Source organism: Asterias rubens, chromosome 17 (genome assembly GCF_902459465.1).
Source record: "Asterias rubens chromosome 17, eAstRub1.3, whole genome shotgun sequence".
Taxonomy (NCBI): domain Eukaryota; kingdom Metazoa; phylum Echinodermata; class Asteroidea; order Forcipulatida; family Asteriidae; genus Asterias; species Asterias rubens.
In genome coordinates this window covers 7,362,022-7,506,200 of record NC_047078.1, presented here as the reverse complement: position 1 = coordinate 7,506,200, position 144,179 = coordinate 7,362,022, and the positions used below count along the sequence as shown (strand labels likewise).

At 38.0% G+C, this 144,179-nt stretch overlaps 6 protein-coding genes and 1 pseudogene across 11 annotated transcripts in view; 5 read left to right on the top strand and 2 right to left on the bottom strand.

Moving 5' to 3' along the window:
• LOC117301478 (roundabout homolog 1-like) overlaps window positions 1-59,586 on the top strand; it is a 74,822-nt gene extending 15,236 nt beyond the window's left edge. The window contains exons 2-28 of one of the 5 annotated variants that reach the window (XM_033785500.1): window positions 2,826-2,965; window positions 20,410-20,599; window positions 27,475-27,665; window positions 28,414-28,504; window positions 29,124-29,262; window positions 29,845-29,972; window positions 30,586-30,710; window positions 34,175-34,337; window positions 34,534-34,696; window positions 35,265-35,392; window positions 36,358-36,558; window positions 37,398-37,547; window positions 38,699-38,820; window positions 39,971-40,187; window positions 40,989-41,110; window positions 41,891-42,104; window positions 42,931-43,224; window positions 44,277-44,459; window positions 45,766-45,805; window positions 47,068-47,213; window positions 50,779-50,872; window positions 52,074-52,420; window positions 54,150-54,809; window positions 56,749-56,844; window positions 57,410-57,592; window positions 58,238-58,312; window positions 59,185-59,586. In XM_033785500.1, coding sequence (XP_033641391.1) covers window positions 2,826-2,965; window positions 20,410-20,599; window positions 27,475-27,665; window positions 28,414-28,504; window positions 29,124-29,262; window positions 29,845-29,972; window positions 30,586-30,710; window positions 34,175-34,337; window positions 34,534-34,696; window positions 35,265-35,392; window positions 36,358-36,558; window positions 37,398-37,547; window positions 38,699-38,820; window positions 39,971-40,187; window positions 40,989-41,110; window positions 41,891-42,104; window positions 42,931-43,224; window positions 44,277-44,459; window positions 45,766-45,805; window positions 47,068-47,213; window positions 50,779-50,872; window positions 52,074-52,420; window positions 54,150-54,809; window positions 56,749-56,844; window positions 57,410-57,592; window positions 58,238-58,312; window positions 59,185-59,402 — 4,820 coding nt within the window. In that variant the 3' untranslated portion in view covers window positions 59,403-59,586. Of the gene's footprint in view, window positions 1-2,825; window positions 2,966-20,409; window positions 20,600-27,474; window positions 27,666-28,413; window positions 28,505-29,123; window positions 29,263-29,844; window positions 29,973-30,585; window positions 30,711-34,174; window positions 34,338-34,533; window positions 34,697-35,264; window positions 35,393-36,357; window positions 36,559-37,397; window positions 37,548-38,698; window positions 38,821-39,970; window positions 40,188-40,988; window positions 41,111-41,890; window positions 42,105-42,930; window positions 43,225-44,276; window positions 44,460-45,765; window positions 45,806-47,067; window positions 47,316-50,778; window positions 50,873-52,073; window positions 52,421-54,149; window positions 54,810-56,748; window positions 56,845-57,409; window positions 57,596-58,237; window positions 58,313-59,184 lie in introns of all 5 variants that reach the window. The other 4 variants (XM_033785499.1, XM_033785497.1, XM_033785501.1 and 1 more) reach the window with 4 other exon arrangements.
• A 7,821-nt stretch (window positions 59,587-67,407) lies between these two features.
• On the bottom strand, window positions 67,408-74,406 carry LOC117301476 (stabilizer of axonemal microtubules 1-like). The gene is made up of 7 exons (XM_033785496.1): window positions 74,143-74,406; window positions 72,779-73,028; window positions 71,691-71,919; window positions 71,212-71,337; window positions 70,036-70,261; window positions 68,918-69,056; window positions 67,408-67,979 (listed from the first exon to the last, which is right to left on the bottom strand). Exons 1-7 carry the CDS (start codon window positions 74,253-74,255, stop codon window positions 67,509-67,511), a joined length of 1,554 nt encoding a protein of 517 aa, XP_033641387.1. The 5' UTR covers window positions 74,256-74,406; the 3' UTR covers window positions 67,408-67,508.
• A 5,716-nt stretch (window positions 74,407-80,122) lies between these two features.
• LOC117301754 lies at window positions 80,123-84,994 on the bottom strand (annotated as a pseudogene).
• Window positions 83,502-97,552, top strand: LOC117301475 (monomeric sarcosine oxidase-like). Of its 2 annotated transcripts, XM_033785494.1 has the most exons (9): window positions 83,502-83,608; window positions 87,657-87,772; window positions 87,916-87,985; window positions 91,022-91,213; window positions 93,457-93,667; window positions 93,893-94,059; window positions 95,384-95,573; window positions 95,924-96,057; window positions 97,251-97,552. In XM_033785494.1, exons 2-9 carry the CDS (start codon window positions 87,682-87,684, stop codon window positions 97,426-97,428), a joined length of 1,233 nt encoding a protein of 410 aa, XP_033641385.1. In that variant the 5' UTR covers window positions 83,502-83,608; window positions 87,657-87,681; the 3' UTR covers window positions 97,429-97,552. The 2 variants fall into 2 exon arrangements, with proteins under 2 accessions (XP_033641385.1, XP_033641386.1); XM_033785495.1 differs by lacking the exon at window positions 87,916-87,985.
• A 2,938-nt stretch (window positions 97,553-100,490) lies between these two features.
• Window positions 100,491-117,046, top strand: LOC117301753. The gene is made up of 8 exons (XM_033785776.1): window positions 100,491-100,667; window positions 110,129-110,195; window positions 110,763-110,833; window positions 113,691-114,165; window positions 114,217-114,810; window positions 115,528-115,559; window positions 116,416-116,979; window positions 117,023-117,046. Exons 2-8 carry the CDS (start codon window positions 110,135-110,137, stop codon window positions 117,044-117,046), a joined length of 1,821 nt encoding a protein of 606 aa, XP_033641667.1. The 5' UTR covers window positions 100,491-100,667; window positions 110,129-110,134.
• An 8,688-nt stretch (window positions 117,047-125,734) lies between these two features.
• LOC117301752 (netrin receptor UNC5C-like) lies at window positions 125,735-128,671 on the top strand. The gene is made up of 5 exons (XM_033785775.1): window positions 125,735-125,750; window positions 126,084-126,706; window positions 127,599-127,742; window positions 127,833-127,930; window positions 128,614-128,671. The coding sequence occupies exons 1-5, from the start codon at window positions 125,735-125,737 to the stop codon at window positions 128,669-128,671; spliced, it is 939 nt and encodes a 312-aa protein (XP_033641666.1).
• A 32-nt stretch (window positions 128,672-128,703) lies between these two features.
• On the top strand, window positions 128,704-136,688 carry LOC117301570. The gene is made up of 6 exons (XM_033785597.1): window positions 128,704-128,790; window positions 129,665-129,742; window positions 130,550-130,618; window positions 133,238-133,544; window positions 134,325-134,380; window positions 136,222-136,688. The coding sequence occupies exons 1-6, from the start codon at window positions 128,710-128,712 to the stop codon at window positions 136,537-136,539; spliced, it is 909 nt and encodes a 302-aa protein (XP_033641488.1). The 5' UTR covers window positions 128,704-128,709; the 3' UTR covers window positions 136,540-136,688.
• Window positions 136,689-144,179: the final 7,491 nt, after the last annotated feature.

The window sequence follows — 144,179 nt, the reverse complement described above, 5'->3', positions numbered from 1 at the left end:
TTTCATAATGCAATTGGGTCGTTGGATCACAAATTTTTTGAATGTTTTAAAAAACTAACCATAAACCATAGATTTGATTTAACGTGCATGCGAAGGCCTACACGTTGGCCCTATAGTATGCCCAGCATGGAAACCCTTTTCAGTAGTGTAACTGTATACCTCCTTGGACAAGACTTTATGGTGGGCGAGAATTGAGTATGCACTACGTACTATAAAACTGTACTTGTGTTGAAAGCTTCATTTTCTTCAGACCACGGTATTTGTCGGTTCATACTTCCTGCGAATGCGATGTGAATTTGACGTCATATTCACAAGAGAGTTGAGCACAACTCAACCTCTTGCGAATTATTCGTTATGTGAATTTGTGAAGTCAACATTCGTATCTTACTCGCATTCGCAGGAAGTATAAACCGGGTTTAACTCAAAACCTCCGGCACACTCTTTCTCAAATCACTGTGCATGTTCACCTACATGTACATCAATCTAAACACCTACATGTACATCAATCTAGGCGCCGCTTCTTTGGAATAGTCTTCCTGTGCATGTTCGCCAAGCTAATTCTTTACAATGCTTTAAGTCCCTGTTGAAAACTCATTTGTTTAAAGCTGCTTGTTTGTAATTTGCTTATTTGTATCTTGTATCTTTCTCTCATTGTAATTTTATTGTTCTCTTTATGCGCTTAGAGGCTTTTTGCAGTAGGCGATTTACAAATGTCTTATTACTATTATTATTAGTATGAATTCAAAGTTGATAGATAATATGTAGCATTGCAGACATATTCCTGCACACTGTCGGCCATGTCAGATCTAAGCAGCCATGGGATCTTCAACCAGTTGGATATGTGTTGACAGGCACAGTTATTGCTTGCTTGTTGTAGAAAATAAAAGTCCTGCTTGACCCAGGAGCAATCCATTTGGATTCTAGGGTGGTGATTTGAAGATTTTTAATTTGTTATTTTTTTGTTGATGATGTGGTAAAATGAAATCAACTTTTTCAATATTAATTTTGGTTTTTACCCATACACCGACGTGTGTTAGCACTGTATACTCAGTACTTTCCGGAGTCCTGTGAAAAAAATATAACAGGCATGTTACTCGGGTGGGATTTAAACCAACGACCCTTGCAATTCTAGAGCAGTGTCTTAACAACTAGACTACCAGTAGCTAGAGGCAGTTCGAATCCTCTCTTTTGGCACGATATAAGAGTTAAATTTGCATCGGGGATAAAGAGTATTAGTTTTGGTTTTTACCCTTTTTCAAGTTGTAGGCATAAACTATCACCGCCCCCCCCCCCCCCCAAAAAAAAAAAATATGGAAAAAAGGTTGTGGACAGTACCTTTTACTTTTGTAGTTTTTATTAAATATGTATATGTTAAAGCCATTGGACACTTTCGGAACAGAAAAAAAATAAATAAAGGTTCACAGATTTACAAATAACTTACAGGGTTTACAGAAAGTAGTGGTGAAAGACTTCTCTTGATATATTATTCCATGAAATGCTTTACTTTTTGAGAAAACGCTAAAACAATATCAACTCTCGATATCGAGAATACAAATTTATTTTAAACACAATGTCATGACACGGCGAAACGCGCGGAAACAAGGGTGGGTTTTCCCGTTATTATGTCCCGACTCCGATGACCGATTAAGCCTAAATTTTCACAGGTTTGTTATTTTATATACAGTAATGATACACAAAGCGTAGGACTTGGACAATACTGTTTACCGCTTTTTACTGTTTTTCAAGTTCTATTTTTCCTACGAAATGAATGAGTTTGTTAACTCATGATACCTCTGTATTGTTGCATTGTTTGCAAGGTGTGTCAAAGCCATATATGTATACATGTATACAGCTCCGATAGATTTCCGCTAATATTAAAACCATGAAATGATTGCAGGGCACTGCAAAAGTTGATAAAATAAACTTCATGGGTTTATGCGTAGACTTGCTCGAGGCCTCCGATTGCCTGAAGTATAGAGCTTGAAGTTAACCGACAAGCACTCTTCTTGTCAAAGACATCTCAATATATTCTCTCCATTAAATTGATAGAACTTTGAAAGCATCAGGACATAATATGCACTTCACCATTCTCACACTTGCATTCAATTTACTCTCAAAGTACATACATGTGTTGTTGAAACTGAAAGAAGGTAAATCACACTTTGTCCATGTGCTTTGGGTTGTTTGTACTTCATGTTTTAACCTCCATGGTTTGACTATTGTCAAGTTTGCTTTATATAAATGTATTTCTAGATCTTTTACGGCCGACGTGCTATTCACACGACAGCAACTTAACTGTGGTCCCTTGCTTAACTTCAGCATGGTTGTAAAATATAGCAATGTTTTACAAGATTTTGTAAACTCGAAAAGTAGAAAAGAATCGCTGTCCTTTCAGACATGGTACATTTTGTAAAATTTTACAAACTAGCTAAATTTATGTCATGTCAAAGGGGCTTTTGGCAGCAAGACAAAAGTGAAGGGGGTATGGTTGGCTTGTGCGTAGAGCGCTCGCCTTTCACCAAGGTGACCCTGGTTCGATACCTGGCCAGGGCCATATGTGAGTAGAGTTGTGCGCTGGTTCAGTGGTGTGCCACGAAGGATTTCCCAGATCTTAATGGGTTGATGTGCTTGCTTGCTTCCTCGAACACGTTGTAGCCGCGTCCTTCGCAATTCAGCTCTTAGCTGCGAGTAAGGATGATTAGCCTCCCAGATTATTATATCTGTGTACATAAAGCAAGTATTTGTGTTTACAACAATAATGTTTCTTTTCAGAACAAAAACGATTATCGTTATATTTTATGGAATGTTTCTGATTGATTTTACAGTGATTGGAGGAACAGGGGGCAACAGAAAAGAAGATTTCAAACCACGGATAACTGAACATCCGCAGAGTGTCATTGTGCAGAGAGGGGAACCAACCACTCTTATGTGTAGAGCAGTTGGGCAACCTGAACCTATGATAACGGTAAGTGTCATTGTACAGAGAAGGGTACCAGACCACTCTTATGTGTAGAGCAGTTGGGCAACCTGAACCTATGATAACAGTAAGTGTCATTGTACAGAGAAGGGTACCAGACCACTCTTATGTGTAGAGCAGTTGGGTAGCCTGAACCTATTTTAATGGTAAGTGTTATTATACTGAGGAGGGTACCAGACCACTCTCATGTGTAGAGCAGTTGTGCAGCCTGAACCTATTATAATAGTAAGTGTTATTGTACAGGTAGAGAAGGGTACCAGACCACTCTCATGGCAAGTTGGTCCATGAAAAGCATTTTAAACCATCAAATGTTATAAAACAAACATGTTCCTTACCTTGTGAACTAACACGGCACGCCATCAAGTTTTTGACTCTGAAAATGGCAAACCGTGTTAGTTCGCAAAGTAAAAGGAAAACCACGCAATTTCGAGGCATATTTTCGTGGATTTATATATTCTACTTTTAAAACATCTTTCTAACCATATGCATTTTATAACAAAGGGTTTCAAACTCTTTTCATAGACCAACTCGCCCGATCCAAGGCAACGTGTCCCTTTAAATGAACATTACAGAATTGGTTTTGCTAACAAAACAGTTGCTGACAGTGTAAGCACTTTGTAATAAACCATATACATAAACTGACAAACCTGCAGAAGTTTGGCTATCTGGGTTTGAGAAAATAGTGAAAAATCTATTATACATTTTGCATGAGACATCAAATCGGTTTCAAACGCTTAGACCAACTTGCCCGATCCAAGGCAACTAGTTCCTTTAACATCAAGGCTATTAGTTGCTGTGCAGTGATGAATCTTAGTATCATCGGGCCTAGCCTAGAATGCTACAACAATTCTAAGTATAGATCAAGGTCTGATACCATCAGCTTTGGAATTCCTATCACAAGGACTGAGTACATACATAATGTTGACTGCTGATAATATATCGTTGGTTCATAGTTGGAAAAAAACGCATCAGCCCAAACAAATCTGATTTTCCTGTGAGGGTTGTTGGAAATCCTTAGAGAAACCTGCGACGGCGGTCTGAAAATTAACATATTTTGGAAATAATTGAATATATTGTCTTTATAAAAGGAATATCGTCTCTGTAACGATGTTTTGGTATTTTCAAAACCAACATCGATATTTACCATGTTGTTTTCAACATCCCATTGTGACGATAAAATTAACATATTTTAGAAATAATTGAATATATTGTCTTTATAAAAGGAATATCGTCTCTGTAACGATGTTTTGGTATTTTCAAAACCAACATCGATATTTACCATGTTGTTTTCAACATCCTATTGTGACGATATTATTGTGATGTCGTCCAGATAATTTTTTTGGTAAATGAGAGTAAAGGATTGAGGGTTTATTGCACAGCAGAAGGAAAACATAATGTAGGATTTGTCATGAAAGTTAAGGTTACATGTTTGGTAGTTCTTTGATATTATTTAAAATGAGGATATCAGGAGTTAGGAGGAATGTCAGTTCTGCAAACTACTGCAAGTATGTATCCATCCAGGTAATTTTCTTCCTCCATGATGTATCATACTCTTATGTGACAGGATTTTTCAAGAATTTTTTTTTTTACCGAAAGCTATTCAAAAGCCTTCCCCTTACTTTACCAAAATCAAAACTCTTTGTGTACAAACTGATGTTGATTTGTTTGTAATTCTCCATGCCATCGAATCTCATGAATGGGAGGTTCCAGGAATCAGAAAAGCGGGCCGAAGAAAAAAATAAAATTCTAAAAGTTATTTAATTTTCTGGCTTGTAAGTATGCATTTATCGTTACTTCGATGAGTCAATATTTTGGCTATGTATTGTTAAGAAATTCTCATGAAGTGTAGAAATATGCGAGTTATGAATTGCATTATTTTGATAAACAGATGAAACAAAGCATTTTGTTTTAAAGCCATTGGACCCTTTCGGTAAACAGTATTGTCCAAGGCCCACACTTCGTGTATCACAACTTCTATATCAAATAACAAACCTGTGAAAATTTGGGCTTAATCGGTCATCGGAGTCAGGAGAAAATAACGGGAAAACCCACCCTTGTATCCGCGCGTTTCGCCGTGTCATGACATGTGTTTAAAATTAATCTGTGATTCTCGTTAACGAGAATTGATATTGTTTTACTGTTTTCTCAAAAAGTAAAGCATTTCATGGAATAATATTTCAAGAGAAGTATTTCACCACTACCTTCTGTAAACCCTGTAAGTTATTTGTAAATCTGGGAACTTTTTTTCTTCTTTCTGTACCAAAAGGGTCCAATGGCTTTACATTAAACAGCTGGTTTTGGCTCATCTTTATAACACACCATGCACTGTACAGTAGCAGTCAAAATGTACAATATTGCTATTTGATGATCAAGTGAAATCAGTACAGTGTATTAGATGGCAGGTTGTTTGTTTGTTGAGCCTTTACATTGACTACATGTCTGCTCAGGGTCGTATCACTGTAAGTGATCTTGCCTTCATCTGTTCTCTGGCTGGCACTTGACAGTCACATAGCTCTTAGGGTAAGTCTTGTAAGATGTCTTACAAGAAGGCTGCCAGGTAGGAATACTCTAAGGCCAAGTAATTAAAAAAATAGTTGATCGTCTGGGGTTTTCCAAAAAGAGGAGGATGAGGGTCTTTTTTCTTTTTTTATTTCTTTCGAAGGTGGCCGCCAAGCATTATAATTCAAACTGGCCACCAATTCTCCAGTTTAAAGTCTTCACTTCATGTAGTTCTTAAAATATTAGTAAGTTTAATGAGAAATACACAGAAAATCTTTTCGAAAAATGAAATGTAAATTAATAAATTAAGAAAAACAAAGATTCGGCCTAGGAGGGAGGAGACGTTTAACTGGTAATTTTTTTGATATGGCCTAAGGAGGTCCTAATGAATCACACACTTATGGGATTGAAGAGCCAGACAAGAAGCTTTCTTCTCACACTCTTGTAATATCAAGGACTTCTCTGAGGGTCCGTCTGCAGGAAGCTCAAAATGAAACTTCAATATTGACAATCAATGTGCAGTGCCAACCAGAGACAGAAGCTTTAAGAAAAGAAAGAATGACGCATAGCAAGCAACTCTTTGACAATTTTTGGCACTTTAAGTGATTGATTGATATATTTTGAATACAGCATACCTCTGGTGTATTAAATCTATACTGTTGTTTGTGTCTTGAAAGAGCATCAAATTGTAAAAAATGTAGGTGTATCCATTTCAGGCCTGTATGCATTGTTTTTTGAAAGGGCAAGGGCACCAAGGCATTTTCTTCGTGGTAAAGGGTAGTTGCGATAACGTAACAAGTGAAGCATGGTGCTTTTATGGTTTCCCTATGACAGACAATGACTTGGGCAGGACAAGGACAAAAAACAATGACAGAGACCAGATAGATAGATGTAAGATGACTGTTATACAAAAATATCAAAATTATATTATTATAAAACAATTGTTAATAGTTAACGGCCTGACGTTTTGACCCTAGCAGAGTCTTTCTCGAAGGCTAAATGACAACACAACAAACATGAACAAGTAACCAAGTGAAACGTAAGCAGTGAAGTGGAAATACATGAACGGGGTAAGAAAGCATGCAGAAAAAGAAAACAAAATGTGAGAAGCAGAATAAGCAAGTTTCTTTTAGAAAACACATAATAACGTAGCTGGGGAAGTGTTGTTGGAGCGTACACGTATGTTGGTATTTTGAGTTAGTTAGAATATGATCCATTATGAAGCCTTCTCCATCCATTGCATGCTACTCACCTTTATAGAAAGACTGGTCAATTGTTCCCTAGTGCATTGCATTGTGCATACTGCACTCAAATCTCCCGTCCCTAGTGAGACTCCAGTGGATTTCACTTGACGGGCATTCTAACATAAGTCGCTCTGTTGTGAGAGAAACTCCAGCCTACCTCATTATGCCAATAACGTGACCTTTTCAGTTTTTATGCATGTCCCATAAGGTAAGAGCTTATCAATCTACCAGCTATTTTTAACTTTCATTTCAGCTCTGCAGCTTGGGAGGAAAACAAAAAAATAAATCTGGTTTAGAATACACCTGACATGCTTAACAAATTCCCAACCTTATTTGGTTTTACATTTTAGAAAGACTTTGAGGGAAAAAAGTTCTACCTACAATTATTCAGACCCTTCAAGTATCAACCATTTTAAAAGGAACGTGTTCCACAACTAATTTAAAAAAGAAGAAGATTATTTCAACCCATTGAACCCTTCTACCAAAAATGTTGACTCAAATTTAAGGAACAAGATGTTTGTGTTCGTTGACTTAAAGACAGTGGACACTATTGGTAATTGTCAAAGACCAGTCTTCTCACTTGGTGTATCTCAACATATGCATGAAATAACAAACCTGGGAAAATTTGAGCGCAATCGGTCGTCGAAGTGGCGAGATAATAATGAATGAAAAAACACCCTTGTCACACTAAGTTGTGTGCTTTCAGATGCTTGATTTCGAGACCTCAAATTCTAAACTTGAGGTCGCGAAATCAAATTCGTGGAAAATTACTTCTTTCTCGAAAACTATGTCACTTCAGAGGGAGCCGTTTCTCACAATGTTTTTTACCATCAACCTCTCCCCATTACTCGTTACCATGTAAGGTTTTATGCTAATAATCATTTGAGTAATTACCAATAGTGTCCACTGCCTTTAAGGACACTAAATTCAAAAACCACATAAAGTTGATGCATTTTTGAAATACTACTGCAGTTGATATATATTTGGGAGCTGAATAACAAACAAGTTCTGATATGACACGCCATGGCGACGTCTGCGTTACCTCTCTCGACCGACGCTACCTCTCTCGACCGACGACAGTCCAAACTGACCTGAGAGACTTCTCTCAGTGTCGCCAACTCTGCAAGCCCCTTATGCTATCTTTCATCCACTGCTGATTTCACAGGTTCCACATAATCCTTCCTCAAATTGCTTCTTCATGTGTAGTACTGGCTTGCTTTTCCGCTGAGAGTCAGCTTGGACTAGTTATCTTGCAAGCAGCTCATTCACCATGCCCTCACAACGCACTGCTTTTACCTTACTCTCCCAATATTCTCCAAATTACTCCGAAGGAAAAAGAGAAAAACAAGTTTCAAATATTAAAGAAACATGTATACGTATTATTTAAAATCAAAGCACTGGATTAGAAAAACCTGAATAATTCTCACACAATTAAAGCCATTGGACACTTTCTGAACGGAACAAAAATTAAAATTTCACAGATTTACTAATAACTTACAGGGTTTACAGAAGGTAATCCCTTGAAATATTATTCCATGAAATGCTTTACTGTTTGAGAAAACATTAAAACAATTATCTATACTCGATATCGAGAATAACAGATTTGTTTTAAACACATGTCATGACACGGCGAAACGTGCGGTAACAAGGGTGGGTTTTCCCGTTATTTTCTCCCGACTCCGAGACTGATTGAGCCTAAATTTTCACAGGTTTGTTATTTTATATATAAGTTGTGATACTCCAAGTGTGGGCCTTTGGACAATATTGTTTGCCGATGTTGTGCGATTGCTTTAACAACATGTACGTAGGCCTACTCCCATTATTCTCCAATTTACTCCCATGGATCAAATATTAAAGATTCATGCGTACAACTTTAATTCAAAGCACTGGAAAAGATCAACCTGAATAATTCTCAAAAAATTAACAACGTGTAGGCTTAAGACCTACTTGGTTAATTATACGCAACTAATCACTGTTGTGAACTTTGTTTTAAACAAAGTAAACAGATAATTTTGATTAGTCTGTAAGGTAATACTAGTGCATAGTTTTTGTACTGAATGTGTAGAATTTATGTACATAGAAACACATTTTGAATTATAAAAAATTAGGCCTACTTACAAGTTTTTGTTTGTATAAAAAAAACTTACTGATTTGTTGAGCGTGAATACTTTCAGATTAGAGTGACAGTTCTCATTGTCACGCTTGTCTTGATATTTTGGAAAATTTTGATTTTAAGACTTTCTTGTTTATGGATAATATATGTTTTTTTCCCTGAAAAAAAAAAAATAAAACCCTGAGAAAACCCCCCCATAAATCTTTGGTAAAACCATTTTAAAAGATCAAGTATTTTACTTGGCGTGAATTGGAGACAACACATAGGGGGTGGGGGCCTACATGTAGCAACGTGAATGGTTTGATCTGTCATAAATGATCATGCAAGTAGACAATCATTGGCGCAAATGTTAGATGCAGTTTAAGAGTTAAAAGCAAAGTAGTTTGCAAGGGTTACAGACCTTCTTTACCAATGGTAAATTTAAGACGATACTAAATCCAGCCAAGCATTCAACCCAAGCCATTTTAAGTGTCTACTGACCATAATATGCAGCCTGGAGACGGTGACTCAACCACTGAAATATTCAAACTGACACCGCACTGCATTTAACCTGATTAACTTTCTTTCTGCCGCTGGAAATACTTAGAGAGCTTTTTACTTAGCCAAAAGACTCATCCAAGACAAAGCTAGTATTTTTTTATATTTCCCAGAGGTGTATGAAATTAATCGAATCAGTTTGATAATGAAGACAGAGTAAGTGATTATTGAAGGGCAGTATTGAAGAAACAATAATCACAAGGATCCCATTAGAGACCTGCTGCCTAAACAGTTATTGAAGAAAACCCCTTTCTGATTTATATTCTATTCAATTCAATTTTGCATCGACCATAGAGTTATATAAGAACTGGCACACTGGCCTATATACGCGACCCGGCATGCGCGCAGGCGGCCATTTTCTAAGTTGACGAAACAGGCTTCGCACAGCGGGTGTTTGTGCGGCCTTTTTGTAAGTTGACAAAACAGCATCGAGTAGCGTTCATTAAACACAAACTCTAACGTGTACTTCATATTCAACGCGCGTACAGAATGGCGCGCGCGTGTCTCCTTGTGGTCCCGTCGCGTTTGTGCAAGAAGCTTCACCAGTGCGCCCTCTAGTTCGGCTGAAATATCAAGATTGACAAGCCAACTTCCCAGACACAGGCCTGTGTAGACCTTTATCACTATGTGGTCATCTTGATTTTACTCCATTCCAACTCATTGTAACCAAACTGAGGCTAGACGAAATAATAGTCTGGTGCCACGCGCAATGAATGTTGGCATTCATCACTGTTATTGGTAACAGGGAACATGACCAAGATGGTGACAGCGTGATTAAGGTCTATACTTTACGGAGGCGACGTAGGCGATTGCCTCTATGCCCTATGGTCATTGCCTTGGTGCCCTTGAAATGCTCTGTAGAAATTGACAGTTTCCTCATAGGGTGCCCTTTACCAACGAGAAAATGCCTTGGTGCCCTTGCCCTTGCCCTTTCAAAAACAAAGCATAGAGGCCTGCAGTCACATAAAATACCTACTACTTTGGTTGAGTAGATGTGCCACACAGAGTGACTATAAAAACATGTAATATATACAGGTATATGTATTCAGTACTCCGGAAGGATTAAGTGAAACGGTGTTTTGCTTTCCTGCATAGGAATTCATGCATACATAAGTCCATTTCTTTTTAGAATACCAGAAATACAGATAGAGAGTGTTGACATTGTATGTGTATTTTTGTAAAATGATGTATAGACCTTTCTTTTGCAACGTCACCGCCCAAGTTTTTGCCAACCCAGATTGGAAAACTATGGAAAGCCATAAGTGCAAATCAAGAAAATATCGCGTATTTTGGTAACAATGTTACCAAATTTGTTGATTTTGTTTAAAACAAAACAATTAATTATGAGAGGGTTTTTGTTAAATTGAAAGTTTGCAGAAAATGTTGAATTTTGTTAAAACATCTGTTTTTACAATTTAGTGTTTTACTAACATTCGGCCGACCATGCCAACCAAGGCGGTTTGTTTATCAACAAAAGAAAGGTCTATAGCAGATTCCCAATAAATACCAAGTATTATACAATGACAATACTAAGCCCCACTAACATCTGAAATGTCTCCATTAAAGGTACCAAGGTTAGATTTTGAAACCTGTCTGAATGTTATGTTGCTATCGTAACCCTTCATTCAATTCAAGTTGTGTTTTGAATGACCAAACTTGTTGTCAAAGGGGTACTTTTTGGAAGGACACAAAACACAATGTCCACAGATTTACATTAAACTCACACAGCTTGAAGATAATGCTGGTAGAAAGCCTCCCTTAAAATATTAAATATTACTTGCTGAGGTGCTGTAGTTTTTGAGAAATGAGTAAAACAATGTCACATAAATAATTGTTGTCTTAAGTTCTAGCATGTAAAAACGTATTAATAATAAATAATAATAATAAGACTTGTAATGCGCACATATCCACCCTGCTGGGTGTTCAAGGCGCAGTAAAACCAAAAACAAAACAAAAACAAAAACACAACACAAAGAAAAAAACAGACACAACAAAATTAGTCATTGAAAACCTGTGACATAAGATAAGTTTTGAGAAGAGACTTGAATTTTGCAGTACAAAGACAAGATCGAAGATTAAGTGGTAGAGAGTTCCAGATGCGTGGCGCGGCTGAAGAAAAAGACCTGTCACCCCATGAGTGTCGAGACTTGGGTTCAATGAGGAGAAGCATAGAACTTGATCGAAGATTTCTTGATGGAGTGTAAACTTGAAGCAGTTCAGAAATGTAGTGGGGAGCCTTGCCATTAAGAGCTTTGTGGACAATGAGCATCAGCTCATTGTGGTATTAACCAGTTGTGGTATATTATTATGGTATAAAATCTGTGGACATTTTGAAAAAGTACCCAAATCCTTTAAGTCCCTTTCACATGAGAGCCATTTAGCAAGGGTCCCTTGCTAAATTTGAGCGTGGTAAGGGTCCCTTGCTAAATTTGAGCGTGGTTATACAATTTTACCAAAATATACCTTGTGTGAAAGGACAACAATTTGTGTACTGTAGAAGGTCTCTTGTTAAATCTTGTAAAAATATTGCTACATTTTACAACCATGCTAAAACTTAGCAAGGGACCCCCTGCTAAATTGCTGTCTTGTGAAAAGCACTTTTGGATATGTGACTAAAAACTGAGACTCCACCTTTGAATTCTTGACTTGAGAGTAAAAATGAAATACTAAACTTGTAGTGAAATTGTGAAGTCTCTACTTGAACTTGATGACTACTATTCTTGAAGGAAGCTGCATACTATGGTTGCAGCTGTATACTCAGCCAGAGGGCTTGTCATGTCAAACCTATTCCCAAGACACATCCAATACCACTCATCAACCTATTCTTCTGCTTTCATTCTCTACTACCTGTAGAGAGGTCCTTCTAGGGTTCCGTGGATCAAATATCTCTCACCATGGACGTTGTGATCATTATCCCCAAAATGTAGAAAGTAGAACCAAAGTTAAAAAGAAAGCAAAGTAGTGACTGTGTAATGTGGAGGTCAGATATGTGTACAATGTAAATAGATCTAGTAAGGATCACATGCCAGGGTAGGACAGCTTTTAGGCGTGGTATAAATGAGCAAGTAACATTAGTATGTACAGATCACATTCCTGGGCAGGACAGGTTGTTTGCCCCGGTAAAAGAGCAAGGAACATTAGTACTTCAGGATAACATTCCTTGGCAGGACAGGTTGTTTGCCCCGGTAAAAGAGCAAGGAACATTAGTACTTCAGGATAACATTCCTGGGCAGGACAGGTTGTTTGCCCCGGTAAAAGAGCAAGGAACATTAGTACTTCAGGATAACATTCCTGGGCAGGACAGGTTGTTTGCCCTGGTAAAAGAGCAAGGAACATTAGTACTTCAGGATAACATTCCTGGGCAGGACAGGTTGTTTGCCCCGGTAAAAGAGCAAGGAACATTAGTACTTCAGGATAACATTCCTGGGCAGGACAGGTTGTTTGCCCCAGTAAAAGAGCAAGGAACATTAGTAATTAAGGATAACATTCCTGGGCAGGACAGGTTGTTTGCCCTGGTAAAAGAGCAAGGAACATTAGTACTTCAGGATAACATTCCTGGGCAGGACAGGTTGTTTGCCCCGGTAAAAGAGCAAGGAACATTAGTACTTCAGGATAACATTCCTTGGCAGGACAGGTTGTTTGCCCCGGTAAAAGAGCAAGGAACATTAGTACTTCAGGATAACATTCCTGGGCAGGACAGGTTGTTTGCCCCGGTAAAAGAGCAAGGAACATTAGTACTTCAGGATAACATTCCTGGGCAGGACAGGTTGTTTGCCCTGGTAAAAGAGCAAGGAACATTAGTACTTCAGGATAACATTCCTGGGCAGGACAGGTTGTTTGCCCCGGTAAAAGAGCAAGGAACATTAGTACTTCAGGATAACATTCCTGGGCAGGACAGGTTGTTTGCCCCAGTAAAAGAGCAAGGAACATTAGTAATTAAGGATAACATTCCTGGGCAGGACAGGTTGTTTGCCCTGGTAAAAGAGCAAGGAACATTAGTACTTCAGGATAACATTCCTGGGCAGGACAGGTTGTTTGCCCCGGTAAAAGAGCAAGGAACATTAGTACTTCAGGATAACATTCCTGGGCAGGACAGGTTGTTTGCCCCGGTAAAAGAGCAAGGAACATTAGTACTTCAGGATAACATTCCTGGGCAGGACAGGTTGTTTGCCCCGGTAAAAGAGCAAGGAACATTAGTACTTAAGGATCACATTCCTGGGCAGGACAGGTTGTTTGCCCCGGTAAAAGAGCAAGGAACATTAGTACTTAAAGGAATATGTTGCCTTGGATTGGTCGAGTTGGTCTGTGAAAAGAGTTTGAAATCGTTTGTTATGAAATGCATATGGTTATATAGATAATGCATAATGGTTATAAGTAATTTAAATGTAGATTATAATGATCCACACAGACAAGCCTGTAAATTGAATGGTTTTCCTTTTACGTCGAAACATGGTCGGCTATTTTGTTGAGTCAAAATGTTGACTGGGTAGGACAAGTTTTGGCCCTGGTAAAAGAGCATGGAAAATTTAGTACTTAACTTAATAATAATAATAATATAGAAAAACTTATAATGCACCATGTCTGTCACAGGTGACACTCCTGGCGCGGGAACCCTAAAGCCCGGTTCATACTTCCTGCGGAATGCGATACGAATGTTGACATCACAAATTCGCAGCAAAAAATTCGCAGCAGTTCTACTCTGCTCAACTCACTTGCGAATATCGCTGCGAAAGGAGGGTTGTGACGACAAATTCACTTCAAATTCACTTTGCATTCGCATTCGCAGGAAGTATGAACCGGGCTTTTCAAAGCTAGTATCTAGCAACAAATAAAACAAAACAAAAATCACAAGGAGAAACAACTGATTAGAAGAGATGGCTTTTGAGTTCATTCTTGAAACTGTTTGATGGGGAGTGAGTTCCATAGGGAAGGACCCGACCAAGAGAAAGAACAGTTTGTCATACTAAATGCAACGCCGTAGCCATCTTTCTAAAGATCGTTTCAGACACATTGAGTAATCCTCAACCATTGTGCACAATCAATACAAGACCAAAGTATGTAAATGAATGTGGACTAAAAACAAGAAGGGGTGCATAGTGATTCACAGGGTGTTCCTTTTTGCACCTGGTCATATTGAGTATGTGAAGGTATAATGTATGTCTGACTATTCATGGAGTTCTACCTCCATGGACTTTTCATGCACCTAGGCCTATCTGGGTCTTTGCTCTATGCTGTACCCGACTAGATGTACACGTCCACAACACAGTAAATTCAATGCATGTCAGAATACACCTCGTTTCGTGCAATTTCATTGGTCTAGAACCATCGTGCGTCAAGTCTAAACAATGGTTATACATTTTCCCGCCATATCTTTATTTCTTCGCTGCCATATTGTGTCAATTCAATACAAATTGAATGCATTAATTAGCTTTATTTAAGTGATTTAAAGTCACTGGACACTATTGGTAATTGTCAAAGACTAGTCTTCACAGTTGGTGTATCTCAACAATGCATAAAATAACAAAACCCTAAAAATAATTGAGCTCAATCGGTCGTCGAAGTTGCGAGATAATAATGGAAGAAAAAACACCCTTGTCACACGAAGTTGTGTGCTTTCAGATGCTTGATTTTGAGACCTACATCTGAGGTCACAAAATCAAATTTTAGGACAATTACTTCTTTCTCGAGAACTACACATGTATGTTACTTCAGAGGGAGCCGTTTCTCACCATGTTTTTTTTACTACCAACCTCTCCTAATTACTCGTAATCAAGAAGATAATAATAATTTTGAGTAGTTACCAACAGTGTCCACTGCCTTTAAATCATAGAGAAAGCTCATCGCTGTATTTTTGAATACAGCCCAGTTTTGTTTTCCTTGGATACATATCCATGATTTGAACGTCACACTGTATGAAAATTTGATGTGTTTGACAATTTATGTAGGCTGTTTGTGTTAGGGCGTTGTTTGTGTGTCGTGCTGACATAGCAGGTGGGAAGAAGATGCACTGAGTAGGACGGATTAGTATGATGTTCTTGTTGCCATGGGTGACGGAGATCTTGGCATTTTAGCAAGGTACTTTGGTACATGTATGTCTGATGATGGTCATACAGAAAAGTGCTATTCACACGAAAGCAGTATAACTGAGGTCCCTTGCTTAATTTTAGCATGGTTGTAAAATGTAGCATTGTTTGACAAGATTTTTGCAAGAGAACTTGGACAGGAGAAACAATTGTTGTCCTTTTGACACGAGGTACATTTTAAGATTTTACAACCATGCTACAATTTAGCAAGGGACCCTTGCTACATTGCTCTTGTGTGAAGAGACTGTCAGTTGCTCATCACACCAGGTCAATATATATCAGAAGTGTGTGAGTTGCATGGGTCAATGTATAAGTATGGTAAAAGTCATTCCTGATTTTGTTCTATGCAGCTGTTCGTTATGCTCATAAATTCTTGCCCCCCAACATAAATTCAAAATTTGTTTGTTGGCTTAAAATAAAACCTCTTACATGTATGCTACATGTGTAGCTTGAAATATAGTGTGGGCCGGACAAGTAGACTATGTATAGCAACTAGGACGACATGTACTATGTATGTCTTGGACTATGGCTGTAGCTACAACATGAGAGTAGGGGCATTAATTTTGAATTGTACCCATACACCGATGTGTGCTAGAACTGTATACTCAGTACTTACCTGAGTCCTGTGAAAAAAATCACAGGCATATTACTCGGATGGGATTTGAACCCACAACCCTCGCAATTCTAGAGCAGTGTCTTACCAACTAGACTACCGAGGTTGCCCGCTAGCTAGAGGCAGTTTGAATCCTATGTTTTGGCAGCGCGGGTACCGCAACAATATAATAGATGTTAAATTTTATCCGCGATGCAAATGTAACATCTCTTATATCAGTGGGGCATTGGTCTCTTTCATAAGAGCATCTCCTTATCATGTTGCCTCCATCTTGGTCATGTTCCTCAGATCAAATAACAATAAAGAATGCTGACAATCATTTTGCAAATAGGAACCAGACTATTTTGTTCTTCCAGCCTCGGTTTTGTAATAACATTCATATCAATGGGAGAAATTCAAGATGGCTTCACCATGATTAGCCTACGTCTTTTCCTTATAAGGAATATAATAGTGGCTAGATAGTCTATTCCTGATAAAGAATATAATGGTGGCTAGATAATTGATCAATATGTAAAAATATAGGTCTCTGGTTTGACAGTAGATCATCAAATAATCCTTGATTCATGTGTTCTGTAACTTTGATCGAATAGAAGATGACGTCATTGAAGTGAGTTACATGTACAGTTTTCCAGGAGACTAAAGTGTAATTGAATTCACTATAATTTACATACTGAATAGGGATGGTTGAAAAATAAATGACAAATCTGAATAGGATTAGTTGTGAAGTCTCCATATTGCATTTGCCATTGAATGGATAACAATCCAGCACTCAGTAACTGTCAGCTTAAGTGCTATTCACACGTCAGCAATTTAACGGGGGTCCCTTGCTTAATTTTAGCATGGTTGTAAAATGTAACAAAGTTTGACAAGATTTTGCAAGAGAATTTGGACAGGTGAAACAAATTGTTGTCCTTTCACACAAGGTACATTTTGTTAAATTGTACAGCCATGCTACAATTTAGCAAGGGACCCTTGCTTATGATGAAAGGGCTTTAGTGTGATTCACTAGGCTATTCAGTAACTGCAGCTCAATGTGATCACAAATTGAATTGTGAGTTTTGTTTATGGCAGAATTTGGACAAGAAGAAAGCCTGTTATTGTGATATTTATAAAGCCTGTACATTATGTTCATTACATGATAATTGGATTGTCTAGACGTGACTACTGTACATATAAATCAAGATGTCTGACTGTCTCTTGTTCGCTAAGATTCAGATTATAATGCAGTTTCTGCCTATTGTCCTGTGTTAGACATGTCTTAACCATGCGTAGATGCGATAAGCTTATCCAGTGTTCAAAACAGGCTTTGGTTACACCTGTTCATATCATCGGCTTTAAGGTCCTTGTATGTCAAGATAATAGGAAGTTTTCGATTTAAAAGACGGATGGTTCTGCGACGGTATGTAGTTATCAGCCGAGGTTGTCGTTTTCAGCATAACGTAGATTCATCCCAAGTACTGTTGTTGACATTTGGGGACGATCGTCTTCAAAGCCGACGCATGTGCAGATGATGCCAAATGTCATCACTATCGTCGCAGAACCATTCGTCGCAGAACCATCCGTCGCAGAACCATCCATCGGCGAAAACGAAAACTCAATATTGCTTGCTGATGTACAGCACATTATGTAGACCTGGGCAAGAAACTCCTCAAATGTTTTCACATTTTCAAGAAACTCCTCAAATGTTTTCTATTCCAACAAGTGTATCAGCATTAACTTCATCCAACTGTCTTGAGCGCCTTGGATCAACTTTGGTTGACTACGGTGCAATATAAATTCCCTCTGATTGATTGATTGATTGGCAACGAGTGGACAATGACCATGGAGTGATAATGCACATTCCTGAACATTTTGCTCAGGTGTGCTTCATTGCAGCCCTTCAAATTTGTCAGTATTTTGGATCTGTTGAGAATTTGTGCAGACCAGTGCTTGGAGGACTCGAGTCTGGCTGGTCTCAGACTTCAGACTTGAGACCGGTCTACTCTTGAGTCAATTTTTAGGTGACTTGGACCACAGTCTCTTGGGACATGGATTCTGGTATGACTTGGCTCAAGACCAGGAAAGGAATGGGGGAGGGGGGTTAGGAATAGGCAACTTTAGCTACCTTTGTTGTCATGCCTTTAACTATTTTTGCATGTTAATTGATCTATAACACTGGAAATCAAGTATATCTTGAAAATATGTTTTGACTCAAATTGAAATGCTACAAATAGAGCAAAACTTGTTATGAGTTTCACAGAATTGGATGGAGATGGTCGAAATTGCACGCAGAAAAGTTCCATATCAGCGTCTTGAGTATGTTGTTTATTAGATACATGCGCTTTATAGGACTTTGATATTACTATTATATCCGTGTCCGTAGCAGGAATGACTTTTACCACACCCTGTTTTGGGGTTTATTTTTTTTTCAGAAAAAAAAACAACTTTTGGTTATGAACTGCAGCCAAATGAACGGTTTTTCATTTGTGTGTCTTTGTAAACCTTGATAGGTATTGAGTCCAATTGTAGGAGGTGCCATCAATCATGATATTGTGGTTTTCTCATGTATGATGATCATTGTTAAGCTGGCTTTGTGTTTGGATAACTTACTGCATGCAACATGCATTCATTTTGTAATACACATCCTACCTTCATTCAAAACGCTGACCCTATACAATTAAGTTAACCTCATACGACCAAGATATTGTATTTTTTTATATGCTACTTTTTATACACTGTAGTGTGACACAACCAAAACATACATTAGACTTATATTTAATTCAAATGAACATTACCGAATTGGTTATGCTAACAAAACAGTTGCTAGCAGTGTAAGCACTTTATGTCATACATAAAGTGACAAACCTGTAAAAGTTTGAGAGCGGTTGGCCATCTGGGTCACAAGAAAATGGTGAAAATCCGAGTACTCATTTTGAATGAAATCGATGCGAAAAACAAATTAGTAAAACGCTCACTGAGCGATACACTCCAAACGCGAAATTAGATTATTTATTTCTCATCAAATACGACTTTTCAGACAAAAATATTTCAAGGGATGTTTTCTATCGTTATTATTAGTTCTTGTAAGTTTAATGTAAATCTGTGATCTTCACGAATTCTTTTCACAATAATATAATAATAATATCAAGGTCTTATATAGCGCACGTATCTACCAAACAAGGTACTCAAGGCTTGCAGGCCTGTTTACTTCATTTTGAAAGGGGCAAGGGCACCAAGGCTTGTTCTCCTTTTGGTAAAGGACATCACCCTATGAGAATATTGTATATTTCTACTAGAGCATTTGAAGGGCACCAAGGCAATGATCAGGGGGCACTGAGGCAATCGCCTTCGTTGCCTCCGTAAAGTATCAGGCATGCCCGCGCAATGACCATCATTTTCAGCACATTTGTGTTAAAAACTCATGAAACGGATTGTGCTAGATTTTCCAATTCCCTTAAGTGGTTTAAATTATGAACTAAGCATACATTGGCAATTTAGAGCGATTCCTACATAATTTTTAGTGTCATGCATTTGATCAATCTGTACCCATGAACGCACTCAGTCATTAATGTGTTGAGCTGTCATTAAACACATCCAAAACAGGCGTTGTCTCGTCAAATTGGTATTATCTCTTAAAGCCATTTTCAGATTTGTATTAACTGCTACAACACTTTGAATTCCGTGAAAAAAAGATGAGCTGAGTATTAATTTTGGTTTAATCCATACATTGATGTGTATTACAGTTGCACTGTATATTCAGTACGTTCCCAAGATCTTTGAAAACAAAATCACAGGCAGGCATATATTTGTAAAATATTCTTATCTGTAAAAATTGTTTGAATTCGGCCCCCGGCTACGATGACGTTTTTTTTCAATAAACCATTTCAATTCAATTACTTTGGTGGGATTCAAACCCACGACCTTAATTGCCTGGTGGCTAGAGGCAAATGGAATCCTATATTTTGGCAGAGCTCGGGAAAGTACAGTGCTAACACACATTTGGTGTATATGGGTAAAACCAAAATTTATATTCTTTAGCAAATTTTCATATATTAAACATAAGCTGAACCATGTTTTTTGGGATCCACACGACAGAAATTTAACTGGGGTCCCTTGCTTAATTTTAGCATGACATGATTGTAAAATGTAGCAATGTTTGATAAGATTTTGCAAAGGAACTTGGACAGTAGAAAAATTGCTGTCCTTTCACGGGAGGTACATTTTGCTACAATCTAGCAAGGGACCCTTGCTAAATTTCCCTTGTGTGAAAGGGGTTTTGACATGCCTATCTGTTGTTTATTATGACCAAGCAGTATTTGATGATGTTGTTGATAAGTATGACTTTGTTTGTTTATTCCTAACAGTGGCTGAAGGATGGTGAAAGGTTAGACTTGTTATTAGGAGATACTCATCGCTCTATTCTTACCGCTGGAGAACTGTTCTTCCTTAGAGTCATTCATAGTAAAGGCAATGCCGATGTCGGAACGTATCAATGTTTAGCCTCCAACTATCTGGGCGAAGCCTACAGCAATAACGCAACGTTAGAAGTCACGTGTAAGTATACATAAGTATTTGTCAAATACAATTGTGTTTCCATGTGAACAATAATATTTTAGACACCTGTGATTTTGTTTTCATTTTATTTTAAACTTTATTTGGCTTGGGATATTGACCCCTTGCACGTCCGTCACACGCGGCAACTGATGCCACACTCACCATGTCGGTGGTAAATAGGTTTACGTGTAAACGCTGCGTTGCCTAAAATGCGCACTTTACTGAATAACACACGTTGACATTGACCACCAAAATGGCGCATGCCAGATTATTCTGATAATGACGTCGGGTGAATTGGGTCAATAGGGGCATTGTTTAATGCATTTTATTAAAAACTACAGCACCTCAGCAAGTAACATTTGAAGGGAAGCTTTCTAATCATTATCTTCAAACCCTGTAAGTTTAATGTAAATCTGTGAAACATTGTGTTTTGTGTTCAGAACGTACCCTAATCCTTTAAGTGTAAAGGGGTTGCTTAATGACCTGCCATTTTTGGTCCCTGCATGTCTGCAGGATGAAGGCTCATCTGTCTGCTACTGCATACAAATTACTCACCAACATCACATTAAGTCATCTCTCTCTGCAAGGAATATTTAATGAATACATTTAAAGACACTGTACATTACTGGTAACTGTCAAAGACCAGTCTTCTCACTTGGTGTATCTCAACATATGCATAAAATAACAAACCTGTGAAGATTTGAGCTCAATTGGTCATTGAAGTTGGGAGATAATAATGAAAGGAAAAACACCCTTCTCACTTGAAGTTGGGTGCTTTCAGATGGTTGATTTCGAGACCTCAAATTCTAAACTGAGGTCTCGAAATCAAATTTGTGGAAAATTACTTCTTTCTTGAAAACTATGTCACTTCAGAGGGAGCCGTTTCTCACAATGTTTTATACTATCAACCTCTCCCCATTACTTGTTACCAAGTGAGGTCTTATGCTAATAATTATTTTGAGTAATTACCAATAGTGTCTACTGCCTTTAAAACAGTCTAGATTGTAGGATGGAGGGAAACATGCACCACAGGCAAGGAGTTCCAAAGAGATGCAGTACGTGGAATGAAGCTGTTGTAATGCAATGGTTCACTGTTGTTTCATTGCACCATGGAGGTACCTCCATGATTGCACTGTCCCAAAGTAGTTTGATTCAATGGATTAGTACTTTTTTCTACAACGTTATGGCTCAAACAATGGGTGCTCTAAGCTGGTTACAACAGTAATTTCTCACTCAAATATTAAAATGTCCTTTTTAGGCATCTGAAAGCACAAAAAAATGTGTAACAAGGGTGTTTTCTTTTCATTATTCTCTTGCAATTTCTATAACCAATTGAGTCAAAATTTTCACTGATTAGTTGTTTTATGCTGTTATAACTTATACATGTATGTTATATGTTGGGAGAAAAAAATTGAAGAAAAAACACCCTTGTTGCACAAGTTGTGTGCTTTCAGACTCGAGACCTCAGCTGAGGTCTCAAATTCAATTAAAATATTTTAGTGAGAAATTACTTCTTTCTCAAAAACTTTGTTACTTCATAGGGAGTTGTTTCTCACAATGTTTTATACTATCAATAGCTCTCCATTGCTCGTTACCAAGTGAGTTTTTATAATTACCAATAGTGTCCAGTGCCTTTAAAGCATGGATATTAGTCCCATACTGTAATGTTAAGAAGGCACGAGGTACATTGTTCTCTCGCAACTTCAACGACCAATTGTGTCCAAATTTTCACAAATTTGTTATGTTATGCAGATGTTGGGAAGCACCAAGTGAGAATACTGGTCTTTGACAATTACCAAAGGTGTCTGGTGTCGTTAACATTAGGGAATACTTGTTGACCTCAATGCTCTTATAATACATGTAGATAGGCTAGCAAATAACAAGTTCTCTTTGCTGGCTAGCTCATCAGTGTTTACAGTTAGACCCCAGTTATATAAATTGATCAGGGCCCAATTTCATGGCTCTGTTTACCGCCGAATTCTGCGCTTCCGATCACGATTCCCCGCTTACGTGCAAGCGCCAAATTTCTGCACTGGCCTTGTAAGCGTAGAATGCTTAATGAAGTGGAGTACGCACGCGCAGAAGCCAAAATTTGACGCTAGCCCGTGAAATGCACTTGCCGTAAGCACATAATTCTCTGCTTCTGTAAGTGCCGATTCTGTGCTTTTGGTAAGCAGAGCCATGGAATTGGGTCCTGTTGTTATAATGGGATAGCAGCAGCTTTAAGTGGGAAAAATAGGTCCATGCTGTAATGTGCAGAAGGCTCTAACTGGACATCCTGCTGATCATTAATATGGTCCATTACTAGCCTGCCTATCATCAATGGTAGAAGCTGTGCATGACAATCTCAATCAATTGGCAGTTTCGCCTTGAGACAACACTGACTCCCTTGTGTAATGTCCTTCCACATAACTCCAATTAATCAGTCTCTCTAGCTGTAGATTAAGCACACACTCTCCTACTTTCTTGTGTGGAGAGTGGAGAGACATTTCTCATGGGAACTATCTACCTAAGTTCAATACTCATAGTCCTGCATAGCAGTCAGCAAATATTGCCTGGCTTTGACATTATCTGCATATTGGGGTATATTTGTTTTTAAAATAAAAACAAAATAGGGGTCATAACTTATTATTTTGTTTTTTGTTCCATTATAATTATTTTGAAAAGAATCTGATATAATATTTTCTTGATTACCTAGTCCAATAGTCCTGCAGACGGGATAATATTGCCAGCTACACACATGTAGGCTTTAACATTCTGTTCAGTAACATTGTTTTTGAGAAAGAGGTTATTTTTTGCTCAAATAATAAAAGGCATCAACTGATCAATCAAAGCCTTTTATCTGAAATCACACGAAGTTGTGCAACAAGGGTGTTTTTTTTTATTCATCATCTCTTGCAACTTAGAATTAGATGACCAATTGAGCCCAAATTTACACAGATTTGTTATTTTATGCATTGTTGGGATACACCAAGTGAGAAGACAGGTCTTTGACAATTACCAAAGGTGTCCAGGGGTGGATTTCACAAAGAGTTAGGACTAGTCTTATCTCAAGTGAGGACCAGTTACTCGTCCTAACTTAGGACTATCCGTGCAATAGGAGACTTTCCAACGCTAGGTGGCAGCAGACATACCGGGTAAATTTCCATTGTTCACGTAGTTCTGAACATGCGCATAATTCTGAGAACAATGGATTTACCCGGTAAGTCTGCTGCCCTCTATCGTCCCAGAAAGTCGTCCCATTTGTTTATCTCCTAGGACTAGTCCTAAGTTAGGACTAGAACTAACTCTTTGTGAAGTCGACCCTAGTGTCTTTAAAGAGTAAGGATGCAAGTGCAACACTAGATCCAGCTCTAGATCATAAGTTTCTCTGTTGCCACGCCTACACGCCTCCTGTTTGCCACTATTCCAAGGTTTTTCTGACATCAGGAGAACCCCTCCAGACACAAAGTAAGACTCTGATGCCATGAACCGCTCAGGCAAGGATCAAGATGAAACATGTACATTAGCATCATCAATGCTCACAAGCGATACGATTTTAAAGCCATTGGACACTTTTTGAACAGAACAAAAAAATTAAAAAAAATTCACAGATTTACAAATAACTTACAGGGTGTATCACAACTTATATATAAAATAACAAACCTGTGAAAGTTTAGGCTCAATCGGTCACTGGAGTCGGGAGAAAATAACGGGAAAACCCACCCTTGTTATCGCACGTTTCGCCGTGTCATGACATGTGTTTAAAACAAACTCGTAATTCTCAATATAGAGAATTGATGTTGTTTTAATGTTTTCTCAAAAAGTAAAGCATTTCATGGAATCATATTTCAAGAGAAGTCTTTCACCATTACCTTCTGTAAACCCTGTAAGTTATTTGTAAATCTGTGAACTTAAATTTTTGTTTCTGTTCCGAAAGTGTCCAAAGGCTTTAATAAACTCAAATGTGGATACATTTGGAAAAGAAAAAAAGCAAAAAAAAAAAGCAAATTACTGATAAGTGTTTCAATGCAATGGCCAAATTGAAGTCTAGATTTGCATCAGGTACCAACAAGAAACTCTTAAAGGAAAAAGCTTGAGGATGAAGCTGATGGCACCCCTTTTTGTGAAGGTATCAGAATCTACATGTAGAATTGTAGGAAGCGCAATTTTACACAATTATGGCGAGGTATAATAGACCTTATGCACAAAATGTCATATCAGTAGGGCGCCCTCACTTAGAGGTTTAAAGTTGTGGCCATTCAAACTTAAAAACTTAACTTAACTTAAATGCATTTATAAAGCGCTTTAACACTGTTTCAAAGCGCTGTACAGTCAAGAAAACATTAAAATGCAGGATTAAAAAACATGAGCAAAAATATCAATATGGTTTTTTAAAAAATACACAACAGTTAAAAAAGTAGCCAAAATTTAGTAAAAACAGTGCATTACAAACAATCATATTACACAGAAAAATAATAATAATAAGCATCAGGCGGATCCAGAGTAAATCAACCCCATTGATTGTTACATTATCATTTTACCTCTAAATATGGGGTCAATGCATTTATAAGGGCAATTCCAAGCAAACATGGACATGACACCAAAAAATCAAGTTTTTGTCACAACTTTCTTTCCACTTGGAAGTTATAGCTAACATATGAAACCAATTTATTTTTAGTTGTTGACAAGGAATGAACCCAATTTTGCCATATAAGAACTCAGCTTGGGCTCCATGTAGGCGTGGCTAAATTAAATGGAAAACTGTAATGCGACTGACCGTAATGCGACTGACCATGGTTTTGCCATGTATATCTGAAAGTTCAAGTTGCTGACCATTTATAAGTATCCTGTTGGATACTCATGTTTAAGAGTTGTGTGTTGTATATAGTAACACTATTATGAATTATGAAAAGCCCACAACATTTCTAATATCATCAATTCAAAGCCTTGGGTGTCAAGTACAAATCAGTCTATAAACTTAGTGGAAAGAATATCTCACATCATAGAACTACTAGCACCAAGATCAAGAAACGTCACAGAAAAGTGTAATGCGACTTACCATGGAATTGCCCATAAGGTCTATGGGCTGGATGGTTTAAGAATGGCTTCTTTACAAGTAGATCATCATTTTAAGGAATAGCAGATTAGAATGTGTTCATACGGAAAGAATTAGACATGCTTAGAGACAGGTGTCAAATCACTACCAAACAAATCTATCAAACTCGCCCACTAAATCTAACTTTGATTACTTTCCTAACGAAAGACATGACAAGTGTATGGTATAGCTTGGCTATGTGAGGCCATGAATGCAATGTGGTTTGATCAAACAGCTCCCCTTGATTCAATCAGGGATCAAGCATTTCATCAATAAGCCAGCAATCTGTGTCACATGCTAACCCATCTCTCTCAGACTTAATCAATTCTAGTCTCCGCTAAGTCTTATTTTAATCATTTTAATTCAATGGCGTGTCGTTTCCACCGGTGGATATACCTTGGTACCAACTGTAGTTCCAATAGTCTTGATATACATGTATAAATGTCAGATGAGTTGAGACATTAATGAGTTATTGATTACAGCATGATCCACCATCAACAAACACATTCAACTTCCCCGTTCATGGTTTTTTCCCTTTCCCCATAACTGGAAAAAAAAAATCATCCCAAGCTCTGGCTGGAAAGATGTCCTTAGTTTGCTGTTCATTATTATCATTAAGGTCGTTCAGGGGGTAGTTACTTTATAGCACATTATAAACAAGAAAGTTTTGCTGGTTACTAAATATATTTATGTTACTTTCTTATAAATACAACTCTACATATAAATGTGCCCAGTGCCTATATTTTCCACTTCATAAAAAAACCCATTGAGTATTTGAAAAATACCCAAAAGAAAAATAGTTAGTATACCATTTTAGCATTGTAGCACAAGAATTACTTATTGTTTCCTATACCCACACATGTGAACATGTTGTATACAGCTCTAAATGTGTAGGCCTACACTACATGTGCATATATTTTCCACTTCATAAAATGCATCGTGTATTTGAAAAAATACCAAAATGAAAAAAGAAAAGAAAAAAAAATCAGTTAAGAACATTTTTTACCTCGAGGCAAATGTTCTGGAATATTCTCAAGGATTTCTTGCATTGCCAACAAATCAATGTCAATTTAATTCCGGTTATGTTAGACTGTTAGGCTGAGGATGTGCAGCAAGGGAATCATTTTGAAGAATGTTTGTTGATGTGTTTATTGGGGTGTTGGGGTGTTTGTTTGTTTGTTTGTGTGTTTGTTTTTATTTCCATTGGTGAAACACCCTTGTCGCACAAGTTGTGTGTTTTTAGATACCTTGAATTCGTGACCTCAACTGAGGTCTGTTATTATTTTCAAATATATAGTGGGAAATTACTTCTTTCTCAAAGACAATGTTACTTCAGAAGAAGCCGTTTCTCACTTTGGTTTAAACTATGAACAGCTCTCCATTGCTCATTACCAAGTTAATTTTTATGCCAACAATTATTTTGAGGAACTATTTAAATGCCCAGCCGTCGATTTCACCAAACTCTTCCTAACTTAGGATTAATCTTAGAACTCAGCACGGGTTCAGTTCCAGATCCAAATACAGAGGACGAATTGAACCCGTCCTAAGTTAGGACGGGTTACCCGTCCTAACTCGAGTTAGGGTTAATCCCAGCGATTCGTGAAATCGGCCGCAGTGCCTTTAATGTCAAGTTCTTGTAAGAATTGTGTACTTTTTAATGTGGACGATGGTGCTACCGATGGTGCATTCATGAATAGACACATAACTTAGAGTGTTCCTACATGTAGCTCCTCGGGCAAGTAACTTACAAATAAGTAAAAGAATCCTCGTAACGTAACGCTGTGTTTGTCACATGCAGATATTCGGGAAGAGTTTCGACTTGAGCCCTCACCAGCCCAGGCAATAGCCGGAGAGCCAGTGGTGTTAGAGTGTCAGCCCCCTCGAGGCTACCCAGAGCCTGTAGTCAGCTGGAGTAAAGACGGTCAAGATGTGAATACAGATGGAGATAGAGTCAAGGTGCTACAAGATGGCAACCTCATGATATCACAGGTACAAATTATCACCAAGTCAAATTTGTTATACTCAAATAAGCTGTCTGCGTGTTAGTTTTGAATAATGTCTGGTACAATGACGTGCTTGATCATAAGTCACATGACTAGGTGGAAGCTTTTGCGTTGTTACATAAAAACAGTGAACATCCATACACAATAGGAGACTTTCCAACGCTAGGTGGCAGCAGACATACCGGGTAAGTTTCCATTGTTTACGTAGTTCTGAACATGCGCATAATTCTGAGAACAATGGATTTACCCGGTAAGTCTGCTGCCCTCTATCGTCCCAGAAAGTCTCCCATTGATGTGTGCATGGCAAAATGGTACCAGGGTCTGCCCAGGGCTTGCCCCAAACCATTTGACATAGCAGCTGGCTCTACGGTCTGAGGAATTCAAGCGTAAGCGGTACATTGTGTCTAAGCAAGTCATTGTACCAGACATGATTCAAATCTAACTCGCAAATGACTCATGGTATCAGGGATAAAGTACTATAGTCTGCATTCTCCTAAGGTGCACAAAGAAAGAAATAGGCCTACACATTCTCACAACATTGTCCTAAGCTAAAACATTCATAAGAGCTTACTTGGTGTATATATATATATATCCACCATTACAATTCAAACAGATAAGTAATGCCTTTTGTTTCAACATAGAGTAAGGACAGAGATTTCAACAATACGCTATTTGCATTAATTTAAATAAATTCTTGGAGTGCACTAATGTATATGATATTGATGTGTGTTTAGTCCCGTGCCAGTGATGCCGGTGACTATGTTTGTACAGCCAGCAATCAGATGGGATCCAGGAGTACTGATCCAGTCTATCTGGCAGTCAAAGGTAGGTCATAGTCTTAGAGAACATCAGAACTAGAGGGCGCTTTGGTGATGCTGCCTTTGGTGAAGGAGACACGCGCGCCATTTTTTAAGAATGTTGTTCGCGCGTTGAATAAGTTTTTTAATGGTTAATTTCTAAAATGTTCCCCTTTTTTTATTGCTTTTTTTATGCCTTATTTATATACCTAATGGGATTGCTCCTATGGAAAGTGATTTGGTTCGCTTTTGGGCAATCCCTAGGCTTCTTTTTGCTTTTTGTTTTTGATATACTCCTATTGTATAAATTATAACTTTCTATTGTATATTGTTAATTTCTTTAACTGCTTGTCATTTTTCGCTTGATTTTTTGTTGCTGATTTTAAACTTATTGTTATATCTTGTTGTTTTTGCTGATTATCTATATTCTAAATGTTTCTCTGTATTAGCGCCATGGAGCATTGTTTTCGATGGATATGGCGCTATATAAATTTTTACTATTATTATTATATTTCTTGTTATTGTTGCCGTATGTTTTTGATGTTTCTAAATTCTGAACGAATATAAAAGATAACAAATCAACTAAATAAATATTATGGATAAATTGGATGACTCAATAATAAATTGTTTTTTTATTTTCTTTGTAGCTCCACCGACATTCCTAAGTCAATTGCAGGATGCAGTGATAGCACCAGGAAATACCGTTATCATTCGATGTGAGATTATCGGTGATCCTACACCAATAGTAACATGGACCAAACAAGGCAGTGAGCTACCTCATGACAGGTCAGTCTAGAGTCACTTATATAATAACCATTATAAGGGCTGTGTCTGATAGGATTGCATTGGCTGTGGATGTGACAGTCTTACATCCATTTCAGACTGGCGCTTCAGAGTCGCGCTGAATTAAGTTCTGAATTCAGTACATGCAAAGTTTGACGTCTGAAACAGTTAGGAGCGACTGGATGCACTTGAAACGACCCTGGAGCGCCTTGATTTCAGACGTCGAATTTGTCATGAGCCGAGCCAATGTAAAAGTTATGTTAACTTCACCTGTCTGCAACAAAAAGCTATTTGGGTCGACCTAGAGTCGCTCCTAATCTATTTGGTTCGCAGCGACGAATGTTGACGTCACATTTACTCAACGCATAATTCGCAGCAGTTGAGTTGTGCTCAACTCTCTTGCAAATATTGCTGCGAAAACAGATTTGTGACGTCAAATTCAAGTCAAACTCGCGTCGCATTCGCAGGAAGTACGAACCGGGCTTAAGCCGGAGCCCAAGCCGAGGTGTGAGAAAGGCCTCTGATGTTTTCTTACTGAGACTCTATTGAGTGATTTATAATGCCTGTTTTGTTTCTTTGATTCAGATCCAACATACAAGATGACAATTCACTGAGAATTCGTCAAGTGAGTGAGTTGGATGGAGGTGACTATGTGTGTTCAGCTGTCAATAGTTACGGCATGGTTGAGGAGGAAATGACATTAACAGTCAGTGGTAAGTGCATCAACCAGGGCTGTTTTCCCTCCGTTTTAAAACAGAAATAGTTTTTTTTTATCCCCCCATTTTTTTTTAATATATTTTTTTTCAAGATCAAATTCTCAAAGAACTGGAGATATAACTATATACATGTATTAATGCCCCAGATTGCAGAGTAAGGCTCTTCCACCTAAAGATAAATGTTAATAATTGGGCTTCGTGCTTGCAAGTTGTTGAGTTTGCATGCTTTCGGGCAGAACCGTTTAAGCTAAAAAATAAATAAGACAAGTAATGATGAGGTAAGTGTATTGTCATTAAATATCAAAGATATAAAAAAAAAAGCAGAGTAAAAATTAGTCATGGAAAACCTCATTTTTGTCACGGATTTTCTATTTTATGATTTCTGTCAAGTTTTGACAAGATATGCTGTCAAGTTGTTGCTGTTTTATTTTATTTTAAAGATAATAAATTCTGAAGTTAAAAATACTTCATAAAATTGTACTGGAGTAAAAACAGTAACAGCGATATTATTTCAGAAAGGTTTGACAACGTCATATCTTTATGAAATGTTTCATTGTTGCCTATTAGCACATAAAGTATGAAGTATGAATTTGCACTTCTGTCTTCACAGTGATTCCCACATTCACCCAAACTCCAGTGGACAGAACTGTTGAGTTAAACCAGATGGCGACTTTTCAATGTCAGGCTACTGGAAGTCCCCCTCCAACAATCTACTGGAAGAAGAAAGGCAGTCAGGTAAAAAGAACTACATGTAGAGTAAACAATGCAACAGTAATATTATAGAACTGTTGCTTAATTCTATTACCGCAGTCCTGACGATGACTAGAGCAAGCTATTGAAACGTTGAGACCAACTCAAGAACTGACTCCGCGGTAGCACAGTTAATTACGATCCTATAAGCTAAAGTAGTAGTCCCAGCCTATTTCTATACCATCCTCCCAGGTAATAGTTAATAAGCAGGACAGTTCTGTTCAGAACTGAGAAGTCTCCCGAACACCCGAACAATCTATTCCGCGGTAGTAGAATTAAGCAAGACAGTTCTCTAAGAACAAACTCTACCTGGCAAGTAGATACACACATGGTGTTACGGCAAACCAAATATATATTGATACCTCACCATGCAATGCCTCAAATCCTATATATTATAACTGTGATCTACATGTAGACTCAATTTCGTAGCGTCGCTCCACAAAATCGACCGCTAAGCAGTGCTATGAAATTGGGACCATGTGACAGCTTGGTCAATGATCATATTGATGCACTATCAAGAAAAGAGCAAACTAAGTTTAGAAATAGTTTTAAACTTGTAAATGTGTGCAAGTAACTGTTCCTACTAAAACATTGCTAAATACTACCAAATTGATAATTTGCGCACACTCAGTACGCTGAGATACTAGAAAAATACCCTTACTCAAAGTCCATAATATTCAAAATGTAAGGTTGATAATGCCTTGATGCTCGACTTGCAAAGAGTACGAAATGCATTGCTGGCTGGTTGTATTTCTTTGTGATTTTTTTTTTTTTTAAACAAGACGTGGAATTTTGCATGTTATCCTTTCTTTGCCTTAGTACATTTTCTTGTGTGGCGGTTTAATCCTCATTTTGATTAGGAACTAGGTTACCGCAGTTTTTGATGTTGATTTGAGTGAATTGGGTGTGCTTTTAAGCTGCCCTAGGGAGTTAGTGAACTTTTCATGGTGGAGTTAAGGGTACAGGGCAGGCCAATGACTTTACACTCTGCAGTTAGAAGTGGTAGATGATGTTGTGTATAGTGCCAGGGATTGTTTGATTACCCCTACTGGAAGAGGTCATACAACCACAGAGCTTAAAGGGGCACGTTGCCTTGGATCGTTGCCTTGGATCGGGCGAGTTGGTCCATGAAGAAAGTTTAAAACCGTTTGTTATAAAATGCATATGGCTAGAAAGATGTTTTAAAAGTAGAATATAATGATACACACAAACATGCCTTGAAACTGCGTGGTTTTCCTTATACGTCGTGAATTATCACGGCACGCCATTTTGTGGAGTCAAGTTTTTGAGTCCATAAAATGGGCGACCGTGTTAGTTCGCAAAGTAAAAGGAAAACCACGCAATTTCCAGGCTTTTTTTGTGGATCATTATTTTCTACTTGTAACATATCTTTCTATAACCATATCGATTTCATAACAAACAGTTTCAAATGCTTTTCATGGACCAACTCAACCGAGCCAAGGCAACATGTCCCTTTAAAGGAATTGGACACCTTTGGTATTTGTTAAGGACCAGTCTTCTCAATTGGTGTATCTCAACATAAACATGTGTGCATGCATAAAATAACAAACCTGTGAAAATTTGAACTTAAATGCAGATGCTTGAATTCGAGACTTCAGCTGATGTCTCGAATTCAATTCCAATTTTTGAGTGAGAAATTACTTCTTCCTCTAAAAACTACGTTACTTCAAGAGGGAGCCGTTTCTCACAATGATTTATACTATCAACAGCTCTCCATTGCTCATTACCGAGTAACTTTTTTTATGCCAACATTTATTTTGAGTAATTACCGATAGTGTACGGTGCCTTTAAATCCCCAACTTGCAATGATGACAGATGCTAGTAGTAGCCCATGGGTTATTCAGATCTCTCCTTGAGTCCATACCTCTCTACTTAATTTCAAGATTCTAGTCCTAAGACTTAAGTGTGTTCCAATATGTGGATGGAAAGGCTTAAAGGGACACGTTGCCTTGGGTCAAGCGAGTTGGTTTATGAAAAGCATTTGTAAATGATGGTTTTGAAATGCATATAGCTAGGAAGATGTTTCAAAGTAAAGTACAATGATCCACACAAATATGTCTTGCACGGTTTCTCCTTTTACTTTGTGAACTAAAACAGTCGGCCATTTTGTGGAGTCGAACAAAATTACGTGGCATAATAATTCTTGATGTAAAAGGATAACCATCCAAATGCAAGGCATGTTCGTGTGGATCGTTATATTCTACTTTTAAAACATCTTTCAAACCATTTGCATTTTATAACAAATGGTTTAAAACGCTTTTCATAGACCACCTCGCCCGATCCAAGGCAACCTATTCCCTAAGGTGCATCTAGTGTGTAGGTGCATGAATAATGTGCCATTGAGTTTAATAGGATTGTTTGATTCTGCTTGGAGGGATGCACTGTGCAAACATATTGTTGGTACACACTACTTGTGTTCGTCTGTCCTTGTTGTCCCTTGTCTTTGTCTTTGTAGGTCTTATATTTAGTGTTATGGCCTGGTCCCACTGCAGCGATAACAAGAACGATAACGATAACGGCGCCAAGAGAACGCACTCTATTGGTTGAATGAGCCTGTGCGTATTCTGCTAAGGGCAATTCAACCAATAGAATGCGTTCTCTTTGCATTGTGAGCGTTATCGTTTTGGTTATCGCTGCAGTGTGACTCGGCCTTAAGTCGGGCAATATATTTGGGGGTACAAAAGCCCTTCTGACTTAATTTTGTTGCCTATTATTTATAACTGTCACTGTTAATATCATAAAACACAATATATAATGTATTTTATAATGTGAGGGTATTACCAAAAAATTTAGAAAAAACCAAAAAAAAAAAAAAACATGTAGAGCAAAATGGATGGTGAGCAGTTCCTGGGCCCAATTTCATAAAGCATGTAAGCAGCCGTTTTGTGCTTACAGAGCGTCCCTTAGCAGAATTTCTATTTCAGAAAGCTGTTTACCAGAAGCAAGCGTAAATGCTGGCTAACCCGCGGTAAGCGCACGAGTGACGTAGCAATGCAAATCCATGGTGAATGTGCATGCGTGTCTAGAAATGTTCTTTGTGCATTGTATAATTGTGGGTTTTTTTTATCTGCCTGTTGTTACTTTTGATGTTTGTGGTGCAATGCAATTTTGTCTTTTTGGAGATCATTAAAGTTTTCTTATGTCTTGTGTTCTTATGTCTTATGTAGATTCATTACAAACTAAAGTAGATAGTTCAACTTGAAAAATACTGTATTTCCAGACTGAAAGATAGCATGAAGTGCGACTAAACACAGCTGAAATTATGTTATCTTTCAATTTACAAAAACATTTTCTAGTTTAGTAGAATTACTTTAGTAACACAATTTATTGTTAGCTGAGCGAACTGTTATTGTACTTGATAATGTTGCAAGCACTTTGGTATTATTATTATAATTATTATTATAATGGAGTAATTTGCTTGTGTATAGGATGAGCTGGTGTTTACTGGATTGCAAAGTGGACGTCTCTCCGTGACACAAGATGGAGAGCTACAAATAAAAGACGTTACTCAAGATGATGAGGGTTATTACATCTGCTCTGCCGATAGTGGATCAGGCTCAAACAAAGCAGAGGCTTTCTTAAGGGTCATAGGTCAGTCAAATATTTATTTCATTAATTCAGCAGTTAATGGAGTTTTGTCATGAGGATTTGGACGGCACTGAGCATACTATACAGTGCTTTAAGTGCAAATTAAACAATATTCCATTTGATAAAATCTCTTACCTTTTTCTTTATTGGTCGGGAAAAAAATGCTGTAACCGAGTTGAATGTGTTTTGTACTTGACAGCTTCAGTGAGTCAGCCTCCACCCATCATTCGCTACGGACCCAGCAATCAAACATTGATAGTTGGTACTGTAGCTTTATTAACATGCGAAACAGCCGGCAACCCTGCTCCGAGCGTACGATGGACTAAAGATGGCGCACCACTACAAGCTGACAGTAATTCAAGGTAAGGCTGTGTGTCCGAAACGACCTCTTCGCCTGCAGCTAGGGCTAGATTGTGCGCGAAGACTGGCAGACGCGCTGATCTAGCCGTAGCTGTAGCCGGAGTAGCCATTTCGGACACGGCCTGACTAACCCTGTGCAGTGGTTTCAGTTAATAGTTTGCAATACAAACCAGGAGTGTCACTGAGTGACGGACATGAGCGTACCTTAAGTTGATGCGCACTCGAACTTGCTCCAAGTTAAAAGAATTTGTACGACTAATAATATTACTAATAGTGGCTTCTTATATATCACGCATGTCTGTCACTCAGTGACACTCCTGGCGCTGTAACATACAGTATTTACTGCAAGATGTGGGATTACGTTGGAATTATGAGACCTAATCCTTTAATAGCACCATGTAATGTTTTATAAGGTGCTGTGGGGCAATTTGCTGCTGATTAAGCAATGTCTTAAAATAAAAGGTGATGATTTATCTAGACTGCTACTTTAGAATAAAACCGTTGGTTTACACAGATTTATTTGACTTACATATTGATTGATTTGATCCTGTATTGACTCTTTTCATGTAGATTCACTGTACTCGATACTGGGCGTCTTCAGATTTCAGGATTAAGTATAAATGACTCTGGATTGTATAGCTGTGTAGCCAGCAACGATAGCGGTCAAACTAGCTGGACGGCTAGTCTACGAGTCATAGGTAAGAACACTAGAGTTAATCTTATCTCAAGGTAGGACGAGTATCTAGTGAAAAAATATCACATGCTTATTACTCAAATGGGAGTCGAACCTACGACCCTTGCAATTCCAGAGCAGTGTCTTACCAGCTAGACTACCGCGATTGCTGGGTCACTGTAGCTAGAGGCAGTTCGAATCCAATGTTTTGGCAGCGGGTACCGCAACGATATAATGGATGTTAAATTTGCATCGGGGATAAAAATAACAAATATTAATTTTTGTTGTTGTTCATCAGACATTTTATCCATTCTGATTGGTCAAGAGGAGATCGTACAGTAGGTCCGTGCTTGTTCTAAACTTCAGGTCTAGACCTGGTCACCACTCAGTTTTACAAATATTTTTTAATAACAAGCAATGTGTAGCATTGCATTTTGCACTCTGCTGTTTGTTTGTGCATGTTACCAGGGCCCAATTTCAAAGAGCTACGTAAGCAGAAAATACTGCTAGAAAATCCCTGCTTAGCAATAATCAGCAGGATACCAGTAACAAAAATTGTAAATGTGACATGGTATTTTAGCTGGTACATTAACTTTATTCTGGTTAGCATATTTGTTTTGTTTTGCTTCTGTGCTTAAGCAGCTTGAAATTGGGCCGAATCATTGTATTTAAAAACATTATTATTAATTTAACATCTATTATATCATTGCAGTACCCGCTGCCAAAACATAGGATTTGAACTGCCTCTAGCTACCGGGCAATCTCGGTAGTCTAGTTGGTATGACACTGCTCTAGAATTGCAAGGGTCGTGGGTTCATATCCCACTCAAGTAATATGCCTGTAAACTTCACAGGACTCGGGGGAAAGTACTGAGTATACAGTGCTAGGAACACACATCGGTGTACGGGTACAAACCCAAATTAATATTCTTTATCCCCGATGCAAATTGACCATCTATTATAACATTATTGTTTTTTTTTCTTCCTGTAGAGCGACATCAAGCGTCTGATATTCCTGTATTACAGGCTCCTAACACCCATGAGTTGCCTGCCGCACCTAGTCAGCCAGTGGGTAGTAACATCACTAGGACATCATTAAGCTTGAGATGGCAAGCTCCTGGTCGAACTAGTCCTCCATTATCTCCTGTGACTCACTATAGATTGGAATACTTCAGTCATGAGGTAGCACCAGGTCAGTCATATTACAGGCATGTGAGACTTCTGCGTTTACGTGGAAGTCTGTTGTTTTCTCCTTACGGGCTCTGTTTTTTTTCCCCCCGACTCCGTAGTGAGTCAACAAAAAATGTTTTATGTCCAATATCATCAAGCAGCAAGTACGTGGCACCGGGAAGCACTTTAATTGCGATTTGATTTTGGCATGTGAGTCGGGGGGGCTAGACCCAGTAAAATGTTTTGCATTGGTCTTTCACTAAAGCTGTTGTTAATTTTTTGTTAGGCTTGATGTTCCAATTCTAACCCATGTAATTGTCCCATTCCACCAAGATAGGGAATAGCGTTGTAGCTGTCTAAGGGAATGCCACAAAAGTATCTTGAAAATGAGGGCAAACAACACATTGTTACCATGTAAGGATTGTGACCGATGTTTCTGTTAATGAATTGTCTACGCTGCAGTACAAAGCCTGTTATTCCAGTAGAACGTGGACATGATCAATATATCGATGGATTTATCGATGCCTTGGATCAGCGAGTTGGTCTTTGAAAAGCATTCAAAACAGGTTGTTATGAAGTGCATGGTTAGATAGTTTGACTCCATAAAATGGCCGACTGTGTTAGTTTGTGGCGTATAAGGAAAAATTGTGCAATTTTTCGAGGCATGTTTGTGTGGCTCATTATATTCTACCTCTGAATTATCTATCTAATCATATGCTTTTCATAACAAATGGTTACAAACGCTTTTCATAGACCAACTTGTCCGATTCAAGGAAACGTGTTCCTTTGATGTGGTGGCTGACATTCTGTAGTAAGTATTCATTGCTAGTTGAAGTTCAATTGTCACATTTATTGATACAGAATGGCAGATTGAACCTGGCCAGTGTGTTAGGGAGTCATGCCTGGTACAACAACTGCGTCCCGGAACTGTCTATTTATTTTTGGTGAGAGCAGTCAACGACCGTGGGATTGGTCCACCAAGTCCCATCTCTCAACCAATCACCACCAGAGGTAAGAATACATGTATTACACTTAAAGGCACTGCAATACAAGGTTTCTAAGCGCTTAATACAAGCGCTTAATACAAGGTTTCTAAGCACTTTATACAAGGTTTCTAAGCGCTTAATACAAGGTTTCTAAGCGCTTAACACAAGGTTTCTAAGCGCTTAATACAAGGTTTCTAAGCGCTTAATACAAGGTTTCTAAGCACTTTATACAAGGTTTCTAAGCGCTTTATACAAGGTTTCTAAGCGCTTAATACAAGGTTTCTAAGCGCTTAATACAAGGTTTCTAAGCGCTTAATACAAGGTTTCTAAGCGCTTAATACAAGGTTTCTAAGCGCTTAATAAAAGGTTTCTAAGCGCTTAATAAAAGGTTTCTAAGCGCTTAATAAAAGGTTTCTAAGCGCTTAATAAAAGGTTTCTAAGCGCTTAATACAAGGTTTCTAAGCGCTTAGTACAAGGTTTCTAAGCGCTTAGTACAAGGTTTCTAAGCGCTTAATACAAGGTTTCTAAGCGCTTAATACAAGGTTTCTAAGCGCTTAATACAAGGTTTCTAAGCGCTTAATACAAGGTTTCTAAGCGCTTAATACAAGGTTTCTAAGCGCTTAATACAAGGTTTCTAAGCACTTAATACAAGGTTTCTAAGCGCTTAATACAAGGTTTCTAAGCGCTTTATACAAGGTTTCTAAGCGCTTAATACAAGGTTTCTAAGCGCTTAATACAAGGTTTCTAAGCGCTTAATACAAGGTTTCTAAGCGCTTAATACAAGGTTTCTAAGCACTTAATACAAGGTTTCTAAGCGCTTAATAAAAGGTTTCTAAGCGCTTAATAAAAGGTTTCTAAGCGCTTAATAAAAGGTTTCTAAGCGCTTAATAAAAGGTTTCTAAGCGCTTAATACAAGGTTTCTAAGCGCTTAATACAAGGTTTCTAAGCGCTTAGTACAAGGTTTCTAAGCGCTTAATACAAGGTTTATAAGCGCTTAATACAAGGTTTCTATAGCTGTACATGTATACTCCCCATGGAGCTGAGATTGTCTTAGGAATGATTTTTGGCCCAGTGACCAGGGGTAATAATGCGAAGCGCATTGGGATGCCCTTCGGGTGTGAAAAGCGCTATATAAAAACTGACTATTATTATTATTATTATTATTCTTATTTACAGATGACATGTCTGCTATACCATCTGAACAAACCACGGTGATTGAAGAGAAGTTAGCTGAAGCAAGAGTTGAAATTACTAACGCTATGGTACTCAGCCCTACAGCCGTCAAGGTGTTATGGGAGGTACGTGAAAAACATCTCTTATATATACGCTCAGTAAAACAAATACAGTAAAGCCCGGTCCATACTTCCTGCGGATGTAATTGCGACACGAACTTTGACATCACAAATTTGCAACGAATAATTTGCGTTAGTTGACTTAAGCCCAACTCATGCGAAACCTTCGCTACGAAAACAGCCTTGTGACGTCAACATTCATACTGCATTCACATTCGCAGGAAGTATGAACCTGGCTCAATTGATTGTATGTTGCTAGCAATGGTATTAGATTGTCAGTCCCTGTTACACTACCAAGGTCATTAACTTGGTATAAATGGGTCGCTACATTAAAAATTAAAAATTATTTTTCTGCAAATGTCTTCTTGAGAAAATTTCTTTCTTGGGCAGGTTGGGTGGGTGGTTTACAGTTGCAGGTGGAGGCTTGTAGATCTTAAGGTTCTTTTCGAACCCACGGCTTGGGCTTTTGATTCGGCTTCAGGCGCTGTTCACTCGTGTAAATCCCTGAGCACGTATGCGCCTCGGAATGGGGTCTTTTACACTACGTAGATGGCGCATTATAAATAAGGGAATCAATGTGTGGTGAAGAGGTTTTCAACTAGTGGTTTAATCCCAACAAGGCCTGGTTCTTGATAATTTTACCGAGACAAAGTCGAGGTAAATTATCAAGAACCAGGCCTCGGCGGGTTTAAACCACTAGTTGAAAACCGATTCGACATACTTTGATTCCCATTCATAAATACCTTTTCGGTCAAATACATCAACACTTATGTTCAAAGAGTAAAATAAATGCAAAAATTATAATTTTTCAATGATTTCTTTCAACACAACACCCCTCCAGCTATGAAATGGTAAGGCCCAGTGAAGGCCCTCGGGTAAACAACTCCTTATAAGGGAATGCTGTGCGCGTCGCGCGTATCGCGTGATGTGGCACAACTGTCCTGGCCGTTGCTGACGACAAATAGGAATGAAGAAACTGTCTTATAAGCACAGGTGCAAACTCGCGAGTCACGCCCATGTTTCAACACTTTTTACTGGTCATAAACAAAGGTTTATACACACCCAAGTGACGCGCTCTCCACCAATAGGAATAGCGAAACTGTGCGAGGTATTTATGTATAGTACTTTAATGTTTAATTACTTTGATTGATTTTAGACGAGGCAACATCGCGAGTTCATTGAAGGATATCACCTGAAGTATCGCGCTTATTCTGGTAGCATTGGCTTCACTACGCAGACAGTGCTAGGATCTACTAATAAGATCATTACAGGCTTGGAAGCCGACACTGACTATGTCATCACTGTACAACCATTCAGTTCAAGATTCAATGGACCACAGTCTGAACCAGTGCGGGTTACTACCCTCAATCAAGGTATGTGTACCCCACTCAAGGTATATCAGGTTATGAACCAGTGTGGGTTACTACCCTCAATCATTGTATGTTTACCCCATTCAAGGTATATCAGGTTATGAACCAGTGTGGGTTACTACCCTCAATCAAGGTATGTGTACCCCACTCAAGGTATAATAGGTTATGAACCAGTGTGGGTTACTACCCTCAATCATGGTATGTGTACCCCATTCAAGGTACATCAAGTTACGAACCAGTGAGGGTTACTACCCTCAATCAAGGTATGTGTACCCCACTCAAGGTATAATAGGTTATGAACCAGTGTGGGTTACTACCCTCAATCAAGGTATTTGTACCCCATTCAAGGTACATCAAGTTATGAACCAGTGAGGGTTACTACCCTCAATCATTGATAGTGTACCCCATTCAAGGTATACCAGGTTATGACCCAGCCTGTTACTACCCTCAATCAAGGTATGTGTACATGATTTTTTTTTCCTGCAGGAGTACACGATCACATTATGTGGAAATCATACGACCGTTTTCTTAACTAGACAATACAGGCATGGAATAGCTGTTGAAATAGCGTTTTTAGCCTCGTCGAGCGTTTGTTTTCGGGTTTTATATTACTTGGGACTAGTCCTGCTTGAGACGGGTTTCGTGAAATCGATCCTAGGACGGGTCTTATGCATGATCGGTTTCAAGGCTAGGTCTCGTCTGAAATTCTAGGATCAATCCTAAGTTAGAAAGATGTTTTGTGAAATTGACCCTTAGTGCTCATGCATCTTTTCTTGATGATAATTCATGTCTTTATATTCCAAGGTGTTACATTGCAAGAGTCGCCCATTGACAACCAAGTACTACAAGCTAAACTGAATACATGTGGGACATCAATAGTCAGCATTGATCCTGTTGGCTCAAACTCGCTCAAGATCACATGGAGGGTATGTAACTCAACCATCCAATGTCTTATGCAGGGAAAGACTGTATGTTACAAGACTTTTTGTAACACAAAACACAATGTCCACAGGTTTACATTAAACTTACACAATTTGAAGATAATGACGGTAGAAAGCTTTCCTTAAAATATTACTTGCTGAGGTTCTGTAGTTTTTGAGAAATGAGTAAAACAATGTCACAAATATAATTTTCAGCTCTCATTGAGAAAAGAGGTAAATTATTTTATGCATGTAAAACTTATTTTCGTATATTCGGCTCAGGCCTTTACCCCTTGGCAACGACCCTGCCGGTTTTAAAACATCCGTTTAAAGGTTCACGTTTGGTAATAACTCAAAACAAATATTAACTTAAAAACTGACTTGGTATCTAGCATTGGAGAGCTGATGATAGTATAAAATATTGTGGGAAACGACTCCCTCTGAAGTAACATAGTTTATGAGAAAGAGGTGATTTCTCACTGAAATAATAAAAGACTTCTAGCTAGAAGTCTTTTATTCCTATCTGAAGGCACACAAATTCGTCCAACAAGGGTGTTTTTTTCTTTCATCATTTTCTCCCAACTCCGATGACCAATTGAGTTCAAATTTTCACATGCTTGTTATTGTATGCATACATGTATGTTGAGATACATTAAGTGAGAACACTGGTCTTTGACAATTACCAACAGTGTACCTTCCCTTTAAGAACCTGTCACCAGTAATTTTTCCCTTATTATTACACCTGTGTGTTTATTGCAATGCTATTATCTGGTTTGTGATTTACAGGTTGCTAAGAATGAGTACTACATTGATGGATACCACATCAGATATAGAGCAATGGAAGAGAGTAATGCTATAATACTGACGGTAACCGGATCCAACACTGCGGTTATAACTAGCCTAGCACCGTGGACACAGTATACAGTGACTGTACAACCATTCAATGGGTTATACCTAGGCCCTCATAGTACTGAAGGACGTGCTATGACAGGATCAGATGGTAAGCTTCCATTCCGCTCATACTCAATGGAAAGTGTGCAAATAATCACAGTGTGCTTTTACAGGCAGTGGACACTATTGGTAATTGTCAAAGACTAGCCTTCACAGTTGGTGTATCTCAACATATGCATAAAATAACAAACCTGTGAAAATTTGAGCTCAGTCAGTCATCAAAGTTGCGAGATAATAATGAAAGAAAAATAACCCTTGTCACACGAAGTTGTGTGCGTTTAGATGGTTGATTTCGAGACCTCAAGTTCTAAATCTGAGGTCTCTAAATCAAATTTGTGGAAAATAACTTCTTTCTCGAAAACTATGGCACTTCAGAGGGAGCCGTTTCTCACAATGTTTTATACTATCATTCTCTCCCCATTACTCATTACCAAGTAAGGTGTTATGCCAATAATTATTTTGAGTAATTACCAATAGTGTCCACTGCCTTTAAAACGGACTTTGGTACTTTTTGTAAATATTACTTGCTGATGAGGTGCTCTAGTTTTTGAGAAATGAGTTAAATAATGTTGCGAAAATACATTTTACATGCTAATTTATTTGTGTGACTTCGAACCCACAACCTTTACAATTCTATAGCAGCATCTCACCAACTAGACCATCAAGATTTCCTGGTAGCTAAAGGCAGTTTGAATCCTATATTTTTGCGGTACCGCAATGATTTAACAGACTTTTGTTGTGATGTTTGATTGGTTGATTGATTTATTTATAAATTTATTTACAAAACACAAGAAGGGCAAACATGGACAAAGGACAAACAAAACGAAAGAACAACTGAAGAACGACTGTTTGATTTATTTATGTTTAATGCACAGTGCCAAGAGCCCCACCACGCAATGTGCAAGTGAGATATAATGGTACATCTGCTGTAAGAGTCAGCTGGCAAGCTCCTCCTGCTAGCACGGTTACTGGCGTGATTTCTGGCTACTACGTATACTGCCTCGGTAACACAACATCCCAACACAGGAACAAGACAACGAAGAAAGATGAGTTAGCAGTGCGAGTGACTGGGTTAGTGGTTGGTAGAGTGTACAGAGTGGAAGTAGCATCATTTACAACGGCAGGCAGAGGACCTCTTAGCTCACCAAAGAGTGTCTACATCATGGCAGGTAATAATAATAACAATAAAAATAATTTGTTAAAAGCTGAATTGCGAAGGACGCGGCTACAACGTGTCCGAGAAGCAGGCATGCAAGGGCGCCCTTAGCTGCCAGCCACATCAACCCGTTATGACCACGGAGCACAGCCAAGATCGAAAGTGTTTGATTTTTCCCGAGGGAGGAAAACCTGCAGTCTGGAAAACCCTTGTGGCACAGCAGAGAACCAGGGCACAACTTAACTCACATAAGGCCCTGGCCGGGAATCGAACCGGGGTCACCTTGGTTAGAGGTGAGCGCTTTACGCACACGCCAACCATGCCACCCTTAATATAAAACCCTCCCGTTTGCAACACTTTCGCGGCTCCACGGTTTCCCCGGTTTCATAAAATATATAAATCCGCCGTTATGAAAAAACTCGGGTACAAAGAACATGCTGCACTGAAGAAGAAAAAAACATGTTGGAAATAAATAATAATAACACCACTAATGTAGCGCCTTTTCTAAATTTGCAAAGCGCTCAGAGAAAAACCAAACAACAACAATAGAAATGCAATCAAGGAGGAAAACCACGACTAGGCAAAGCCTGCAGCATTTAGTCAAGAAAGTCTTGCGAAAAGCCAGTCTCTCTTTGGCGAGATTTACTAAGGGAATCAATGTGTGGTCAACACACTTTGATTCCCATTCATAAATACCTTTTCGGTCAAAAAACATCAACACTTTTTGGTCAAAAAGTAAAATAAATGCAAAAATTATAATTGTTCAATGGTTTCTTTCAACACAACACCCCTCCAGCTATGAAATTGTAAGGCCCTCGGGTAAACAACTCCTTACAAGGGAATGCTGTGCGCGTCAACTGTTCCAGCTGTTGCTCTCGACCGATAGGAATGAATAAATTGTCTTATAAGCACAGGTGCAAGCTTGCGTGTCACGCCCATGTTTCAACACTTTTTACTGGTCATAAACAATGGTTTATACACACCCACGTGACGTGCTCTCCACCAATAGGAATAGCGAAACTGTCTGAGTAACTTATGAATGATTTTTTATTGTGGTACTTACAGGTGGAGGTGGTATGACTGATGATGATATTGATGGAGCAGTCATACCAGACGCTGGAAGTATTGTTACACAGCCATGGTTCATAGCATCTCTAGCCGTCTTCTTCTTACTTATCTTGCTGTGTATTATTGTCTTTGTGTGGAGGAGACATGTCCAGTACAAACTAGCTGGTTCTATTAACAAAGGTAAGTGGCCCATTTCATTGCTAGAATCAAATGGCTTGCTTGCACCCGTTTCAGGCAGGCGTTCCTACATGAAAAGTTTGACGTCTGAAACAGTTAGCAAAGACGCGCTAGAAATAAAAAAGATCAACTGTTGCAGTCGTTCGGAACAGCTCTGTAGCACCTTTGTTGCAGACGTCGATCTTGTCATGAGCCGAGCCAATGTATTGTTATGTTAAGTTCGCCTGTCTGAAACCAAAATGTATTTGGGTCGACCCAGAGTCGCTTCGAATCAATTTGGTTCGGTGCGACTCTGGAGTGCCTGTCTGAAACAGGTGTTACTTGCTTGATGTCCTCGAATCACAACGGTTCTCCATGCCTTTCTGTCCCCCTATTGCCGACTTGAAATCGGCTGATTCCAGACCCGTGTCCATTTTAAGAATGTCAGTGTAGGTTAGTGCGGGTCTTCCAAGGTTTCCTCCTCCCATGCTTGGGGGTCCACAGAGCATGATTGGATGCTGGTTAATAGAGGTTAAATTTGCATCAGGGATAAAGTAAAAAGTAAATTTGTTTTGGTTTTACCCTTACACCGATATGTATTAAGCACTGTTTGTACTTTGTTGAGTTCTGTGAACAAAATCACAGGCATGTTACTCGGGTGGGATTCAAACCCACGACCCTTGTTGTTCTAGAGCAGTGTCTTACCAACTAGACCACCGAGATTGCCTGGTAGCTAGAGAGGCAGTTCGAATCCTATGACTGTTATCAATGCAAGTGGCTTGGCTGTTTTCACAGTCTACTATTTGGTGGATATGATATACATCACCTCATGTTTATTCTGTAAATACTCTGCAAAGCCAGTGAAACAAAAAGATACATATTAAAAAAGATTACCAAATGATTTGACAAGAATTAAAACCATAAAACTTGGACACATACATGTACCTGTGCCTATGTTAGTGAAATTTTGTACGCTTGTCTGAGATCCGGGTGCTATAGCTTCTACTTTTAGCAATAGTGCGGAGTGCTATTGTCGAAATACTCATCGACCAGGGGCCAATTTCATAGAGCTGCTTAAGCAAAAAATTCAGCACGAAAATAGCTCGCTTATTTTACACATGTTACTGGCAAAAATGTCATGCCATATACATTGCTTGTGACTGGTATTTAGCTGTTGTTTACTTAGCAAAACAATTGAGTGGAGTCTTGGCCGGTAATCTGATTTCACTGAGCTAGGATTTTTTTGCTTAAGCAAAGTTGTGTGCTTAAGCAGCTCTATGAATCTAACTATAGTGTTTATGTTAATGTACAGATTTGTATTGATTTACAGGTCCAATCAGCAGAGATAATGCTGCGGCAGCTCATAACATGTAAGTACTGTACGCATCCAACAGGAGATGTAGACACTGGGGTCGATTTCACAAAGAGTTAGGACTAGTCCTAACTTAGGACTAGTCCTAGGAGATATACAAAACGTATGGATAGTCCTAAGTTAGGACGAGTAACTGGTCCTAACTCGAGATAAGACTAGTCCTAACTCCTTGTGAAATCCACCCCAGGACACCTTTTGTTATTGTCAAAGACCAGTATTCTCATTTGGTGTGTCCCAACATGTGCAGAAAATAACACACCTGTGAAAATTTGTGCTCAATGGGTCGTCCAAATTTCAAGAGAATGATGAAAAAATACACCCTTGTTGTACAATTTTGTGTGCATTCATCAAGTTTTTAAAACATTGGGACTCAGTATGTTTCGATACAATAGAAACAAATCCAAAACCTAAATTATTACAAATAAATCAATTTAAAGTAATTTTAATGACATCTGTTGGTGTGTTTCAACTCACAAACTCCTGTAAGAGAATTATTTTACAAACTTTTGCCTAAGCAGAATTTAAAGACACTGGACACATGCATAAAATAACAAACCTGTGAAAATTCGAACTCAATTGGTCGTCAAAGTTACGAGAGAATAATGGAAGAAAAAAACACTCTTGTCGCACAAGTTGTGTGCTTTTAGATGCGTGAATTTGAGACCTCGGCTGATGTCTCAAATTCAATTCAAATATTTTATTGAGAAATTGCTTCTTTCGCAAAAAACTACATTACTTCAGAGGGAATCGCTTCTCACAATGTTTCATACTATCAACAGCTCTCCGTTGCTCATTACCAACGAAGTTTTTATGCTAATAATTATTTTGAGCAATTACCAATAGTGTCCACTGCCTTTAAAGGCACTGTACACTTTTGGTAATTTTCAAAGACCAGTGTTCTCACTTGGTGTATCCCACCATAAACATAAAATAACAAGCCTGTGAAAATTTGGGCTCAATTGGTCATCAAAGTTGCGACAAAATGATGAAAGAAAAAACACCTTTGTTGGGCGAATTTGTGTGCTTTCAGATAGGAATCAAAGACTTCTAGCTAGAAGTCTTTTATTTTTTAGTGAGAAATTACCTCTTTCGCAAAAACTACATTACTTCAGAGGGAGTCGTTTCCCACTATGTTTTATACTATCAACAGCTCTCCAATGCTTGTTACCCAGTCAGTTTTTAAGTTAATATTTGTTTTGAGTAACTACCAAACGTGTGCCTTCCCTTTAAATGAAGGTTCTGTTTGTTTCTTTCCTGTAGGGGTATTGCCAGCTCTACACAGTTTATACCAAGTAACCACAGCAGTGTCCAGAGTAGCTTACAAAGAGGTCAAGGATGGATGAACCCATCACAGCGCCCTCTACCGTCGACGGCTGGGCTCATGACAGATCCTTCGGATCACCATGGTAACAGAGGTTGTATACCTATTGGATCAGCATCATCATCACTCAGCAGAGCTCAGTACTTGCAACCTAACAATGCGGCTTATTGGCTGCTTGAAGCTTATGGTGCGCTAACTTCATTCTTTCCATTCCTTGCTCTAAAGGTTTTGGGTATGTTTTGTAGGACACAATGTCCATAGATTTATGTTAAACTTACAGGGCTTGAAGATAATGATAGGGGAAAGCTTCCCTTGAAATATTACTTGCTGTGGTGCTGGAGCTTTTGAGAAATGAGTAAAACAATATCACAATAGTACGTTTCACATGCTGAAATAGTTTCCGGCTCATCACTGAGACAAAAATTATTTGTTGTGACTTGTTTTACTCCTTTCTTAAAAGCTACAGTACCTCAGCAAGTCTTATTTAAAGGGAAGCCTTCTAAGATCATTATCTTCAAACCGTGTAAGTTTAATGTAAATTTGTGGAAATTGTGTTTTGTACCCTACAAAAAGTACCCAGACCCTTTATAACTTAGCTCTAATGAGCTACAGCATTGGTTATCACAAAACATTCTTGTCTCTTTTCTGTCCTGGCTAATATCTTCCGTACAATGTAGCCAACCACATTGGACACATATTGTATAGTTCCTGGTTTTCTTATCAAAGTCACACTGATTTTGGGGGGTTGAACAAAGAATTGACTAGAGTGGGATTCGAACCAACGACGTCCGGATTAACGTGCCGGCGCTCTACCAACTGAGCTGTCAATAGCCCTATATTGGCGGTCTCAAAGTCACATTGTTTACACCTTTATGGTGGTGGCATTATACTACCCCAAGTTTGTGTTTTAAATCAGTTTTAAAATGCAGCCTACATGAAATTTAAAACTTGAATCAAACGAATGGTTAATATTGTACTTCTGTGAAGAAAACAAATTGATTAATCCCCCCCTCCCAAAACATGCCTTGCAAGTTTATTTTTTAAAGCTAATCTAAATGGAACTAATTTGGGAAATTACAGATCTGAAACCAATGTTTGAATAGAAAGGTTTATAAGAAGCTAATGCTGTAGTCTCTAAGCTACAAATACATTAATTTATTATCCCACCTTGTATTGAATGATCTTGATAATGCTGTGAATTCATTAGTAAAGACACTGGACACCTTTGGTAATTGTCAAAGACCAGTCTTCTCTCTCTTGGTGTATCTCAACTTATGCACAAAATAAGAAACCTGTGAAAATTTGAACTCAATTGGTCGTCGAAGTTGCGAGATAATAATGGAAGAAAAAAACACCCTTGTCACACGAAGTTGTGTGCTTTCAGATGCTGGATTTTGTGACATCAATATGTAATTATGAGGTCTCAAAATCAAATTCAATTATTTAAGTGGAAAGTTACTTCTTTCTTGAAAACTACGTTACTTCAGAGGGAGCCATTTCTCACAATGTGTTGTACTATCAACATCTCTTGATTGATCGCTACCAAGTAAGTTTTTATGCTAACAATTATTTTGAGCAATTACCAAAAGTGTCCAGTGCCTTTATCGGTCTAAAAGCTGTAATAAACATCATGGTAGACATTGATGAGTCTCAGTAGTAATATGAAGAGGGGGGGTGTATTACTATTAACACTAATGTTCACACAAGGGCTCCATTTCATGGCTCTGGTTACCAAAAGCAAAGAATCAGCGCTTGTGGAAGCCGAGAATTCTGTGTTTATGTCGAGCATTTTTTCACGGGTGAGGAGGGAATTTTGGCTTGTGCGCACTCCACATTACTAGGCATTCTACGCTTATGCTAGCGTATAAATTCGGCGCTTGCCATGCAAGCACAGAAGGTAAGCAGAACCATAAAATTGGGCCCTGATCTCACTGCTAGTAGCTGATTCAATAAATGATCACCAACCACTAATCATCATTATAGACTCGTACTTACCCAGGTCAAAATTCCAGTTGAACCTAGTTAACTGGGGTCAACTGGTTCAACTGGATATTGACCAAACTCATCCATTTTCCATATTAACCAACTGGTTTGGACTAGGGTTAACTGTGTTCAACTAGGTTGAAATTATAAACCAGTTGGTGTCTGTCCATTTTCCATATTAAACCTACTGGTTTTAACTGTGTTTAACTAGTTTATCAACTGGTTTTCAACTAGTTCCAGTCAAACCCAGCTTAACTAGGTTCAACTGGAATTTTGACCTGGGTACTGCTCCCATCTTTGTTATATCCTACATGCACTCATGCAATGGAAAGGTTTGCTTTATACCAAAAAAGAGTACCATCCCATCCTCAAACCCTGGGTTGGTTACCTTAGCCTAAGTGAGACCAAACTAAGATGGCTGCATAATCATTAACGTCAATTCACTTCCTACATTTGATTGTATTGATGCGTCTGCTGTGCACTATTATGTAAGAATGTTTAAGAGATACAGTTTGGATTGCAGAGCTATGCCAGCATGCATCCTATGGGGTCAAGTATCAAGAGCCACTCGGGCTGAAAGTGTTAAGAAGTTTCTGGATCAATCCTTCCTAAAAACACCACAGTATTTTAGCAAGACAAGAAACTTTGTTTGAGACTATTTTGTGCAAACTCAACCCAGCATTTCATTGGAAATGATAGGTACATCAAAATTAATAACAAACAGAGTCAATTTGTTTGATTTTTCACAATCTTAATGTATTAATATGACAGAGTATAATTTGTTTATCGCAAATACTTTAAAATGCTGTGCCCCCCCCCCTCCTGCCTTTCCTTTAACCCACAAACATAACGCAGACACTCTAACGTTTTGGGCAAAAGGTCCACCGGAATTTAATTGTGTTTAGCTTCTGTGATGCATCCAATCTGAACATTGCTCTTTGTCATCTACACACCTGTGTAATTGCTACCATTCTGTTATTGAGATCTGAATAAGGCACAAAGTGTTTTTCTTAAAAAAATGTGCAACATTGGAGCAAAATTATTCTCTAGGCATTGGAATTCATAAGAAGCCACATGTACATGTAACTCAATCAAGTTATGTGTGTTGTCTTTAGGGTGTTATGTACGAAAGGTTAAAAGCATCGAATTCAAGTTTTGGTGGTTAAGTCATCGGAGTGTGGGTTCGAATCCCGGTGGTGACAAGTGTATCCTTGAGCAGGATGCTTTACTACAGTATTGTTCTCTCCACCCAAGGGTGTAAATCGGAACCTGCAAGGGTAGAGGTTGATGTTGTGTTTCGAAAAATCCTGCTGAGCGCACAGAAGCTTGGGCTGTTTACTCCCCAGGGAGCTGAGAATGATTAATGGAATGTTATTGAAGATGACAAAATAAACAGAACCCAATGTGAATTGCGTTATATAAAGCCCTGACCATACTTCCTGTGAATGTGAATGCGAAGCGAATTTTGACGTCACAGGGCTATTTGCAGCAGGTGTTTCACAGGAGTTGCGCACAAGTCAACTGATGCGAATTATCCATTGTGAATCTGTGGCGTCAACATTCGTATCGCATTCGCATTCATAGGTAGTATGAACCGGGCTTAGAGAACTAGTATACTATTGTTATTTTTTTCTTATTGAATGATAATTGTTTTTATTTACTTTTAGATCCTGAGTCTGGCACAGTCCGGCAGTATGAGACACAACAAATGGCTCCTGATGGCCGAATGCACCAGTATCCACCTGACCACTCATGCTATGGGTAAGTACTCAGTATGGTCTGCATCATTATACTACCAGCAGCCGATTTCAAGAAACGCAAGGATTAATCCTATCTCGATTTAAGGCCGAGTCGCACTGCAGCGATAACGAAAACGATAACGATCACGACGCAAAGAGAACGCAGCCCACTTCAGGGGACTCCGTTACCTGTGTAACCTACAATTTGGCATATTTCTCTAAGCCTTAGGCTTCCACGCTTGAATTTAATACCACAAGAGGGCTCCCTTCAAACCCCCGCCCCTGCCCATGGCCAACTCGTCCTCTTTTTTCTAGCGTTCAGCGAAAGCAGACATGTTTCTGTTACGGACGTAAGTATCGTCCCTTCGCGGACTCTAAAATAACCTTGATTTGGGGGATTCTATTGGTTGAATTGCTCCACGCAGAATACGCACATGCTCATTCGACCAATAGAATGCGTTTTCTTTGCAGTGTGACTCGGCCTTTAGGACAAGTACATGTAACTCATCCTAACTTATGATGGGTCCCATGCGTCCTATGTCTATGGATACGGAAATTAACTCGTCCTAAGTTCTAAGATTATTCCTAAGTTAGGAAGAGTTTGGTGAAACCGACGGCTGTCTGTAGAACTTCATCTGCATTGCAACTCATAAGTAATCATAAATCGTGGCCGAGTGGTTAAGAGCATCAAATTCAAACTCTGGTGTTTCTGATTAGCAGAGTGTGGGTCGAGTCCCAGTCGTGACACTTTTTTCCTTATATAAGAAAGACACTTAACCATTGCTTCGTCTTTTGGATGGGACGTAAAGCCGTTGGCCTGTGTGTTGTGTTATGCAATCTTTTATTAATGAATTTTTTGTTTAACCCTTTTACTGATGTGTGTTAGCACTGTATTTGTTTTACTGATTGCGAGAAGCGAGTATAAATAAGGTGAACCATATCTGAAGTATAATTGACTGACTTTGATACTTAGTACTTGGCCGAGTTAGTACTGATATTGTTTTTGTGATTTCTAGAAGTGGTTGTGGTGCAGTCTATGCCGTAGTTGACAATGACTGACTTTGATACTTACTACTTGGCCGAGTTAGTACTGATATTGTTTTTGTGATTTCAAGAAGTGGTTGTGGTCCAGTCTATGCCGTAGGTGACAATGACTGACTTTGATACTTACTACTTGGCCGTTTTAATACTGATGGTGTGTTTGTTTTTGTGATTTCTTGAAGTGGTGGTCCAGTCTACGCTGTAGTTGACAACGCTGACGATGACGAAGAAGATGATGAACACACCAGCATGCATGGACCTCATTCATCCAGAACCTTACCGATGCCAAGATGTCCCGAGCACGAGAAGCTGACAGCATCTAATTCTCTGCCTCAGCATGTGACTGAACCCTATGCTTCGACCACTCTCATCATGCCTCCTAACGTCAAGGAGTACGATGTACGGCAACCATGTAGTCATAGCGGCTCGTCAGAACAGTCTGCGTGTAGTAATCAGAGTAGACCTGACAGTAGAGGGCGCCGTGCTGCAGAGGGTGTTTATAGCAGCAGCGGAGGATCCTCACAACAAGGTTAGTCAGGGATGGGATTTATCCAGGGTTTTTCTTATTATTATTATTATTATTATTATTATTATTATTATTATTATTATTATTATTATTATTATTATTATTATTATTATTATTATTATTATTATTATTATTATTATTATTATTATTATTATTATTATTATTATTATTATTATTATTATTATTATTATTATTATTATTATTATTATTATTATTATTATTATTATTATTATTATTATTATTATTATTATTATTATTATTATTATTATTATTATTATTATTATTATTATTATTATTATTATTATTATTATTATTATTATTATTATTATTATTATTATTATTATTATTATTATTATTATTATTATTATTATTATTATTATTATTATTATTATTATTATTATTATTATTATTATTATTATTATTATTATTATTATTATTATTATTATTATTTTTTTTTTTTTAACAACAACACCCCCTCCCCCCCTTTTTTTTTTAAATTAAGATAAAATTCATAAAAACATGAAGATAGACCCCATAGAATGCCCCAGATTGCAGAGTGGAGCGTTTAAAGGGTCTGGGTACTTTTTGTAGAACACAAAACACAATGTCCACAGATTTACACTAAACTCACACAGTTTGAAACAAAAATGATGGTAGAAAGCTTCCCTTAAAATATTACTTGCTGAGGTGCTGTAGTTTTTGAGAAAAAGAGTAAAACAAGTCGAGAAAATAATTTTCGCTCAAAGATGAAATCTGTTGACAGTGTGTTTTGTGTTACAAAAAGTAGCCAAACCCTTTAAACAGGCTATGAACCTACATGTCTATACCACATACATCCCTGGTTATTGCATATAAATACCAAATGGACATAGTTTCAAAACAAGATGGTTGATTGTCCGTTAGAAACATCAATTGAGCATTTCGTATTAATGCATTTTAGGTCTCTTTTTAGCACTTATTTTCTAGTTGTTGGTTTTTCTTCTGGGGTAATAAGTTTTGGTGTATGTCTCTCTTTTTAGTGGTCACAGCTGGTCTGTTTTTACATTTTCTTACCTTTGCATTTTGAAATACTGTATATTTTTTATTGTATATTGTGTTTTTTTGTTATTGCATATTGTATTTTTCTATTGCATGTTGAATATTTCTATTGTATATTGTGTATTTCTATTATTTGCTTGTGATTTTTCACTTGTAATTTTTTGCTGATTTTAATACCTTGTTGTTAATTCTGACAATGTCTTTGTGTTTATCTATTTAGTGATTTTGTTTTTAAATGCTTCCCTGTAGCGGCCCTGGAGCAATGTTTTTCGATGGATTTGGCTCCATATAAATTTGTATGTGTATTAGTTTTATTAGCTAAATAATATGGGGTGGAACAATGAAAATTTACTTCAGCAGGACTTGAACCACTGACCTTCCGGTCAATATGATTTTTTAATTTTATTTTTTTTATGCACGTCGCTAGACTCACAAGGCCTGAAGGCCACTTCAAGGTGTTGGCTACAATTAATTTTTTATTCCAGAGGTCGTTGCCACCTACATGTACTCCTAGGGCTGAAACAGGTTACCCCTTTTACAGTCCATGCAGATGTAGGCTTGGGTATCATCAATCTGGAGCCTGGCCGGTAGAGCAGAAAGCACTACCTCCCCAATTTTTGGTGTAAATACAAAATTATTTTACTGCAATACAAGATAATTTGGTATTAATACAAGATGATTTGCTTATTTACAGGTGCACGAGGAAACAGAAAGAAGAACCGTCATAGAGGAGGCTCCAAACAACAACAACCTGCACGCAACTGGACTGAGTTACTGCCCCCACCTCCTGAACAACCTCCAACTGACATTGACTCACCTACTGGCACTACACCCTGCCTAGCACCCTGCTCACACGCTCCTACTACTAATGCACATATGAATCAAGCACCACCCTGCTCATATGCGGCTAACCCACACATGAATCAAGGCAAGATACCTCAAGAAAATGATCGCAATAGAAAGAAAGCTCCGACACCACCTATTAGACAGTTCCACCCTATATCTCCCAGTAACATCACCACTGCAGATACACAACACACCATGCCTGGGGTCATGCTACCAGCAATATCACATAGACCACAACCAACAAACTCGATGCCTAATAAACTAGGCAACAATAGGAGTGGTTCCCCTGCAGATCGTATGCAGCAATCCCGTCACGATGTACCTGATAGACCCACAGAGGCTACTCAGTCACATCCAGGGGGATCCTGTTTAGCAACAAAGCGGTTATTTGAGGATCCAAGACATGAGCAGCTTGGTAAAGAGTTGTTGGAGTTTAATGATGACATGTCACAGAGTGAGATACTGTCTGATAATGACGAGTCTGGTCCACCAGTCACATGTAATACAGGTAATGTTACACTTGGTTTATCCTAACAATAGTCCATGCCTGGGGCCGATTTCACAAAGAACTAAGATTGGCTGCAAACCAGTCGTAGTTCCTAAGTGTGATGTCACGATACAAATCACCATGGTAATCCTGACACTTTGTCTTGCGATGAAATTCATTGCTTTGTAAAACTGGCCCCTGGAATTAAACCCAGGCCACGAAGTCCATGGCCTCAATTGGCCCCCTGGTCTTGTCCTTGGTGCCCCTGGTCTTGTCCTTGGTGCCCCTGGTCTTGTCCTTGGTGCCCCTGGTCTTGTCCTAGGTGCCCCTGGTCTTGTCCTTGGTGCCCCTGGTCTTGGCCTTGGTGCCCCTGGTCTTGGCCTTGGTGCCCCTGGTCTTGGCCTTGGTGCCCCTGGTCTTGGCCATGGTGCCCCTGGTCTTGTCCTTGGTGCCCCTGGTCTTGTCCTTGGTGCCCCTGGTCTTGTCCTTGGTGCCCCTGGTCTTGTCCTTGGTGCCCCTGGTCTTGTCCTTGGTGCCCCTGGTCTTGTCCTTGGTGCCCCTGGTCTTGTCCTTGGTGCCCCTGGTCTTGTCCTTGGTGCCCCTGGTCTTGTCCTTGGTGCCCCTGGTCTTGTCCTTGGTGCCCCTGGTCTTGTCCTTGGTGCCCCTGGTCTTGTCCTTGGTGCCCCTGGTCTTGTCCTTGGTGCCCCTGGTCTTGTCCTTGGTGCCCCTGGTCTTGTCCTTGGTGCCCCTGGTCTTGGCCTTGGTGCCCCTGGTCTTGTCCTTGGTGCCCCTGGTCTTGTCCTTGGTGCCCCTGGTCTTGTCCTTGGTGCCCCTGGTCTTGTCCTTAGTGCCCCTGGTCTTGTCCTTAGTGCACTCCAAAAGAAGCGATTGACTTAGAGATTATCAAATTTGAATTCAGTCTATCCTAGCAATACTAAGCCTGGAATTACACCCAGGCCACGAAAGGCCATCGCCTCAGTTGCCCCTGGTCTTGGCCTTGGTGCCCATCAAGACAGGCAGGCAATGCATGCTCACTTGATGCAACTTAGTTATTCTTACATCATGTAGTGTTGCAGCTCTTTTTTGTTAAGGGTCCACTCGCAGGCCTGTTTATGTTCTTGTTATAACAACTGCATTAAATGTTTTAACTGACAGGCCTGCATAAGATACTCACAGTAGGATTTCATTAATGTGGATGTTGAGAATCAATGATTCGCTTTAAAATCTTGATTTAAATTTCATCTGTGTTAGAGACGTCCCAGCACATTGCATCCAATGGAAAAGGCGCTCTATAAATGCCAGCTTGTCGTAACTTATTAAAAAAAACAAATTATCTCTGATTTGATATTCCTTTACCAGGGTTCTGCCCAGGATTTCTTTAGTGGTCGAAAAATGTTTCCTTGGAAACCATTGAAAGATGCATCAGTAATTACATGGTAGATCATATTAATAGACCCCAAATCAAAGAAGTGCTCAAAAATGGCTGCGGATACCAATTTTACATAACGTTGAAAACCTTTGAAATTGCAAGTGTAATTTTTAACCAGTGGTGTTTGTGGTATCCCGAATGCCGGGCGGGTTTAAGGGCAGAACCCTGTATTACCAGTGTTGTTGACTCGAGGCGGTGACTTGGCCTGGAGTCCGAGCGAATCACCAATTTTGTTGACTTGCGACTTGACTTGACTTGGACAAAAATGACTTGTGACTTGACTTGACTTGAGGAAAAATGACTTGGTGTTTGGGGGTTGAACAAAGGATTGACGAGTGTGGGATTCGAACCAACGACCTCCGGATTAACGTGCCGGCTCTCTACCAACTGAGCTTTCTAGCACTATGTTGGCGGTGTCCCAATTTTGTCAAAATCTTCCCTTGTGGTTTATATTGGTATCTAAATAATGATGTGATGGATTCTGATGGTAGAGTTGACTAATGGCTTTGATATGTTTGTACTCCTACATAGGTTTGCTTGCTAATCACACAGCTCATGATTATGGGCATCAACCATTGCCTGATAGAGGTGAAGAGACTGACATGGAATCTGGTAGTAATTGTACAGGTAAGCATGAAGGCCGGGAGCAAGTTCAAGTGGGCACATTTAGTCGACCCATGGTTGACTACTGACCAGCAACGTACATGCGCAGTGACGCACTCACTCACACGACTCGTTTAGAAGTCTAGTCAACCTTCCGCCTTTTCGCTGTAGTGTCACTGGTTCCCGTCTGCGCTTTACATATGTTAGAATGGAACAGGGTATTGGGACCAGTGAAGAAACCATGGGCTTGAGACTGGTTCCAAATGGTCGACCACAGTAGTCAACCAATGGTCGACCAGCCTGGGTTCGAGTGTAAATGGTCAACCTTTAGTTAACCATTGTGCACACTCGAACTTGCTCCGGGTTTTAGTCGGTCGCGCAACCGTTTATATGCCTCAGCGATGACTATTGAATATAAACTGTGTTTTTAAGAACACGCGTCAAGATTTCCATTAAACCAGCCTTCACATGAAAGCTCATTCATTTAGTCCTTTGGTGCGTCAAATTGGACTTTTGAAACTCTAAGCAATAAGGTCTATAAGACAACCACATTGATTGTAGTACATTATTTGATATGATTGACTTGTAGATGCTATGCTTGGATCCTGGTCATCAATGAATGGTAGTTCTAGCAGTGGTCGTCATAGCAGTGTTAGTGAAAGTTCTGATGGTTCATTCTTTACTGATGCTGATTTTGCTAGTGCAGTAGCAGCAGCAGCCCAGAGTTCTGGAATGAATGTTGTGGGCTCCACGGTCACAGATCCACGAGCAGGTAAAAAAACAGTCACACTCCAAAACCAGATTATTAATATTAAAGGCAGTGGACACTATTTGTAGTTACTCAAAACCTTTCTTGGTAACGAGTAATGGGGAGAGGTTGATAGTATAAAACATTGTGAGAAACGGCTCCCTCTGAAGTAGTGTAGTTTACGAGAAAGAACTAAATTTCCACAAATTTGATTTAAAAACCTCAGATTTAGAATTGAGGTCTCGATATCAAGCATCTGAAAGCACACAACTTCGTCTGACAAGGGTGTTTTTTTCTTTCATTATTATCTTGCAACTTCGACGATCGATTGAGCTCAAATTTTCTCAGGTTTGTTATTTTATGCATAGGTTGAGATACACTAATTGTTAAAGATTAAAGATTAAAATATTTTATTGTCATGATAAAAAACATTAAATTTGTCTTCCCTGTGTAAAGGAGACTACATTACATACAAGAAAGGCATAGCAACAATAGACAACAAAAATAAAATTACAATTTACAATTTACAGATAAGGCTAGGTTAAGGCTAGACTTTGACAATTACCAATAGTGTCCAGTGTCTTTAAATCTAGTTCATTATTGCCTTTTTGAAACTTAGCGACATTCACCTTTGCATTTACTTTGCATTTTTTTTTTGGTGTGGTGTAGGTAAAAAACATGGACGATCTGGGGGGCAAGGGTGTCATCAAGGAGACCACAATGATCATATAAGCACTTCTGCAGGTAATATTGGATTCAACAGAGACATCCAAGTTCAAGCTGGCCAGCCTTCGATTTCACAAAGAGTTAGGACTCGTCTTATCTCGAATAACTCACTCGTCCTAACTTAGGATTAATCTTAAGGTCTGCATGCTACAGTGCAAAGTTGGGACTCGTCCTAAGATTAGTCTTAAGTTAGGAAGAGTTTTGTGAAATCGACGTCAGGATTAACAAAAGAGTACTAAAAACGCTGTGACCCGAAAGTCTGTCAATCCAAATTTGAGATGGGAACATATAAAGAATAAAACTATAAAGAAAATATAAGTAATGAGTAGGGTAGATGGCCTAAGCCTTCGATCCAAACCGGACCTTCTTCAGAGGCTAAACAAATACAAACAAGTACATATCCATTAATAAAATATATATATATGAATGTCAAAGAAAATATAAATGAATTTAAAGGCAGTGGACACTATTGGTAATTTGTCAAAGACTAGCCTTCACAGTTGATGTATCTCAACATATGCATAAAATAACAAACCTGTAAAAGTTCAAGCTCAATCGGTCATCGAAGTTTCGAGATAATTATGAAAGAAAAAAAACACCAGTTGCTTTATTTCGAGACCTCAAATTCTAAGTCTGACGTCTCGAAATCAAATTCGAGGAAAATTACTTCTTTCTTGAAAACTACATTACTTCAGAGGGAGCTGTTTCTCACAATGTTTTATACTATTAGCCTCTCCCCACCACTCGTAATTAAGTAAGGTTTTATGATAATAATTATTTTGAGTAATTACCAAGAGTGTACACTAAATAATAAAAAAAAATAAAAAAATAAAAAAAATGTGAAGTAAAGATGTATAAACGGTTGATATTTTCTTCTAAACTTTGACTAGGTAAGAAGCCAGCGTCAACATCTCAAGCAGCACCTGATAACCACGGTAGAATGACTACATTTAAACCAATACCCGCACCACCTAGAGATGCTGCAACTACCCATCAATCGAATCACGCGAGGAAAGATCATCCCTTAATCCTTAAAGATACTAACCATAGCGGACTAACAGTAACTGCCAATCCCTTAGCTTTTGCCATGGAGAATGCTGAAATGTAATTTGAAATACATGTAGCTATTATTACCGTTTTACCCTTTTTTTTTGTATTCCAACACTGTACTTTGTATACTGTACTAAATGATGTCCAAGACATTTTGATTCTTTACTGTATTCATTTTTTTTTTTACCCATATACACCGATGCGTATACTCGGTACTTTCCCCCGAGTCCTGTGAAAAAACATCACTTGAGCATATTACTCGGTTGAGATTCAGACCCACGACCTTTGCAATTCTAGAGTAGACCACGGAGATCATGTTTTAGCAGCGGGTACTGCAAACGATTTATTATGTTAAAGTTACATCAGGGATGAAGAATATTAATTTTGGTTTTTAACCCATATACACCGATGTGTGTTAGCACTGTATACTCAGTACTTCCCCTCCGAGTCCTGTGAAAAAAATATCATAGGCATATTACTTGGGTGGGATTCGAAACCACAACCTCTGCAATTCTAGAGCTGTTTCTCACCAACTAGATTACCGAGATGCCCAGCATCGGTGTACGGGTAAAAACCAAAATTAATATTAGATTCTTTACTGGTTATGAGTGTGTGAAACCACTGTTATCTTTGGTTCATACTTACTGGTTATGAGTGTGTGAAACCACTGTTATCTTTGGTTCATACTTGACCAGGGCCAAATTTCATAGAGCTGCTACGCACCAAAACTTGCTCTGCATCAAATCGTTTGCCTTTATAAAAACGGGATTACCAACCAAATTTCCATGTGATTTTCAGGGTAAGCAAACAACAGCTGATTACCTGTAACAAGCGATATGCAACAAATGGAAATTTATGGTTGGTAATCTTGTTTTTATCGAGGAAGAAATTCCATGCTTATTTTTGTGCTAAGCAGCTCGATGAAATTGGGCCCTGTTCTTTATTAAGCATCTATTGGGCATGGTTGACTTAAGTGCATAAACCGCTCGCCTCTCACAAAAAATGCAAGGTGACCCCGGTTCGATTCATGGCCAGGACCATATGTGAGTTGAGTTGTGCCTTGGTTCTCTGCTGTGCCACGAGGGTTTTCCAGACCGTCAGGTTTTCCTCCCTCGGGAAAAATCAAACTCTTTCGATCTCTGGCTGTGCTCCTTGGTCATAATGGGTTGATGTGGCTGGCAGCTAAGAGTGCCCTTGCATGCGTGCTTCTCGAACACGTTGTAGCCGCGTCCTTCGCAATTCAGCTCTGAACTGCGAGTAAGAATGATTAGCCTCCCAAATGATTTTGTTAATAAGCACTGAGCACAATGCTGGACTGCTTGCCATAGTTAAATAACCTAGTCCAAACTGATGTGTCTTACAAGCCCCTTTCACATGAGAGCAATTTAGCAAGGGTCCCTTGCTAAAATTGTAGCATGGTTATAAAAAATGTTTACTGTTAAAACATCTCTCTAACCATAGTGCATTTCATAACAAATGTTATCAAATGCTTTTAATGTACCAGATCCAAGGCAACATGTCCCTTTAAGCAAATGTTGATGTTGAAGCCATGGGGGATAGTGCAGGAGTGACGAGGATGTGATATATACATTGCAGACAATAAGTCTCATTTTATATAGTATTCACAAGATGTATATATTACTTGCCCTGGTAACTGTGACCAACCTCCCAAGTTTTGGTATTCTGGACTTATTAACAAGTAGTTAAGAAGTAAATATTGTGCAGTAAGGTAAACAGGGTATACTAATTGTCTAAATAGACTGTGTAGATAAACCTCAAGTTGCAAGAAATATCAAACTATTTTCTAACATGTTAAATATGTCAATGTTGTTGTTATTCTCCACCTTGGTTCGATAGCTACGCTGATAAATGTTGTGTGTCGCTGCATATTTTCTAGTTCTGATACTTTTGTACGCAAATGATGGTCTTCTTGGCTGCAAGTCTGTTATATGATCTGGGTACTTTTTGTAGGACACAAAACACAATGTCCAGAGAGTTACATCAAACTCACACAGTTTGAAGATAATGATGATAGAAAGCTTCCCTTAAAATATTACTTCCTGAGGTGTTGTTGTTTTTGAGAAATGAGTAAAACATGTCACGAACATAATTTTCGCCTCAGGAGGCAAATTGTTTGTTTTATAGCATGTGAGACTTATTTTCGTGACATCGTTTTACTCATTTCTCAAAAACTGCAGCACATCAGCAAGTAATATTTGAAGGGAAGCTTTCTACTATCATTATCTTCAAATGTTGTAAGTTTAATGTAAATCTGTGGACATTGTGTTTTGTTTTAAAAGTACCCAAATCCTTAAACGTTCCTGTTCAGTGCCTTTAGTTTCTGCATCATTTTCCATCATTTTTTAATAAAGTTGTGTTCTCATTATGCAATCCGTTGGTTGCTCAGAATTTCTTTCAGTTTGAGGAATTTCGTTAATGTTACTTCGTCTTCGATTTGCCATCCATATTTGCTTATGAATAAATGAAACTAAGATCTTAAGATGTCCAGATATCTTAGTTATGTTGTCTGGAATTCATTAAGATGTGGTCTTCAGCCTAATGTCATGCAAATGTTCATCAAATTGGTACAATTGTTTATGCTGTTGTTTTTTCAGGGGGCGGGGTGGTCTTTAATTTTCCTACCACAAATACATGTACCAGCTGTCAATTTCACCAAACTCTCCCTAGCTTAGGATTAATCTTAGGACTTGGGGGGAGTTAAGTTCCAAATCCATAGACGTTAGGACGCATTGAACCCAAGTTGGAACGGGTTACTCGTCCCGACTCAAGATAGGATTAATCCTAGCATTTCATGAAATCAGCTGCAGCACATGTAAATATTATATAGGTTATGGTGATACATACAGTGTTGGGTTGGCAAAGTCCATTTTTTTTTAGCCCAAAGATACATTTGGAGTGCTTTGAAGTAATGGTTTTTAAAAGAGTATGTTAGTCAGAGTTTAGCGCCCCACATCAGGACATGTTTTTGGAAATAGTGCCCTTATTTGACATGTTGGGCACCTACTGTGCTGGTGTTCACAGTGTAACCAGCGAAAGTAAATATTGTTTATCAGGTTTTTTAACGCTTAATTGTAATCTGCAGTTCAGACTTTTTTTCTTTTTTTTCTCAAGGAATCAACCGTTTTTTATCTCAGTTAGTTCTGTTTGTTTTTTGATATTAGTTGTTGCTTGCTTTCATTAAATTTGTCCATGTACATGTATTTACTGAGTGCCAATTTATCTCTGAGAACTATTTTTCTTTATTAAGATTATTGCCGCTATTCATATATTTGTACATGTATTCAGTTCTAAGTAATACTATACTATTAGCATAGTTGTATATATTGCAAGAATGTAAATATTTCACATCCACTTTTTTGTTTTTAATTAACACAGCTATATGGTATTAATGTTATTTAACTGAAACCAAAGGCTTGGTTTCGCAAGTGTTATGTACTGTAAATGCAACTTCAATTAAACTAGTCATGTTATAGCTTTTTATATAATCAGTTGGGTTATTATCTTGCCAGTATGTTTCGACGAACCTTGAGATTTTGAAAGCTTGTATGATGGCTGGTATTCCTTAGTTTAGTTATAAGGAAACAATGGATGTTGTCTCATGCTCAAGATGTATTGGACTTTTCTTTTTAAAGAGACACTGGACACCTTTGGTAATTGTCAAAACCTAGGGTTCTCACTAGGTGTATCTCAACATATGCATAAAATAACACACCTGTGACAATTTTGACTCAATTGGCGGTCAAAGTTGTGAGATAATATTGGAAGAAAAAACACCCTTGTCGCACAAGTTGTGTGCTTCCAGACGCCTTGAAATGAAACCTTAGCTGAGGTATCTTATTCAATTCAAATATTTTATTGAGAAATTACTTCTTTCTCAAAAACGACGTTTGTTCAGAGAGAGTCATTTCTCACAATGTTTTATTCTATCAACAGCTATTCATTGCTCGTTACCAATTAAGGTTTTATGCTAACAAATATTTTGAGTAATTACCAATAGGGTCCAGTGCCTTTAAGCCATTATTATTTGATTGAAATAAAGAGATTAATGTACACAATTTGTATTCACATTAAGGTCACATTCTAAATAAGATGCAGTCTCAGATTCAATAACTGCTGCATTAAGGCCCGGTCAAACAGGCCTCGATAACGAGAACGAAAACATTAAAAATGCACGCTCTCGATTGGCTGAATGAGTGTGGGCATATTCTGCGTGGAGCAACTCAACCAACAGATTGCGTTCTCTTTGCGTCGTTATCATTATTGTTATCGCTGCAGTGTGACTCGGCCTTAAATTTAGTCTCCACACAATAATGAGACTAATAATCCAAGTATTCAAATATTTATTGACATTTCAAACAATCTGCATTTCTGCAGTTTCATGTTACAGTTTGTGCTCAAGACTGTCTTGTCTTGAGAAGATATAAAGACGACTTTGTCATCTTGGAGAAGACAGAATATTTTAAACCACACATAAATAAAAAATAATAAGTCATGCTTAACCAAAAAAATGTATATCTGCTTGCTTTTCACTACAAATATGAAATGTCAAGTTATAAAAAGTTATAGAAGTTGATATACATAGCATATGTACATGTACATCGATGTACATGAAATGTTCAGGTCAATAACTGTTATTTCAGAACTGCGTATACAACTTTATTCAGTTAAAGTCATGGCAACCTTCCAAACACAAACCTACAATGTAAGGGTTCTGCCCAGGACGTCTGTAATGGTGGAAAAATGTTTCCCTGGAAACCATTGCGAAATTGATCAGTTACACGGTAGATTATATAAATAGACTCAAATCAAAGAAGAAATTGCAAGTGTAATTTAAACATTTGGAAAATGTGTGGTGGTCCGAAACAGAGGAAACTCTTCCAGTGGTGGTTGGGGAATCCAGAGTGCTGGGTGGTTTTTCTGGCAGTGACTATTGTGGGCAGAACCTTGCAATGTTAACTTAAAGCGTATAATGTTCATTCATATTTGCATTTCAGTTTTAGTTATGCAAAGGTTTAACTCCTTGTCAGATTTGTTATAGTAAGTCAGGAGAGACTCTTTTGAAAGATTAAACGAGAAACTTTTATTAAAAAACATATGACAGCTTTGGAGCCAGAAAGGAACAAACTTAGTGTGTGGACCAGATGTACTTAATTTGTGTACATGTACACATTCTGGTACATGTACTAACTTACCAAGAGAGCATTGGTTGTCAGACAGAAAACATTAATGTTTTGTTGACACAAAACATTCTCTGTTCACAACCGACTATGAGTGCGTTTTGGCGATCCCCAACCAAAGCCCTACCGAGTCCACTAGTCGGTTACCGTTTGGTCCGAACAGCATCCCAATTTTTCCAAGCTCTCAAATCTATCTCAAGATGAACGGTCTTTATTTTTAAAAGCAGTTACGTAGGATCAATCTTTGCACTTGATAAAATCGGTCTGCAATGTTTTGACAAGAGGTATTCATTTTGGGGGGTATATTTATTACTAATTTTAACTATAAAATGGCTATAACATGTTGTTATGCATCCCAGTGCTGTATAGGGTTACATTGCTTGATACATTTCTAGTGCTAGGAATGGATGACTCAATTGAAGGGTCTGGGTACCTTTTTGTTACACAAAACACAAATTCCACAGATTTACATTAAACTTACACAGATTGACGATAATGGTGGAAGAAAGCTTTCCTTTAAAAATATCCATAACTGAGGTGCTGTAGTTCATGAGAAATGAGTTAGCGTCTCAGTTTTAGCATGCAAATTGTATTCACCAGTTATGGTATAATTACCCTTTAAACTGTATAATTACCATAACTCGGGTTAATACTAGAATTGCTAAAATAATTTATGTGACTTGTTTTAAAAACTACATCACCTCAGCAAGTAATATGTTACGGAAAGCTTTCTACCATCATTATCTTCAAACTGTGTAAAGTTTAACGGTAATCTGTGGACATTGTATTTTGTGTCCTACAAAGACTACTCAATTCCTTTAAAGCCATTAGACACTTTCGGTATTGTCCAAGGCCCACACTTCGTGTATCACAACTTGCATAAAAAATAACAAACCTGTGAAAAATAGGGTCAATCGGTCATCGGAGTTATGAGAAAATAACGGGAAAACCCACCCTTGTTTTCCGCACGTTTTGCCGTGTCATGACATGTGTTTAAAATAAATCCGTAATTTTCGATATCTAGAATGGATATTGTTTGATAGTTTTCTCAAAAAGTAAAGCATTTCATGGAATAATATTTCAAGAGAAGTCTTTCACCATTACCGTCTGTAAACCCTGTTAGTTGTTTGTTAATCTGTGAACTTTTTTTCTTTCTTATCTGTACCGAAAGTGTCCAATGGCTTTAAAGGGTCTATGTAACTTTTGTAGGACAAAAAACATCATGTCCACAGATGTACACTAAACTTACACAGTTTGAAGATAATGATAGTAGAAGACTTCCCTGAAAATGCTACGTGCTGAGGTGCTGTAGTTTTTGGGAAATGAGTAAAACAATGTCATGAAAATAATTTTCATCTCATGAGACGAAAATTATTTTAATCATTTACAAAGGTATTTTCATGACATTGTTTTACTCATTTCTCAAAAACTACAGCACCTCAGTAAGTAATATTTGAAGGGAAGCTTTCCACTATCATTATCTTCAAACCCTGTAAGTTTAATGTAATTCTAAGGACATTTTGAAAAAGTACCCAAATCCTTTTTAAGAGGCAATGTGTCCCTTACTAAGACATAAAGTGTGTACATGTAGTTTAATACCTGCCAGCCAAGGTACATGTAATAATTTACTGCACAATAAACCTTCAGAAGCTTGAAACAAGAATTCAATTCGGTCTCCACAATAAAGTGAACGTCTCTCTTTTACTGTTTAATTTATATCCACCAAACTGGATAAGGATTGTACACACATAGTAGGATATAAAACTAAGTTTAAGAGAATGAAAATGTTTAACCTAGACAAACGGCCAACAAATGATGCACAATGAATGAACATGGATCACACTATCATGTTGCATACAAGTACGTGCATAAAAACCCCATTTATTTTCTTGTTAAAATTTGTTTAAAGGCAGTGGACACTATTGGTAATTGTCAAAGACTAGCCTTCACAGTTGGGGTATCTCAACATATGCATAAAATAACAAACCTGTGAAACTTTGAGCTCAATCGGTCTTCGAACTTGCGAGATAACAATGAAAGAAAAAAACACCCATGTCACAAGAAGTTGTGTGCTTTCACATGCTTGATTTCGAGACCTCAAATTATAAATCTGAGGTTTTTAAATCAAATTTATGGAAAATTACTTCTTTCTCGAAAACTATGGCACTTCAGAGGGAGCCGTTTCTCACAATGTTTTATACCATCAATCTCTCCCCATTACTTGTCATCAAGAAAGATTTTATGCTAAAAATTATTTTGAGGAATTACCAATAGTGTCCACTGCCTTTAAGTGGTTTCCACAAATTTTACCACCCTAACAGCAATAATCTATATACAATTTAAATACAATAAATATATACATGTACATTAATAATGATCTTGGATTTGTATGTACAGGTACAATTTGAATATGTACAATATTTTTCCTAAGGATTTTTTTGGCCTAAACCTTGCCCTAGAACAATGAAAGTCATTATCAGGGTCAGGTATTGCAGTGAGCCAAGACACTGCAAACATGTGGAATGGTCATGGCTGAGCGGTTAAGAGCACCGAATTCAAACTCTGGTGTTTCTGTTCGGCAGAGTGTGGGTTCGAATCCCCCAGCTGTAACACTCGTGTCCTTAAGGAAGCCACTTAACCATCGCTTCGTCCTTCGGATGGGAAATAAAGCCGTTTGTCCCATTTATTGGGTAACGCATGTAAAAGAACCAAGTGCACTTATCGAAAAGAGAAGGGGTTCGCCCCGGTGTTCCTGGCTGGATTGGATTGGCAGCATATTGCCCCACAGCACCTTGTAAACCATTACATGGTTCTTAGGATTAGGTCTCATAATTCAAACTTCGTCCCACTCACCTTGCAGTAAATACCTAGCTTTGTATCCTTTGGAAAAAGGAGTGTTACCAAATATGGTTGTTATTATTTATGTGCCAAAAGCCCTAGATATTCATTGCCTACAACTGTCCAGTTTAAATGGTGGCTGTTAATGGCTCTAAGGCATCCAGTGTAAGCTGAGGACCAGTACCTCCAAGACCTTTCTGCCTCAGTAATTCTTGTTGAAGTATATATGCTTCTGCCTTGCACAGTGGTTTACGTTTCCCCTTGTATGTCTCCATGTGTACTGTGCGGAAATCATGCTTTCCTGCTTCTTCAACAGGCCTGTTAGCGGGAACAAACGGACGGGTGGGTTGATCTAGTGTCTTCCCCTCAAACTTATTCATTGTCTCTGATTCGGTGGCCATTTTACCTAGAGCTGGTACGTATATGTTAGCTTCATGTAAATCACCGTAGCGTATGCGAGCCTTGACACCCCAGTCTTTGTAGAAGCGCTTGTTTATTGTTTGGTCGTCAAACTTGGCTGGTTGTCTCTGTGTGTTGGTCATTGGACGAGCTTTAGACACAACGTAAGCATCTTTGGACTCAATTGGCTTGTAGGTCATCTAGAAGGGATAAATGAAATAATTTTTAATGTAACAGTAAAACTGATCGCTCACCAATAATACACTAATTTACAAAAATGAGCTAATGTATCAATATACTATGTATTTAAGACTTGAGGCATTGCATAGTGAGGTATCAATATATATTTGGTTTGCGCTAACACCATGTGTGTAATCTATTTGCTAGGTAGAGTTTGATCTTTAGAGAACTGTCTATTTTTATTCTACTACTGCGGAGTAGACTATCAGATTTTTCCAAGAGTCCAAGTGTCCAGTTTTCTGAAACGTCTTTATGAATCAAGTTCAAAGTTGTTAATCACCATTTTCTCTCCTAAGTTTCATAGATCAAACTTCAACAAAATGTGAATGTTTTGTCTTTTAAAGACACTGGACACTATTGGTAATTGTCAAAGACCAGTCTTCTCACTTGGTGTATCTCAACATATGCACAAAATTACAAACCTGTGAATATTTGAACTCAATTGGTCATCGAAGTTGCGAGATAATAATGTAAGAAAAAACACCCTTGTAACACAAAGTTGTGTGCTTTCAGATGCTTTATTTTGATACCTCAAAATCTAATTCTGAGGTCTCAAAATCAAATTTGTGGAAAATTACCCCTTTCTCAGAAACTACGTTACTTCAGAGGGAGTCGTTTCTCACAATGTTTTATACTATCAACCTCTCCCCATTACTCGCTACCAAGTAAGTTTTTATGTTAATAATTATTTTGAGTAATTACCCATAGTGTCAACTGCCTTTAATAAAGGCAAGACCTCACATGTGATTTCCCATTCACTATTGTATTACTCATGAGTCTGTGTAAGCTATCATACCTTATGACGAGCAGAGTATACTCATCAAAACGTTGAGACCAAACCGGCTCTTTTCAGAGCCACAACTCCTTCAAAGTTAACTTTTCATATTTCCTATCATACCTTATTTGTTGTAGTTGTAGTAAACTTGGTTGTGGGTGGTATATACTCCGTTGGATCTTTGGTCATCAGAGCTGGCTTAGGATGCTTCCTCGTGTCATGTCCTGGATATTGGGTTCGTTGTTCAGTCACAAAGTCCAATCTAATCATAATCAATACCAAACTGTCGTGAGTATTTTGTTTACTGCCTTTTACCAACCACTACTACTCTAATCCTACTTTATGTTTAAGTGTTGTGGCCGAGCGGTTAAGCGCACCAAGTCGTTACACTTGTGTCCTTAAGCAAGACACTTAATAACCGTTGCTTCGTCCTTCAGATGGGACTTAAAGCCGTTGGTCCTGTGTGTTGTATAACGCACATAAAAGAAGCCAGTGCACTTATCAAAAAGAGATGGGGTTTGCCCCGGTGTACCTGGTTTGATTTGCAGCACATTGCGACCTGTAAACCATAACATGGTGCCATGTAAAAGGAGTATATCTCATAAATCAAACATAGTCCCACATCCTTTGCGTAAAATACTGTATGTTTAAGCGCTTTGAAACGCCCTTCAGAGTGCTATATAAATACCGATTACTATTATTGTTATCTCTATATGCATACCCAGGTCGAAATTCCAGTTGAACCTAGTTAAACTGGGTTTAACTGGAACTAGTTGAAACCAGTTGATAAACTAGTTAAACACAGTTAAAACCAGTAGGTTTAATATGGAAAATGGACAGAGACCAACTGGTTTATAATTTCAACCTAGTTGAACACAGTTAAACCTAGTCCAAACCAGTTGGTTAATATGGAAAATGGACGAGTTTGATCACTATCCAGTTGAACCAGTTGACCCCAGTTAACTAGGTTCAACTGGAATTTTGACCTGGGTACTTTCTGGTTTAACCCGTTAACAAGTAGGATTTGAATCTTTTTATTGTAGATGAGGTTTGCGGTAACACCTTTGAAAATCTCTTTTGAGTAGTGTCGGAATTACGAAGTGAACAGATGAGTTTTGAGTAGTTATACTATGAAATACTTTCAGACTTCAAAATAAGACATGTTCAATCTGTCAGGACAACAATTTGACAGCAAAATGATTCAATAACTGTAAGGCCCTTTCAATTTAATTTGTGCATACCTTGAGTCCATGCTAAGACGGATAGTAGTTGGGGGCGGAGTCACAGGGTGCTCAGGGAGGGGTTGACTGCGGTACCCTGGGAAGTCCCTCATGTTCTGTGTCTTTCCGTCAAATTTGGAGCGTTTGTCTCGGCCCAACTGTGAGGCAAACTTAATGGTGCGACTCTTTTCTTGTGGTCCCATATCTTTATAGGTGTGTTTATTGGTTGTGATGTGGTCGAAGTCACCTGTATCAAAAACAATGTGATTTAAATTTAGGTAAAGATAAACATAAATAATGTGAGTAGGTATACACATTTAAACCGGGGACAAAAGAAGACAATAGGGTTCGGGAAAGGTCCAGAGTTGGAAAACATGTACAAAACCAACGGGATCCGTTGCAAAAACAAGCTAGAGTATCAACAACAAGGGACAATATGAGGTCCACGGTTACACTAGCTTATACAAGCTTGTGTGAGTAGGATTTGAAACTTTGCATAGTGGGAATATGTAGTAAGGTTTGCGGTAACGCCATGTAATGATAATTTCTTATTGAGATAAATAATGTGCACATGTTCTGGGACCTGTGACTAACCAAGACAAAATGGCCACCAAAGATCTGAGCCCAATTTCATACAGCTGCTAAGCACGAAAATTTGCTTAGCATGAAATTTCTTCCATGACAAAAACCAAATTTCTATTTGTTGTATTATTGCTTGTTACTGGTAATCAGCTATTGATTGCTTATCCTGAAAATCATGTGGAAATTCGGTTGGTAATCCTGTTTTTATCAAGGAAGAAATTTGGGACCGAACAATTGGACTAGTCTAAGCCGAGACTGACATCATGTGGCATCAATGTTTCACTTTAGCCTGACCTTTACAGAATAAAACAAATTATTGTAGTATCCCACCATATGCCAAAAATAACAAATCTGTGAAAATTATTTTGGTGTAATTGGTCATCGAAGTTGCAAGAGAATAATGAAATAAAAACAACCTTGCGTGCTTTCAGATGCATAATAAGAGGCTTCAGTCGAATTCTTTTACTGTTTGAGTGAGAAATTATCTCTTTTTCAAAAACTGTATTACTTCAAAGGAAGCCGTTTCTCACAATGTTTTCTACCATCACCACATCTCCTTTGCTCGCTAACAATTATTTTGAGTAATAACCAATAGTGTCTTTAACTCGTACATACCTTCAATGACTATATTGTCGGGGAGCTTTTTAGCAGCAAGTGTTTGTTCTGCGTGATTGCCAGGGAAGTCTCTCTTTGACACGGACTCCAACTCTCCAAGTTTCTGTCCGGGGTACAAGATAGATCCTAAAAAAATAACAAGTTGAATAACTGACGATGTTTGTTGACAGAAAACAGAGAAAAATTACCTGGTAGAATGGATAGAATGGATTGTGCAAAGTTGAGTTACAACATGTACCAAAATAATTTTAACTATTTATTTGATCATCTGGGCCCAATTTTATAGAACGTACCCAATGTGACATTACCATCCAAATACCTGCCTACAACATGGCGTCTGTGATGCAACCAGGAACGCTTCGAGCAGCGTGCTCATTTGTCAACGCGCTTAGACGTGCATACGGCCTGGTTTTATGTAATGTTAGGAATGGGTGGCCCAAGCATTTTGGTTGGGATTGTAGAAACAAAAAATTACAAACCTGTGAATGAAGGTAGTTCACCGAACGATTTGGCTGGGCGTGGCACCCAGTGCTTAAAGTGCTCCTTGTTTGATGTCCTGCTGTCAAACTTTGCTGATCTAAGACCCTTCCTGTTCTGAGTGCTCGGTCTAAGCATCTTAATTTCAGGGAATGACGTATGACCTTGATAAGTCACATTGTAAGACGTCTTGTTCTCAAAGGGTGCAGTACTTTGCTCCATATTCTCTTCCTGTTTTCAAACACAGTTACAATAAACAATAATTAAAAGAGTGTTAACTCAAACAGCTTTAAAGAGACACTATTTGCATGATCCTTAGGGAAAATCAACTCCAATCCTGAAGTAATCTTTATAACTGTCACAATGAAGAAGGCAAGTCTCGCATCTGATAAGGGAGTGAGCTTCTTTCCTTCACATGTCTAAGCAATGTTTTGGGGACCAAAGTTGTCCCAAAAACACTTTAAGTATGCGAAAGACTTGCTCAAGCTATAATGGTAATACTGTAATAATGGTAATTACCCATACTGTTTCACACAGCCAACAACAAGGGAGAGCTTTGGGGAATCAGTGAATTATCAAGAGTGGACAGTCTGAGACTGCATAGACTGCATATAAGATTATTTTGACACTGGTCTTCTTTTTCATCTTCTTCCTTGATAAGTACACACTCGTACTGTCTTGAGACCAAGGCTAGTCTCAACTCTGCTCTATAGTATAAGGTTAATCGTGAATAGCAAAATATCAAAACAGGGCGCTGTTGAACCCACACAGAGATGTTGGCCATGCGTGTGCATACTGTGCATGACAACTTACACCGCAGTCGTCGAATGCCCTCGTGGTTCTGAATCACACTGAAACTTATGGTCTAAACACAGAGCAGGGACAAGAAGGAGTTCAATTAGTCGTACTTGAAAGGTTCCATGTGTGTTAACGTCGGTCACGCACTGGAAATCTTGACGCCCAGTCCTAAAAAACACAGTTCATAGTCATCGCTGAGACATATAAAGTGTTTGTTTTTTTATGCGGGACCGTCTACAAACCGGCCTTTACCGCGATTGTTTTAAGATCTACAAGATGAGCCTATACTAACCATTTTGATTGGCTCTTGTTTCTTCGCTTGAACTCTCTGTTGATAGTCTGATCGTTGGATTGTATTGAAGTCCATGTCAGGAGGATTGGGGTCTCTTGGTGTTGGAGGTGGAATCATGGGTAGACGACGCTGGTAACCCTCATCAGGTTCCTTGAAGGTTTCTTGATAATGACTCAGCGAACATTTGTTGTTAGGACCAAAGCGATTCCGCTTGTACCTTTTTTTACAGTTCTTGTGATGCTTGTGTCGTCTGTCATTAAAACAAAAAGGTAGTTAGTTTAAGTTACAATCATGTTTTATCTACAGGGTCACTGCGACTCACCAACACATCACCATGAGTTTATAAAGTCCGGAAAACTTTAATGTATTTTTGTTACTTTCTTTAGTTTTTTTTAACAAAAAAATTAACCACACTTGTTCTTTGATAACATATTCTTGTCGGGTGCTGGGTTGCTATTGCGGAAGTCAACATTGTTTTTAAATTTTAAATTAAGAGATTTTTAGGGAAGCACTATTTTTACATGGGGGTGCTATTTATTCCAACCCCCCCCCCCCCACACCCATTTTAAAAGTTTGGGGTTCCGCAGCCCTAATATCTAGTAGCCATAATGTCTCTCTACTTTGTAAATCTTTGTTTTTGTTCTGGGGCGCTGAAAATAAATAAATTATTGTGATCATACACATTTCTTTTTCTTGTGACTTTTTTTCATGTATTTGTTATTTTTGATAGTCCAAAACAAAATCCCGTCATGCGACCATAATAGGCCTATAGTTAATTCATTTTTATTTATTCAATGGTTTATTACAAATCTATTCAATTCACTTCCAGCAGCAGAATTACAGTATAATTTTCCACACGTCGCCACCAATTTATCCGCCTTTAATTAACAAAAAAAAAAAAACACTGTAGACTGTACATGTGTATTACTTCTAGAAACTAGAAGGCTCCCCGTGAGCCTTTTAGTTGCTAGAACTTCTAGCAGAAGTACTTGTATATCGGTGTCAGGACAGTTTGCACCTTTGCCACTTCGTACCATGGACAGTTCGTACCTTTGCAAGGAACGAAGTGACTTTGAACACTTCGGGTACAAAGTGTCTCAGCTGATAGTCACTTCGTATCCTGCCCACGGTACGAAGTGACCAATTTGGTTAAGGAACGAAGTGTCCCGAAGGTACGAAGTGTCCAGGGTACGAAGTGTCGGACATCCTGTATATCATACATATTATTTCCAACAAAAAATAAACACAAAAATGAACTTATAAATTAACATGTTTCAAACATAAAATAAACAACAAATAAAATATATCAAGATGTTTCATCAACAACAATAGTTTCGAACAAAAATCCAAAATGACTATCTTACCCGCAATCACACAGCTCACAGAGACACGTAAAGGCAGGAAATGGTTGATTGAGTATTGCACGGGCTTCAGAACTGCTCGTATCAAGGCGACTGGGTGGGTAGTCCAATGTCATGATGAACACTGTTCCAGATAACTTAATTTACAAATTGGTTATCACACAACTTATTTTATCCTTCTTATAAATATGAAAACGGCCCCAAATTGTTGATAAATGACTCGCGAATTGCGTTACTTTGGTGGATTTCCGTGCACCTGCCAGTGTTGTGACACGCACCTGCTGTTTGGAGCTGTGTGTATACCGTACACAGAGCGGTACGGCCCCGTCGTCCGTAGGCCTTAGTTACCAGTCAACAAAATCGGAACCCACTTAACGTGGCGACCTAGCAACGGGACATTGGGATCAAACTACCGGTAGTCAATGGATGTATGGGGCGGGGGGACAGTGTATACAATGGTTAAGCTTTTGGTGTGTAGTGTCTCCGTACCCTGGACACTTCGTGCTTCTTGGACACTTGTACCTTCAGGATTTCTGCACAAAATTCCAATAGGCCTACACGTTTAGATCAGTTTTATTAGAAGTTTTATTATCAATTTTCTAAAACACTCAGTACAAAAGAAAATTAAAAATCGTTTAAAAGCTATTAAAGCCGGTGAGTATTCAATATCATATTTATACCCAGGTCGAAATTCCAGTTGAACCTAGTTAAACTGGAACTAGTTAAACACAGTTAAAACCAGTTGGTTTAATATGGAAAATGGACAGAAACCAACTGGTTTATAATTTCAACCTAGTTGAACACAGTTAAACCTAGCCCAAACCAGTTGGTTAATATGGAAAATGGACGAGTTTGGTCACTTTCCAGTTGAACCAGTTGACCCCAGTTAAACTAGGTTCAACTGGAATTTTGACCAGGGCAAGGTGCTGACAAAATGGGACACTACAAACAAAAATATTGTTCATGTGGGGATGACCATGATGGGAGTCTCACTTGCTCCGTGGTAGTTTCTAAACACGGTCCCCATATTAAACCTGTAAGCATAAAACTTTACCATTGGAGAGCTCTCCAAACATATTAGTCTTGGTGCAAGACGTTTCTCGTTTCCTTTTCACGCACACCGCGGCCAATTCACCGACAGCGCGCGCGCCGACTCACCTGACAGTGGACTATAAGTCAGGTGAGTCGGTGCGCGCTGTCGGTGAATTGGCCGCGGTGTGCGTGAAAAGGAAACGAGAAACGTCTTGCACAAAGACTACAAACATATATGTAGATATCACAGAAAGTAAAAAAAACCGAAGTTTCCATTGTTATGCAGTAGACCATTACCCCTCTTCTCTCTTAAGAGATCAGCGATTATGCAAGACCAGCGCTTTTTGGATCCATCTTTTTCTTTGTTATTTGGGTTTTTGCAAGCTCCTTGGCTAATTTAAAGGAAAAGTTTCCGTATGGCGCCACCACTTTTTCATTCGAAATAAAATAATATAGTATCTAATTTACCTGATTGATATATCCCTTTTTGTGAAAATTAGTGAAAAATTGGTGGCGCCATACGGAAAGTTATCAAATTTAAATGTGAATAACCCAGTTTTGATTGTATTACCATGGAGGTAGAAATAGTACAATAATACGTTACTAAGCACGTGATTGTGGAGTGGAAATTTCCGTTATGGTCCAATAGACTCGTCGATATGCCACGGTTGGGAGTGCTTGTTTGTGGACCTTTGTGCTGTGTTGTTCTTTGCTTTGCTGTATGTTTTGTGAGTACTAGTTTTTCTTCGATACTTTCAAGGTTTCTTTAGGACTCCTAGATTTTTAACGACTACAATACAACATAAATTCATTCTGCAACATTTACATAGCTATCGACCGTATCGAGTATTTTGAAACCGTATCTCGCAAAAATAAGTCTCGAAGTGTGGAATAAACCACAGGCGCGGCACTCTGCTTGCCATTCTATGGCAAGAGGGAAAACTAATTATATAAATGACACAAATTTGTATAGGACATGGTGCATATTATATATAATTTATATAATTATGCTATATAAATTTATAGTTTATATATAAATATGTATTTCCACAGGTTCCTCATACCTATGTTTAATAAATCATCCTCTCCTTTTATGGACCATTCTTTGTCCTCATCACTTTACTCTCATTGACTCATAGCCACCAAATGTTTTCTAGAGACTTTGATTGGTTATAATCTAACCCTTTTTTCTGGATCCTTCTTTTAATACCTTTATCCTCTTTTTCTATGGAAATGTAATTGTTTGGACAATTATAAAGCATAATTATTAAGTTTAAATATTAAGTTTAAATATATATATAAAGTTTACAAAATATGTTAAGACTATTAAATATTATAACAAAGAGTATTAACAAAATTAAGTTTACAAAATGTATAAAAAAAGTGATTTTTTTTTTTAATAAAAATTATATATATATAATGAATAGGGTAGATGGCCTTAGCTTTCGATCCAATCCGGACCTTCTTCAGAGGCATAAGACAAGTACAAACAAATACATATCCATTTATAGAAAAAGAGAGGGGGAAAGGGATTAAGGAAAGGATCCAGAAAGAAGCGGGAAAATAACAGCCAATCAAAGTTCCTATTTCAGAAACAATATTGGGGGCTATGAACCAATAGGAGTGAAGTGGCGAGGACAAAGGATGTTTAGAATGAAAGGAAGGGTTACTGGACCATAAAAGTGGTAAATGTATTGTTCGACAACAATGGAGGGAGACATGAAAGGGTAGGATTAGAGAGCAAGTTGCATCATGATGCAACTAACAATGGTCAATTAATAAGAATAGCAAGATCAAAGGTATGATGATTTTAAAAATAGGTATGAGGGACCTGTGGAAAAAAAAGGGGGGGGGTTACTTACATCAGATAGTTACAGTGATGAATTTATAAAAACAACTTTAAACTAGGTTAATTTATATTTTATGTACAGAATATATACAACATATGAGTTCTTAGGCAGAAGTGAAGTGGAGGGTAATGAGAAGTTATTTAACACCAGTGTTTATGTTAAGTCCAAAGGGTTTGACTGTCTTGAGTTGGTGAATCCAGTGTGATTCTCTATTCTTGCGGTGTGTGTCATCACCATTGCAAGCTTCAATCACCAGAAGTTCAACATCAATGACACTATGATTGGGGCTGTTGAAGTGGATAGAGACTGGGTACGGTTTCTTAGTCTTTATGGAAGAGACATGATTCGCAAAGCGAAGACTAAGTTTGGTCTTAGTCTCTCCCACATATTGTAGCCCACATCTCTTACATGATATGACATAGACTACATTAGACGTGCTGCATTCAGAGTCGGTCTTGATGTTGTATGAAGAGCCAGTGGTATGACTCTTCACCTTAAGTGAGGGCTTAATGTGCAGACACGTTTTGCATTTGGAACGGGTACATTTGTGACAGCCCAGTATATCTGTCGGGGGTTGTGTTTGGACTGTACCTGGGGGAAGTTTGGCCCTGACTAGTATGTCACCAAGGTTCTTAGGGCGGCGGAATGCAACCATGGGAACCTCAGTGATTGCTGAGTGTAACCTGCTGGAGGAGTGAAGTATAGGCATGTTATTATTGAGAATTGAGGGAAGTTTGGGTAGTTTGGGGTGGAAGGTGGTGACCAAAGCAACTCTATTGGTAGGAGGTTTTTTAGCTCCCGTGTTAGTCAACAGAGTATGACGAGGTACGTTGAGAGCCCTGTTGATAGCAAGTTGGACCCTACGTTCGCTGTGTCCCCTAGATACAAGGTGTTTCCTTAGCTCTGATGAGCGCCTCTTGTACAGGGTATCTGTGGAACAGATACGCCTGATACGTAAGGCCTGACTGTAAGCAATTGCCTTCTTACAGTGACTAGGGTGACAGCTATTGGAGAGAAGGTACTGGTGGGTGTCGGTGGGTTTACTGTAAACATCTGTGACAAGGCCATTAGGAGACTTGGTTATTGTCACATCTAGAAAGTTCACACTGGTGAGAGATTGTTCGGTAGTGAACTTTATGGTGGGGTGAAATGAGTTGATATGGGCAATAAACTCATCCAAGCTGTCTTGGTCACCACACCAGATGGAGAAAATATCATCAATAAATCTCCACCAAACTAGTGGTCGGTTGGGGGCGGAGGACAGGAGTCTGTCCTCCAACTGAGACATGAATAGGTTAGCATATGAGGGTGCCATTTTGGTACCCATGGCAGTACCCTGTACCTGTAGAAAATGCCTGTCAGAAAATGTGAAATTATTCTTCATTAGAATGTGGCTCATGAGTTCCTTAATATGACTCACTGAGGGGCGGGACTGATTACTAGCATTGAGGGCAGAGACACATGCACTCATGCCTTCATGATGGGGTATGTTAGTATACAGTGATGAAACATCAAAAGTAACCAAAATAGCAGAGTCAGGTATTTGGTGCTTGACCTCATCTAGTTTGTGGAGAAAGTCTTTGGTATCCTTGATGAAGGAAGGAATACGGCAGACTAAGGGTTTGAGGTAGCTATCAACAAACTCAGAAATGCGCTCTGTGGGGATACCATACCATTATATATATATATAAATTTTACAATTATTTAAAGTTTATGAAATATAAAAGTTTACAAAGTAAAGTTTACAAAATATGTAAAGTTAACAAATATAGTTAAGGAAACATTTAATGCTTAAAATATATAAAGTTTACAAAATATATAGTTTTAAAAAAATATAGAAGTTACCAAAAAAATTAGGGAAGAATTATAAATTTTAGGCTTACATTTATTAAAAGTTTATGAAATATGAAATGTTTACAAAGTTTACAGAATATATAATGCTAACAAAATATATTTTACGAAATATTTAATGCTTAAAAATATATAAACTTTACAAAAGATAATTTTCAAAATATGTAAAATTTACAAAATGTATAAAATAAAATTATAAATAAAAACAAATAATGAACTTAATTTGAAAAAAAATGTAAATTTTACAAAATATTTAAAGTATATGAAATATAACAAGTTTACAAAATATAGTTTATGAAAACTTTAATGGGTACAAATATATTAAGTTTACAAAATATATAGATTCCAAATATATAAAAAAACAAAAATTACAAAACGTCTAAAATCAACAAAATTGTATAAAACAAATAATGAAACAAAATTGAAAAAAATATATTACAATAAGTTAAAGTTTATGTGAAATATCAAAAGTTTACAAAGTTAAGTTTACAAAATATATAAAGTTAACAACATAGTTTACGAAATATTTAATGCTTAAAAATATATAAAGTTTTCAAAAATATATAGAATTTACAAAATATATGAAGTATTGGCGAAACTAACTCTCTCTCTTTAATCTCGTCTTCAGGGGATTGCTGGAATGCATGCGGCGCCGATGGTGGAGCTTAAAGGGTCTATGTAACTTTTGTAGGACAAAAAACACAATGTCCACAGATTTACACTAAACTTAGACATTTTGAAGATAATGATAGTAGAAAGCTTCCCTGGATGGATGAGCATTTGGGAGGGAAGGATCAGAGCTGTCCTTGGCCGGTGATGCGTGAGAGTTGATTGCTGGGTGGATGTGAATTGTGCTGGAGTGTGACATTCTTTAGGTGAGCTGCTGCTGGAAGGGTTGGCTTGAGAATGGGTGACCAGATGTTCATAATGAAGAAACCGATGTCTCGTGGAACTTTATGATGTGCTTGTATCTCGATGGCCTCCCTGACTCTGCATTGGTGTCATGACTGTACAGGAACTATGAGTTCAGCTTGATTCCAATTGATGATGTGGTCGTGTTCTTGTGAATGTTTGATGATGGCTGATTTGTTGAGGTGTCCCAGTCTGCCGTGTGCTTTGTGTTCCTTGATTCTTGTTGAGATGCTGCGCCAGGTTTCCGCGAAGTACACTTTACCGCAATCACAGGGAATGCGGTAAACACCCGCTTTGTCTTGAGTGTCTTGCTTGTCCTTGTGTGTGTGGAGTGATGCTTAAATCTTGTTTGGTGCTGTGTGGAAGGTCTTGACTTGAGCTTGACTGAAGATACTTTGAAACTTGTGAGAAGTGTGGCCAATACATGGGAGGGTGATTGCAGCCTTGAACTCTGGTCGTTCATCTGTTGTGAGACTTGGCTTGGGCTGGCTAAGGTTGAATGTCTTGTAGTCGATAAGTTGAAGTGACGTCTTGATGTGGTGTAGTTCCTGCTTCAAGCTGCCTTTGTCACAGGTGTTGAAGGCCCAGCAAACCAAGGTGTTGCAGACAGCAGACTTGAAGCGAGGATGATGGAATGATGAGTTGTGGAGGTATCTATCGGGGTGTGTTGGCTTTCGATGTACCATGTGGGCTAAAGTGCCATCAGCTTGTCTTGTTACTTGGATATCTAGGACGGAGATAGTGTTGTTTTGTTCTTGTTCCATGGTGAGTTGGATGAGTGGATGATGACTGTTCAGGTGATGGAAGAACTCCTGGAGTGCTGTCTTGTCGTAGGGCCTAACCACAAAGGTGTCGTCAACGTAGCGGAGCCAGAGGTTAGGGCAAAGATCGATCTTCTGGATGCTGTCAAGTTCAAACTCCTCCATGAACAAATCTGCGAGGACCGGGGATAGAGAATATCTCATGGCGGCCCCAGAGGTTTGTTCGTAGAATTTGTCTCACCACCTGAAGCTGGAAGCGTAGACGCAGGCTGATGAGGAGGGCGTGGACTTGTTCTGGAGTGAGGCTTGTCTGTCAGTGTAGGTTCGGTTTGAAGGCGTTGTTTGGCGATGTTGCATGCTTCTTTGATTGGTATGTTGGTGAACAGTGACACAACATCAAAACTGACAAGGATATCAGTTGGACGGAGGTGTATGTGCTTGATGATGTCGACTAACTTGCTATAGTTGTTGATGTGATGTTCAGTGAGGCCAACTAGTCGATGGAGGATCTTGGTGAGGTGTGTTGTGTTATGGGACTACTTTTCGTATGATGGCGTAGTAATATTATGAATACTAATTAAGTACGGGGTATAGTACTTATACCAGGGCGCGGCCTATGATCGCCAGTAGCCGGTAGCCGTTGGTCTGGGAGGTTGGAGTCTCCGTCTTTAATTTACCTAAGTTTCGTAAGTTAAGTTATTAAATAAAGCTATTGTGTACTCTAATAAGAAGTCTCACAAGCCTGTTTTATTTGAAGTTGTGTACTAGTATCCCGGTAGGCTGACAAAGCCATAATAGTTGCAATGTTGTAAGAAGGTGAACCCCGGGATGCCACAATGGGGCAGAGACGCGATTGTGTGTCTCCTTAGTGCACAACTATAATTATGGCGTTTGCCAACCAACAGGGGTTGTGCGCCTGCGAGAATGTAATTAGCATGTTTCCTGAAAAAGGTCAATATTTACCCCATCCAAAATGGAATTAATGACTTGATGAACTTTTAAGAATGTTCATGATCAGTCCATGCACCAAACAGTTCATGGCATGTTCATCACAGCAGTTCATGAACTGTTCATCCATTCCATTAATGGACAAGTTTTAAAGTTGTGTGTGTTTTCATAAAAGTCCATCTAAGCTTTCTTTGCAGAATAATGAACTCTAATGAATAATCATAACTCAACTGTGTATTAACTTAACTCCCTGTTTTCAAATTGGTATACATTTTTATTTTTATTTTAATTATTTCCAGTATCTGTATGTCATTGCTAGTAATAATCATTAATATAATTACCAAACACTTTACTTTGACGAGTTTTTCCTTTGTCCTCTAGGTGTATGGTAAGTTTAAAAATAATGTTAAATTTATTTTGCCAGGTTAACATAACGCATTTTACATGTATGGCTTTAGTATGAAATAAAGACATTGATCATGTGAAACAAGAAACAACTGTGTGGTGTAGAATGATCATTGTAAAATAAAAGAAAAACACCCTGCCCTGTAAAACACTGTGCATTGTTTTGTCAAAGGAAAATGTGCCTGGGTGAATTATGATTTGTTCACGTAAAATAAATCCGGAAAACTACGAGGCCTTTGGTTTATATCCCGCTCCGGTCAATTTGTCGTTGTTCAACCAAAAAATCATTTACAATTAATTTGCCCAGTCAGTTTCCCTTGATATGATTTGAAACTTTGCATGGTGGAATTTTTATTAAAGAGATAGTTACACCGTAACAATCCTTTTTGAGTAGTGTTTGTTTTGAAGAACATCGTTGGTTAACGACTCTTATTCCAGAACTTCAAACCTCACTGAGTACATAATGTAAGTAGGCCTATACACTAGAATTAATCTGCAAAATTTTCATGTCAAAAGTTGATTGCGTTTTTAAGAAACTGCCAAAACTCCAGTGCAATTTGTGTCAACATAGGGAAAAAAATTCCTAAAAGAATACAATCTGTAAAGCGTTACCGCGGTAACGCTTCTTATATTCATTTTGGGGGGAAATAAAAAGTGATACCCTTTTTGTCCATACTCGTACATTACCAAAGCTTCTGTGTACTTCTTTCCACAAAATTTTTTATTGCCATCGATTTTCAGAGTTGAATATTATGTCCCTAAAGGAAAAATAATCTTATAGGAATACAATCTGAGAAGCATTACCGCGGTAACCCTGGTTATGATCTTTGGGTGCTGGGAGGGGGGGGGGGCGGGACACCAAGAAGTGAAATAATTATAGAACATTCCATCTTTCAACTCATGAACATTATTCGCACCATTGCACTCATAAACATTCATTATGTGTATACTAATTTGCATTGTAGGACCTACATGTACTATCCAAACGTTTTATAGCCATTATATTCCAGAGTTAAATACGGTCTAAATGGAAAGAATTTGGTCAAAATAGGAAGAATAATCCCTACAGGAATACAATCTGAGAAGCGCTACTATACTCTGCGATTCAATTTTCGGGGAATAAAAAGTGGTGACCCGGTTCCATATAATATACCAGCATGTACTTCTCAAACGAGTGAAATGTACATGTACTATCCAAAGCTGTTGTACTTCTTACCACATAAGTTTTGTTGTCATAAGATTTCAGAGTTTCAAATTCTGTCCACAAAGGAATAATAAAAAAAAACATTACCGCGGTGACGCTTCTTACACTCATTTTTTGGGTACATGGGTATAGCCAGTTTCTCATAGGGCGGCTAAGCTATACTTTTCTGTGCTTAGCAAGTTTGTGTGCTTACAGGCATAATGAAACTAGGCCTTACACATTCCAGTCTATTTTCTGGCAGGCAATACATTTCACTGCTCATATGATTTTTTTTGTATAATAACGACCTAGCCTCAGGCTGGATTTCTGAATGTTTCAAGCAAAATAATTTTTATTATGATTACATGTATTTTATTTTATTTCAAAAGAGGGCGCTCTTCAAATTTAGGTTCTAAGTCTCAGAACAAGATGGCGCGTCCCATACGTGCAGATTTACAGAAATAAGTTGATCTGTAAATACAGTTTTGGGGGCTATTTACCTCAGATCAGTGATGGTTATTTGCTAGGTGAGTTTTATAGAGTTCATTTATGTTACATGTAGTTTAATAATAAGAATGGGTTTCGTGATTGAATGATAACTTCCACGGAACAGACGCATTATTTTTCAGGCAAGTTTACAGAAGACAGGGTCGCACTAAATACCGACAACTCACGACCCCTCAGTGCCCTCACGACAACTCACGACAACTCACGACAACAATTTTTAAATGCACTTTAACAGAACATTTGAACATAAGTCAACTATTGGCCCAATTGCAGAATACCCCGCACCCCAGCGGTACCTTTTTTTCTTGCGGAGGCATGGAGTCGCGGTCACAATGTATTTCCCCGCGCGGAGACGGAGTCCCGGAGTCGCGGAGTCGCAGTCCCAGTGTGTTACAATGCATAGTATTATGATCACAAGTCCTCGCGTGCAAGTAAGTACAGTATATCATATCATTGTGACATTTGTGACCGTTTGAGGGTGCTATCAAACTAATTTGTATCACTTCCGGGTGTTTGCTTGGCGGTGTGTTCATTTCCCACTGGGGGACCGAATGTAGCCCACCTTGTTGAGCTGTTAATGGCTCCGCTTTTAACATCGGTCTCATCACTGTCACCATTACAGCCCACCTTCGATACATGTCTTAAACGCTAAGTTTTCAAAGGTCGCAAAATGCGTGGTAATTTGATTGCAAATTTCTCCCATTTAAAAAAGTCCTATACTACTCCAACATACCTCATTTTATTCCTTACATTTGTGGAATTACTATGACACATTACAGGGCTTACTAAATGACTAGGTTACTTTTAGGACTTTTTTAAATGGGAGAAATTTGCAATCAAACTGCCACGCATTTTGCGACCTTTGAAAACTTAGCGTTTAAGACATGTATCGAAGGTGGGCTGTAATGGTGACAGTGATGAGACCAATGTTAAAAGCGGAGCCATTAACAGCTCAACAAGGTGGGCTAGACCGAATGCTGCCGCCCCCCCCTCTTTTTTATTTTAAAAGGGGAAAGAAAGTCCGAATTCCAGTTATTTTATATTCTTGCCACTATGCAATGTTCCCCATTCTGTCCGTCTTTCTAAAGAAGCCCTCTATCGGCCATTGCCCGCACCACGTCTCCGCGACTCCGCGCCTCCACCTTCCCTGACTCTCCAAAATTATCTTTACCACAGGTAGTGGTGTGCCCGTCTTTCTAAAAATGCCCTCTACCGGTCGTTGCCCGCACCCTGACTCCGCGACTCCACTTCCCCGACTCTCCACAATCTTGACCACTTGTAGTGGTATGCCCATCTTTCTGAAAACGCCCTCTATCAGCCATTGCACGCACCACAACTCCGCGACTCCGCGCCTCAACCTTCCCCGACTCCAAAATTATCTTCACCACCTGCAGTGATATGCCCATCTTTCTAAACACGCCCTCTATCGGCCATTGCTCGTACGACGTCTCCGCGACTCCGCGCCTCCACCTTCCCCGACTCTCCAAAATTATCTTGACCACGTGTAGTGCTATGCCCGTCTTTCTATAAATGCCCTCTATCGGCCATTGCCAGCACAACTTTCTGCGACTCCGCGCCTCCACCTTCCCCGACTCTCCAAAATGATCTTGACCACATGTAGTGGTATGCCCGTCTTTCTAAAAACGCCCTCTACCGGCCATTGCTCGCACCACGACTCCGCGACTACGCGCCTCCACCTTCCCCAACTCTCCAAAATCATCTTGACCACATGTAGTGGTACATGCCCGTCTTTCCAAAAACGCCCTCTACTGGTCATTGCCCGCACCACGACTCTGCACCTCCGCGCCTCCACTTGGTAAAAAAAAAAGTTACTTTCGGGCTGCGGGGTATTCTGCAATTACTCCCTTCCATTAATTAAATATATGCACAAGATTCATAGGCACCCAAATGACTTTCAAACTATTGAAAAAATTGTATTTGTAAGTGTACAAAAAGTGTTTTTACCCCGAATTTAGTAACGGAAATATCCGCCATGTTGTCTTTCTACGTACTTGGACGATTCCATTTCACCGCAGGGGTGATACAATATGCAAGATGATTATTTACCATTTTATGTGCCTCTCAAAGTCCCCATAGAGTTTTAAAAAATATGATATTTAAACCTCCACTTTTAATTTCGAATTCCAGAGTGTCGGCTTAGTTACTATCAAGAAAAGAAAAAAAAACAGCAGCTAAAACCAAAAAGAAAAATTGTAACTCAGCCCTCAGAAATTACCCATACCCCCTGCAGTGTACCCCCTACATGGCGAATATTTCCGTTTGCAACTAAATTTGGGGTAAAAAGAACTATTTTTACAGTTAAAAATATACAACTTTTTCAATAGTTTGAAAGTGATTTAGATGCATATGACTCCTATGCATATATTTAATGATTGACTTGTGTTAAAATGTTTTGTTAAAGTGCATTTAAAAATTGTTGTCATGAGTTGTCGTGAGGGGTCATGAGTTGTCGGTATTTAGTGCGACCAAGTTTACACACTAGGTGCGATATAGCCCCATAAATCGGTCCAATCCACCCCGTATCCTTGGCCCCAGCACGTCTGATATCAAAATCTTTCGCTTCGTCGAAAAACCATCTGCAACGATCTGCATCATGAAACTTAACCGATCTAATGCGATAACGTTACCCTCCTGCCGATGGTGTAGTCGAAGGGTTACGAATCATACGCAATCTGTGCAGGAAGAAATGTTTAAAAACATTCAATTTTGACAGCTAGTCAGTAGATTTGAAAATCATGACACAAATTCTAGGAACACAAACTTGATCCTCAATGTCTAATGAATCCTTCCATATCACTCAAAACACCATTGAGGAAATAGTTTTAAGAAAAATGAAAAGAAACCAGATCCCTGAGCGAAAGAGTGAAAAAACTTCCCAGGTTGAAAATTTGAATCTGAGTGGGGCGAAGCTACGGCTGTGTGTGCACGTCACCGGGGTCAACGGACTCAGCGCTGCGTGTTGCGCGGTCACACACGACCAACTTAACGTTCCGATCTATGCACGGCAAAAACTGTACACGCGGTGAGATGCAGAAATCAGAGAAACGGCGCCTTTTGTTGAGAAGGCTCTTGAACGCAATGCAATCTGTGTGTTTTTCTGTGACGTAACCACTGTAGACAATAACACCTAGTTCTTTATACTTTGCTTGCCAGGAAATGCGTCCGCATACTGGTCATTTTGGACTGCGGTACACACAAGGAACCTTTGAAGGAAGACTAGTTGTAACTCCTTCTGTTCCTTGCTCTATGGTTAGACCCAGTAGTTCCGGATTTATGGTCTTATTTGAATATTTAACGAGAAAGAGCAAGCCGTAACAGAAAAACCGTTTATTAGATGGAGCTAAAATTTGAATTTGAGCTTGTTGAGCCAAGTTTACCCCATTAACAACATTTTAATAAATTTGATGAGGGTCAGGTTTAACCCATTGGCTGATTTGACATGGAATGACTCGTTGGTACATTATAATTATTTGTATTTGTCACTCTGTATTATTTCCATACATTTATGTCACCCTGGTGGGAACATGAAGGGAAAACTCCCTTAAACAGTGGGTTTTGTATAGAAATCATTATGATTAGCTTGTCTTCAGCTGGTCACTCTAAAAAACGTTACCCTTGTTGAAACATGTGGACAATACATGTATTAGCTTTTGGTCAGCAGTTTTGCTACATGTAGCTCAGGTGGGTGAAGTTCAGCAATGAACTTTATTTAGAAACCAAAGATTTAGTAATTCTATAAAATATATTGAGGGTAAATTCCATTTCCCGACATCAAGGAAGAAATTTGATGCAAACAAATTTGTGTGCTTAGCAGCTCTATGAAATTGGGCCCTGGCTACTGCGGATGAGTGAAGTTAGTTGCTCGCCGGTACCAAGCTCCTATCAAGTTGGTTAAATTATACCACAAGAGGGCGCACTTTTTATGGAGATTAACAACTGAGCATAGTTCACTATCCAATATCGAGCACTTGCGTCTTGGGCCAAGACTAGGTGGAACCTGGCTAACAACTTTTTTTCATTTAAGTTTTTTTTTGTTCCTTTATCCAGAACTGTGCTACTAATAGATATTGATATGGACACCCAGTGGTTTGAATACATTGTGGTGGGATGTGGAGGCATTGGAAGTGGAACACTGTTCTGGCTGGCCAAGAAAGTTGGTCCACGTAAGTGTCAATTTATATTAGCACTGGAATCTTGAGTATAATTGTTGAGGGAGTTGTTACTTTTTTAAGTGTACCATGGATGTACCTAAACGAAAATTTGGCGCCCGTGTTTGTGATGGGTTTTACAATCTTTTTTGTTCCAGATGTACTTGGATTGGAACAATTTACATTGGGACATGACCATGGAGGTTCCCAGGATCACTCCAGAGCAGTGTGAGAAAATTGCCCTTAAAGACAGTGGACACTATTGGTAACTGTCTAAGACCAGTCTTCTCACTTTAGTGTATCTCAACATATGCATAAAATAACAAACCTGTGAAAATGTGAGCTCAATCTGACGTCTAAGTTGCGAGATAATGATGAAAGAAAAAACAACCTTGTTACATGAAGCTGTGTGCTTTCAGATGCTAGATTTCAAAACCTCAAATTCAAAATCTGAGGTCTCGAAATAGAATTCGTGTACAATTACTTCTTTCTCTAAAACTCGTTACATCAGAGGGAGCCGTTTCTCACAATGTTTATTTATACTATCGACAGCTCCCCATTACTTGTTACCAATTAAGGTTTTATGCTAATAATTATTTTGAAAAATTACCAATAGTGTCCACTGCCTTTAAATGGTTTTTAACTGTTTTGCATCCAGTATTAGGCCATGATATGAATCTTTACTCACTGTAAATGAATGTATTTAATATAATTTACCTGTAAAAGTTTTGGCTTCATAAAGCTCGGTTCATACTTCCTGCGAATGCAAAGCGAAGTTGATGTGAATTTGATGTCACAACTCCTTTTTCGCTGCGAATATTCGAAAAAGTTGAGCACAGTTCAACTCCTGCGAATAATTCATTGTGATATTGTGACGTCAACATTCGTATTGCATTCGCAGCAAGTACATGAGCCAGGCTTTAGGCTTCAAGGTTATTAGCCAAAATGTTAAAATCACTGAGCAATGTTTTCAGGAGAGTCGCTTTAATCCGTTGTACTTTGCTAAAGAAAAGTTGTCCCATTGAGACAAAATTACTTTTTGTAACATTGTTTTACTCAGTTCAAAAAAAAAAAACTACAGCACCTCGCAAAATAACATCTGAAGGGAAGCTTTCTACCATTAAATTTCCACCAGTCAAATTTTTGACTCCCATAAATTGCCGACCGTGTTAGTTCGCACAGTAAAACGAAAACCACTCAATTTCGAGGAAAGTTTGTGTGGATCATTGTATTCTACTTTTACATCATCTTTCTAATCTTATGCATTTTATAACAAACGGTTACAAACGCTTTTCAAAGACCAACTCGACCGATCCAAGGCAACGTGTTCCTTTAACTCATGCCTTCCTTTTATTTCCTGTTGAATAACAATTTCTTAGTCAGACATTCAAATCTTATCAGAGTTCAAACAATTTGGTGTGGAGTGATATGAAAGGACATTGGACTGGAAGATTGAGGTCAAATGTACTTGTTATACCTCGCTAACGAATTATGAAGGTTTATTGGACTAGAGCCAATCATGTGATGTGATACAAAGATGCATGTTATACCTTGGGTACAAATCAGGAAGTTTCATTGGTCGAGAACCAATCATGTGATGGGATACAAAAACACACCGTGGCTGCACAGCACGGAGGGTAACACGAGTTTTGTTAACTGGTGTAAATTACCTTGATTGTTCCTACCGTTGGTCGATTTCCAGCGCTTAATACGAAACAGCCGTGGGTTCGAGGGAACAGTGAAGAATTGTTTCTTATTGGAACAACTGTTTGTCTGCTTTCTAAAAACTGTATGCCAACTTTATCGTAATAATGTTTGAAGATGACAACAGCACATCGGGAAGAGGAATAATAAATTGACCATGGTATAACACGATGTGACGAGGTACATAGGTTTAGCACCCTCGTTGGCAAATGGCACCCATGGCTTTGCCTCAGGTGCCATTGCCCATTTCCCCCTTCGGGTGTACAAAACATTATGGATCCCATCACAGCTTGCAACAATTGTCTGTGTTATACCTCGGGGACAAACTGCGAAGTTTTATCGGTCGAGAACCACATGACGTGCAACAAATACACATGTTACATGGCTCAGTGGTCAGGTAACATCAAAAGTGATGTACACCGGTGTACATCACCTTGATCGTTCCCGGCGTTGGTCAATTTCAAGCGCTGTGTACCAAACAACTGTGGGTTCGTGGGAATTGTTTCTTGTTCGTCTGCTTATTAAACAATGAATAGTCCGTCGTAATAATGTTTGAAGATGACAACAGAACTTCGAGAAGAGGAATAACAATTATACAAAGGTATAACAAAACAATTGTTGCACGCTGTGACTGGGGTCCATGGGTTTTGTTAATGTAATTTAATATAATTGCTTATAATTTTCTGGTCTTAAATGTATACAAATGTAGTGAACCTGTTTGTACATTTCTGGCAGGCCATTGCTTTTGTGCTTTTTTTTATCAAATGTTCACTATGTATTTTCTATTGTAAAGCTTTTTAATAACTAATGTAATATTTTTAATTATTGTAAATTATGTCGCAATTCAGCGGTATGCTGCATTGGCATTTTTAAATAAATAAACCAATTTATATTATACAACCTCGGGGGCAAATGTCACCCTCGGCTTCGCCTCGGGTGCCATTTCCCCCTTTGGGTGTACAAAATGGGTGTACAACAATTTTAAAATGATAGTAGGGGATAGAATGTAGATTTGTAACAAAGGTTACAACACTACCAAAGACCACCTTATCAGGGACTTGTTGATCCTTCTGGGCCAAATTTCATAGAGCCGGTTTTGTGATTCCTGTATGGTTTCCATTTGATAGCGCTGCTTATAGTAGGTGTAAACACACGAATATGAATTATGTAACCATACACACCAATGGTTAATGCGCCAGATGGCCCCCTAAATTTATTACTAATCTGTGAAATACACTTACACCTTTTTAAAATTTTTCTGCTACAGAATTTACTTACCGTTAAGCAGTGCTATGAAATTTGGCACCGGTGGGTTTAACCAAGTTGACTTTGCCACATATTGTATTATCATAGGAGCAGAACACTATATTTAGTAGTGACCTGATTTGACCTCATTCTAGTCCAAATCCAAAAATGCTCACAATGATCAATTTCATTTGTTTGTTTGTGCTGTTTACAAAAAACATGCGCACTTCGTGTTTACAATTTTACAGCCCGCTACTTTTCTAGTTTTATCTTTGAATTTGAAATGACTTGTTTTTGTTTTTGTTCTATACACAGGCGCTATAACTACATTGGTAAGGAGTATGTGAGCTTATGTAAGGGAGCTTTTGAATGCTGGGCAGATCTGGAGAAAGAGTCTGGATTACCTCTAGTATACAAAACTGGAGACGTTTCATTTGCTGAAAAGAACACTGAACAGGAGAGGTACTTGGCCAGGATGAAGGAGACAATGGATTCATATGGAATCAGGTAGGTTATTAGGTCATGTTCCTTTTATCGAATAACAATAATGAATGCCAATAATAATTTTGTAACAAGGCACCAGACTATTTTTTCTTCCAGCCTCAGTTTGGTTTCATTGATATCAATGGGAAAAGTTCAAGTTCATGAAGTTCGGTAGACTGGTTTGAGTATGTAGGGTGTCGTGGCCGAGCGGATAAGAGCACCAAACTCAAGCTCTGGTGCTTCTGTTCAGCAGAGTGTGTGGGTTCGAATTCCGGTCATGACACTTGTGTCCTTGAGCAAGACACTTAACTATAATTGTTTCTCTCCGCCCAGGGATAAATTGGTACCTGCGAGGGCAGAGATGGTTCTTATGAATGATTTAGCAGAGTAGCGCATATTAATGTTGCACAGCCTGTAAACTACCCAGGGAGCTGGGAAGGTTTAAGGAATGAATTAAGGCCCAAATCTCGGTCGCGTTTTTTAAATTATTTTTGTTTTCGTTTGTGTTTTCCCTTTTTTTTTACTTCAGAATTTAATTTTATGAATGTTTTATGCTCACAAAATGGTAGATTTGACACAAATATTTATTTTCGGCCGACTACTTACTGTCGACAACAATAATTATCCAGTGCAACCATGGTGCAACACTGTCCTGGTATTCAACGTTCACAAAAGCACAACGGAGATCGATTTCCCTCTCACACATATCAAACCGCATGCCCGTTTATCCAACGTCACGATTTCACAAGAAACAAGTCTAACAATCGATTGAACAACAGAGGGCGCTGTTGCCAGTAATGCCCTTATATGGTATCGCTCGTTTATTGAATAGACGAAAAACATGGTGAATGAAATGACTCTCGGAAATATTTTTTGAAGGATTTTGCCAAACTTAAAAAAAGACGCAAAAAGAGCGCTTGAAGCGAGATTGATGAAATACCTTGCTTGTTTGACAAACTGATCTTTCATAAAATGTTTATGCAGTTTTGGCAGGGCATTCTAAAAAAATTAAAAAAAATATTCTGACCGACCGACCGACCCAAGCAAACAATCGGATGAAAGAGCAATCCAACATATTTTTCTTTTTTTGCCTTATCAATAAAATACCTGCCCTACAACATTGTGTCTGTGAGCATGTGCGTGTACGCACATGTGCCGTAGAACGCTGCGTGCTTCATTGATGAACACGCTTAGACGCGATGGTCTGCCCTACAATATGGCGACTTTCATAGCAACAAAGGGGTTATTCGATTCGGTCTGTTAGAGGAATGGATGATTATTTAACAGACGTGGTTAAAGACACTGGACACTGTTAGTAATTGTGTCAGACCAGTCTTCTCTCTTGGTGTATCTCAACATATGCACAAAATAACAACCCAGTGAAAATTTGAGCTCAATCGGTCGTCGAAGTTGCGAGATAATAATGAAAGAAAAAAACACCATGGTGTGTACTTTCAGATGCTTGATTTCGAGACATCAAATTCTAAATCTGAGGTCTCGAAATCAAATTCATGGAAAATTACTTCTTTCTCGAAAACTACATTATTTCAGAGGGACCCGTTTCTCACAATGTTTTATACTATCAACCTCTCCCCATTACTCGTTACCAAGAAAGGTTTTACGCTAATAGTTATTTTGAGTAATTACCAATAGAGTGTCCACTGCCTATAAACTGGAGATTAACCTCTTAAGGTTTTTTGAGGTTTTCGAGTTGCCTTGAGTTTTATCTTGAATTGCTCCCTTAAAGACACTAGGCACTTTTTGTAATTGTTAAAGACCAGTTTCTCACTTGGTGTATCTCAACATTGGTCGCTGAAGTTGCAAAAGAATAATGGAAGAAAAAACACCCTTGTCGCACAAAGTTGTGTGCTTTCGCTTTCAGATGCTTGATTTCGAGACCTCAGCTGAGGGTCTCGAGATCAAATCAAGTATTTTACTGAGAAATTACTTCTTTCTCAAAAACTAGATTACTTCAGAGGGAGCCGTTTCTCACAATGTTTTATACTAACAACTCTCTGTTTCTCGCAACCAAGTAAGTTTTTATGCCAACAATTATTTTGAGTAATTACCAATAGTGTCTAGTGCCTTTAAAATTTGCCATTCTTGTACATTGTTGAGGTTGCTATTATGATGGATCTTTTTTTAACCGACTGTTCGTCTGTTTTTGTTTGTTTTTGTTGCTATAATCTTTGCAACTGGTTCAAGATGAACCATCTGATTTTATGAATATGTTAAAGTAAAATTCTTTGTTAATCTTTTGGAATCAGATGTGATTGCCTTGATGGAGAGCGTCTAAATGACAGGTTTCCACAGTTTACAAGAAACCCCAACTGTAAAGCTTTGTATTTTCCCGATAACGGAGTGATTGACGCAGATTTGGCTAATGCTGCTCATATACAGCTAGCAAGAAAATATGGTGCAAGTATCCGAGAAGGAGTGCGAGTTACTGCAATCAGAAAAACAGGACATGTAATATTGGTAAGGCAATTAATTGTCTAGTCCTTGGTCTTTTTGTTGTCTCTTTCGTTTGTCTCCGGTCTCAGGTTTTCTGGTTTACTGCCCGTAAGGCTTTTCCTTTTTATTTTGTTGGATGCTTTTTCTGTGTTTTACCCAGGGTCGGCCGTATTTTTAGGGTAGGTCGGGTTAGGCCAACATAATTTGTTTTTGTTATGCCTTCCTATTTATACTTCATTCAATCAATAGGTTGAGACAAGCCATGGAGTATTTGGATGTCGCAAGGTGATAGTTACTGCTGGAGCCTGGGTTAATCATGTTGTGAAATCTGTAGGATTGGAACTACCTCTTCTGACTACCAAGGAACAAGTGACCTACTTTGGAACACCTAACATCAAGGATTTCACAAAAGGAAAGTGAGTAGTGATATGTCCATCCAGATCTCTGAGGGTTTGTCTATGTAGGGTTACCATGGATCTAGAGCAAATTTGGGTGAGCGACTAGACCTGACCAGAGCCCTTTATTGGAAACCAGAAACTGTGACGTAGCTCTCGATTAAACCATAGTCGACGATGCTCCAGTCAATATAGCCATTCTCCCTGAGTTTCTGAGTTTCTGGTTTAGTCTAGTCGGTCTCCTCATGTCTTTAGTTGCACCTGAACTTGCTCCATGCTGATGGAAAGGTCTGTAGGAACATTACAGAATTGGGTTTGCTAACAAAACAGTTACTGGCAGTGTATGCACTTTATGTAATCCACCATATACATAAACTGACAAACCTGTAGGAGTTTGACATCGATTGGCAATCTGGGTCAAGAAAATAGTGAAAAACTGATTACACATTTTGCATTGCATCAATGCCAAAACAAAAATGATTAAAACGCTCACTGAGCGATGAACTCCAGACGCATAATTAAATTATTTATTTCTCATCAAATATTACATTTTAAGACAGAAATATTTCAAGGGATGTTTTCTACTATTATCATCATTAGACCGTGTAAGTTTAATGTAAATCTGTGATCTTCACAATTTTTTTTCTTCTTAAAAATTCTGTAACGTTCCTTTAACGTTTAGGGTACATCATGGTCAACGTCATGCTTTTTTGTATAAGTTTTTAATTTTAAACTTGTATATGCCAAGTCTTCTTTGTTGAGAGTGTTCACCCTTGCGTCTGATCCATGATATGGCCGCCCTTATATAAAGCTATCTAGTTTTGTCAGGTTTTTATCAACTACCAATGCATTGTCTCATTTTCTGGTGAAGTTGGTGGTCCATATATTAATCACTGACTTATGTTGCGTTAGACTAGGAATCGGTCGAGTTGGTCCATGAAAAGCATTTGAAATGGTTTGTTACAAAATGCATATGGTTAGAAAGACCTTTTAAAAGTAGAATACAATGATCCACACAAACATGCCTCCCTCATGGTTTTCCTCATCGGCCATTTTATGAAGTAAAAAACTTGACTCCACTAAATGGCGTGCCGTGTTAGTTCACGACGTATTAGAAAAGCCATGCAACTTCGAGGCATATTTGTGTGGATTGTTGTATTCTACTTTATTATTATTATTATTATTTATTCGGCATAAAAACACATACACTTACTTAACTTTTAAAACATCTTTCTACCCATATGCATTTGATAACAAACGGTTTCAAACGCTTTTCATAGACCAACTCGCCCGCTCCAATGCAATGTGTCCCTTTAGTATCATTTTACTTTCTGACTTTATTTAGTTTTCCGTGCTGGAGTTACTATTCACCTAAAGGCACAACGTTTTATGGCCTACCAATACATGGAAATTCAGGAAGTAAAGCTGGTATAGATGCAGTAGGAGACCTAGTCAACCCTGATACACGCAACTATACACCCAATCGGAAAAACCTGGACAAGTGCATAAGAATGCTTCAAAAACATATACCAAAAGTAAGCACCATACGTAATGTACATTATAGTCTATATGCATTGATTACCTGCGAATGTGGATGCGAAGCAAATTTTGACCTCACAATACCTGTTTTTGCTGCGAATGTTTTGCAAGAGTTCTTGGAACTTAGCATAAAACTTTACTTGGTAACGAGTAGTATAAAACATTGTGAGAAACGGCCCCCTCGGAAGTAAGTTACTTCCCACAAATATGATTCCCTGGAAAATCAAAAATCTCCTAATGACCTCTGTACTTGAATCAAAAATTAATTTGACGAAATTATTATAAAGCTTCATTACTTTTTACGTTAAATTTCATTTAAAGCATTTTTTTCCTTTTTTTTTTTCAGTCATTGGGTCCGATTATCCAGACCAAAACGTGCCTGTATACAATGACTCCTGATCGTCATTTTGTCATTGACACTTGTCATCGTACTGGATTCCCTGAAGTCCTTGTGTGTTGTGGTGCGGGACATGCATTCAAGTAAGTATTCAATTCAATTCAATTCACATTTGTTTCCATACAGCAACACAGAATGCATATACAATGTAATAGCGGACAGAGTAGTTAAAGGTTTTTAATAATTACAATATAGAAGTCTTGTACGGCGCACGTATCTACCAAACAAGTGTAAAAGCTAGTGGTACTTATAAAGATGACGATGATATAAGACGGATTATTCTCTGATAACAATGATCTGGGTTGTATTTATTTAGCGGCCATTAAGCAAGTGCCCTATCTCAGCCTGATCGATAGAGGGCGCTAGACTAACTATCGTTACAACAAGGTATTCAAGGCGCTGAGTGTAGAGCGCAGAAAGATAGGTTATTGCAGTGATAAATTCTGCAACACACGGGACCAACGGCTTTACGTCCAATCCGAAGGACGAAGAAATGGTTAAGTGTCTTGCTTTAAGGCAGTGGACACTACTGGTATCGAAAATGCAAGATAATAACGAAGTTGCAAGATAATAATGAAAGAAAAATAACCCTTGCAACACGAATTTGTGTCATTTAGATGGTTGATTTCGAGACCTCAAGTTCTAAATCTGAGGTCTCGAAATCAAATTCGTGGAAAATAACTTCTTTCTCGAAAACTATGGCACTTCAGAGGGAGCCGTTTCTCACAATGTTTTATACCCTCATTCTCTCCCCATTACTCGTCACCAAGAAAGGTTTTATGCCAATAATTATTTTGAGTAATTACCAATAGTGTCCACTGCCTTTAATTTAACTGGACACTATTGGTAATTACTCAAAATAATGGTTAGGGTAAAAACTTACTTGGTAACGAGCAATGGGGAGCTATTGATAGTATACAAAAACATTGTGACAAACAGCTCCCTCTGTAGTAGTGTAGTTTTTGAGAAAGAAGCATTTTCTCAGTAAAAGATTTTAATTGATTTTGAGACCTCATGCGTGAGCTCGAAATCAAGCATCTGAGGGCACACAACTTCGTTTGACAAGGGTGTTTTTTCTTCCGTAATTATCTCGCAAGTTCGACGACCAATTGAGTTCAAATTTTCGCAGGCTTTGATATTTAATGCATATGTTGAGATACACCAAGTGAGAAGACTGGTCTTTGACAATTACCAAAGGTGTCGTGTGTCTTTAACCAAAGCATTTGTATTTCACGAAATGCATTTTATTATTCATTATCATATATCATTCATTCAGATTTGCGAGTGTCTTCGGCAAAATTCTTACTGACTTGGTAACTGATGGGCAGACGACCTTTGACCTCAAGCCATTTACACTGGATCGACCAGCTCTTACTGACCCGACCTTTGAACCACAAGTTAATATCAGCAAATTTGAGAAAAGGACACAAACAAATGAAATATCAAAACTATGAATCAACATAGAAGTTCTAAAAGTTCTAAAAGTTCAATCATGAATTTGCCTTAAAGACATGGACACCTTTGGTAATATTGTCAAAGACCAGTCTTCTCACTTGGTGTATCTCACTTGGTGTATCTCAACATATTATGCACAAAATAACAGACCTATGAAAATTTTAACTCAACTGGTTGTCAAAGTTACGAGATAATAATGGAAGAAAAAAACGGCCTTGTCACAGATGCTTGATTTTGGGACCTCAAAATCTAATTCTGTGGTCTCGAAATCAAGTTCAAATATTTTAATGGAAAATTACTTCTTTCTTGAAAACTGCGTATACTTCAGAGGGAGCCGTTTCTCACAAGGTTTTATACCGTCAACAGCTCTCCATTGATTGTTACCAAGTAAGTTTCTAGCTAATAATTATTTTGATTAATTACCGATAGTGTCCAGTGCCTTTAAATTCCATTTTTATTTTATTCTTTTTAAATTATATAGACTCAAATTGTTTAATATAAAGACACTAAGCGAATAATATCACAGTGAAATGGATGGAAACTAATGGTATGTAGGTTTGTCATTGCCTTAAACCTTCAAACAATCCCTATATTTGTTTTTAGATGTTCTGATATTAATTACAACTCTTTTTTTGAATTAATTTTGTTTAGTATGACAACTTTGTATGTAATGTTACAATTTTGATATTTAGATAAAAACAAAATTATATAATCACTTTATTATTGAAAGTTTAACTCTCATTAGTGTAACTTGACCTCGTACTTGTTTGTTTTGTCATTATGGCCGGCTTGAGTGTTAATTACATCGGTTGTTTTGGACAGCGTTTATTGGATGAATCAAATTGTCAACTCGTTAACAAAATGAATCCTAAATAAATTGCATGTTTAAAACGCAAATCTGAAAACAAACCTTTTAAAACCAGAAATTGATGACAGGGCTAGGTTGCTTGGACTCCATCGATGTAAAATTGTCACACTTGTTCAGTTTATTTATTTTAGTTTTCATTTAGTTTTTAAGCGCATCTGCATTGTACATGAACATGCATAGTCTGGTATACGATTGGTCAACAAAAGCTATAGACAACTCTACATGTACATTTGGTAGTCATCCTACTGTATTGTACATTTTGTGCAGTTGTACACAATGTATGGACTCTAATTATTTTGAGCATATTACTTGATTCATAGATGAACAACAACAAAAAAAGTATATAAAGAGGTCATTTTAAATAATCTTTATTGGAGAAATTAAAGACTATTCATTAAATAATGTTTGAAACTTCTTTATTCTTTTTCTGTTTTATTAAATGAACTTTATACACCCCAAAACTAAAATTACTTCAATACATTAAAAATTTCAATTAAAAACTCGCTCGGCCGAAGGCCCCCTTTGGCAATTGTCAAAGACCATACTTCCAATTGACGTATATCAACATTATAATGCACAAAATAACAAACCTGTAAAAATTTGAACTCAATTGGTCGTCGAAGTTGCAAGATAATATTATGAAAGAAAAAACAACCTTGTCACACGAAGTTGTGTGATTTCAGATACTTGATTTTGGGACCTCAAAATCTAATTTCGAGGTTTCGAAATCAAACTCCTGTTATCGTTTTTTTTTTAAACGAAAGATTTTGATATCAATAGAGCCAGCTGGGGCTAAGGATATGGAGTGGATTGGACCAATTTATAGGGCCACATGATGAACTGTATGAAGCCAATACTCATTATAGTTGATCAAGGGAATAAAAGGATATGCGACGAGTTCTTTAACGGCCGTTTGAAATCGGCAGGGTCGTTGCTGTGATAAAGGCTAGAGCCGAAGGCGAGGGCCTTTGTCGCACGGCAATGATCCTGCAAGGTTTTAAACGGACGTTTAAGAACGAGTCACTACTCTTTTATTCCCATTCATAAATGCCCTTTTGTTAAAAAACTTCAACAAAATACAATTATATACACCTTGACAATTGAGAATTCTAGGTTTGTAGTATTTTTTTCAAAAGCTTTGTGAAGAATCTGTTTGATGCGCAAGGGTTGTGTGTACGTGCGCGTGCCTAGAAATAAATTACGCGCACGCACTTAGAAATAGATTACACGCTGTTACTATTGGTATGAATTGCGCGTTCCGCTTGATAATATTGGCGTACGTGCGCGCCTGACACGCGGAAGCAAGCCATTCTTAAACAGCTCCAGCTGTGTCTTTATCACCAATTAAAACACCCCACGCGACGCGCTCTCCACCAATAGGAGAAGCGAAACTGTCTGGGCTTTATGAATGCACGTTTCAACCCCAGCAGAGTCTCTCTCGATGATTTAATGACAGCTCACAACTAAGTGTCAATTAGTCTCTTTAGCAAAAGTGGTGCACTCAATAATGAGTGTAATATGGACAGATCAATCTTGAAATGCCCCTTTACCTCCTCAGATATTAATAAATGAGACCACACTATTTTCAAGGCCAGTGCAGTGTCATCCAAACTACTTCAAGTTGAAAGTCAACAACCCACAGTTTTAAGCACTGCCATAATTTTTTACGTTGTACCGGTAACCCCCCCCCCCCCGACCACCCCCTTTTCATGGAGCCTTGTTTCTCCCATTGTCAGCGGGCGCGCCATGGGGCGACAGAACATCCTGACAATTTTTACATTGTACCCCAATTTTATTGAGCTCTGAATAAGCTCTGTTTTCTCCCATTCAGCGGGCGCACCCACCTATGGCGGCATAATGTCCTGGCATATCGCCGTGCGATTTCTATGGTAGCGGTGAGAGGACACCACACATCGCAAAATCATCTTTCTTTGCAAGTATTTGTAATGTCGCAATTATTAGCGCAAATATTTTCAAAGATATTTTCGATGTCGCAAAACGTTGTCATTGGAGTAGCTATCCATGACTAAGATCAAACAAGCCCCACCTCCCCCTCCCCGCCGCGCATGATGAATGTAGTTTATTTTTCTGGTAATGATGTCCCGTAGCTTTCGTACTCCGCGTGGGTGACGTCAACGCATATAAATACTTGCTGTTCGGGAATTCCCCGTTATAATTGCGTTCAGTCGAGATATTGCACACGCAGTTTGATTGAAGGTCGCCATTTTGCTTCGATTTTTGCGTTTCATTTTGGTCATTAATCGTTGGATATTTGAATGTTTGTCATCAATAAACTGCTGAACGGTAATCCAGAAAGCGGGCTGAGTTAGCTGACACAACGTTAGGGGAAATTAAGCCAGATAAAACTAGGTAGGTAGGCCTGTCTTTTTCGTTTGGTTTCGTGATGCATTTCCGTTGGTTCCCATTGTGATACTGATACTATAGTGCTGTATCATAGTGTTTAACTGTGTCAGTCGTGCAAATTACCAATTATAGTGTCTATGTATCTTAAAATAGGTTGTCTACGGTTGGTGATTGTCTTATTAAAATGCTAGGAGAGAATTTCATTGTGCAGTAAATACCAGTTGATTGTCCAAAAAGAGGAGGAGGATAAGGGCCTTTTTATTTATTGTTTCCTTCAAAGGTGGCTACCAAGCATTTCAATTCACACTGGCCACCAATAATGCTTTTTAGTTTAAAGCCACCACTTGAATTTCTTTATGTAGAACCAAGTTGTTAAAACACTGGACACTAATTGTAGTTGCCAAAGACCAGTCTTCCCACTTAGTGTATCTCAACATGCATAATACAACCAACCTGTGAAAATTTCAGCTTAATTGGTCCTCCAAGTTGCGAGATAACTATGAAAGAAAAGAACGCCTTTATCACACAAAGTTGTGTGCTTTTAGATGCTTGATTTCGAGACTTCAAATTCTAAATCTGAGGTCTTGAAATCAAATTTGTGGAAAATTACTGTAACCAAGTGGCAAGGAACACAATAATAAAGAACAGAATTTTGGAAAACTCCAGATGTAATTGAAACAGTGGTTTATTTTAGATGAAACAAAGCAAAACTATAATACGACAAATTGGTAAGGCTTTAGATCGTGAAGGCTATGGGGCATAAGAGCCCAAAAAAAGTCTATAAGCCATAAACAAGACGCTACCGCAAAATAAATGGAAATGATGTTGTTCCATTCGCACTGAAGGGAGTGGAAAAACGAATACAGAAAATTATTACAATTAATACTATACAAACTCTCTTAGTTCTTCAATCAAAAGAATGCATTTCGATTAAATTAAATTGTCACTTCAAGAACCGTTACAATTAGAGACGAACATCGTTTGTCGATTACAAAAAAATTCAACATACTGTTACGGAGTATAACTGTATGGAGACATTTTTATATTAAAACAATTTAAAGAAAACACAATGAATATTACTCGTACCTCAACAAGTTGTAGGGACGGGTTTACCTAGCCAGAGGATTGGACTCAGTGAGAGACATCAAAAAGGGATTTATACCAGCTGGAAACTAAAGTAACGTTATCATTATTAAATAATACTGCATTTCGTTGATGGATAATTAATTAATGACCGTTCTTCACATTAATTCTAAAAATGTTTCACCAGAAATATCTCACGGAACCAATTGAGTCAACTTGACGCATAGTTTTTTTCAACACAATAGTAAACTTTACAGCCCAATCTTAAGTGGCTGTCTCGGCAGAAAGCATGTTTCGTGGAACCAATTTAAGTCCACAAAATGTACCAAAATGATAAGCAATGTAAATCTAACTCGACAAGTTCAAAATCTTTAATGCAATGAAAATGTACACGCTCAACAATTGTCTAATAGGCTTTATATCAAGTATAAGCAATTCCAGTATTTGCAACTTACTCGGAAACTTCGGTGGAAAGGTGCTACATGTAGAGGGTTTCGTTGGGATGTGGCATGGAGTTATGGCATTAATTGCTTGAAGATTTTATACATCTTAATTTGACAACTTAATTTTACACTGGCAATGTGATCATCATGTACCAATTGACAGTGTGAGCTCATGTGCGCAAGTACACGGCTGCAATTAGCAATGATACATTGGCTGAAACAGCACCCTTGTGGATAAACCTCCGTCATTAGTCTATGATTGCAAGTTTTAGAGATTGTGATGGTCGTCTCAAACTTGAAATCAAGTTTGAGGACGGTAGTGATCCTTGCAAGAAAGCTTTTAAAAGCATGCAACGGAGTAGTCCAACCTGGACTCGTGCTAATAGTAATATGATTTGTATTTTTTAAATTGTTGAAATTTGCGCGACATGGTGGTCACTTACTGATGAAATCAACCCCCTGCTGATATTTTAAATATGCAGAAAATATAGGCCTATTTCTCAATACTCTGCTAAATAAGAGGACGGCGCAAGTTAGTTGTATTTTTAAGTTCTAGTACTACTATAAAAAAAAAAAAACACCCTGGAAATGGCATATGGCCATAGTCCACCTCATAATATGGCCCTATGGGGCTGAAGTTGTTCTATGTTGTACATAGTCATGACATGGTAGATTTGCCATTAACTTTAGTCTGGTAAGCATAATTCTGATGATCGTACCCTAGATACACTTACATGTTCATCGACACAAACATACGTACGTCACACACGCTGGCGTGTAATGTACATATCCTACCGCCTGTACTTTGTACCAAAGGTTAGACTTTGTTGTGAGATAGGGGCCTACTAATGCACGAATGTGCATTATTGTTGTCAGTGTCTTAGCCAGGAATTTGGAAAGTGGGAGTGCAAACTGAAAAAGTGGGAGTGCAACCTAAAATCACTACAAAAAATAGAAACATTGTGTGTGACAAACGCGCAGCGCCAAATCTGTCTCCCCCCTTTCTTAAGGGCCCTGGAAGCTCTGGCTACTGTAGGTTCTCTGTGGTGGTTTCTGATGCATTTCTGGTACCTATATCTCGTGTTACAAGTAAACTATTTTTATTTAATTTTTGTTTTGTTTTCAACTCAAAAATGAGAGGCTTTAAAGCACAGATATTGTAAAGGTGATCGACGTCCACTATTTTGCTCCTTGTTTGCAATAATGATCAAACATTGTAACAAAGAAGATGCAAACAACAAGTAACACATTAATCATTTCAAACATTATTACAACCAAGTCTACTTGATTTGTGTTTTTCAATATAGACTTGCACAGTTCAATTTACAATATTATGTCAATTCTTCGATTTTGTGTCACTTTAGTCACATACCAAATTGACCGTGGAGCTATTTTTTACCTACATGGTTTGACAAGGTTTGTATTTTAACTTTAAAACAAAATTCAATACACATTATCGAGCTCTTTAAAATGTTTCTGGGGCAATATTAGGCCAGTTCAAAGCAGTTACTTGGACCATGGAGCTTGGACCCAATTTAGCCCGAAATTGTTTAAAAGCTATACAAATAATGCAGTACAAGTTTGCTGTCAACAAAATATTTGTGGGCATGTTTTACTCCAATCAATTAATAAATGTAAAATAGTGATTCACACAAGTATTTGCAACCAATCAAAATGTCAAGAGTGATTTACATGTACCATAATTGTTTGCTTAATTTAAACTGACTGATCATGGTAATTAATATTTTCCTTAGTATTTGTTTAGGTTTCATAACGTTTAAGCCTTATAGGTTGTTTAATTGTTGAAACTGGGTCAAAGGCAATTTGTAAACAGAGAATAAAGAACAAACAGTTATGAAAGACAGTGCCATTTAAGTAGTTCCACTGGGCAAAAAAAACAGACTTGCATTGAAAAATAAATTTAAGGTCTACAGCAAAACCGGCTTGAGATTTGAAAAGAAACATGAACAAGTTTTTGAACCTTTCGAGCGGAAAATAAACATCGTTTTGTCAACTGCATTAACACACAAGAGATGCAAACATTGAAATCCAGAAAAGTATCGATGTTTCAAACAAACTCTACAACGAACAAACGATGTGCCCTTGAATTTCTAGAAGGAAAAAAGATCGTCATGTTTGCCGCCGTCGAGTTGGGAAAAACTGCGGGACCAATCCACAAAGCAACTGCAGAATGTATGCGGTTACAGGTGCACTGCGCCGCGTGTCACTCAGTTACCGATACTGACGTCATACTAGAAAAATCCAGAGCGAGCTGGTTTGTAGGATCGTGGAGATGAGATTGGTACCTAAAATAATCTGAACGAAAACGCGTGTGAATTCGCCTCTATCATACCACGCGTGCATGGAGTTCATGCTGCCTGCTGATGACGGTCGACGTCTGCGTGTCTCGCTTGCGTTGTGTAATTTGCACGTGCGTTGTGTACATGATAATATTTATGTAATGTGTGGTCGCAATGTGGTCAGCGTTTTCGAGGCAACTTCGAGTGATTGTTTTATGGTTGCGTCGTTGAAATTTTGATTCAAAAAAGAAGAAGGAAATCTGGTAAAACCAAATCTAATTTAACTCACTGCTGTTTTTAAACTGTTCAACAACAACAAAATAATAAAAGAAGTTCAGTAATTTCCACTGAAATTATTAGACAGCACGGCTTCAACCAAGCCGTGCATCAAAATTTTGCCCGTGTTTTCAGCCCAACTGGCCGTGCTAACACGGCGTGCACGGCTCGCTAGCTAACACGTTGATTGTTGTATTGACTTGGAATAGCTTCTTCTTCTTCCTTTAAAGTTGCTGCTTCAGAAAATTTGAAGATTACCGCACAATATCAATATCAACTATCTAGTCTTTAAAGACTAGGATGCAGTGGATGGTCTTCGTATTTAAAAAAAATGTTAAAGTCACCTGAAAGTGGTATTTTGTCAAAATATGGCTTTGCTCACTAAAATATGTGTTTTGATGAGTAAAATATGAATAAACAGTTAACTAAGGTTCTAAAAATTTAGTTTCCATTTTATTTTTAGTAATTTTTTTTAAAGTAGGCCCGATTTGAGAGGGCACTGTTCGTGACGTCAATCGAGGCACGTTATTTGAAGCACGACGGCTCAAAGTGTTTGCTGCACAGCGACTGGAAAAGACGTCGGACCGGACCACTCTGCAAACTGACCCCATTTTAGTTGTTTTGCTCTGCCTCCAGCAGCAATACACCAGCAGCAATATACCTGGTTGACATTGCCGGAAAAATGCAAGAAATAAATCTTTTTTCGAAACGTACAAACTCACGACTAGGACTTGCATGTACGTGTGTTCAATGTTCGATCGAGGCAAAGTCTGCCTCGGTTGACGTCAAAAAACGGGTAGGCGGGGTCACCCCCCAAACAACTTTACCTACTTTTTGAACATACGTACAAATCGCTACCAACAATTACTCAAAAAATTATTTTATTGTTCATAAACATATACTCTAATGTTTAAAGCCATTGGACACTTTCGGTAAACAGTATTGTCCAAGGCCCACACTTCGTGTATCACAACTTCTATATAAAACTAGACATTAGGCGTTTGTGAACAAACACAAAGCTGTTCCGTGTTCTTTTGCTTTGATTTTGTGTTAACATTACCAAGGAGTCTGTAACTGAAAATTTTTTTGAAAAATACTGTACAGTGTCTTGAGTTACGGTGCCACTTCATGGGGTCACGGTATTACCTAAGGCTAATCTCTAACGCCCAAGGAGTCTGTAACTGAAAAAAAGTTAGAAAATCGGTTGTGTAGTTCTTGAGATATGGTGCCACTTCTGGTTGACCCGGAAGTAGAGATCAACTTGGGGTCATGGATTTTCAAAGTTTATTTTTAATGCCTTAGGAGGATAAAACTGAACAAACAGGTTTGAAAATCGGTTGTATAGTACTTGGCGTATGGTCCCCCTTCCGGTTCACCCGGACGTAGAGGCCAGCCAACATGGGGTCACGAGTTTTCACAGTAAATATTAATGTCAAGGAGTCTGTAAGTAAAAACAAATTGAAAATCGGTTGAGTAGTTCTTGAGATATGGTCCCACTTCCGGTTGACCCGGAAGTAGAGGTCAAATTGAGGTCACGGTTTTTCCAAATTTTTCTCCTATCCCCAAGGAGTCTTATAACTACAAACAGTCGACATTCTTAAAGAAGAATGTCGTCTTCCTGTGATAATTTATCTCGGAATGTCGACATCCTAAAAGTAGGATGTCGTCTTCCTGTGATAATTTATCTCGGGATGTCGACATCCTAAAAGTAGGATGTCGTCTTGCTGTGATAATTTATCTCGGTATGTCGACATCCTAAACGTCAGTTGTCATCTTCCTGTGATAATTTATCTCGGGAAGTCGACATTCTAAAAGAAGAATGTCGTCTTCCTGTGATAATTTATCTCGGAATGTCGATATCCCAAAAGTAGGATGTCGTCTTGCTGTGATAATTTATCTCGGGAAGTCGACATCCTAAAATTAGGATGTCGTCTTCCTGTGATAATTTATCTCGGGAAGTCGACATCCCGAAAGTAGGATTTCTTTTGTTGAAAGGATTTTACTTGTATACGTTTTGTTAACTAGTATTACATTTCCAACATTATTTCTAATATTCATGGTCATAAACTACGTTAAACTAAAATAATGGACGAAACAAAATGTCCCACGTAAAACTCCATAAGGTTTGGAACATAATGGTCCCGCAAGTTCAAATACGCGCGAGACTTGCTTAGTCTACACAGAAGGTAATAAATAATTTATTACAAGCAATTGCAATCGTACAATAATAGAAAACAAAAACCAAAAATCAATGCAAAACACATGTAGGGGATGGAGGGGCCCATAAAAAGCAAACCTTAACGAGTACGGACCCCCCCCCCTTTTCTAACGAAGAAAGCAATGTAAGCAATTCTATTTAGTGGGTGTAATCTTATGTAGCGGCAAAACAATTCAAATTTACAGGAAGAACAAACACAAAAACAGTTAGCGTAAAATAAAACTGAACCATATATTTAAATGAAACAGATAAACAAAATACCCAAAATAAATACTAGAGAAATTGGTTCACGGGTTCGCTGAATAATGTGGCGATAACAAACTTTTATCCTTTTGATCACCATCAGCCCCATGTATAATAAAATTCAAGGGCTGACGATTGCACTTTTGGTATTGTCATTGTTAAACTCCGGTTCCATTGTGTGCTGTCTGTTACCCTCCACACATAGATTTTCTTGTGAATAGTAGCTGTGTATGATTCATGGTTCGCTGAATAATGTGGCAATAACAAACTTTTATCATTTTGAACTGAATGCTTGATTTATTATTTAGAGGTAAATGCTTGAGGCCAGTAAGAGTATTGTGCACGTACATCATGTAGTTTTTGTTGAAAACCGTTTGCTAACAGCTATTTATGTTACTCTTTGAAATAAAATCAGAAAATTTATAAGTTTGCTTGTTGCATAAAATTAAATTGAAGATGATGCCTGAATTGATTTTTACAATCAGAGTTGGACTCTTAACTGACGTGTTGGACTCCTTGAACACTCCAAGTGGTTCAATAAGTAGTGCAATTCCAATACTTATGCTGATGTTCTCATGATGTCAGCATCAACAGGAAGTTCCAACAACTTTGTCCCCTTGTACAATTAAATATGCAAATATGGGTCACGTGGTTAATTAATTACGATTTAAATTTTTTTTTTGGGGTCGCTGGTTTGATGTTTGATCTAGTATAAGTTGATTTCACAGAACTCTTAACCACCAAACTCTGCGCTTATGATCACCATTTTTCGCTTACTGTGTTTTTAAACATCATCGTGTCATGCATGCACACAGGTTATGTTGGGCTAACATTTGAGAAAAAGAAAAGGCAACACTATCGATATAAAGATAAGAATCAAACTTAAATATTACAAAAAGAAATATATTTTTAGTTTTGGGGGATAAACAAATATTGATTTCGGACGGAGATTCGAACTCGCAATTCTCAGATGTGTAGTCGCGACTGATGACCACTAGGCTAGAAGGGCACGATGTAAAAATGGTGGGTTTTTACATGTGTGCATCAACAGAGGGGATTATGATCCAGCGAAATAATTCTCGTTTCGTGATTTTGCGACCATTGTCACTAAATATGAACTGCTAAAAACGCCTATAGACTCCTCTCAAGAAGTTAACAACTCATATAGGTACATACTGTGTTGTATTACCAAATAGAATATTTCACAATAACATGAAAGTGACTGCATCAAGTTTACAAATTAAAAATTCAAATGAAGATCACGTGGTTAATTAATTAAGAATTTTGACATTTGTGACATTTAGAATTAAGCTTATGTTCTAAGCTTCAATTTGATATTATGATTTAACTCTTTTGACCTTGTGGTTTGGGAGATTAGGAATAAACAAAAAACGTGTACAAATGCAATGGGGTTTTAGGCGGAAACAAAGAATAATAATAAAAACAATAAAAATCTAGACGAAAACAAAACCTGTTCCGACGGTAGTTCGGAACAGCTAATAACAAACCTATGAAAGTTTAGGCTCAATCGATCGGTCATCGGAGTCGGGAGAAAATAACGGGAAAACCCACCCTTTTTCCGCACGTGTCGCCGTGTCATGACATGTGTTTAAAATAAGTCCGTAATTCTCGCTATAGAGAATTTATGTAAACCCTGTAAGTTGTTTGTAAATCTGTGAACTTTTTTTCTTCTTTTCTGTACCGAAAGTGTATAATGGCTTTAAAGAAAACAAAATCTATTTCCAGGTGCCTTTAATGTGAGTGTGATATCACCTAGCACAAATTTTATTTGCAGTGAAAGCCTCGATGTATATATATAGGCCTAACATGTACCTACAAACGCAAAATTAATGTAAATAACGTAAATTTATTTATTTGGAAATAAACAAGAATTTGAAAACATATTTAGCCTACTGCTTACACAGCCGTGTCTTCCCAGAGTTCCAATATAAACCAGGAGCGTAGCTTGAGTTTTTAGGACCCGAGATTGAGAGCTATTAGTATGAATGTCCAACACCAATGAAGATACCCAAGATGCAATCTAGTCTGGTATCAGTCACACATCCTTGACCCTCTTTTCCTTTGGCAAAAGACTGCGCGTGCAAGTCTCTTGCACGGTCGAATTGGAACATTTTAGTGCGTAATTGGTTGTTAATTACGTGTATGCATGGTGGGAGAACACTCATGCCATTTCTCTGCTACCACAAGCACAACTAATCGTTGCCTACTGAAATTGGGTTATGAAATCAAGGGTAATGTGAGTGCTCCCAACTTTCGCCCAAAATAATATTCAATCCAATGTAGCAAGTTTTTCAGTAGAGGGCACCCAGGATATTTGTGACGTAATTGGATCTGATTTAAGCCTAGATGTATTTAAGCTTATGACCCAAAATTAAGTCCCGTATAGTCTCTATAGTGGTTTCAACCAAGGCAGGCAGAGCCCCTCATTTAAATAGGCCGTTCTGACCCAAGGCTCTGTGGCCGGCGGGTCTGTGGTTGAATAACAAAGGACTCATGTTGATTCATATGGTAATGAAGCTCTCCAGCAAAACTCCAGGCCGTTACTAGGGGTAAAGTCTGCAACACCCTGCAGACAGTCTGCAGAAAGAATGGCTAGGCAATTTCGACAAGGCCCCTTACAGTTAATGGGATCACTCGGCAAAAGTATTTCTTGACGACGAAAAATCAACTGAATTACTGAAAAAAGGTGTTGTAACGTATGACCTTTGACCTTCATTATTTATGTGCCCAAACATGATCCCAATTATTGTTCACTTGAAATCTGTTAAGTAACACTAAACCTAAAAAAACAAATACAAGAAAAATATTGTTGGTGCAGGTACTTACAGTTATGCGAAAGTGAGTGATGTGCCATCATTTTTTTTATTGTTATTTTTTTTTTAGTTCACAATGGCTGAGGCTCCAGAGAGAACAACTGTGACAAAGGAAGTAGAAAAAACCAAAGACAAAGGTTAGTTGATGATTAGCTGAGCGTGGGTTCGAATCCCCAGCCGTCTTAGTTAACAAATCTAGTTGTTGACTACAACTTGATACTGTATCAGTCTGTAAAAAAAACTAATTAATTATTTATTAAATAGAATTATGTTGGAAGCAAATTGCAGAAAATATGTTTGAGCCATTGTTCTTTTGAATGTTGGAGGGGGGAGGGGGGCTACTCTGGCAGAGAGTTTAAGTTTGTGATAAGCAAGATGTATGCACATGTCGAGAGTTCCAAGGTTCAATTTGATTTCTTGTCACTAAGAAAATAACACTGCTTGGCAAATATCTTTGGGCACAAGGCGTCATGGACGTTTGGCGCATGGTTACTTTTTTTTTGATTCTTGATAAGGTTTATCTGTACCTAGTCAGTTTTTGAGCTTGCAAGCTTTATGAATTTGGCAGCCACTGCTTTCTTGAGAAAGGATCGTTAACACTTTAATATTGGTACTGTATCTCTACACTAACCAACCATCTTCAATAACTTTATGACACGTTGCTTTGATATTCTTTAATTAACATCCTTGTTTTTTCTGTTTAGAAGGGAAACTGATGGAGACAATGTCATCACCTGAGATGGCCCCTCTGAAGCCTGAGGAAGCTACAAACAAGGTTTGATTTATCACCTGATTTTTAAATTAAAAATAATAAGCAGTCTGGTTTTACTGTAAAGCATGTACTGGGTCTATGCTTGCCCTGTGTAGCACTTTCAAATCTGTTGAATCACCATAAGTCCTGATACAAATTGACATATGTTTTGATTTTTAATAGTCAATAATAGTTAGTACTCATAGGTTGACACAGTGATAGATAGATAGATAGATAGTTTATTTCTTTTTACATTCGTGGCCAACGGCCAAATTACAGTAAAAATTACAATACATACAAAAAAGTTTACATTAAAAAATAGTTACATATAAAAATATACAGCAAGTTTATATAAAATATAACGCCATTGGAGGCTATGGTTCACTATATTCACTATATTCATCGCAAATTTACAAAGTATTCAAATGACCTAGGGGAAAACCAGCAGCAAACAGACCGGATGTGTTAAATAAATTAATGGACTTTGGAAAAAATTATTGCCTGTATTTAATAAGACCTGTACGAGGAACACAGGGTCTATTAAACACAAAGTAGTCGAACAGGGGGTGTGTTTGATGTTCGGCTAAAATCAAATCAAGCAAGCTCAAGCTTTTCCCGTTCAAGTTCTCACCTCTGTGCACTAAACCTATTTGACAAGAGTTAAGAACTACACTAAAAGAATCAAGCATTTTCCTGAAGAAGATCAGGGTATTTAGGGAGCGTTTTTGCGGTCGCAACCAATAATTTCTTCGGTCAATGCTTGAGTCCCAACTAGGGTGTAAGAATCGAGACCCTTCAGTTTCTTGGAAATTATCAATGATGTAAAACCTTGTGATCAAGAAAATTACAATGAGGTTTGCTTACAAATAGTTTGTTATTGGGTTGAACAGATACCTTATCCACAATTAAATACCATATTGTGATAATGGAATCCCATCCAGAGGTAGTTACATAGGTTGACACAGTAAATGTAAAACAGTGAAAAACCACCCGTTTTGTCCGCCATACCACTCTCGCAAAGAGCCATATGGTTTAGAGTGAAAGACGGACCTTTCGATGAAGAGTGAAGTTCGTTACAATTTCACTCAAAAAGAGTGACACAGATTGACTTTCACTCTCAAAAGAGTGAAACTTACACCACTCGGACAAGAGAGTGACATTTTCACTCTTTTACATTAAGAGAGTACAACTGTCACTGGTTGGTTTCTATTTCAATTTTAGCTTCAGTTCCTCTGAGAAACTCGGACTGCCCTACTTGCATTCTAGAGTAAATAATATATTGTCCGCATCATAAATATACAGAATTTTTTTCAGTTGGCACATTTGATTAGACCAGTTGTAAGTAAAAACAAAAAAAACGTATTTACAAAGTTACATAGATTAAAACAGTCTGAAAAAGACACACTCAAGTATAACATGAACAGAAAATGGCAAATTTACAAAGTATTGGAGTTAGCTTGTGGAAAACCGACAGTGAACAAACCTGCAAGTAAAGTACCCGTATTAACATACAGCTATTTGACAGGAGTTAAGAACTACACTAAAATATTGAGCAATTTCCTGAAGATGATCAGGGTATTTAGGGAGTGTTTTGGCTGTCGCAACCAATAATTTTTTCGGTCATTGGCAAGTGATAAAGAATGGCCAATTCAACCGAAACACATCCTTGATTGAATCAATGAGTTGTTAAACTAAATAATGTGTTTCAATTAATTGAACTTTTTCTGATTGGATGTCACCCAATGCTTGAGTCCCAACTAGGGTGTAAGAATCGAGACCTTTCAGTTTCTTGGAAATTATCAATGATGTAAAACCTTGTGATCAAACGCACACTTTTACTAAACATGCTAAAATAGTACGTTGGTTAACTTCTGACAAATCAACACTCAATTATTAAATTTTCAATGAATAATGCTATCGAAATGAACTCAATACTGCCAGTTGTACCATAATGGAAATCACTTTATGAGACCCATTATCACAGGGAATCAGCTATGATTTACAAAATGTTTTAAGGATTTTAAGTTTGTGTAATAGAGCTCAGGAAATTGTGATGTGATGTAAGTTTAAACGTGATGACTCGAAAGACGTCTACTTAACATGGCTTTGTGAAGTTGTAAGCTACATTGTTGGATATGCATGATGGTTTAATCCATCACTTTGGATTTAGCTCCCTTTGGTTGAAGCGTACAGGTTGTACTGGTCAACCTTTAACCAGTTTATAAGGAACACTTAACACTTAAGTTGGCCATGATTCCTCAGCTATGTGTATAAAGGCCGAGTTATGATGCGCGATCATAAAAAGACACAGTTTCTTAGGCCTCAGAGATGACTATAAACTGTCAAGATGTCCATCGCACAACCGATGATAAACCAAAAGATATTTTAAAAGTAGAATATATAATGATCCACACGTATCACTCGAATTTGCGTGGTTTTCCTTTTACCTTGTCGACTAATACGGTCATCCATTTATGGGAGTCAAATTTTTGACTCCCATAAATGGCCGACCGTGTTAGTTCGCAAAGTAAAAGGAAAACCATGCAATTTCTAGGCAAATGTGTGTGGATCATTGTATTATACCTTTAAATAATCTTTCTAGTTGGTATGACACTGCTCTAGAATTGCAAAGGTCATGGGTTCGAATCCCACCCGAGTAAAATGCCTGTGATTTTTTTCACAGGTCTCGGGAAAGTACTGAGTATACAGTGCTACACACATCGGTGTATATGGGTAAAAACCAAAAATTAATAATCTTTATAACCATATGCATTTTATAACAAACGGTTACAGACAAGACCAACTCGACCGATATAAGGCAATGTGTTCCTTTAATCTTGTCACTCATTTCAAAACTGTTCTTATTTATTTGTATTTGTAGTCTCTTCTTAAGCATATCTCAGAGGAAATGAATGAGCTCTCAATTAAGGTAACAACCAGGATGCTACCTGGTGAGTTACACTCACTGATGGAGAAATTGATCAAGGAGCAGACACGGCTTGTTGACTTCCAACAAGAAATGGCTACAAGTGTATACCAAAGAACAGCTGTCAGTCAACTGGATCATTATTCATCAAGACCTTTGCCAGAATTAGATGTTCTTTTGAGTAAGATCCACTTGGTGTCATTAAAGCTGAATCTACATAGTATAAAATCTGTTGATGAAGCTCAAATGAAAACAGACACCAAACTATCAGAGAAACAAGATCATTACAAATTGAAAGCGGCTCATTCTAATCTAGAGTCAACACTGAATGGTCTTGGTTTGGAACTGTTAGCTTATAGTAACACATCATCACAGTTCAGAAGTTACAAAAACAGTAAACTAAAAGATACAAAACAGTGCATGATAGAAGGTATATCTTCAAGTGTCCAAAAGTATGATACAAAATGGCACATGACAGAAAGTGTATACTACTGCCAGCAAATGCTAGTTGATGATTTCCAAGAGTTGGTTCCACAGACCCTACTGGTAAAGGAGCCTGCCTATCAAGAGCAGTACATGAAGAATCTGAATGTGCTCATTAACACACAGCAGCAATTGGTTCAGAACCTCACAGATCTGCAAAATCAGAAAGATGATCTACCTGCAGGTGAGGTTGGCAAACGCCAAAATGAACTGGAACTGATGATCACAGAACAGACTGGTCTGATGAAGGAGTCCTCTAAGCAAGATGATCTACCTGCAGGGGAGATTGGTAAACAGCAAAACGAACTGGAACTGATCACGGAACAAACTGATTTGATGAAAAATTGTTTCTGCTGGGTGCGATTTCTTGGAGGAGAGCATGTGTCGCACATCTTGATGTTGTTATATTCAGTATATACCGTGAATTGTATGCATGGTAGGATGTCCCTTGGTACTGGCTTCTCTTTTATGCAGCTGGCCCTGGATTGTGTCAGGGAGATGTATGGTGAATTTGAAGAGTCTGACTACATTGGAAAGGAAATCAGGTACAGTCAACAACTATTCTTGGATAAAGTGTGGACTAAAAGACAAAGTAAGAGCAAATTTGTTACTTTAGTGAAGGGTCACACCATAAATGTTTAACAATACAGTTTGATCGATATTTGTTATTATTATTTATTTACATAACAAGAATGAGGAACAATGCAAAATACAGGAATATCAAAACAGCAAAGACAATAAGGCAATGGCACTTGCACGGAATTAAACATTTTTGTTAAATTTACATTTCGGATAAAAATTAGTTTGAGTGTTCTACCCACACATCTATGTTTGTTTATGTAGTGTATAACCCCGAGTCCTGTGAAAATCTTATAATCTGTCTACAGCAGAAGTTTTTCCAGGACCTACGAGATTGTCCCTGAAGACACCTGCTCATTTTTTTTTACAAAGGTCGTGGGTTCACTCACCCAGTATAGTATGCCCTGTGGTTTTTTTTGTCTTAGAAATATAAGAAAGTGGTATATGAGTATACGGTGCTTAAAATAGAATCTTTCAACTGAATAAACCTGTAGCTTTTTACTAGATTTCAATGTTTTGCTCACAAGAATTTATTAAACAGGCAAAGGAAAGAACTAATAGTTTTATTCAATTTTATGAAAAAAATGTGTGTTTTTAAACATTTTGAAGAACTGTATCGTTGATACAATTTGTTTTTGAAAGCTGGTCTTTCAAAGTTTCCAAATGTGCCTGGTCTAGGATTTTAACAAAAACTATGGAAGGCCTGATTTATGTTTATTTTATTTTATAGCTTTAAAGAAATGGCAAGAAGACCGAACTGAGGTAAGACACTTTCTCTGACTCAATAATTACTTTAGCAAATGCCACTTTATAATGGTAGCGGGGAATTATGGTTCAGAGACTAATGCGTAGCATAATGGAGGTAAAAGTGGCCTTAAATTTACTTGAAATCAATGAAATTTAATGACACACGGGTTCTTATATTTCTCGACCGATGTTGACCTTTTATATGTAACCATTAGTGACCTATATGTTACCTGCAGAGTTGATCTGAAGAAGTTTGTGCAGACATTGAGGATTACATGTACGGAAAAATACAGTAGAACCAGCAAATAACTTGCAATTAATAATGTAGTTGAATGGAGTAATGCCATCGAGATCAACTAAATCCTGCCAAATGTATGAAGATGGAAATCACTCGCTTATTTGAGACTCGTACTGGGAACGAACAAGTGTTATCACTGGGAATCAGCTATGATCTACAAAATGCTGTGAGGATTTCATATAGTGCCATGTAGTTCAGGAAACAGTGAAGTTGTGTACTGTTTTAGCTGATGTCAAAAGGCGTGATGTATTTTACATGGCAAAGTTAAGATATAAGCTTCATTGTTGGATAGGCCTTAAAGCTTTCAAGACAAGATAATGGTTTACTTGTGTTTCACTAATCAATCCACCACTTTGGATGCTGCACCCTTTTGGATGCAGCTCCCGTAAAATGATTCGTTATTGGTAAATCTTTAATCAATCTAAAAGAAATACTCAAGTAAGTTGGCCTTGATCCCCCATCTTTGCATTCCCCTTGCATGTTTCCCTTCAAACTACCTCTTCATATCGTTTTATCCTTAATCTTTTCACCGATTTAAAAAATATTCTGATTTATTTGTTGTTTCCTCTGAAGCATATGAGGCGTATCTCGAAGGGAATTGATGAGCTCTCATATTCTGTAAAAACAGAGCAGCCTGGTCAGTTAGATTCATTGATGGAGAAATTGATCAAGGAGCAGAAACAGCTTGTAAACTTCCAACAAGAAATGGCTTCAAGTGTAGAACAAAGAGTAATTGACAGTCAGCTGGATCAACAGATATCAAGAGACATGTCAGAATTATTTGTTCTTTTGAGTAAGATCCACTTGGTGTCATTAAAGCTGAATCTCTATATGATGAAATCTGTTGATGAAGCTCAAATGAAAACAAACACCAAAGTATCAGAGAAACAACATCATGACAAACTGGAAGAGGCTCATTTTACATTACAGAAAACATTGAACAATCTCGGATTAGAGCTTAGAAGAAGTTATGGTAATAAATCTTCAAGTGTCCAAAAGTATGATACAAAATGGCACATGACAGAAAGTGTATACTACTGCCAACAAATGCTAGTTGAGGATTTCCAAGAGTTGGTTCCACAGACCCTACTGGTAAAGAAGCCTGCCTTTCAAGAGCAGTACATGAAGAATTTGAATGTGCTTATTAAAACACAACAGCAATTGGTTCAGAACCTCACAGATCTGCAAATGCAGACAAAAGTGAGCAAGCTGGAGAAAAAGTCCTCTAAGCAAGATGATCTACCTGCAGGGGAGGCTGGTAAACAGCAAATTGAACTTGAACTGATCACAGAACAGACTGATTTGGTGAAAGATTGTCTCCACTGGGTGCAATGTCATAGAGACTGGCAAGAGCAGCACATTGGTCACTCCATCTTTATGGCGATATGTTCGGTACATACTGTGCATCGTGCTCATGGTAAGATGTCCCACGGTATTGACTACTGGAAATACGTCATGGAGAGCGTCATGGATTTTATTGACATGGTGATTTATGGAGAAAATGAAAAATTTGTTAACGTTGAAAAGGAGCTCATGCTCAGTCAAATAAGATTCTTGGATAGAGCTCAAGTGGGGACTAAAAGACCAGGTAAGAACATTAACATTAATTTTACAATTCAATTCAGTATTTATTAAATTGTTTTTCCCATACACCTAAGTGCGTTAAGCAGTGTATACAATACTTTCCCTGAGTCCTGTGAAAAAATCAAAGACCTTGACCTTTTTTGAACAATTGTCTTACCACTTAGACCAACAAGATCGCCCCTCAGACACCTGCTTTAGAATCACAAGAGTTGTGCATTCAAATCCCACCAAAGTAATAAGCCTGTGAATTTTCTTCTTCTCAGGTATCTGGGAAATTGGCCGAACAGATCACAGTTAATTAACAGAGTTCATATCATTTTACAATACTTGGTGATTTGGATGATACAGTGCTAACTGATGAATGGGTACAACATAAATAATCATGTAGTTAACAATAACTATATTATCTGGTACACCTAAACATGTTACTACAGATTAAATTTGTTTAACACAGCAACTAACTTGGGTATCAAACAAAATATCTTAAATTTTACGAAATTATGTGAAAAAAACATGTGGTGATGATGTTTTTTTTGTTTTTTTTAAAACCCTGTCTGTCAAACTTTGTAAATAAACCTGTTTAAGAGGAACATAATTCGAGAACAAACTGATTTATATTTTGTTTACATTCAGAGGAAAGGAAACATAATACACTTTCAGCTGATTCTTACCGACTGCAAGATGACCCAATTGAGTGGAGACACTCACTGCAAGATGACCCCAATGCAGTGAGACAGTCAAACCAGAATAACTCAATTGTAATTGTAGTGAAACACTCACTGCAAGTTGACCTGATTGCAGTGAGACAGTCAAACCAAGATGACTTAATTGTAGTGAGACACTCACTGTAAGTTTACCCAATTGCAGTGAGACAGTCAAACCAAGATGACTTAATTGTAGTGAGACACTCACTGTAAGTTTACCCAATTGCAGTGAGACAGTCAAACCAAGATGACTTATTTGGAGTGAGACACACACTGCAAGTGCCCCAATTGCAGTGAGACAGTCAAACCAAGATGACTTAATTGTAGTGAGACACTCGCTGTAAGTTTGCCCAATTGCCGTGAGACAGTCAAACCAAGATGACCTAATTGTAGTGAGACACTGCAAATTTACCCAATTACAGTGAGACAGTCAAACTAAGATGAATTAATTGTAGTGAGACACTCACTGTAAGTGCCCCAATTGCAGTGAGACAATCAAACCAAGATGACTTAATTGTAGTGAGACACTCACTGTAAGTTTACCCAATTGCAGTGAGACAGTCAAACCAAGATGACTTAATTGTAGTGAGACACTCACTGTAAGTTTACCCAATTGCAGTGAGACAGTCAAACCAAGATGACTTATTTGGAGTGAGACACACACTGCAAGTGCCCCAATTCCAGTGAGACAGTCAAACCAAGATGACTTAATTGTAGTGAGACACTCGCTGTAAGTTTGCCCAATTGCAGTGAGACGGTCAAACCAAGATGACTTAATTGTAGTGAGACACTCACTGCAAATTTACCCAATTACAGTGAGACAGTCAAACTAAGATGACTTAATTGTAGTGAGACACTCACTGTAAGTGCCCCAATTGCAGTGAGACAATCAAACCAAGATGACTTAATTGTAGTGAGACACTCGCTGTAAGTTTGCCCAATTGCAGTGAGACAGTCAAACCAAGATGACTTAATTGTAGTGAGACACTCACTGTAAGATTACCCAATTGCAGTGAGACAGTCAAACCAAGATGACTTAATTGTAGTGAGACACTCACTGTAAGTTTACCTAATTGCAGTGAGACAGTCAAACCAAGATGACTCAACTGCAGTGAGACACTCACTGTAAGTTCACCTTATTGCAGTGAGACAGTCAAACCAAGATGACTCAACTGCATTGAGACACTCACTGTAAGTGCCCCAATTGCAGTGAGACAATCAAACCAAGATGACTTAATTGTAGTGAGACACTCACTGTAAGTTTACCCAGTTGCAGTGAGACAGTCAAACCAAGATGACTCAATTGTAGTGAGACACTCACTGTAAGTTTACCTAATTGCAGTGAGACAGTCAAACCAAGATGACTCAACTGCAGTGAGACACTCACTGTAAGTTCACCTTATTGCAGTGAGACAGTCAAACCAAGATGACTCAACTGCATTGAGACACTCACTGTAAGTGCCCCAATTGCAGTGAGACAATCAAACCAAGATGACTTAATTGTAGTGAGACACTCACTGTAAAGTTACCCAGTTGCAGTGAGACAGTCAAACCAAGATGACTCAATTGTAGTGAGACACTCACTGTAAGTTTACCCAATTGCAGTGAGACAGTCAAACCAAGATGACTTAATTGTAGTAAGACACTCACTGTAAGTTTACCTAATTGCAGTGAGACAGTCAAACCAAGATGACTCAATTGTAGTGAGACACTCACTGTAAGTTTACCCAGTTGCAGTGAGACAGTCAAACCAAGATGACGTTTTTGTAGTGAGACACTCACTGCAAGAGCCCCAATTGCAGTGAGACAATCAAACTAAGATGACTTAATTGTAGTGAGACACTCACTGCAAATTTACCCAATTGCAGTGAGACAGTCAAACCAAGATGACTTAATTGTATTGAGACACTCAGTGCAAGTGGTTCAAGTGCAGTGAGACAGTCAAACCAAGATGACTTTATTGTAGTGAGACACTCACTGCAAGTGCCCCAATTGCAGTGAGACAGTCAAACCAAGATAACTCAATTGTAGTGAAACACTCACTGCAAGTTGTCCAATTGCAGTGAGACAATCAAACCAAGATGACTTAATTGTAGTGAGACACTGACTGCAAGTGCCCCAATTGCAGTGAGACAATCAAACCAAGATGACTTAATTGTAGTGAGACACTCACTGTAAGTTTACCCAGTTGTAGTGAGACAGTCAAACCAAGATGACTTAATTGTAGTGAGACACTCACTGTAAGTTTACCCAATTCCAGTGAGACAGTCAAACCAAGATGACTTAATTGTAGTAAGACATTCACTGTAAGTTTACCTAATTGCAGTGAAACAGTCAAACCAAGATGACTCAATTGTAGTGAGACACTCACTCTAAGTTTACCAAATTGCAGTGAGACAGTCAAACCAAGATGACGTTTTTGTAGTGAGACACTCACTGTAAGAGCCCCAATTGCAGTGAGACAATCAAACCAAGATGACTTAATTGTAGTGAGACACTCACTGTAAGTGCCCCAATTGCAGTGAGACAGTCAAACCAAGATGACTTAATTGTAGTGAGACACTCACTGTAAGTTTACCCAATTGCAGTGAGACAGTCAAACCAAGATGACTTAATTGTAGTGAGGCACTCACTGTAAGTTTACCTAATTGCAGTGAGACAGTCAAACCAAGATGACTCAACTGCAGTGAGACACTCATCCTCAAAGCACGATCACCCATTGACTGATGTGAGACAGTCAAACCCAGATGACTCAACTGCAGTGAGACACTCATCCTCAAAGCAAGAGGACCCATTGATTGATGTGAGACAGTCAAACCAAGATGACTCAACTGCTGTGAGACACTCATCCTCAAAGCATGATTACATATTGATTGATGTGAGACAGTCAAAGGAAGAAGAGGTGAGACATATAATTATTCAGGCCACTTTAAACTTTGATAGTTTCTACATGTCAGTATACATGTTTAATATCAAATAGATACTGCTGATAATAATCCAATCAAGTTTGATAGAAACAATTCATGATTACTGGTTCACTAATGACCATCCATACAGCTTTTTTTTTGTACGATCTACCTTTGTTTCTTTAAATGAAAAGCTTTTTGTTTTAAAGGCAGTGGACACTATTGATAATTACTCGAAATAATTATCAGCATAAAACCTTACTTGGTAACGAGTAATGGGGAGAGGTTGATGGTATAAAACATTATGAGAAACGAAGTGGAGTAGTTTTTAGGGAAGAAAAAGTAATTTTGTACGATTTTCATTTCGAGACCTCAGATTTAGAATTTGAGGTCTCAAAATCAAGCATCTGAAAGCACACAACTCCGTGTGACAAGGGTGTTTTTTTCTATCATAGTTATCTCGCAACTTCGATGACCGATTGAGCTCAAATTTTCACAGGTTTGTTATTTTATGCATACTATGTGGAGGTACACCAAGTGAGAAAATTGGTCTTTGACAATTACCAATGGTGTCCGGTGCCTTTAATGCATTTAATGTAGCTTTTAAGTTTATTACCATTTTGACATTGTTTTCTCTTGAAGTTGTGAGAATGAAAGATTCAATTTAAAGATTCTTGTCAGGATATTTTCAAATTGTCCTTTTGTAAAAAAAAAAATAAAACTGAAACGCAGGATTTTCTTACTTGATGGCAAATTTCAAATTCTTCTTCTCCTGGTATAGGAACGTGACCTGGAGGGGCTCAAGATCAGTTTGGAAGAAACTTCATTGTCAGGTAAAGAGGAAGGAATACCAACGTACATCTTATATGAATGTCATGACTTGATTTCCTTAAAGGCAGTGGACACTATTGGTAATTACTCAAAATAATTATTAGCACAAAACCTTACTTGGAAACGAGTTATGGGGAGAGGTTGATAGTATAAAACATTGTGAGAAACGGCTCCCTCTGAAGTGACTTCGAGAGAGAAGTAATTTTCATCGGATTTGAGGTCTCGAAATCAAGCATCTGAAAAGCACAACTCCGTGTGGAAAGGGTGTTTTTTTCTTTCAGTATCTCCAAACTTTGATGACCGATTGAGCTCAAATTTTCACAGGTTTGTTATTTTATGCATAAATGTTGAGATTCACCAAGTGAGAAGACTGGTCTTTGACAATAACCAATAGTGTCCAGTGTCTTTAAAGGAACACGTTGCCTTGTGTTTGTAACCGTTTGTTATAAAATGCATATGATTAGAAAGATATTTTAAAAGTAGAATATAATGATCCACACAAATATCACTCAAAATTGCATGGTTTTAGTTTTTCCTCGTCGACTAACACGGTCGACCAGTTATGGGAGTCAAATATTTGTCTCCCATAAATGGCCGACCGTGTTAGTTCACAAAGTAAAAGGAAAAACCACGCAATTTAAAGGGCAAATTTGTGTGGATCATTGTATTCTACTTTTAAAATATCCTCTAATCATATGCATTTTATAACAAACGGTTACAAACGCTTTTCAAAGACCAACTCGACCGATCCAAGGCAACGTGTTCCTTTAAACACCCACACTATTTGGCCATTGCAAAAACATTTTGATCTTTGACCTCCGACAGACAATTTGCGAAGCAGCTGACCGTCTAACATGCTTTGACATTGCAATATGAGCATGCACAGTGCAAGCACTCACTGTGCTACACTTATTTGCCCGATATCAAAGGAAAACAAGGGTACCGGGTTTCATGGTCTTTTTTCCCGAATGGGTATACATGTATGTGTAATCCCCAGTTCAAGACCTTTATCATTTTGTTGTGCAAAGTATTGATAAGCAGCCTCTTTTTTCATTGTATTCAGTGATGGGCGTTACTTCAAAGATAATTGCCAAGTATTTGCCAAGTTTTCAGCTGATTGACAGAGAACACTTGGAAAGTTCCCTATTTACTCAAAAGAAAATGATAAATCACACTGCATTTTATAAATTTTTTTGTCCCCTTTTTATATTCAAGTTTTTCTTCCTTCTTGTGTCTCATGCCTCATCTCGCTTTGGAACACCAAGCTTCACTCTCTTCATCTTCCAACACTCCATCATGCCACACTCTCTGCAGTTCCCCTCACTCCACATTGGCTCACCATGCTTCACTCTCTTCATCTTCCCTCACTCCACCTTGACACACCATGCCTCACTCTCTTCATCTTCCCTCAATCCACCTTGGCTTACCATGCTTCACTCTCTTCACCTTGCCTCACTCAACCTTGGCACACCATGCTTCACTCTCTTCATCTTCCCTTACTCCACCTTGGCACACCATGCCTCACTCTCTTCATCTTCTCTCACTCCACCTTGGCACACCATGCTTCACTCTCTTCATCTTCCCTCAATCCACCTTGGCACACCATGCCTCACTCTCTTCATCTCCCCTCACTCCACCTTGGCTCACCATGCTTCACTCTCTTCATCTTCCCTCACTCCACCTTGGCACACCATGCTTCACTCTCTTCATCTTCCCTCAATCCACCTTGGCACACCATGCCTCACTCTCTTCATCTTCCCTCACTCCACCTTGGCTTACCATGCTTCACTCTCTTCATCTTCCCTCACTCTTCCTTCACTCCACCTTGGCTCACCATAGTTCACTCTCTTCATCTTCCCTCAATCCACCTTGGCACACCATGCCTCACTATCTTCATCTTCCCTCACTCCACCTTGGCACACCATGCTTCACTCTCTTCATCTTCCCTCACTCCACCTTGGCTCACCATGCCTCACTCTTTTCATCTTCCCTCACTCCATCTTGGCTCACCATACTTCACTCTCTTCATCTTCCCTCAATCCACCTTGGCACACCATGCCTCACTCTCTTCATCTCCCCTCACTCCACCTTGGCTCACCATGCTTCACTCTCTTCATCTTCCCTCACTCCACCTTGGCACACCATGCTTCACTCTCTTCATCTTCCCTCAATCCACCTTGGCACACCATGCCTCACTCTCTTCATCTTCCCTCACTCCACCTTGGCTTACCATGCTTCACTCTCTTCATCTTCCCTCACTCTTCCTTCACTCCACCTTGGCTCACCATAGTTCACTCTCTTCATCTTCCCTCAATCCACCTTGGCACACCATGCCTCACTATCTTCATCTTCCCTCACTCCACCTTGGCACACCATGCTTCACTCTCTTCATCTTCCCTCACTCCACCTTGGCTCACCATGCCTCACTCTTTTCATCTTCCCTCACTCCATCTTGGCTCACCATACTTCACTCTCTTCATCTTCCCTCACTCCACCTTGGCTCACCATACCTCACTCTCTTCATCTTCCCTCACTCCATCTTGGCTCACCATACTTCACTCTCTTCATCTTCCCTCACTCCACCTTGGCTCACCATACCTCACTCTCTTCATCTTCCCTCACTCCATCTTGTTCCATTTCATTTGTTGATATTGCCTTACCCCAAGTTTACCTTTCTTTAATTGATATGTTACCTTGGTCACCTTGCTTCATCTATTGTGTTCTAGCCTTGACCTTTTGCTTCCTCTTGCCTTCACCTAATTTTCCCTTTCATCAATTTATTGGCTTGCCTCACTGTTTATTACTTTTCCTGGATCGAATTTACTATCTGTCTAGCATCAAATTGTTTTTGACAGAAAGATAAAGGAAAAGTTGTTAAATACAAATTAAACATCACTCAATGATGATATTTAAACTTGTAATTTGCTTTAGAACAAGCTTCAATTGAATCTGGAGCGTCTCCTGAGGCTACCATACTATCTGTAAGTAATGAGTTTTCTAACTGTTGTTAATTTGTGGATACTGTTCCTATCCAAAAATCTCCAAACTATTGCTGAATAAAAATTCCTTAAAATACAAATAAATTCGAAGATGAAACAGAAAACTCAAACAAGGTCAGACAAGGGATCAAAGTACTTAATTCACAAAACTGTCAACTACTGCAATTATTGATTGTGTTTAACGAATGTACAATGAATATGTTTAATAAACAAAGGTACACTGTTTATCTTTTACCAACTAATAATATCTGTTGAGCAAAGATGTCAGAAGTGAGAAGATACAGGTGAGGACCCAAACTGGCTACTGCAGGCGGCGAAGTCTCAGTCCTCTGCTGATGTAATTAACATATTTTTTATATCGCGAGGAAATTCACCTCGACTCCGGTCAACAAATATGGAGAAGAGGATCTAAAAAAGCTGAACTGGAAATTTAGTTTGATTATAGTTATGTCCCTTCCAGAATTTAACTCAGTTCTTCACTACACTGAATAGTTAAAGATAAACTCTCTCAAAATGTTTACCCAACGAGTTGTAAACAAACAAAGTCTTGAAGCATCCACCAGTCTTGAGTATTTGTGTCCTGTCCGAAAATTTTCCAATTTTATAAGAAAATGTCTCCCAATCAGTTTCAAGAACAAAAGGTGTACATGGAAATTGAGATGGCACATTATCTGAAATGTCTTGTTATGGTATAAAGTAAAAGCGCAGAGTGTCTTGCTTTTACCACAAAGTGGACTCATTTTTACTGGACTACATTAGAGTGAATGTACAACAATTTTTATTTATTTATCAGGATGTCACTGACAAGCCCATTGATGAAGACAGCAACCTAGATGCAATCACACAGACGACTCAAGCAGATACACAGATGGCACCAAGAAATGGTGAGCAAACAGTCAAAGGCTGACCCCTAGAAATTTGAACTAAATAATGCCTGGCTATTACCATGAGGAGAAGCACTGTAGTAGAGGATGAGTATACATTGCTTTTTTGTCATGATAATCATCTAGAAACTTACACATTGTGTATTATGTTAGAAAAGAAACAAAACTCTAGTTACTTCAACTGCGGTATTTCTTGACCCACTTGCCTTTTGAAAACCGACTTTTAAAAATACCATGTGCTTAACTTGTTCAATCTCAACCTATATGATCAAGTGAGGTTTGTAGAGATTTAAAAAAACAAATTGTGAATGGGATAACTTTTTTATTTTCCAGAATCGCCTTCTCATCTTGAAGAGGTATTGAATGAGTTTAACAAACAGACTTTGGACATCTGTGCTAATGAGAAGACTGACATGTTGCTGCAGTTACCTTACATGGCAGTTGGCTTCTTCAATAATAGAGGGGGCATTTTGGCTCTGGAGAAATATGATGTGCACCTTTACATTCCGCATGGTGCAATAGCTGAAGGCCCTCCCCAGCTGGTGTATATCTATGTCAACCCTGATGAAGTAGATGCTGAGAAAGTCAATGATGAAGAGGAACAGTTGTCACCAGAGGTTCAATGTGGTCCTCCAGGTCTCACATTTGAAGACAGTGTGGTGTTGTCTTTTCCTCATCATGCAGACTCATCTGGCTGGGATTTTACTGCTAAGATGTCTCCAGCGTCTTCAGAATCCTGGCAAGCCCTTGATAGCAGCACTGATGGTCAGCTGGTGTCTGCTGAGGGAGGCAGAGCAATTTTTCTGGTCAATCATTTCACTGGGTTTGCATTGTTTGGCACATCATCGGGTAGTAATGGAATTTGTGTGAGAGTTGGAGCCTTTGGAAATATCTTTGATCTGAGGAGTTATGCTTTTCGAGTTTATATGTGGAAGGATGACAAGGTGTCTGAGGAGGTAATTAAATTTTCCAAATTTGTTTATGAAAGAACGTTTAAGGAATTCTTCATAATGAAAATATCTGATGGGCTCTGCAAAATGGAGTCACAAGGGGGAAAATTGACTTTTGGGGTTTTATACATAGCTGAAAAGAGCAAACAAGCTTCAGTTTGACATATCTTACACATTTGTATGATGTTTGGTTCAAAAGTAATGACCTTTTGAAAAATAAATTATGTCACAATCTGAAAATATGACCCATACTGGGGAAACAGCCCGTTTCATAAAAACATCAACTATTGATGTCTAGTGGATTAACAAAAACTACATGTTTTATTCACCCTTATTGATCAAAAACAAATGTTTTTTTTCCCAGAAAATGTCAAAATATAGACCCTAAAGAAGCATAAAACCACATAAAAAAATGTCAAGATTAATTTGTTTTCACCCTCCCATCATTCAACAGCCCTGTACTGGAAAGCGGGTTTTGTGACAAGCGACTCATTAATGTAGAACCTGTCACATATAGGTACATGGCGGTGCGTGTCAAAGGACAATGCCCGCTGACGTCGTTTGCGGGAGTTTGCTACAGAGCTTTTTGCAAATTTATCAGAAAAGCGCTGGATAAGGGTATTCAAAATGATTGGTTTTTTTTACACAATTAAAATCTATTTATAATCGTATGACTCGATTTCCTTATAATTGAAAACATTTTAAATGAAATTCAGCAAAGTTCACGACTTGACATTTTCGTTCAACCAGGTCTTTAAATTAAAACTCACTTGTTAAAAAGTTGGACAAGATGCCTTAGTTGGTTGTTGTTTTTTGTGTGTTTTTAATTTAAAATACCATGCTGTTCTGAAAAGTAAAAACTCTTTCTTGTTATTCCGCATTTTTGTTTGTCTCGCAGAGAGTTGAGGATCTTGAGAGGAAACAAAGATCAGAAATGTTGGATACCTATAAGAATATGACTTTTGTCAAAGATAGAGGACACATGCATGTGGAGATGACAGAAACCGTTGAGGGATTGAAAGTGAGACCACAAACAACCCAGGTAAAGAAATCTAATACAAAGACATTATCGTAATTACTACATCAGGTGAAACAAGTTTGACATTTGAGTTTATTTACCTGTAACCTTTAGGAGACTCAAGCAGTTGTCAAGGGAGACTTGGAAATACAAGTACAGAATGAGTATTTGGCCATGGAAGCCGTGTATGGGTCTAGGGGCAAAGCTCTTGGGTAGGGTGAGGCAGCTGATCCCTCTTTAAGATTTTTTGTTTTTAGCTTGGCTTAAAAAAGCTCTCCTTGCTATAGAATATTTATATCGTAATTAAACTTAGGCTTGGTTCAGTTCCTGGAAGCTTTCGACTTTCTGCATATGCTATAGAGTATATTGTATTAAATTAAACTTAGACTTGGTTCAGTTCCTGGAAGCTTTTGACTTTGTGCATATTTGAAGACTAGGGAGGACTCTCAATCTTTATTAAATATGGCATTATTAGGCAAGTTTTGATAGAATGACACTTTAAAAGAACTCTATTGAATAAACCTATACTCCTAATTTTTAATGTTAGGCTTTTGTAACAAAATGCCCTTAATTATTTTTTACTTCTCCCATTCTTTTATAGTCCCTATTTAATTTTTCTTCTTTTTACTTTCTATCTTTCCGTTTTTTTTTTGTTTACTTTCCCCCTTTTTTAATATTTTGTTATTATTTTTAAATGATGGGGGAAGCCGTCTTGTGCCTCCCTGCAGCGTAATATGCTACTGATTGTCTTACTTCGGTGTAATAAAACAAGTCAAACAATCCAGACAACAGAAAACAATAATTTGTATATTTTATGAGAGCCGGTGATATCATAGTAAAAGGAGAGTATTTCCTCTAGCAGTAAAGTTCCCAGCAAATTGATTTTTTTGTTCAGGAGATCCATGAAGAGGATGTATGGGCGTTCTCTCAGAATTCAGTCTCATTCAATGTGAGTAGCAGATCCAGCAACATAATATATGATATTCCTTACATGGCTGTCGATTGCTACCAGCAACAAGAAGGAGATGATGGGCAAGGGAGGAAGCTTCGACTCTCTGTTGGGCCAAAGCCAGTGGGTATTTTCAGACAATTAATAAAAAATGATAAGATATAACCAGGAAGATACAAACATAACTGACGGGATGTTTTGATCAGATGATTGTCTTCAGGAGCGATGCTGGACTCTTTTGCTGGACGCTATTTAAGTAATAATATAATAATAGTAATAATATGAAAGTCTGATATAGCGCAGTTTCTACCAAACAAGGTACTGAAGGCACTGAGTATATACAAAATATCAGAAAGATAGGTTATTGCAGTGATGAATTCTGAGACCCAAGTACTGCCTTGGGGATGAACTTCAGTTCAGTGAGCACACACTCCCTACCCAAACCCAGTGGTAGGTTTTTGAGTTTTCAGTTCCAACTCCAGCCAACATGCTTCACCGAGCTCAGCCCAGCTTTTCTCGTTTCTGTTCCCACATTTGTACACCATAGAGCAATACCCATGCTACAATTTCCAAGGCAGTACTTAAAGCAGCATTCAACAACAGAGTCAAGCACCCTCCTGGAGACGATCAGAGCAAATTGATCCAAAGGTTGAGAAAAGAGATAACCACATGGTGTTACCGCAAACCTCACCTGGTTGTATTAAGAATGGTCATTCTTCACTCTTGAGTATTTTTAAATTAAAAAAATATAAATTAAAAAGTACTAAAAATGGGTTTGTTTTCAAGAACAAACAATGTATGTACAAGTAAATGCTGTACCTAAAGTACAACAGAAAATTATATGAATACAAATATTATAAATGCAAATTGTGTGTGTTGGAACGTTTTTGAAACTTTAACGAAAAAGTTTAAACCGTGTTAGTAAAATCGGTCGTTAGTAAAATCAGTCATGCAAAGTTCACTGCAATGATTGATTGAATTCATTTTTACACTACAGGCTCAAATGAGGAATAACAACTTGATCCACACCTGTGATGCTCTGCAGAGGCGTATGTGCGATGCTGCTCATTCAATTGTAAGAGCTACAGGCAACTAAATGTATCAGTTATAGCAATAGTATATAAAACAACTAATGAAAGAGAATTCCAGAAATATGAAACTATGATATAAGTCAGGGTAAACAATTGATGTTTATTTGTGGTTTCCACCAATGCTTTCGCTTGAATGCAATATTGGCACAACAATAACTACTATTCAAGGATAGGAATTGCAGGGATAATAATGGAAACATTTCATCTGTACCAATTTTATAATAATTAATAGGGTTATATAAAAAAAGACTTTGATGGAAATTTAAGTGTGTTATTTGACAAATTTAGGCACCACATGGAGACTTGTTTTGAATGGCCCTTACTGACCACTTAATTCTATGAACATCCTATATAAAAATAAAACACATTTAAAACGCAAAAACAAACGCCTACATTTTTTTAATGAAATAACCACCAAATGGTGACCACTCGCCAAAATCTTTGCTAGGGCAAATAAAGCATTGAATCAGGTAAGGCTGCAAATTTGCTGAAGAATTTTGGAGATGAAGCATTTCATAAAAATAATGTTAATTAAATTACCACTATACGACCACTACATGACCATTGGCAGCATTTGGTGAACATTCTTTAGTAGAGAGAGATACATTTTTAATAAGATGTTAAACGTTGCATCAGGGATTAAATATACTGTTTGTTTGGTACGTCTTCTCCTCCTGAAATGTAACAGTCCAGATTTCACAGTGTGATTATTTTTGTCCGTAGTTTGTTAAGATGTGTTGAAAGAATTAAATTGATATGTTTGGAACATTCTTTTTTTTTGCACTTGACAGCCGTCTACATGCCATACTGATGGGAGTGGAGATAATACTCTGCCTAGTAAACCAATGACTGAAGTCACTGTGAGTATAACAGTTTTACCATCAGTTTGATAGGTATATCAAAGGCGTTTTGTATTCATACAACAGCCCAAACCTCTTGATATTGTTAAAATGTTAAGGTGTAAAGCAAATTTTCTTAACTTTCTCATAAAAGTTTATCTTAAAACAGTTTGTTTAAAGCCACTGGACACTATTGGTAATTACTCAAAATAATTGTTACTTTAAAAACTTTGGTAACAATCCCGCAGTTTCTTGACAATGAGTCACTGGTAACGTATGATTCAATTACTCAGTAATCAAACAACCATTTACAGCTAAAACATCCAGAATTAGAAAGTTGGTTGTTGGCATTGGTCTTGAGGATTGATGCATTTTCACATGTCTTATAGTTAGACACAAAACATAACTATAATTGCATTTTTTTAGGATGGAATTATTCTGAAAAGTTCAGCAAAAAGGTCTTTGTATAAGTAATATACAATACTAGGCATTATTTGACATTGGTTTGTTTTCCACCTTTCGCAAAATAAAAAACAAGTTAATGGCCTGATGTTTCGACCCTAGTAATAAAAGTCTTTCTCAAAGGCTAAAGTGGGACTGAATGAAAAAAGAGAGGGGAGGGAAGGGAGGAAGTGCACAAAAAAAGTAAGGGTAGACAATTAAAACTGATAGGAGGGCTGGTTTGACCACAAGAAGCATATTGAGGCAGATTAAACAAGTGGATATCTGTGAGAAAATAGACGGCAAAGACAAAAGGTTATTTGTCACTTCCTTCTTGGATGTTCAGACCATGTGGTTGAATTGTCTGAAGGCGCCTTATCCACAGTTTTCTCCCTTATAAGAAGAACAGTCTCTCTGTGGAATTCTGACGCCTCAATGCCCTGTAAAATCATGTAAGAAATGGAGTGATTATGAAGATTGAAGTGATGTCCTTCAGGTGTATCCAGCTTTTGGGTTTTGACTGGATCTGTGGCCGAAGAAACGCCTCCGAGTGTAGTTCTTGTTTCACCTTTATATTGAAGGTCTTTGTAAAAGTAATATACAATACTAGGCATTATTTGACATTGGTTTGTTTTCCACCTTTCGCAAAATAAAAAACAAGTTAATGGCCTGATGTTTCGACCCTAGTAATAAAAGTCTTTCTCAAAGGCTAAAGTGGGACTGAATGAAAAAAGAGAGGGGAGGGAAGGGAGGAAGTGCACAAAAAAAGTAAGGGTAGACAATTAAAACTGATAGGAGGGCTGGTTTGACCACAAGAAGCATATGGAGGCAGATTAAACAAGTGGATATCTGTGAGATTAAAGCCACTGGACACTATTGGTAATTACTCAAAATAATTGTTACTTTAAAAACTTTGGTAACAAGCAATGGAGAGCTATTGATAGTATAAATTATTGTGAGAAACGGTTCCCTCTGAAGTAATGTAGTTTTTGAGAAAGAGGTAATCTTCCACTCCGGTACTTGAATTTGATTTTGAGACCTCAGAATTTGATTTTGAGGTGCCAAAATCAAGCATCTGAAAGCACACAACTTCGAGTGACAATGGTGTTTTTTCCCATTATTATCTCGCAACTTCGACTACCAATGAGTTCAAATTTTACAGGTTTGTTATTTTGTGCATTAAGTAAGAAGACTGGTCTTTGACAATTACCAAAGGTGTCCATCACTGTCTTTAAATTTTAAATGTAAGTTTTTATAAAGTGCCATGTGTTATCAAAACAGAACAGCTATTTGTTTATGCATGATCTCTACTGCACCAATCCTTCAAAATCAACCAATATGAGTTAATGTAGGATCCCTACTGATCCAATCCTTCAAAATCAACCAATATGAGTTAATGTAGGATGCCTACTGCTTTACTCCTCTAAAATCAACCAATATGAGTTAATGTAGGATCCCTACTGACTCAATCCTCTAAAATCAACCAATATGAGTTTATATAGGATCCCTACTGACCCAATCCTTCAAAATCAACTGATATGAGTTAATGTAGGATCCCTACTGCATTACTCCTCTAAAATCAACCAATATGAGTTAATGTAGGATCCCTACTGCTTTACTCCTCTAAAATCAACCAATATGAGTTTATATAGGATCCCTACAGACCCAATCCTTCAAAATCAACTGATATGAGTTAATGTAGGATCCCTACTGCCTTACTCCTCTAAAATCAACCAATTTGAGTTTATGTGCACTCTAAGAAAAATGCCCATTGTTGCGATTATTTTACTCTTTGCAGTGTTCAAAAGGGAACATGGTCGTTTGAAGGGTTTAAAATAAACCGATATGCTATGCATCCAAACCTACAAGCGTTTGCTTGTAATGGGCCATGCCTTCATATACTTTCAGTTTATGTAAAATCAACTTGATATTTTGATGTTTGTATGGAAATAAATATTGTTGATTGTTAATATTGTTTGTTGTTGATGAGTTTTGTATATTTACGACCTACAAAAACCATTGATTAAAGTCTCTTGGTTGTAAGGGCAAATTAGGGGAGCCGATGAAGTGCAGATGTTTTAAAGAATTTAAGATACAGCCTTTTATCAAGTGTGTTGCTATTCATCCCTCTACCTCAAAATAAAAATGAAACATGTATAATATTTGTATTCATTCATTTATTGTTTGTCTGCTATTAAGAATGCCATTTCAAGTGTAATCAGAAGAAGACCGTGCCAGGTGTTGTATGGTGGCTTATCAGACCAGAAAGTGAATGATCTTTGTGAGTTTCTTGATAATCACGCTGCTGGTTACCATGGTTTGCCTCTTCTGGATTATCTCTCTGGTAATGGATACATACCTCCCAAGACACCTAAAAAGGAAGTTCTATCAACGTACTTTAGCCTGTGTACAAAGCACAACATTCCTGACCAGGACGCTGTTCAATATCTGAAACGGGTCTTCCATGAACTCAATTTCACAAGAGCAGCAGAGATAATAGAAACAGGTATGTTCTCATGCTTAAAAATTCTTATATTCAAATCTATAACATTTTAAGATGGATTGAAAAAATATTACTTCAATCATCATTTCAGTTTTCACATCGGTGTCTTTTTTTATATGAGTTTGGCCCATACATTTTTGGCCATGACTTATTACACATTTCTACTTCTACCTATCACATGTTGGTGGCCTTCCTTTCCCATGTACCAATATTGTCATGAGTCGTGGCGTTACATGCTGCCACACAACGCGATACCCGGTCCAGTGCATCTTGTTTTATGAGATCTTTACTCTAGCCGACCTGTCTATGGTATGAGTTAAAGGAACACGTTGCCTTGGATCGGACGAGTTGGTCTATAAAAAACGTTTGTAGCCGTTTGTTATAAAATGCATGTGGTTGGAAAGATGTTTTAAAAGTAGAAAAAGTAGTGTTCCAAAGCACTACAATAGCAAAATTGCATTGCCGCAAAAATTCAAAAGTTTTAATTTACTATTTGAGGTAATACACCAGTTTACCCGCATAAAAAGACATTTTAAACTAAAAATTTACAATATTGAGAGAAGGGAGATAACCTTTTTTGGTGTCCAAGGAATGAGGAAAACATTTATTCCCTAAACCAAAGTATAACATGTTAGTATTAAAAGTTCAGATAGCTTAAGACAACTTTAAAGTGGTCAGCAAGTCTCTCATATATTTAAAAGTTTAGAACATAAATTGTATTTATTTAAAAGTGAAATCCTAATTGTCTTTCTTAAACTCATGATTCAATCTCTGTTTAATCAGGTGGTGAAAGAGCAGATGCTGAATCAATCCCGCAGTTTCTTGACAATGAGTCACTGGTAACGTATGATTCAATTACTCAGTAATCAAACAACCATTTACAGCTAAAACATCCAGAATTAGAAAGTTGGTTGTTGGCATTGGTCTTGAGGATTGATGCATTTTCACATGTCTTATAGTTAGACACAAAACATAACTATAATTGCATTTTTTTAGGATGGAATTATTCTGAAAAGTTCAGCAAAAAGGTCTTTGTATAAGTAATATACAATACTAGGCATTATTTGACATTGGTTTGTTTTCCACCTTTCGCAAAATAAAAAACAAGTTAATGGCCTGATGTTTCGACCCTAGTAATAAAAGTCTTTCTCAAAGGCTAAAGTGGGACTGAATGAAAAAAGAGAGGGGAGGGAAGGGAGGAAGTGCACAAAAAAAGTAAGGGTAGACAATTAAAACTGATAGGAGGGCTGGTTTGACCACAAGAAGTATATTGAGGCAGATTAAACAAGTGGATATCTGTGAGAAAATAGACGGCAAAGACAAAAGGTTATTTGTCACTTCCTTCTTGGATGTTCAGACCATGTGGTTGAATTGTCTGAAGGCGCCTTATCCACAGTTTTCTCCCTTATAAGAAGAACAGTCTCTCTGTGGAATTCTGACGCCTCAATGCCCTGTAAAATCATGTAAGAAATGGAGTGATTATGAAGATTGAAGTGACGTCCTTCAGGTGTATCCAGCTTTTGGGTTTTGACTGTGGATCTGTGGCCGTAGAAACGCCTCCGAGTGTAGTTCTTGTTTCACCTATATATTGAAGACCACAGACTCTGCAAGATGTGAGATAAATGAGATTAGTGGTGGTGCAGGTGACATACAATTGTTGCACGCTGTAGCAAGGGTCCATGCAGTTGAAGCGAGTTTTGTGTTTTGCAAATTAACTTCCGTGGAAACATGTTTTTCATGTATCGGTTGATGACTGTCAGAAAGGTAATTCTTAACATTAATTCTTAATGTTAGGACAGCTCGCCGTTTCCAAACTTCATGTAAAATTGCAAAGGTCGTGGGTTCGAATCCCACCCGAGTAACATGCCTGTGATATTTTTTCACAGGACTCGGGAAAGTACTGAGTATACAGTGCTAACACACATCGGTGTATGGGTAAAAAAATTTTTTAAATATTCTTCATCCCCGATACAAATTTAACATCTATTATATCGTTGCGATACATACCCGCTGCCAAAACATTGGATTCGAACTGCCTCAAGCACCGGGCAACCTCGGTAGTCTAGTTGGTAAGACACTGCTCTAGAATTGCAAGGGTCGTGGGTTCGAATCCCACCCGAGTAACATGCCTGTGATATTTTTCACAGGACTCGGGAAAGTACTGAGTATACAGTGCTAACACACATCGGTGTATGGGTACAAAACCAAAATTAATAAACTTCATGTTGTTTTGTTTATATTCATTGTATTTGGGCTCGATGGAGACAAATTTGAGCGACTGGGACATTTTGTGTATGCCCATCAGTTTTTTCTTGTTGAAAACAGGTTACAAATTCTTTTAGAAACAAATACTCATTAAGAACTCGCTATCAACTGCATCTAAGCACTTTGGAGAGTATTAGTTATATATTGAACAGTCAGTCAACACGTTTTAAAGTAATCAATTAAGGGATGAATCGGGTCATCAAAGAAAGAAGTCCAACATGTGTTATTGTTGATTTTTGGGGTTGAACAAAAAATTGTCTAGAGTGGGATTTGAATCAACGACCTCCGGATTAACGTGCCAGCGCTCTACCAACTGAGCTTTCTAGCCCTATATTGGCGGTGTCCCTATTTTGTCAATATCTTTGTTATAAGTGTTATTGTTAATGGAATTTTAATTGTATGTATTTACTTTCAGACGAAAGGAGATGCTGAGATATGTCTTAGAGATTTAGCAAAACAGCTAGGTCCAGAGTGGGAAGACTTAGCAACCTATTTAGGCATCATATATAGTGAACTTACTGCAGTGAGAAGCGAGGGTGCTAGGAGAGTCAACAGCCAGATATTCCACATGCTAGTCATGTGGATGCAGAGATTTGGTCTATTTGGAGAGGCGGCTTTCAACACTTTGTCATCTAACTTGCAGAAGGTTGAAAGGAATGATCTGGTTGAGTTGTTGAAGGGAAAGGTAGCAAGCATACTGTTCTTTAACAGACAAACAACAGACAATTGTTAAAAAAAGGTAAACAAAGGTTCCAGCTCTTGAGTGTTTGTGGTCATGTGTCTTTGTCACTGCTGATGTACGTGGAGTAATGCAAAAAAAACTGCTCCTACCAATTTAAGAAAAAAGGAACAAATAAAAGCTGTGTTGTTACTATTTTTCAACCAAAAAACATTACTCTTATTGTTCCATTTTGAGACTGATTGGAAGGGATCAGGTTTATATCAGATTCAAATGGAAACATCTTTCACAAAGTTAAGTTTTTCTTGCATGATGTCAGCAAAATAAACCACATAACCCTTCCCTTCTTTATTTGTGTTTTACTTAATAAAGACACTGGACACCTTTGGTAATTGTCCAAGACTTGTCTTCTCACTTGGTGTTTATCTCAGCATATGCACAAAATAACAAACTTGTATCGTCGTAGTTGCGAGATAATAATGTGAGTAAAAACGCCCTGGTCACTCGAAGTTGTGTGCTTTCAGATGCTTACTTTTGAGACCTTAAAATCAAATTCTGAGATCTCGAAATCAAATTCAAATATTTTAGTGGAAACTCCTGCTCTCTCAAAAACTATGTTAATTCAGAGGGAGCCATTTCTCACAATGTTTGTAAACAGCTCTTCGTTGCTTGTTACCATTAAGTTTTTATGCTAACAATTATTTTGAGTAATTACCAATCGTGTCCAGTGCCTTTAAAGGGAATGACAGTGTGAGGAGCTGGTATTTACTGCATCATAATGACTGGGTTGGTGGCTGGTTGCTGTCAGCCAAAAGGTGAGGCTCATTAACAGCTGTCAGCCACCAGCCAAGGTATGGTTATAAAAAATAACTAAAACATTAGCTCAACAGCTCTAATCTTGAATGTACTTGAAGCCATTATACACTTTTGGCACAGAAAAAGTTCACAGATTTACAAATAACTTACAGGGTTTACAGAAGTTAATGATGAAAGACTTCTCTTGAAATATTATTCCATGAAATGCTTTACTTTTCAAGAATACATTAAAACAAAAAAACAATTCTCGTTGTCGAGAATTACGGATTTGGTCACACGTGCAACGCGCAAAGTTTTAAATTAGAATGTTTTTTCGCGATGAACAGCATGCACACGCACAAAGTTTAGAATGTAATGTTTGCACTGTCCGTATGCGGAGCGTGACGCATTGACACTCACAATACGCAGTGTGCAATAAAAAAAAGCTGGGCGTGGGTAATATAGGTTTTTATACCACCCTCCAGTTCGATCATTTGATTGGTGGATTAGCACAGAATGGACGATAAATCTTTATAGCATCGTAGCAATTAATCAATGATGTTGTAATATAATAAAGATGGATTAGATTTTGTAATTGTTGCCTGATTGTTGCAAGTAGACATCAGAAACATCTATGTCTTATTCCTCAGAGTAGTGCTTTGTTATATTGGATGTTAGTCAGTCCTCTTCGGACTGTGCCCTTGCTCTATATGACCAACTTCAGCAAATTATGTACATTCAAATAATTGATGTCCACTCGGTACTTACACTTTAAGAGATATTTTTGTTTACCCTTTAAGGGTGATTTAGAGGAGGAGCTTATAATTATTTACACCTCTCTGGTTCCCTATTGGTTTATAATCAGCTCAAATGTACATTTTACTGTCCTTATCAAACAAATCATGATAATAAACTTATAAACATTCCAACTTGATAGTTTTCCTCGTACAACATGCCTTTCATAAAATTGTGCCTTTTAAGTAAAAAAAAAAAGAAATTATGCAAACAATCTTATTCATAAATTGTTATTAGTGTAGCTAGTCTGTTAGAAAAACTGTGTGAAGTAATTGTAATAGTTGTATGCATTATTTTAAACATTAACGCATTTGCAGGCCTAGCCTATTGTAGATAGTTTTTGTAAAGCTTTGGAAAACAAACTAAGATTTTTAGTCTTGATGATAATCATAATTTTTGTTTAGTCTTGTGGGATGTGGTAACTTCCAAAGTACAATTAAATCAAGCCTGTGTGTAGCGTGGTTTGATATAAACCCGGTTTAATTCATCAAATATTAACTGGACTGAAATTAACACTTGATGGTTTTGTACAGAAAGTTAAGCATTATGATTACTATGTATTTTAGGACAAAAATACAAAATGAAAACAATACAAAATTAAGTATAGTTTGTATCAATGTCTCACTCTCCAAGAATGCAGAGTTTCACGACCCCCCCCCCCCATACTATAGGGGAGCCCTTGGTAAGGGCTTATAAGAATCATCCTCCCTGTGACATCACACTGGACTGAATCCAAACCAGACAACGAAGAATACCACAGTAATTGGCACTCCTGGTTAATTTTAATCTTGAATCAGCTTGAATTTGTTCTTGACAATTTGAACTTGAATATGGCTTCTAAAGCAAAGTGCCTTCAATTAAATTGTGCCATGTATACATCGTATGCTAAAAATATTACTCATCAATGTTTATTGGTAGCTAGTCTCTGTGTGAATTATAACTATACATGTTTAAGCTTTATATTTGTTTGTATTGGTTTAAACGTTTATCCATTTGCAGGCTTAGCCTATACAGCTGTAGATTGAAAGCTATGATATACAAAATAAGATGAATTTTTAGTGTTGATAATAATCATGTTAGCCTTTTGGGATAATGTATCTTATGGAAGTGTCGTGGCCGAGCGGTTAAGAGCACCGAATTCAAACTCTGGTGTTTCTGATCAGCAGAGTGTGGGTTCGAATCCCCAGCCGTGACACTTGTGTCCTTAAGCAAGACACTTCACCATTGCTTCGTCCTTCGGATGGGACGTTAAGCCGTTGGTCCCATGTGTTTTGTAACGCATGTAAAAGAACCCAGTGCACTTATTGACAAGGGAAGGGGTTCGCCCCGGTGTTCCTGGTCCGATCGGCAGCAAATTGCGCCACAGCACCTTGTAAAACATTACATGGTGCTATCAGAATTAGGTCTCATAATTCAAACGTATTCCCGCATCTTGCAGGAAATACTGTGTGTTGCAGCGCCAGGAGTGTCACTGAGTGACGGACATGTGCGCTATATAAGAAGCAACAATTATTATTATTATTATTATTATTATCTTTCAAAGAATACAATTAAATGAAGCCTGTGTATAGCGTAGTTTGATATAAACCTGGTGTATTATTAAATATCAACTGGTCACAAGACGCCGAGGGCATACAGGAATCATACCTCTTTGTGACATACCTGTTTTGTGGTCCACTGGAACCAGAGCGAAAAAATAAATATTGAATTGCTATTTGTTTTCTTCTATAGTATGGTTAATGTTTGTATCTAATAGTTCCTGCTAGATTGTTTGCTGTGTTTGCTTACTTTCAAGATTGATACACAAAAGTGAATTGGACGTCAAAACTTATTGATACACATATAGGCCTACAATTAGAAGGCATGTTCATTTGTAGGTAGCATCTTTGTCTTGACAATTTGAACTCTTCCTGCAAAAACAAGTGCATTTTATGAATTTGTGCCATGTTTAGATGTTTGTAAAAATTACTTTCTGAAGTACTATCCATTTAAGTTGTATGTAAATTTCACTCTCTTGCCCGAGTGGTGTCAGTTTCGCTCTTTTGAGTGTGAAAGTCAATCTATCTCACTCTTTTTGAGTGAAATTGGAACGAACTTCACTCTAAATCGAGTGAAAGTACCCGTCTTTCACTCCAAAAAGAGTTGTCTGCCATATGGCTCTTTGCAAGAGTGGTATGGAGGACAAAATGAGTGGTTTTCGTTTCACTATTTTACAGTAAGAGAGTATAATTAAACTGAGTCTTTGTGTTGCATTTGCATAGTTTGATACAAAACAAGTGTAAACATTTATTATCAACTAGAATGAAATTAACAATAATATGAACCAACAAACCAAGAGTTTCACAAGAAGCCCATAAAAGCCTGGATCAAACCTCTCTGTAATATCAGACTATGGACTCAATGGTAAATGCCTATAGTGACTAAGTGACTGCTAAAAACTATAGGGCATGGTGAATGTTTCAATTTAAGATAGCATCGGAGATGATTCTTTTGTGTACATTTATCAGTTTTTACTTGGAATTCAGAAAGCTTAAATATTCTCCTTTTTAAAAGATTGCTATAAAAGGTTTGCGGTAACACCATTTAATGACTATCTCGAAATGAGTTTGGGGTATCTGAAAAGAAACGTTGGTTTAAACCTGCAGTTCCTTTCAGAGCCACCCCAAATTATTTTGAGATAGTCATTACATGCTGAACCAACAGTTCTTTTCAGAACCACCCCAACTCATTTAGAGATAGTCATTACATGTTGTTAATACCACAGTAATTGGCATTCCTGTTAATTTTAATTTTGAATCAGCTTGGTTATGTCTTGACAATTTGAACTTAAATTTGGCTTCTAAAACAAAGTGCTTTCAATTATATTGTGCCATGTATAAAAATATTACTCATCATTGTTTATTGGTAGCTAGTCTCTATACTTATGTGTGAATTATAACTAAACATTTTTAAGCTTTATATTTGTATGTATTGGTTTAAACAATTATCCATTTGCAGGCTTAGCCTATACAGCTGTAGATTGAAAGCTATGATATACAAAATAAGATGAATTTTTAGTGTTGATAATAATCATGTTAGCCTTTTTGGATAAGGTATCTTTCATAAAATACAATTAAATTAAGCCTGTGTATAGCGTAGTTTGATGTAAACCTGGTGTATTATTAAAAATCAACAACTGAAGTTAACATCTGTTGGTTTTTGTACAGGAAGTAAAACAAGTTCGTTATGATTACTATGTACTTAAGGACAATTAATACAAAAACGAAAATCGTGAAAAATAAAATATTGTTTGGATGTGTCTCAGTTTGCAAAAAACGCAGTTTCACAAGACGCCGATGGCATATAGGAATCATACCTCTTTGTGACATCACACTACGAACTCGATCCAAAACGGACAATGGAGAAAACCACTATAAAATTACAACAGTCTGTGTTGTGAGGTGTTGTTTTAGTTGTCTTTATACCTTTTGGACTGTAATATGTTTTGTGGTCCACTTGGACTAGAGCTAACAAATAAATATTGAATTGCTATTTGTTTTCTTCTATATTATGATTAATGTTTGTATCTATTAGTTCCTGCTAGATTGTTTGCTGTGTTTGCTTACTTTCAAGATTGATACACAAAAGTGAATTGGACGTCAAAACTTATTGATACACATATAGGCCTACAATTAGAGGGTATGTTCATTTGTAGGTAGCATCTTTGTCTTGACAATTTGAACTCTTCCTGCAAAAACAGGTTCATTTTACGAATTTGTGCCATGATTAGACGTTGTGTAAAAATTACTTTCTGAAGTACTATCCATTTAAGTTGTATGTGTTGGTTTAAGTGTTCACAATCTTGTGTGTATATTACAGTCGTAGGTTGAAAACTATGAAATACTAATTAAGATTTCTAGTGTTTATGTTAATTTGGGCCTAATTATGTGATATCTTCCAAATGTAAGCATACTCTCTTAATGTAAAAGAGTGAAAATTTCACTCTCTTGCCCGAGTGGCGTCAGTTTGGCGCTCTTTTGAGTGTGAAAGTCACTCTAAATCGAAAGTCACTCTAAGTCGTCTTTCACTCCAAAAAGAGTTGTCTGCCATATGGCACTTTGCAAGAGTGGTATGGCGGACAAAATGAGTGGTTTTCATTCCACTCTTTTCCAGTAAGAGAGTATATAACTAAATTGAGTCTTTGTGTAGCATAGTTTGATACAAAACAAGTGTAAACATTTATTATCAACTAGAATGAAATTAACAATAATATGAACCAACAAACCAAGAGTTTCACAAGAAGCCCATAAAAGCCTGGATCAAACCTCTCTGTAATATCAGACTATGGACTCAATGGTAAATGCCTATAGTGACTAAGTGACTGCTAAAAACTATAGGGCATGGTGAATGTTTCAATTTAAGATAGCATCAGAGATGATTCTGTTGTTTCAAGTTTTCTTTTAAAGTCTATAAACAAGTACATACTATATACCTTTTTTACTGTAATATGTTTTGTGTTCCACTGGAACTAGAGCGAAAAAACAAATATTGAATTGCTATTTGTTTTCTTCTATATTATGATTAATGTTTGTATCTATTAACTCCTGCTATAATAATAGCAAAATAGTTGTTTGCTGTGTGTTTGCTTGCTTTCAAGATCGATACACAAAAGTGAATTGGACTTCAATACTTACACCAATTATTATTCAATTAGAGGGCATGTTCACATGTAGCATCAAGTTAACAAATTTTGAGATTCCAACGGTTTAAGGCTGTACCCGAATTGGCGGCTACGGCTACGGCTGGATCGCCGCGTCGTCGTGCATTGAAGTATAGGACGCCCTTAGCAACACCCCTGGCAACGGCTGTAGCCGTAGCCACCAATTCGGATACGGCATAAGATCTCATAGACCAAGACCCAGCCAAGACCAGAAAACAAACATGCTTTGTTGTAAAAATTATTGGCATTTTCTCCTCTGTAAATTTGATTTGTGAACAATGTTGGCTTTGTCTTGACAATTTGAACTTTTCCTGCAAAATAAAGTGCATTTCATGAATTTGTGCCATGATTAGAATTAGATGTTGTGTAAAAAATACTTTCTGAAGTACTATACATTTAAGTTGTATGTGTTGGTTTAAAGGCAGTGGACACTATTGGTAATTACTCAAAATAATTATTAACATAAAAACCTTTCTTTGGGACGAATAATGGGGAGAGGTTGATGGTATAAAACATTGTGAGAAACGGTTCCCTCTGAAGTGCCATAGTTTTCGAGAAGGAAGTAGTTTTCCACGAATTTGATTTCGAGACCTCAGATTTAGAACTTGAGGTCTCGAAATCAACCATCTAAACGCCTAAAGGGTCCAATGGCTGTAAGAAGGCCCAAAGTGTTACTGTTGGACCACTATTAACAAATAATAGTTTCTAGAAGTACCTGTTCCCCAAATACTGTAACTTTATATAAAATGACCCCTTAATTGAATAATTATTAAGTTACTTTCCACAATGCAAGTAATTTTGTGTTGACACATGTGCAGAATAACTTTCAACAATAAAACAAAATAAATAAATAAAAATAAACTAGTTGTCAAAGATTCTTATGTCACTAACAGATAGATTGCTTTCTGAACTTGTTGTGTGATCAAAATGATTGCAGGGGAATAAAACTCTTTGAAGGGCTAATGGACATTGATCTAATTATAACCCCTAAGGCCAAGTAAACTCAATAACATGTTGCTCGTCCGGACTTTTTGATAAAGTTGGTGAGGGAGGTCCTTGTTATTTGTTATTTTCAAATTGTTGGTTATTTTTTTCAAGATGGCCACCATGTTTAAGATAGCTGCCATATCGTATTTGAAGATGTTTTTATGGTTTTATGAGTATGTTCTGTATGTCCTCAAATTCTGTGTGTGTTCCTGTACAAAGTTTCTTATTGTGAGTTGTGATAGAATGTTTTGTAGGCCTACATGTAAGAAAGATGATGAAATTGCTCAATAAATATGAAGGGTACAATTGAAATAGCTATCAATAATATGTAAACTGACTTCAATTGACTTCAATTCTTTTTTCCTTTTTTTTTAATAACAAATAATTAAAAAAATCGGTGCGGCCGCCAAAATCGAGG

Coding starts and splice junctions, on each gene's coding strand:
- LOC117301476 (XM_033785496.1), bottom strand. CDS start 74,255: ATGACATTGGACTACCCACCCAGTCGCCTTGATACGAGCAGTTCTGAA. Junction 70,262..71,211: donor CGACAATATAGTCATTGAAG/GTATGTACGAGT, acceptor TTTTTGATACAG/GTGACTTCGACCACATCACA. Junction 67,980..68,917: donor CTACAACTACAACAAATAAG/GTATGATAGGAA, acceptor TATCCCTTCTAG/ATGACCTACAAGCCAATTGA.
- LOC117301475 (XM_033785494.1), top strand. CDS start 87,682: ATGGACACCCAGTGGTTTGAATACATTGTGGTGGGATGTGGAGGCATT. Junction 87,773..87,915: donor GGCCAAGAAAGTTGGTCCAC/GTAAGTGTCAAT, acceptor TTTTTGTTCCAG/ATGTACTTGGATTGGAACAA. Junction 91,214..93,456: donor ATGGATTCATATGGAATCAG/GTAGGTTATTAG, acceptor TTTTGGAATCAG/ATGTGATTGCCTTGATGGAG.
- LOC117301753 (XM_033785776.1), top strand. CDS start 110,135: ATGGCTGAGGCTCCAGAGAGAACAACTGTGACAAAGGAAGTAGAAAAA. Junction 110,196..110,762: donor AGAAAAAACCAAAGACAAAG/GTTAGTTGATGA, acceptor TTTTCTGTTTAG/AAGGGAAACTGATGGAGACA. Junction 116,980..117,022: donor AGTACATGAAGAATTTGAAT/GTGCTTATTAAA, acceptor AGAACCTCACAG/ATCTGCAAATGCAGACAAAA.
- LOC117301752 (XM_033785775.1), top strand. Junction 126,707..127,598: donor ATGACAAGGTGTCTGAGGAG/GTAATTAAATTT, acceptor TTTGTCTCGCAG/AGAGTTGAGGATCTTGAGAG. Junction 127,931..128,613: donor TCTAGGGGCAAAGCTCTTGG/GTAGGGTGAGGC, acceptor TTTTTTGTTCAG/GAGATCCATGAAGAGGATGT.
- LOC117301570 (XM_033785597.1), top strand. CDS start 128,710: ATGGCTGTCGATTGCTACCAGCAACAAGAAGGAGATGATGGGCAAGGG. Junction 128,791..129,664: donor TCTCTGTTGGGCCAAAGCCA/GTGGGTATTTTC, acceptor TTTACACTACAG/GCTCAAATGAGGAATAACAA. Junction 133,545..134,324: donor AGCAGAGATAATAGAAACAG/GTATGTTCTCAT, acceptor CTGTTTAATCAG/GTGGTGAAAGAGCAGATGCT.